The sequence below is a fragment of the Lygodium microphyllum genome, chromosome 14, assembly GCF_053477565.2.
Source record: "Lygodium microphyllum isolate KBCC chromosome 14, Lygodium_microphyllum_v1.1.10, whole genome shotgun sequence".
Taxonomy (NCBI): Eukaryota; Viridiplantae; Streptophyta; class Polypodiopsida; order Schizaeales; family Lygodiaceae; genus Lygodium; species Lygodium microphyllum.
In genome coordinates, this window is record NC_141148.1 from 18,274,317 (window position 1) to 18,418,495 (window position 144,179).

General features: G+C 39.2%; 1 protein-coding gene across 3 annotated transcripts; it reads right to left on the minus strand.

Moving 5' to 3' along the window:
- Positions 1-9,235: 9,235 nt before the first annotated feature.
- On the minus strand, positions 9,236-67,952 carry LOC148025377 (uncharacterized). Of its 3 annotated transcripts, none has more exons than XM_087692467.1 (13): positions 67,776-67,952; positions 66,972-67,267; positions 66,652-66,871; positions 65,881-66,081; positions 65,732-65,802; positions 30,410-30,572; positions 29,636-30,229; positions 10,702-11,082; positions 10,518-10,593; positions 10,277-10,340; positions 10,041-10,176; positions 9,839-9,952; positions 9,236-9,729 (listed from the first exon to the last, which is right to left on the minus strand). In XM_087692467.1, the coding sequence occupies exons 2-13, from the start codon at positions 67,247-67,249 to the stop codon at positions 9,664-9,666; spliced, it is 2,364 nt and encodes a 787-aa protein (XP_087548593.1). In that variant the 5' UTR covers positions 67,250-67,267; positions 67,776-67,952; the 3' UTR covers positions 9,236-9,663. The 3 variants fall into 3 exon arrangements, with proteins under 3 accessions (XP_087548593.1, XP_087548595.1, XP_087548592.1); XM_087692469.1 differs by having other exon boundaries at positions 66,972-67,213; positions 67,745-67,952; XM_087692466.1 differs by having other exon boundaries at positions 67,745-67,952.
- Between the last annotated feature and the right edge of the window lie 76,227 nt (positions 67,953-144,179).

Sequence of the window (144,179 nt, forward strand, 5' to 3'; positions counted from 1 at the left end):
GGATAGGATAGTAAAGTTGGTGGTCAACTACCCAATAAAGGAGTAAACATCTTCTCAAGGCACTTATGAAAGATATTATTCATCTTCAAAGACTCGACATTAGGTTGTATCAGATGTGACCTATGTGACCAAATGGCAAAAAGGTGACCTTTGTGGGTCTAGCCTTTAAGTTAGATGGAGTAGTTAAGTCGATATAGCAACTTGACACACTACATTGGGTTGTGGGGCATGGGAATTATCAGTGGCAGCCCCTAACCAGGGGGTCAGAGGGAGGTCAACAACCCCCTTGGCAAGCACTTGAGAGCAGCACCCTTGATCAAAGATAAAGAGAATACTCCTTAGAATATTTATTGGTTAACTAGTGAAGGCTAATTGATATGTTAGTTAGACTAACCCACTTACCTTTGTGGGTGATCCACTTACCATGATGATCTATCATTCATATTGTCAAAGTTCTTCTAGCTAGCCTTAAGCTCTTTACCTAAGATCTATCTAGATCACTATCTAAGCTTCACAATGGAAGTGCACAAGTGGACAAAGAGATTATTTTATCAATTTTATTTGCAACTTTAAAAATATCTATTATTTACTAATTTTTTCTATACTCTTTATTTCTTGGTCAGATTTGGCTTGCTGCTCCACGTAATTTTTTGCACATCCCTTACTATCTACTATTATGCAATGTGCTCGAATAAGCACTCATTGTATAAAGGTTTATTCAAACTTATGGAGTGTTGGGGTAAAGGCACATATGCGTAGCTGCCCATGTATTACTATACTCACAATATCTGCACAAATGTATATTGCATGTGGTGGGCACCCATCACTATCACTTCATTCTTTATTCTTTCAATGACATTTGAGAAAAGGGAAGGCCGGTCACACATTGTGACTCCTTTCAACTAGTATCAAAGCCAACCATTTGAGGAGCTTCTTCATCCTTTGCTTCAGCTCATATTCAAAGCTTCAACTCAAGATTTCATGGTAGCCATTGTTTCTTTCTCTCGAGATATGCATCGAGTCTTTCCTTCTCCCGACTAGTTCCAACTTGCTTCATGCTTATTAAGGAGCTTCGCAAGGCTTAGTTGAGCCTTGTCGAGTGCTTATTGAGTTAAGAAGCAACCACTTTATCCATTTTGAGTGGATACAGAGCATGTTGTAGAAGTTATGGATAACTATGGTAGCTTTGCAATAGTGTCGTATTTTGGCCATAGCTTTTACATACTGTGTCGGATTTAGACATTCTATAGATAGAAATGAAGAGAGCAATAAGAGCTTCAAATTTAGGTACTCACACACTTGATTCTATGCAATTTCCTATTTTATGTTTCACATAGAATATAATTGTTTTGGTTTAGATAGCAAACAATAAATTTCATAATGCATGTTTAATGCTTCATGGATGCTATTTTGGTGCTTGGATAGTATGGTTATGCTTTTGGGATGATTTGAGCACACATTTGGCTCAATTTTCTCAAAGATTTAATTGATGTTATAACAAGTCTAAATGTCAATTATCTAGGATAAGCATATATCTCTTGTCACTTGATACTTCCGAGGCTTGGTATCAATGCCCAAATGATACTTGGGGATGCTTGACACATATGTTAGAATGATTTTTGGCTTCAATTTGAGCTTGCATTCACTCAATTTTGATTGTCATATTCCTATTGTTCATAGTGGACAACAAGCAATTGTCTAATAAAGATTATGCTCATCATGGTTTGAAGCTACTTGGGTACCACATATTGGATGTATCGATACTTTGGTTGTCATGTATGTCTATGGACATGTTTATGGCATGCTTCTACGATGAGATTGAAGCTTGGATGCTTTAACATTGGTTTTCATTCCTATCCTTGGATGCTACTTGGATGCTACAGTCATAATCTTGCAGACTACTTAGATTCAATGCTTTCGAATGTATGATCTATGGATCTTGGATACTTGGATGTCATTCACATTATGTTTTGAGCTTTTCTTGCTCATCTAGCATTTGACTTTTACTTCAGTGGGAGCTACTCGACTTTATGTACTAAGCCATATTGCCACTTGGATATACTACACAGCATTTGGTTTATGTAGTTGAGCTTGAGCTTATCACAATGAGACAGTGGGACTCATTGTGACATATATATGCTCTTGGATGTAGTTATCCTATCGTGGGGCTCATTTGATCTCTTGGGTTGGACCTGGTACTTGTGTTTGTCAGGGTGTTGTCAATGGTATTTATATGCTTCTAGGTTATATATTAAGCTTTTACTCAATGGATTATGCATTGGGTAGTTCTCTTCATTTCCCCTTGAGTCCTATCTTGTCCATGATGTCTATGCCTATTGCATGTATGGTTACTAATACATTGCAGTTGTGACAGTCTTCAATGCCGGTTGTTCCCGGCTTCTTCCTTCTTAGTTGCTCACAGTTGGTTGTTGGCATATTGCTACAGTCTATTACAATAGCCTTTCATTTCAATTTTATGGATTTTATTTTAGGGTAGTCACCTGGACTTGACAATCTTTTGCTTACAGATTGTGGACAACTCATTACTTTGGCAGTATCTCCTATTTCTTGCTTGATTTAGTAGTTGTTTTGGAGCTAATTTGAAAAGTATTATAGCATTCCATCTTGCCCTTCTTTGTACTTTCTTGGTCTCATTATGGCTACTAATTCTCACGATAGTGCTATCTTCAAATATTGAGAAACTAGACGGGACCAATTATAACTATTCGAAGATCTAGATATTGCAAGTTTAGTGCAAAAATTGTAGGATAGTCCACTAAAAAAGGGGGGTGCCAAACCTGAAAATATTGCAGCTAAGGTTTGGGATGAACTAAATGAGCTAGCAAGTCCACAATCATTTTATCGCTCTCTAAACAAGTTCACTACAATGTTGTAACTAGAAGTCAAACTACATATAAGTTTTAGACATAGATTAAGAATCTTTGTGACAAGCAGAGTCTTGCATCTCAAATGTATTAGCTGAAATAGTTGATGGATCTTCACATGAAGAAAGGGACTTCTATGTCTGCACACTTGAATGAGTTTCACTCCATCATCAACCATTTAGCTTCGTAAGAGATTGACTTCAAGGATACTTTGCATCCTTTATTTCTACTTGGTACTCTACCTGAGTCGTGGGACACTTTTCATACGGCTCTCTATGCTATGGATGGGCTAAAATTGCGGGATGTTGAGAGTACCCTCTTGACAGAAGAGGTGAGCAGAAAGAATACAGATGCTTCCCATACGTCACATGCATTGATTGTGAGAGGCTAGTAGGATGGAAATGGTCACGGTAGAGACTCTGAAAGGTCTCACTTTAGGACATGTGGACAGTCTCGCAATAAGTCCCATGGCCGTAAGTCCATTCTTACTTGTCATTATTGTAGGAAAGTAGGTCATATTCGACCACAGTGTCATGAAATGCCCTAAGACAAGTGCATGGAAAAGGAAAAGGGTAAAGTGTAGGACAAGAATGATGATTGCATCATTGTGCCTAGCAAGTCTAGTGTCAAGATTGAGGAGATTAATGTGATGCAGCCTAATGTATCTGATAATATGTCCACCCCTTGGATGAAGCAGGTTATGTTCTCTCTTTTGGTAATTCCTCATGAAATATTTTTCTTGGGAATCTTGTTATTACACGTGGTGCTAAGTCTAGAACACTCTGTCCTTTTCTTGTATCTAGGCCAATTGACCATGTTTTGGTTGTAGCTACAATTCCACACATATCTATTTGGCATCGTCATCTTGGGCATGTCTTTGAAAGGAATGAAAATGCTTACCAGTTTGCAGTATCTTCTGCCCCTAAACTATAAGTGTTTTGAGTCTTGTGATCATCATTTATATAGCGAGTAGATTCATAGTCTGCATAAGAAGCCTAGCATGAAGCACATGGGTGAGCCTTTGGCTCTTGTTCTTTCGGATATATGTGGTCCCATGCCCTAGCAGCCCGCTAAGTGGCATGAAGTACTTTGTCACATTCATTTATGATTACTCACATAAGGTCTAAGCTTTCCTTATTAAGCAAAAATCGGATGTCTTGTTTGTCTTTCAGTGTTGGCTTGCTCTTATTGAGAACCAGTTTAGGTATAAGTTGAAATGCCTAAGGTCGGATAATGGGGGTGAGTATGTCTCAAAATATTTTGAGCAATTTTGTGATGAGTCGGGTATTAAGTGTTAATTGATCACCCCCTACACCCCTCCTCTAAATGGTGTTACTGAATACATGAACAAGATGATTCAGAAGAGAGTCCGCAGTATGATTAGCTAGATAGGCTTACCTTAGTACTTTTAGGCTAAGGCAATTACTACTGTCATACACTTGATTAACAAGTCTTCTTGCACTGCTATTGATTGCTAAGTTGTAGAAAATGTATGTATTAGAAAACCTCCATCATATGCTCATTTGTGTGTCTTTGGTTGTGAGTCATTTTGCCATGTTCCCAAGGACAAGCGTGATAAGCTAGATCCTTCTTGGATGTAGGTGAGATGGGATATCACCTATAGGATCCACATGCTCACAACGTTATTAGCATCCATGATTTCATTTTCCATAAGAAAAGTATGCATAAGTAGCTTGAGCATGTGGTTGAGGTACGTAGGATGATCTTTTAGGAGGAGCATCCTGCTCTCGTATAGCCACCTAGACAACCTGCAACAATTGATGCTCCAATGGACCAAGCCCCACCTATTATATAATATCATCTTACTTTGAGACACTCTACTAGAGCTAGATATCAACTTGAGCATTTTATGCCCTCCATGGGTTATGTTATGGTGATAGATGTAAGTGATTGTCTCTCTTATGATGAGGCCATACACAGAGATGATAGTCACTCATGGAACAGGGCTATGTAGTCAAAGTTTGACTCCTTACAGACTAAACATACGTGGGATTTGGTTCATTTGCCTAGTAGCAAGAAGGCATTGCCATGCAAGTAGGTATACAAGTTAAAAAGTATCCTTGGATGCCCCAAGTCCGCTTATAAGGCCAGATTGGTAGGTAAGGGTTTCAAGCAAGAATATGGTGTTGACTTCAATGAAGTATTTTCCCATGTGGTCAAAATGATGTTGGTACTAGTATTGGTTGGCTCAGCATCTAGATCTAGATCTTTACTAGATAGATGTAAAGACGGCTTTTTTACATGGAGACTTGCATGATGAGATCTATATGCAATAGCCTAAGGGCTTTGAAGAAAAAGTCAAGGAACACCTAGTATGCAAGTTCAGAAAGAGCCTTTATGGCCTTAAGCAAGCACCTAGGGAATGGTAAGGAACACCTAGTGTACAAGGACTTTAAAGAAGAAGGCAAGGAATACCTAGTGTGCAAGTTGAGAAAGAGCCTTTATGGCCTTAAGAAAGCACCTAGGAAATGGTACCACAAGTTTAATGCTTTTATGCACACAGGGATATAGTTGTAGTGCTATGGATCCGTGTTTATACACGAAGAAGACTCATGATGGCAACCTTATAATTTTGGAACTTTGTGTGGATGATATAATTATTGATAGGAGAGCTCATGATGAGCTAGATGCCTTGAAAATTCAACTCAAGAAAAGTTTTGAGATAAAGAACACGGGACAAGCCTCCCATATTCTTGAGATACGCATCATATGCAATTGATCTAGGGGGCTCCTTTATCTATCAGAGGAGTACATCCAAAAAGTCCTCAAGCAGTTTCATATGCAAGATGGTAAGCCTATTGGTTTTCCTCTACCTTCTCATGTGAAGGTTGGTCATACTAATTTTCCATAGCTAATGAGCAGAAGACCCGAGATGGCCAAGATCCCTTCCACATCCATCGTGGACAATTTTATGTATACCATGATCTCTTGACATAGCATTTGTAGTGGGAGTTATGACATGCTATATGGCTACACTTGGCAAATGGCATTGGGATGCCATCAAAGGTATCATGAGGTACTTGAAGGGGATAGTAACTATATGCATATGTTATGGTGGTTAGGATACATGAGTCATGGGATACCCTAACTCTGATTATGCATGACATGGAGACAATAGGAAGTTCACCTCTAGCTATGTCTTCACCTTTGCTAGAGGTGCTATTTCTTGGATCTTTGCCCGGCCCTCTTTACTACCAAGACACAGTATGTTGCAATCACTGAGGCTTACAAGAAGGCTCTCTAGTTAGACCAAACCTTGATATTACTAATGTGGTCCCCACAGTGTATTTGGATTCTACGAGTGCTATTCAATTAACTAAGAATTTGGTCTTGCATGCAAAGACGAAACACATTGAGTGTGTTACCACTTCATTAGAGAGGTTGTTGAGAACAAGTTTTTTGACCTTGTCAAGATCTCAACTTACCAAAATCCTACAAATCTACCTGCGAAAAGTCTCTCGGCAAAGCATTTTGTCTTTCTTAGAAAGTTGATGGGCGTTGGATGAGATGGCATCTTTCCTTATTCTATTGTACTTATATGCATTTATACTTTGTCAATTTTTTCTGGTTCTCTCCTCACTAGGGACACATTCACCTTTAAGTGGGATATAGTTAGGAATAAAGGCACTTATGCCTAAAAGAAAAGACTGATCACACATTGTGGCTATTGGAATTCCCACATCTCTCTCTCTCTCTCTCAATCCTTCCACCATAGCTCTTACTTTTACTCGCAAGCTTCCACTTTGGCTCAATCCCTTCATGTGTGCTACTCTGCTACTCCAAAGACTAGGATTTGTACTTATGACGAGCTTTGTTGGACTTATAGAACACTCAAAAGAGTAGTATGAGATTTCCCTTTTTCATTTGTTTTATTCTTATAACAAATGGAGGTCCCTACAAAGTAATCCCTACTCCATTGCTCACAAATCATGCTTTCATTGGGTTGTAATTAAAGAGGTTGTGATAAGATGCCTTGGTTTTGATGGGTTTTCACTATGATTAAGAGACTACTCATGTGTGATCCTCCTAACTCCACAACAATTTGAACATCACAATGCTAATGCCACCTCCCAAAAAAATACTAACATGTTGTAGTTATGTACAATGGGCAAACCAAGGACAAATATAGTCTATTGCTAGACAGAAACGTGTACATTTCATGGGGTTATCAAGCTTTCGCCTTCCATTATCTATTACCCCCCCCCCCCCCCCCCAACATCACCAAAATAAAATTCTGGCTAAAAGGTTTTACACTGTCAATAGCTTTAGCATCAATGTGAGCCTTGCTACTCTAAATCCTAGCCCTACAACTCCATGCATGTACGCCCATTCTTTATTGAGTGAAAATTAGCCATCCTTTGCATTTCTTAAACAGAACTTAGAATGCTCTGATGGATCCATTCTACTACCCTCATAAAGTCAATGCATAGAAACGGAGGGATCTCGTATGCCAATGGACCTAAAGAAGCTATGATTTTTGTCTACTTCACCCCATGGTGCTTTGTATCTTCTCTAAGAAATCGTTGAGATACCTAAATTTACCATGAAGAAAGATTGTCCAAGGGTTCAAGACTCTTTCTTTGTGCTAAGTTGTTGAGCTCTACACAACTACTAATTCAAATCTTCATTAAAATATATTACTATCATGGTCCCATAAAATCTCAAATCCATGGGATCACCGTATTTGTACACTCCATTTGTGGAAAAAGCCAAGTACTAGTGCCATGTATATTCCGCGTGTTGAAAAAGACAAATACTAACTCAAAGGCATGTAGGACAAAGAGGCCCATATCATTCCACCTTAAGAGTGCCATTAGAAAAAGAAAAAACCCATGCCAGAGTGCCATTATTTAAAAAAATCAATTATTAAAGTTATTAAATACCTCATGACCCAAAGGTTACCTAGCGTTTATGCTTTCTAAAATCCTATATGACAACTTTGCCACCTCGAGAAAACGGACATTTCTCCTCCTTTCTAGGTACCTTCATCTTGGCAATTTCACCTAGCCATGCTTTGAGCTACACTACTATAAGATCATAAAAAATCCATTATTAAAAGAGAAGAAATGCAATGATATATTAAGTTCTGCAAAAGACCAAAATGACCTATGCAACCATTAGTTACAATCCTCTATAATGCTACAACTACCTAAAAAAGAACAATAAATGTAAATGAACAATAGAAGAAAGCTATAAGCTATAAGCTAATAATAAAAGGAGAAGCTCTAGTTGATGCAATACATAGTGATAAAACCCAAAATACAATAGCCAAGAATAGGAGTATAATGGTGGTACATAGAGCCTAGCTCTAACCCAAGCAACGATCTCCTATAACTGCATACGCATGTGCCACCGACATCTATGTTTGTCCAAAAAGCTTAGTTTATTATGTAACCACCCTCACAAGATTAATACAATCGCATATTGGTTTATTCACATTGTTTTGCCATCATGTATGTCAAACGACTAGCACTAGTGAAGGACAACACTAACAAGATACAGCAACTTCACATTGAGATTTTTTCTCGTGTGAATGATATCCTAGCAAATAATGTATCTTCCCTACTTACCTTGTAGTTGTTAGTTTACCAAACTCGCTAAAGAGGTTTTAGGAGCAAACTGAAAATTTAAACCTGTAATAAAATATGTTGGGAAACTTTTAACACCAAGTGTCAACCTCTACATATTGACAATCACTTATATAAGGCTTGTGTAGCTCTCACTCTTTACCACAATCAGATTTCGTTTCTCTCACTTCTATATAGCTACAAGCTTTCAATCACCAAGATGAAAGCCCAAAGGCCTATTCACCACCTGTTCAAATTCAAAACCCTAGCAATAGGTGATTTTCATTGCTTCTTGATTTCCTAGATATGTCTTGAATCTTGTTGACTAACAACATTGCAGAAAAACACTAGTCTCTTTGGAAAGATGGAGAAACTGATATAAAATACAAGCACTATTAAAGAAAGTGTGATTAAATACAAGCACATGAAGCTTTACACGTTGAGGATCAGCCATGTGCAACGGACCTCCCAATAATTAGAAGGCAGCTATCGAGTGACTCCAATTTTGAAGCCATGGACTGATACCTGCCAATGACTCAAATTCCTATTTCATTTTTCTCACAAATTTTAGTGCTCAATAAATATCCCATAGATCAGAATGTTTAAAACCATTAGAAAGCCCACTGCCAGGATCTCATCTGACAGTCCAAGCTTGTTAAGCATTCACATGTCTAAGTCCTACTAAAATATCAACTTGATCAAATCTGAGAGCAAGTGCTAGCTATTATTGAAACTCAAGAATGCCAAAACTGTTAGCTGCCGTTTGTTAGAACCAGTTCAGTATTTTATCGACGAAGTCCACCCTGCATTGTGAGTGACAAGTCAACATACCCTTGTTCTAAATTATCAGATTCAATGAAAGACTATTTTCAAGAGTTCAAAAGGAGTCTGTGCTAGCAAATGTACCCAAATCCTTGTTACAAATTTGGGCATATCCCACCAGCTATCCAAAGCCAAAGATTGATAGAAGAATTTTGTAGCCCATAGCAGTTCTCATGGTGTGACTAGATTCAGGGGAGAACTCAAGCTGTTACAAAGGCTGCCACTGCCATCAAATGTGTGGCATGATTATAGTGATACAATAGGCTGAATAGGAGCTTAACTGGCATATAGCAAAATTGCTTAGATTTCCATGCTATCATTCAAAAATCTAGCAGTGCCTTGCTTAGGGAAAGTAAGAGCTAACTTTGTCAATCCACCCAATGTGCATCCACCATCTTAGCTAAGAAGGCAAATTTGTCAGTTGCCTCATCAATCTGAAAGCCACATAGTCCACTTAAGACGTAGTTTCAATGAGCATAAAAGAAGAAAGCACACACATTATTTACCATACTGTACATTAGTAACAGAAAATTATTCACAGACCAGTTTTTGGGTTGGCCTTCCTGCTCCATGACCAGCCTTTGCATCAAAACGACCTATAATCGGGTTGTTTTGAGGGCTATCCTTCAGACTAGTGCAAAGGACATGTTGTAGTGTCTGCAAAAGAGAAAACTTTTAGTGAGTTGTGCTGCCCAAACATGCAAGAATATTACATTGCAGAACCCTACAACTCGAACACACTTACAGCAAGAAGCTTAAAAGAGTGTAATGGAACAACTCTATCGTCATGATCTGCTGTAAGTAACATTGTTGCTGGATATTGAACCCTCTCATTACCACTCTGTTCCCATGGTCTCTTGACGTTATGCAGAGGAGAGTACCTGCAGGCTCAAAGCTCTATTTTAAAATACCAAGTAAAAAGGGTCTTAAAAATTTTGCATGAGTTATCTGCAAGAGTATATTTAAGCCAAGGGGCTTTACTTGATTAGCCAATTGAATTCGTCCTCTTTCTCCGAGCAACCATAATCAGTAGTCCAGGCATGCCCTGAAGGTTACCTGAATCAGTTAAGTATCTGAACTAGGCAAAATAGAGCCTCACATAGCAGGCAGTTTAACCTACTTCTGGCCATTGTGCACACCTAACAAAAAGAACATTGAAAACAGTAACCCTACATCTGGCCAGGAGATGTTACAAGTGAAAAGAAAAGAAATGTAAAGTTACCAATAGTAAACTTATGAAACCGCAACATATCCATCACTCCAACATGAGCAAGGGCACATCCGAAAAGGTCCGGTCTCTATTGACATACATTGACAATGCATGCAAAAATTTTGTTAAAACAACCTAGAAATCAAAAAAACGCAAACCTCTTGAATAAACCACTCATTAAGCTGGAAAGGCTTACCTGATTGATGCAAGCAGCTACCAGAAGGCCTCCGTTGCTGCCTCCCTCGATAGCTAGTTTCTTTGATTGAGTGTACCCTTCTTTAAGTAAGAATTCACCACATGATATAAAATCATCAAAACAGTTCTGCTTGTTGGCTAGAGAACCTGCTTTGTGCCATTCTTCACCATACTCCCCACCTCCACGAATGTTTGCAAAAGCAAGTACCCCCCCACAATGTCTAGCAAAAACTATACGTGATACACTAAATGATGGTGTTATACTGATATTGAAGCCTCCATAACCATATAATAGTGCAGGATTCTCCCCATTTAATTCAATATCCTTTTTTGAGACAATAAACATCGGTATCTTTGTCCCATCTTTACTCGGTACAAATACCTGTACAGAAAGCAGATATTATTTAACCTGGGTATGATGAGATTATAAGGTATCCATTGTGCTGGTACGTCATTTCAGAAAACAGGTTAAATATCTCAGCCTATAATATCTTTCTTAGTGAGGTCTATCCTCCCTCTCATCCATTATAATCCACAGCAGAGCATGCCTCCATCTGGAGTAGTGAAACAACTATGCTACTGTGTTCACAAATGTCTTCTGCATGACTCGGTGCATGATATCATTTCTCATTCCAGGGTGTAAGAGGACAGTGTGCCTTTTGTAAAGTGTGTTATACTTTCTTGTGTGTTAATTTGCCATGCAGGAACTGCTTTCTTGTAATGCAGAGTGTAGACTGGTAAGATGACATATGTGGGTATACTTAACACATTGATAGCCCAGCACTTGCTGCGGCAGTAAATTGGGGCAGGAACTATGACCACCCATGTATGAAAGACTGAGATATAAATCATGTGTTAGCATTACTATCTTGGATGGAAGTTAAACAGGTAATCTTGTTGATATCGAATGTATAAGGAGTGATGAATGATTTCAACATTCTTGAGTGGATATCACATTCAAATATCATTGTGATGGTTCCGACATGGTTCAGTGGAATTTTCACAGTTTCACATTCATGTGAGGGATGTGATAGCCTCCATACCTGTTTCAGCAAGAAACAGACTGAATCTGGAGGGGTTAGGAAGCTTCATTTTTGCATTTGAGAATTGCATTTGAATCTATTGATTAAACATTTTAACCTAAATGTTTGAAATTACTGAAATTATGGACTCGACATGGGTCATACAAGAGAATATCCTGGGTTAAGCTGTGAGACAATTTAGGTGTGGGAGGGAAATTTCGATTCTCAATTACATTGTGTGTTCATTTATATTAGGCTTGCCTAGGGCCAAACTCAGTAACCATAAACCTAAGAGAAAGAGAGAAGTTAGCGTAATCATGCAAAAGGTTACTAATTGAACACACAATCATAAAGAAATCATAGATGCATACAAAAGAACAATTGAAAGACAAAAAGAGAGTTCATTGGCCTCCTTGATGCTGTGAAGTTGCTCATGTAACAACAGAGGATATAACCATCAACCTCTGAGAGAGAGAGAGAGAGAGAGAGAGACAGAGAGAGAGAAGTTAGCTTAATCATGCAAAAGCTTACTAATTGAACACAAAATCATAAAGAAATCACAGAGCATACAAAGGACAATCGAAAGTCAAAAAGAGAGTTCATTGGCCTCCTTGATGCTGTGAAGTTGCTCATGTAACAACAGAGAATATAATCTATAAATGACTAGGAAAGACAATGAGATTCATTAAGGACGGGAACGTATATGTCTTCTGAAGGCTACAAAACAATGAGATTCATTAAGGACTGGAACGTTTATGTCTTCTGAAGGGAAAAACAGCAAAGAAGAAGACGAGGATTTGGCTAATAGAGCATATGACACTGGTGATGATGGGATTTCAGTTAGGCACAAAGCTATGTACGTTTCTTTTGGGTGAACAAGTAGGGACGGATTTCAAAATTAGCATAGGAATTGTGGCAAAAATAAGAGAAAGGACCTGCATCTACAGGGAAGAAAGCTTCCTGAGTTTAGGGAAAGTAAGGGTCACAAGACACACATCTAGCACACATGTTAGTGTAGCATGTGGTGGACACTTGCAAGCTCATGTCACAAGTATAGGGACACTTTTATATCTTTTAGATCTCACCCTTAAGTTATTAAATGCTAAAATAATGCTGCTGCATATTGTAGAACTTATCACAGTGCAAAGATTGATGAAAATCTTTAAGTGTCTCAAAAAATTTTGAAAATCCATTAGGCTTTATCATTTTTACACTATTTAAAATCCCTGGTGATCTCCTATACTTCTGGAATGTGCTAAAATTTAGGGATCCCCCAATATGACATCTTAAAATGAAATGTTAAGACACTCGATTTGATGCTTGAATTGAAAGTTTAGTGCAATGTAACGGACGTTAAGTATGTCGTCATATTATGATTGTATGTAGCAATTCTCTGGATCTAATCAACACTCCAATGCAGTGATCCTTTTTGTGTGCATGGTACTATTATATTCTAGTCCACAGTGTAGGCTCACCCCTGAAATGTGGCCACTCACCCAAAGCCAACCTGTAAAATGAATGGATTCCTTCCTTTCAAGTTTTGCAACTTCCTTGACTAGGAAAGCGTCTTCATATAAGTTGAGAGTTTCAAGTCTTCATGAAGTGTCTCATTTACCCACTTTGCATTTGTGGTGGATAGACCTTTGCAATTGAATCCTTGCAAAACAAAATCTGTCTAGACTCCAACACATGTTCAATTCCTTTCAATTATTATGGACCTTCAGTGAAGGGCTCTTCAGGCTCTAGTCCCATGTTAGCTTGAGCTTACAAGAAACTTCATTTGCCTTGTCAATTACTTTGAATAGTCCAAAGTTTGCATTGGACAAATTTGGAAAGAAGAAAGTTCAGCTAGAATTCTATTTCATCCTGATTTCAACTTTTGTCAAATTTCAGCAAAGATGTGTCCTCCTAAAATACCAAATGTCTTCAAGGTTTGACAGTTTGCTCCTCTTCCCACTCTTGAGCCACATTGATGGTGGCTTGGCTTTACCTTTTTTTCCCCTCAATTTAAAGAAAACTCATCAAGAGCAAAAACCTTATCTTTAGTATGGACAAGTAATCAGGAAGAGTTAGATTCATTGCTTTTGTTTGGCAGGTTGAAAAGATGTTCTGTGATTCTCAAAGCAAGCAAGTCTATTTGAGATAATCTTAGAAGAAACATTAAAGAATTTTTGAGGCAGGAAGAATCAGACAATAGAAGTAGCCCTCAGCTAAGCAAGTCCTCCATTTTCTTTGCTAAGGTCGACTAACACATTGTGATGTGATATTTGGAGGAAGGCTACTAAGAATCATGTCAGTGTTCTTCTAAACTTACAAAGATCTTCTGAAATATCATCTTAGCAATTTTGCAAGAGCTTGGCTTACTCTTGGTTGAAAAAATTTATATTGTTTGTTTTAAGATAGACGTAATTCACATCAATCAAACAAAATTGAACACAATCTCTAGCAGCTCATGATACTTGCATCTTATTACTCCTTGGACTGCATTGAGAGCAGAAGGGCTGAATCCACATTGTGATTCCATGGCATCTTAGAATCGCATTTGAACCATCTAAATTTGCAATGCAAAACCTGTCTAGGCCATTGTATCCTTGTAGGTTAAATTTCAACTTGCCAACAAAGGATACAACGATCTTTTTAATGTCACCATCATCAAGATGGACAGCTTGATGTAACTAAATTGGGCTTTGCCATGCCTTCAACATTCAAGTGAAGCTCTTTGGCTAGTTGCCATTAGATGAAGTTTTCCCTAGTTGCAATATTGCCAGGCTTACTTTAAGTAATAAGTCACAAGAGCAAAGTTCAAAGAAAATGTTGATAGGTTCCTAAGTTTATACCCCTAAAGTTAAGAAACCCCCAATACAATCAACTGTTGAGATGGTAAGCTCAACACATGAGAACATTAATGATGGCCCACCTGGCTAGATGGGTCTGCACATCTACACTTAGCACGTCAATGGTCATTATGATCCTCACATGGCCAGTTACTTATCACTTACTATATTTAGTTTGTTACACCTACCTACAACTGGCATAGTTATAGCACCAGTTGATTAGTATAGTCAGTTACGTATTGTTTGACTTAGTAGGCCAGTTTTCTTTATGTTGTATCTTATCTATACTGTGTACATTATATTGTGTGTGAAAGAAGAAGAAGAAACCAACAAGAAAACATTCTTGGCCTCCATCTCTCTATTTGTATTTTTGAGTGACCTTCCTCTTGTATGTATGGTGTGTTTTTGGCGCAACAGCTCAAGCAAGTCGCCCCATCACGCAATTCTTGACATATTTTGAGAGCGGCACCATTGAGAGAGACCGGTTTTGAAAACTAAAGTGAAAGAGAAGAAGCAAGGATTCGAGCAAGCAAGCAATAGGTAAGTGTTAGCAAATTAGTCAGCTCAAGGTGAGTCTATGCTGCAGAGGCTATGGCCTTTTTATAGTTTTTTTTTTCTACATTTTCTAATGCCCTTTTTAGGGCTAGGGAGCATTTAATGCTGGCCGACTGCATTTAATGCTCCCCCCATTTTATACCTATATATTGTTGGGGCTCCTCCTCTTCTGTACTTCAGCCATCATTTGTGGGTTCTTCTGGAAAGAGAGGAGCCGGTGCTAGGGTGCCCACACAACCAATGACTCACTGTTGTATGCTGTTGTCTCGTGTTCAATATGGATTCCGTTTCCCGCGCATACATCTGAGTTCTCATTTGTATTTGTGTTTATTCTTTCTCGTCTTGTGTTTCAGCAGTTTATTTCAGCATGTTGTTTATGCTTCCATTGCTGCACCACTTCTGACATGGTATCATTTTTTCAGGTTTTGTGTTTCTGTTGTGTTTTATTGCTATTTTCAAGACTGATTTACCCCTCTGCTCCCCTGACGACTGCTGTCAACCTGATTGCGACCAGAATTTGGCTTCCCTACTCTGCGTTTTGATCAGCATATGCATCGCCTACCTGTCCAACACCTCCTGCTGCTTGTGTTTTCCTCATCAAGCTGCTGGCGACAATTCCCCACACCTATTTAGGCAGTGTGCAGCCTGCATTTTGCTATTTACAGCACTATTTTGGGCTGGGTGACTGGCAAAACATGTCGTTTTTACTGTTTCTAGCAAATTTCAACTAATTTTTTGACTTTGTGCAGCAAATTTTGGCTTCTTTTGATCAGTTTTTGGGTTATCCTGCATGTGAACTCTTGTTTTTTGCAGTCTGTGCTTGTGATTTGGCTGTGTTCCCTCTTCGAGTCCCTTCTTTTCTCTATTTTTTTTCTAAATCCTCTCCATTTGGCTCCTCCATGCACATCCACTGATGACAAGCTCCATGGACCTAATTATTACACGTGGAGTGCGGTGATAAAGGCTTGGTTTACTCAGAAGTGGTTATGGTACGTGGTTAACGGAGCTGTGGCACGTCCTCAACAACCTTCTCTTGTTCCATCTGATTTTGATGAAGACAACCATGAGGAGGTTGTGCCTACCTGGGATTCGGATGATACCGTGCTTATTCGGCCTTACTTCGGTGTATTTTCAAAGAAGTCCTACCGGTGGTCACCTCCTGTACTACAGTTGCAGATGTATGGTTGAAGTTACAGTTGATGTACGAGGCTCCTTCCACCGTGAGGGCCGTTACTCTCTATGGCCAGCTCCAACAACTGAAGTTTGAATCCAAATATACCATTCAATCCTTCCTACTTCGTGTTACCCAACTCCAAGACCAGCTTCCTACTTCTGACATGGTATCATTTTTTCAGGTTTTGTGTTTTTGTTGTGTTTTATTGCTGTTTTCAAGACCGATTTACCCCTCTGCTCCCCTAGCGACTGCTGTCAACCTGATTGCGACCAAAATTTGGCTTCCCTACTCTGCGTTTTGATCAGCATATGCATCACCTACCTGTCCAACACCTCCTACTGCCTGTGTTTTCCTCATCAGGCTGTTGGCAACAGTTCCCTACACCTATTTAGGCAGTGTGCAGAATGCGCTTTGCTATTTACAGCACTATTTTGGGCTGGGTGACCGGCAAAACATGCCGTTTTTACTATTTCTAGCAGATTTCAACTAATTTTTTGACTTTGTGCAGCAAATTTTGGCTTTTTTTGATCAGTTTTTGGGTTATCCTGCATGTGAACTCTTGTTTTTTGCAGTCTGTGCTCGTGGTTTGGCTGTGTTCCCTCTCCGAGTCCCTTCTTTTCTCTACTTTTTTTCTAAATCCTCCCCAAATGGCTCCTCCATGCACATCCACTGATGACAAGCTCCATGGACCTAATTATTACACGTGGAGTGCGGTGATAAAGGCTTGGTTTACTCAGAAGTGGTTATGGTACGTGGTTAACGGAGCTGTGGCACGTCCTCAACAACCTTCTCTTGTTCCATCTGATTTTGATGAAGACAACCATGAGGAGGTTGTGCTTACCTGGGATTCGGATGATGCCCGTGCTTATTCGGCCTTACTTCGGTGTATTTTCAAAGAAGTCCTACCGGCGGTCACCTCCTGTACGACAGCTGCAGATGTATGGTTGAAGTTACAGTTGATGTACGAGGCTCCTTCCACCATGAGGGCCATTACTCTCTATGGCCAGCTCCAACAACTGAAGTTTGAATCCAAATATACCATTCAATCCTTCCTGCTTCGTGTTACCCAACTCCAAGACCAGCTTCCTACTTCTGACATGGTATCATTTTTTCAGGTTTTGTGTTTTTGTTGTGTTTTATTGCTGTTTTCAAGACCGATTTACCCCTCTGCTCCCCTGGCGACTGCTGTTAACCTGATTGCGACCAGAATTTGGCTTCCCTACTCTGCGTTTTGATCAGCATATGCATCACCTGCCTGTCCAACACCTCCTACTGCTTGTGTTTTCCTCATCAGGCTGTTGGCAACAGTTCCCTACACCTATTTAGGCAATGTGCAGCATGCGCTTTGCTATTTACAGCACTATTTTGGGCTGGTTGACCGGCAAAACATATGCCGTTTTTACTATTTCTAGCAGATTTCAACTAATTTTTTGACTTTGTGCAGCAAATTTTGGCTTCTTTTGATCAGTTTTTGGGTTATCCTACATGTGAACTCTTGTTTTTTGCAGTCTGTGCTCGTGGTTTGGCTGTGTTCCCTCTCCGAGTCCCTTCTTTTCTCTACTTTTTTCTAAATCCTCTCCAGATGGCTCCTCCATGCACATCTACTAATGACAAGCTCCATGGACCTGATTATTACACGTGGAGTGCGGTAATAAAGGCTTGGTTTACTCAGAAGCGGTTATGGTACGTGGTTAACGGAGCTGTGGCACGTCCTCAACAACCTTCTCTTGTTCCATCTGATTTTGATGAAGACAACCATGAGGAGGTTGTGCCTACCTGGGATTTGGATGATACCCGTGCTTATTCGGCCTTACTTCAGTGTATTTTCAAATAAGTCCTACCGGCGGTCACCTCCTGTATGATAGTTGCAAATGTATGGTTGAAGTTACAGTTGATGTACGAGGCTCCTTCCACCATGAGGGCAGTTACTCTCTATGGCCAGCTCCAACAACTAAAGTTTGAGTCCAAATATACAATTCAATCCTTCCTACTTCGTGTTACCCAACTCCAAGACCAACTTCGTACTATACAGTCTGCCCTATCAGAGGCACATCTTGTTGGTACGGTACTCTACAAGCTTCCTCAGAAATTTGATGGAGTGGCATGGAGTGGCAAATGCTTTACAGGTGCAGACATCTACGACTCCCGTCAGTTTTCTTCACATATCCTCCATGCTACTTAAGCATGAGGCTACTTTGCGACTACAGGAGAGGCTTCCGTCACATTATAGAGGTTCAAATGAGGCTTTTGCAGCTTTAGAGAGGGGTTCAAAGATAAAGAAGTCGAAGGCCTAGTGTTATCACTGTGGCAAGAAAGGTCATTTAAGAAAGGACTGCAATGAGTTAGCTGCTTCCAGGAAGAACCAGGAGTAGAAGACGAAGCAGGATGCGGACACCTCCGACGAGTCATCTATCTCAGATTCTGACCCCAATCCTCCAGCCAAGGCGAAGTCCAAGGTGCGAAAGGGATCCTCTTCTTCGGATCGAGGGAAGGGCTTAGTGGCCCCTTCCTCAACTGCTTTCTAGTGGTGGTGATGAGAATATCACTCACGACTCTCCAGTGCCAGAGAGGGAGTGTGAGAGGGTGGTGAGATGGGGCAGCCGTGCCTCATCTATATGTCTATATAGATGCACAAGATCCAAAGAGAGATATCCCTGACGCATCGACCGAAGTCTGGCAAGTACAAATCCGAGACCTAGGATTGACATCCAAGTTCATGATAGGCTGGTTACTTGACAGAGAGCAGGAGGCTTTCGTCTGGAGCTCACATGAGGGAACACTTTGGTGGTTTTGGCCGAAGACAAGAATTCCATGGTCACATGTTCAGAGACATGTTTGGCAGATTGGTCTTGTATGTCCTGAGTGACATAGGTGACATAACACAGAGAGCTACTATGATTCTTCTCTATTTTCAGATGGTGATGTTATGATTGACATCGACGTCAAATACTCTCCGAGGCATCTTGGTGGTGGACTGGCCACTCGCTGCTTGGATATCCATGGTTCTTCTGGTGGTTCTATGTTGTATAGTTTATGATACCCCATCATTGTACTATTGTCTTGTATCAAATCACCCCAGATCTGAGAGAGGATGTTAGCAGATTAGTAAGCTCAAGGTGAGTCTGTGTTGCAGAGGCTGTGGCCTTTTTATAGTATTTTTTCTCGCATTTTCTAGTGCCCTTTTAAGGGCTAGGGAGCATTTAATGCTGACCGAACAGCATTAAATGCTGGTCGACTGCATTTAATTCTCCCCCCATTTTATACCTATATATTGTTGGGACTCCTCCTCCTCTTCTATACTTCAGCCATCATTTGTGGATTCTTTTGGGGAGAGAAGAGCTGGTGCCAATGTGCCCACACAGCCAGTGACTCACTATTGTATGTTGCTGTCTCGTATTCGATATGGATTCCGTTTCCTGAGCATACATCTGAGTTCTCATTTGTATTTGTGTTTATTCTTTCTCTTGCCTTGTGTTTCAGCAGTTTATTTCAGCATGTTGTTTATGCTTCCATTGCTACACCACTTCTAACAATAAGAAGCTCTTCGATTCTTCCACTCTTTCTCTTGGATAGTGCTTGTGGAGGCATCGAAAGCAGGGCAAATTGAAAACCTCAGATTGTTGTGAGATTTCGTGTGCAAGCAAAGAACTGCGTATTCTACAAATAAGCTCTTTAGGGCATTTTCGCTACTTTTTTTAGCATCTGAGGTCGTTTCAGACCCCATTTTAGAAACACAAGGTTGCAAACAACAGTTTCAAGACATACTGCATTTTAAGCTATGACAACTAAAAGTGAGTACACAAGTTACAAATTTCAAATCCGTAAGTTTTGAGGTGTTTACCAGGAAGCAAACATACATTTTATTTCCAAACAAGTTGCAAATTACATGTACTATTAAGCAATTAGTGAAAAAGATTGCTTGGTGTATTGTTGTATGCATGTTATGAAAGGTGACAAAAGACTTTATTATTATTTTGTATCATTTTTGTCATAATGGCGAAGAACAGTGGAAACCCTCTCATTGAGAAACTAGACAAGAACAAGTACCCATCCTAGAAGTTCCGTGTGATGAACTTCCTTATTAAAAAAGGCCTTTACAAGTTCATTTCAGGTGAAGAAAAGAAGTTAGAGCTAAGTAGATAAATTAAAAGCAAAGAAAGAATGAAATACAAATGATAAAAAGGTAATGTATTGGCTATTTGCAGTCATTGATAATACTATGCTAGGACATATTAAAAATGCAAAAACTTCACATGTAGCTTAGACAATTTTTAAAAACACATTTCCAGTAAATACAAAGGTATGAAAATTTCAACTCAAAGAGTTGAATACTTTGAAGAAAGAAAAAATGGATATTAATGAGTATGTTTTGAAGATGAGGAGCATTGCAGATACTTTAGTAGTGATTGATGCAATGCTTGATGATTATGATTTGGTTTTATCTACTTTGAGTGGCCTTAATAATGAGAAGGTCTGAATATTATTTATCACTTCTGTATACGTACGGAAGTCATTATCACATTTTGATGAGTTGGTCTTTCTCATAATCATTGAAGAGATCAATGTGCAAGGTAAATCATCTGAAAAAAGTAGCGAATAGGTCCAAGATTTTTACTCAAATTTAGTAAGGGAATGTGGCAGATCCTCTTTAAGAGACCGTGGTATGGGACATACTGGTGATAACCAACAAAACAAGTTAAACCAACAATTCAATGGAATAAAGGTTTCAAGAGGCCGTGAAACATTTAGAGGTAGGAGGAGCTCTAGAGAAAGAGGTGGATAGCAGAACAGAGGTTCTGAAAATTCTGATATTGTTTATCATTATTACAACAAAACAAGTCATTTTGCAACTCATTGTTATGCTAAGAAGGATAATATTCGCAGTGGTAAACTGCAACAAAAAAACTATGCATCGTCTTTATGACAGAATGAATACAAAAATAAACGTATGTTTATTATGCAATATATTATGAATATTGTTACAAGAAAAGGGATACATGATAATGTATGATATGTCGATTCTAGTGTATCTAATCATATGACCAATCATGTTGAATGGTTGGAAAGATGCAAGCTTTACAAAATCCAAGTTATGTGCAAATGGATGATAATTTATACCACCCAATTTCACACATTAAAAAGGTTCCCTTATCCTTGCATGATGGCCAAACAAAGAGCCTGTCAAATTTATTACATATGCCATCAATCACAAAGAATGTAGCATATGTTAATCAAATAGTAAAACAAGGGTTACAAGTTTAATTTAATATAAAAGGTTGTTTTGTAGAAAACTTTAATAATAAGTGTAAGTTGGTTGCAAAAGAAAGTAGAGTTGGCCATATATTCAATTTAGATGCTAGAGTTTCAGCTATGAATGTTACTATGTATCCTATAGGAAAAGAAGTGATTACAAACATTGAAATATGACATAAACATATTGGACATACAAATGTGCAAAGGGTGAAATTAATGCACTCCAAAGGATTGGTTACAAGGTTGCCTACTTTTAGACTTACAAAATTTCATAGTGTACGAAGAATATTAGTTTGGTAAATAGAGACAACCTTTTTCACAAGACAGGAATGTAAACAAAAATATACTTGATATTGTGCATGCATGTGTTTCGAAGGGCTACAAAGAACATTTTACTTGGTAGCAACAAATATTTTGTTATGTTTATTGATAATTCTTCAAGAAAGCTATGGATATATTTCATAAAGGAAAAGAGTGATGCATTTGAGTACTTAAAAACTTTCAAGGCTACTGTTGAAACAAAAACAAGCTTAAAAGTTAAATGATTGAGATCAGATGGAGAGAGAGAATACCTCTCTAATGGGTTTAGTGACTTTTTCAGGTCTCATGGAATAAAGAGACAGTTTACTTGTAGATATACCCCACAACAAAATAAGATTGCAAAAAGAAAAAATAGACATATTGCAAAAGTTACATGGCAATTAATAGCTAAAAAGAATATACCAAAATACTTTTGATTTCAAGTTGTTCATACTACTGTCTATATTATGAACAGAACTCCCACGACTATAGTCTATGGAATGTCCTCCGAAGAATGCTCTATAGGCAAGAAGCCCGATGTATCATACTTGACAGTGTTTGACCGTACTGCATATGTTCATGTGTTAGATGACCTAAAAGAAGCTTGATCCAAAGGCTGAAAAATATATTTTTATTGGATACTCTTTCGAGTAAAAAGTGTATTGTTGTTATAACCCTATCACAGATGAGTTCAGAGTGAGATGAATAATTGGTATACATCTAGTGGTGATGCATTAAATAATAATAATGATCATGATAGTCATGTGCAAAAAAAAGTAAGAATCACGGAGCCTTAGTGGACTAGAAATACCATCTGATATAACATCTAAAATTAGTCCTTGGTCTAGGAAACTCAAGGAGTAATCCCATATCATCAGGTGCATCTACAAGTGTTACAAGTAAAGACAAAGGGAAGAAAAACGTATCTGGATGATAATAATGCATCTACTAGTCACTTGAAATTTAATGGAGATACCAATGGTTCAAAGAGTTTGGATGATGAGCTTGATATTCTTTCAATCAAGACGCTAGATGTACATAGAGTACATGGTAATGTAAAGACTCCACTCAGTAATCCAGTGATACGCAGGTCTAACAAGGTTAGACACCCTATTAAAAGATTTGGTTTTAAAGACTATACACCTCACCATTATGCTTATTCGTAAAGATAGTTGAGAATATTGAACCCACTTATTTTCAGAATGTGGTTGGTCATGCTCATTAAAAAGCGGCAATGGATGAGGAGATGGCTACGTTAGAAGCCAATAAGACTTGGAATCTAGTATCATTGCTTAAGGGCAAGAAAGCCATTGGCTATAAGTAGGTTTACAAAATCAAGCATAATGCAAATAGTTATGTTAGCAAGTATAAGACTAGATTGATTGCAAAAGGCTATGCTCAAACATATGGCATAGGTTATGAAGAGACATTCAATCCAGTTGCTAAAATGGCAACCGTTAGATGTATGATTGCTTTGGCAGTAGCCAAAGATTGGAATTTGCATCAAATGGATGTCAAGAATATCTTCTTACATAGTGAATTGCAAGAAAAGATATATATGGAGTAACCAACAGGTTATGAGGATTTAGAGCATCCCACATATGTATGTAAGTTAAAGAAAGTGCTCTATGGACTGAAGCAAGCACTTGGAGCATGGTCTAACAAGATCGGCGAGTATCTTCTCGACATTGGCTTTTATGTTTCTAATGTTGATCGCTAACTTTATGTGAGAAAGGGAGATGCAGGTTTGATCATCATAGTCATCTATGTGAATGACTTAATTATTACAGGTAACAGTGACAATGAAATTACTGAAGTTAAAGACTTTTTAAAAAAGAAGTTTGAGATGAAAAATTTAGGTAAGCTAAGATACTTTCTTCGTATTGATGTGATCAAATGTGAGGATGGTATATAGCTATTCCAAAGGCAATATGACTTGGATATATTGTCCAAGTATAGTACGATAGCATGTGAGCCTCTTTCAGTGCCATTGGAGCAAGATGTAAAGTTAAGTGCTAATGTTGGGAATGAGATAAAATACCCTACTATATTTAGAAAGATAGTAGGAAGTTTGATTTACATGACTATCAAAAGACCAAATTTAAGTTATGCTATTGACCTTATTAGTCAGTTTATGCAAATGCTTAGAAAGTCTCACTTGAATATAGTTAGATGCATATTGAGATATATGAGATCCACTTTACATTATGGACTTTTTTATGAGGCAAGTACGGATAAACAAGTGTTTGGATATACAAATGCAGATTGGGCTAATAGTATGTCTAACAAAAGATCTACCAGCGAATTCATTTTTTGCCTTGATAGTGCAATAGTTATATAGAGTACCAAAAAGTAACCTACAGCTGCTTTATCGAGTACAGAGGCTGAGTACAAAGGTGCCGCTATGGTAGCACATGAGGTGATATGGCTGCAAAAGTTATTGGATGATTTGGATATGCAAGGAGATGGTCCAATTTTCATTCACTATAACAACATGAGCAACATACAGTTAGCAAGGAACCTAGTGTTCCATACTAAGACAAAACATATTAAGGTGCATTACCCCTTTGTGAGAGAGAAGGTACTTGCAAGAGAGATTGATTTGGTATATGTCAGTACACAATCAAATAGCCATTATTTTTACAAAGGCATTGGGTGCAAAGAAGCTTCGAAAATTTTAAGACTTACTTGGAGTTGCAGAGATAAAGTTGAGCTTGAGGGGGAGTGTTGTGATGGCAAACTCAACACGTGCGGACATTAATGATGGACCGTCTGGCTAGATGGATCCGCACATCTATGCTTAGCACATCAGTAGTCATTATGATCCTTACATGGCCACTACCTTATCAGTTATTATATTTAGTTTGTTGCACCTATCTACAATTGACGTAGTTGTAGCGCCAATTAATTAGTATAGTCAATTATAAATTGTTTGACTTAGTAGACCACTTTTCTTTATGTTGTATCTTATCTATACTTTATGTACATTGTATTGTGTGTGAAAGAATTAAAAACCAGCAAGAAAACATTTGTAGCCTCCATCTCTCTTCTTGTGTTCTTGAATTAGCTTCCTCTTCTATGTATAGTGTGTGTTTGGCGTAGCAACTCAAACAAGTCCCCCCACCACACAATTCTTGACATTAGCAACTATAAGTACTAAGCTTTATCAAAGGACGTCTCCAAAGCAATACTAAAGACTCAATTTGATACTTGAAGGTTTTGCGCAATATAAAAATCAGCCACCATATATGCTTTACACTAACAAGTATGATTGTGCCATCTTGTTCAATGTAATTGTCTTGTACACTAACGATGTTACATAGTAAACAATTTTCTACTTAACATATTACACTTCTAAGCACACTTATTGAAAATTGTACCTTCAATATGCCAAAACAGTTGAGTCCTGGTACTTTAATGTCTAAAAATGATTGGGAGGCTTAGCTCTTCCTTGTTCATGCAATATAGATTACTTGCATGGAATTTAATTTTCTGATACATTCTAGATAATGTCTTATTTTGTGTGCAGAATTTGTTTCTTGTGTTTCTTAACTCCTAATAAACTGTTTTCTACATGTGAAATTTTCTGAAACTCTTAACCTCGCCCCTACTAAACTAGCCCACATTGATCCTTTCTATATGCAAGCATTGCCTTACCATGATCTAAGTAGGACCCACATTCCTAGGCATTGATCCCTTTGTATGCATATAATGATTGGTATGGTTTGAGTTATCACAGCCACAATTACCTGCTCAAATCATATATGTGAAAGTATGTACTGTTAAATTTTGGTCCACAACTTAGGCCCATCATGACATATGGCCACTCATCAATCATTGGCTTTATTGCACAAGCTATCAATGAAGGAATTTCATTTGTTTAGGTACCTACGTTTAAATTAACCAAATCACTGAAATCTACCAAAAGAAACAACACAAGATCATTATTCTACTAAGTGTGATAGGGTGACAACATACTCTAGTGTTGATCAAAAGAGGTTCAAATTGGTCATGGCAGACCAAGTATGAAAAGTCAAATGGGGGACCAAGTTTAGACAACCAAACAAGAAGATGGCCACATGAAGACAAGGTAACTTTGGCATTGAAATAGCTGCTTGGGCCATGAGCAACGCCAAGAGACAAAATAAAGCTACCACCAAGACCAAGAGCATTAAGTGCAAGGACTTGATAGTCACTCAAACAATAAGCACATGTTACATGAACCATGCAACATTCAATTTGGTAGCATACAACCAAGGCATAACATAAGTAATGTGATGTGGTTGTATTGTGTCACAACCAAGATAGTCGTATGATATGTCCGATACAGAGACTTAATATGGCACCAGGCATATGCAAAAATTTTGCAAATAAATATGCTGGTCCATATGAATATTAAATGTGTATGAGCAAGCACCTAATGATCGTAAAGTTCAAAGAAAAGACAATCAAGAGTCAACTGTGGCCACCAAAGTGGAATGTTGAAAAAAAAACCAAGTTAAAATGAAATACACACTTTACCATAACATTCTTGGACAGTAGACACCTTGTTGGCCCCAAAATTGGCACCCCTTGCGGTATTTCCTTAGCTTTCATTCAATTGAAGGGAGTACAACTCGAGATTCTTCAATCTCCTCCTACTAATCAATTGCTCTTGCTGTCATAAATGACTAGCAAACCTTTTGGGTCATTTGCCTCTTGATTCACCCAAGACTTCTTCTCCAATTTGACCCTTGGTTAGCCAAATGCTGCCCCAAATCAATTCGGGATGGACTGGCTCTTGAAATCCCTTGATAATCTTTAATTATCAGCTGCTGATTTCAGTCCCTTGAGCCTTCAATCTCTGGCACGGATCCCATGGTGGCTACTAAACCCTAATTTCTGCTGTAAATTAGGATTTACTGCAGAAATTACAAATCAGCCCACCAAAAATGGCTGAGATCTCCTCCGAATGGCTAAGAATTGCTGAGAATGACCGAGCATAGGCTGAAGGAGATGAGAAAATGCTGTAGAGAGAGAAAATTCTGAGATTTGTTGCGAAGAACTGATCAAAATCAGCTGCTGCCCTGTTGTACCAGCCCCAAATGGATGCACCAACAACAATAGGAGCATCAGAGATTGTGATCTTCAGGAGAAAGTGCATCAGCAGCAATTGCAAGCTTCCCAAGGTCAAGAATATGCAATCTCCATCACCAAAATGGTCTCCAAAAGATGCAGCAACAGTCTAACACCTCTTTCCAACAGCTCCAAAATGAAAAAACGAGATTTCCCTCTCCCTTCAGCCCTATTTAGCCTTTCCCCCACTCACATGGAAAAGTTTTGCCAAGTGGCAGCTTTCTTAATCCATTTTCAACAATTTCCAATCATTTAATTAATTTTCAAAATTAATTTAGCCCTTAATCCATGCCCAAAAAATTAACCTTGCCCATCCAAAAATTAATTGGCTAGGCCATTTGCAACCCAGAGTGGTCCCATGCATCAATTGACCCTTGGACAAGCATTAATCCATTAATTAATGCCTAGTCCCTAGTGTCACCACTGATACTTAATGGCCAATTAATGGTCCTCGGGGCAAACTAACACCGAAATTCACCTAGAATCTAACAAGTGTAACTTGTTACAACTTTTGCCTTTGACACCCATCTTTTTCACAGGGTCCTTCGGCCTTAAACTTTAAAAAAGTAGCTTGCACCTCACATGTACAACACATGTGCATCTTTTAATTGCACATTTGATTAATCCTTTAATCAAATGTCAATTAAACATAAGCAAAGCATCAAATTTTCACGTCCTCGCGAAATCCACTACAAGCCTTGACAAGATTGTGTCTCACAATGAGGGTTTTTCCAAGTTGTGCTTCTCACGCTTATTTTGTCATTGGACTAATGGTGTCTCATAAAAAGAGTTCTCAAGTTTGACAAATTGTTTGAAGTAGAGATGTGAATCAAAGCAAGGGGATAACCTTATCATAGTGAATCTTATGGTGATAGTGACCATTACAAAAAAGCATAGAGACCACTAAAGTAAAAGCAAAGTGAAATGTTCAAAAGGTGGCAAATTCATCACTTCAAACCGAAGCAATACAACTAAGCACTATTGCAATTATAGCAAGTGAGTGTATCCCATCCAGACAAGTGGTAACTAACAAGGCAACTGCATATGCACAAGCACATGATGGTGTGCTAAAGTGACATGGTTCAAGCCAAGGACTACAATATAAAAACACAAAAGCTTCAAGATGTGTGTGGATGCAAACATGCACTTGACAAATGAGCAAGACCAAGAGTGTAACCTATACAAACTAACAAGTCCCACATGACATGACATGGCACACTGTGTCATGGGACATGTACTTTTATTACTTTGTTGTGGCATAATTAAGTTGTGCACATGTGAGGTGCAAATGTGACGTGCAAGTTAATTTGGGTACAATGAGAGTCCAAAACCCAAGTTGGGCAATGGGGGATATTGAAAAAAGTTGTCAAAGTTATGTTGGATACATACTAATCGGTGCTTGGCAACAATCTTGATCTTGGACATTAAATGAGCCCTTAGAAAAGACTTGAGGGCGTCATTTGGGGTAGGATTTTAAAAAAAACATTTAATGCCTACAATACTATTAATAAGGGTAAGAACAACTTTCAAGTTCCAAGGGCTTAGCACATTAATGTGGATAGACAATGGCTAATTTATGGGCAAGGACAATAGGATTTTTCATTTCCACAATTAATTAATTGCCGAAAATTAATGTGTAGAGCATGACTCTTGCATTGGAAAGGCTACCACTTCTCAAAGGGAGTGGATACCTGCCATTCAAGCTGGTCTGGTGCAGCTGTGACTCTGAGAAGATTGTTGGCAACCAGGTGACAGCAGTTGGAGGAGCTTCCAGCATGCAAGAGGCTGTCATGATCAGGTGCCAGCCAACAGGGGAACTCCAAATAGCAGGCAACAGCATTTGAAAGCTGTCCAGGTGCAGGCAACAGCATCCCTGACCCCTAGAGCTGTAAACGACAGCATTTGTGGCTGTTTGGCAGTGGGCAACAGCAGATTAAAGGTTGTCTATGGACCAATCTGATCATTTTCTCTCTCCTCATCATATCTGCTCTCTGACAAATTCTCTGCAGTCTACAGCAGATTTGAGGTGTACAGCAAGGCATTTAATGTCAAAAACCCTAGTTTCTACAAATTTAGGGTTGCTCAGCTACATCAGGAAGCGTGCCCATAAACTGGAAGCCTGTTGATCAGAGCAGCTGCTGAAACTGTAGAAATAATAGCAGACCTAAAGGGGATTGCAGATCCACATTGGGATTTGCCCACATGAAGTGTTCTTAGTTCAATTTGTGTCAAAATCAAGGGGCAAATTGGATTCTGATACTACTGCTCATTTGTGACACAGCTCTACTGCAAGGGGCACCAGTTTTGGGGGCCATTGGGTGCCATCTGTCCAAAATCCAACTGGTAAAGTATTAATTTCAGATTTGTGTGTTTAATGCTTGCTGTAAATGCTGTTAAATCAGGTCCTTTACCTCCCATGGCTCGTTTGCAAGATGGCTGTGTGCTTTTAAGCTTGTGTTTTTGGCTCTCATGGGTTTGCGTTTAAGCTTGTGCTTTGTAGCTCTAATTAAGAAGTATGTGCTCAAGGATAATTTGAAAATAGATGGACTACTTTCATTACTTGTGAAATCCAAAACTACCTAACCAAAAAGAAGTCCACTTACAATTCTCTTATTCCACTTGCAATTACCTCTGATCTTTAACTTTCCAAAAGAAATCCTAACACTAAAGAAAGAGTAATACCTGGGAAGTTTGAAACAGAGTCCTATCAAAACCACTGACAACACTTTCACGGAACACTTCTAAAGATGGATTTTCCACTTCAAGGTCACATCTGTAAATGATGCCTGGAGTCAAAAAGCTTGTGAAATTGAAAAAAACTTCTTTGTCTTCTCTCCTTCCAGAAATGCTGTAAATTGAACCAATATCAAGAGGTAGCTGCTGCAGCAGGTTTCCAGTTCCCAAATCTCGAAGCTGAATTAGATATTTCACATCACTTAGGTAACAGACAATCAATTGGTTCTCGTTGACACAGTGCACTGACTCCAAAACATCCTTTTCCGATTCAGGAATGACATCTAACCAAATATCTGGCTTCTTGATATCCACTCGAACTAGTTTGTATCTTGGAGCATTCTTATTTGTGCGAAAAGTGAAGACTGTGCCGTCATTCGCAACCATGTCATATTGTGCTTCAAAGTTATCCACCAGTTTTGAAAAGGGAAGAAGATCATCTTTCCCTTTGAAACCAGGTAAACTTTCTGAAAGAGATGAAAGATCGCAATAGTACAGTCTGTTGACAGGGTCACATCCCTCTGTGATGCACATAACCAGATACTGGAAACCAATCCAACAGAGCCAAGCAATCAGCTACTACTGTCAATGGCATATTGCTATCTTAGGCATGCCAAAATAAAAGGTCTGCAAAAATTTTTACAACAGAACTTCATGATTCTAGTATGACTAGATTACAAGCCTACACTTTTGGTTGCGATAAGGTTCAAATCTAAGACAAACCTTGCCATCATCAGTAACTACAGACTCAAAGATCCACTTTGAGTTTTGAGAGTCTTTCCAGCAAATAATATCCTCTTCCTGTTTGGTGCCCAGAACATGATAATAAAGCTGATGGTTCAAATTGATGTTAGTTTCTGTGCCAGCATCCAAGGATTCATCTATCCTGTAGGACAACAGAAAGAAGTTAGGTTGTTTGCAATCAATCATCCACGCCTGTAAGTGCAAGAAGTTACATAAGGAGAAGGGAACACAATCTTACACAACAGGTGCACAAATATATGAGCATAAAGCACCTATAAGATGTAAAGATAATTTATGGTGGACCCATAGACAACTTCATCCACATCCCACCCTTACATACTAAAGGAAAGACTGTATAAGCCAAAGCAATTTTGTCCTCTGCAGCTGCAATTTCTAGAAGATGCTCACTTTTTCTGGCTTCTTTGTGCTTCATTTACTTCAAATGCCTCTTAGTGCAGAATAATGTTTCAGAATTACAAGTCATTTTTGTTTCAAGGCTTCAAAGTAGTGTCTTACAGGGAAATAGAACAGTTCAAAAGTGCTGTACTGACATGTCAGTCCACATTTGAGATGACAAGTTCCCAAGTGAGGCATCCTGCACAATGGCCTTGTTGCCATAACATTAGTGAGTTCTACAGATTCCTCATTTTGCACAATTGTGCAATGTCATACAAGTTTGAATGCTGTTCTGCAAAAACAAGCAAGCACAGGTACTGTTCATTGCTGTCACCAGCAGCTCAAACAGAGCCAGGTTCTTGCTCACAAATGAGCATGAACCTTGCAAATCACTTCCTAGAGTTGCCATCTATGCATGAATTCAATTCTAGTATGCGTAATACATGAATTGTATTCTTGAAATCTGTCTGTCACAAAAGAGGCTGATGACAGCAATAGATACGTACACATAGAATTCATCTGTCATGCATGAACTGCAAGTGGTACTGGACTTTTCACAGAAAAATGTAGTTGACTTCCTGCAATTATAGTTTTTGACTGCAAGACTGGCTCTAGCTGCTTGCTGTCCTCCTCCACTAGCACACACAGTGCAGCCCCTTATCTGGCTCCTTCCTCCCTCTTCCCACTAATCTCCTCCCTGCACACTGACTTTACCCGCAGGCCCTAGCCCTGCGCTGCACCCTCAACCCGTTTCTCTCCCCCTCTTAGTCTCTAGCTGACCTATCCCTCATCCCAATGCACTCTCCACTGACAACATTTTGCCAGATTCCTCCTGTGCCTCTCATTGTTTTGAGAGTCAGTGTACCTAGATCCATAGCTGGGCACCCTTTATATTGAGCAGTGCCCCTCCTCATCCAAACGTGCATTTTGCCAAGTGTCACTACTGACCATTTTAGGTCAGAACAGTTGGTCAGGTTGGCCACACTCTTTTCCTCAGCCTATTAATAGGCAGCACCTACACATACTTCATTTATTCATTCACTATTTTCTTTGATCATTGGAAGATATGCATTCCATGGGAGTCTATTGAGAGGGGATGTGCCTATGGCTGCAATAGATCATAGATGAGGTTCAGCCAGAAGTAAATGAGTTGGATGAGATCCTCATTCATGAACACAATTCGGCACCCAAGGAAAGGAAGGTTTAAGGTAAATTCTCGCGTCATTATCTCGATGAAAAGTGGATGGAAGACCAAAATTTAGCACATTCACCTCAATTGTTGCAGCTTTTCCTTAGGGCATTTCAAATGGAGCCAACATTGAAGCTCCATCAAGTTCAACAGTGTGCAGATCTAAAGCATTTCTTGATGCTCAAGAGGGGGTGGCACTTCTATCATGCAACCAAAGTCATAATGTGCGTGTATTCCATTGATGCCTATTTTGGTAAAACGCATAGGTAGCAGTTTCCAGCCATCAGCCACTTTATGGAGGCTGTATTGGCAAACCAGATTCAGGCCATCTGCAATAGGTTACACCTTCTTTATCATCCCTATATCAAATACCCATGTTTTTGTGTTTTCTTACAACTGTATATGGACACTTACAATGGCACTAAGTATTAACTTGTGGACAGGTGTATGTGTTGTATGGGTCATTTTTTGTTATATGTCAATGCACTTTTTTTGGGTATGCCTTTGGATTATACACACATACAATTATGGTCAATTGCTAGGTTTTAAGACAAGGGTATGTCACCGAAATGACAAACAAGACAAATAATTTAATAAAAAGTGAACTTTAATTTGGTACCCTTGGTTCTTGGTTTTGGGACCATTGCACGAGCAATGAAAGATTTAACACTATGGCATGCGATGGACAAGTGTATAGCCTATGTGGTTGAAGGATAAAGCAAAAGGAACAAGTTGAAATGTAAAGATTTCATTAAATTGAAAGTTTGCACCTTAGAATTGAGTCACATTGAAAGTTTCATCCAGTAAGCTACTCACTTAGGGCACCTAAGTTATAAACTAGGCCCTAAGCTTAAGTTTGGCCAATGACCAGCTTACTTATGATTAATGATCAAGTCATCAATTAGCCCTTATTCAAAAACAAGATTTGATTAAGGAGCTATTGGTTATTCATTTAGAAACTTGATCTTGGCCCTTTGATGCTCCCTCTCTCCCATTCTTCTATTTTTGAAGAGCTACAACAGCAAGAGGAGATGCATGCTTGCTAGTTTTCGTAATCAACAACAAGAGTTGAGTGTTTTGCAATCATCTCTAAGTATTGGCCAACCAAAAAACAACCTTTCTCCTTTTTCTCTCTCCGACTGTGCAAGTTCTATTTTACAACATATCAAATTTAGGGTTTGCTATTGAGAATAGATCAATGGCTAGGGTCCAATCTTAGGGAAAATGCATATCACAAATTAGGGTTTATGGATAGTAAGTTTACAGGTCTGAATTACAAGAGTGCTAGTCTGTGATAGCCCGCATTGATCATATAGATGGGTGACGGGTCTCAAGTGGTTCATGTAAAGGCTATCTTTAATATGGAAGAAATACCATAAGGAAAACTCATCTTGAGGGCTCTATTGTGCAAGGGACTCTAAACTCTTAAGTTCCTTGTGTGATTTATTTTATTTGTTGAATTGTGTAGTGGATATGCTGTAAGTTTATATTCACTACGCTCTATGGATCAAATCTACAGGTTGGTTTTACAAGTGAAACTCCCACAACTTGGTACTTAGTATCAACAAATCAATTGCTCCTTTCTTGAGCATGGATTCAAGGGATTGGATCATGATCCCAAACTTTACTATTGATTAGAGGGATAGCAATGTGTTATCATCATCATTTATGTGGATAATCTGATCCTTACAAGTAGAGTCATACACACAGGTGGAGCATACTTGGAAAATTCTACGCCAAGAGTTTGATATGATAGATCTTCGTCTTTTTCATTTCTTCCCTTTGTCTTAAAGTTTACTGGCATGAGGACATGTATTTTTGAAACCTCACTTAACATGTGGATTAATTTTAATCACATGGTTAAGTAAATGTTGCACATGTGAAGTGTAACTAGGGTTAGAGGAGTTTTACGAGCTCGAACCTAAGGAAATTACAAGATGTCAAAGGCAAAAGTTACTATAAGTTATACAGCATAGGTACTTGGTGGTATTTTGTGCCAGTTGTTGGCCTAGGTCATTCATTTGGCCATAAGTGTCAATTGGTGACACTAGAGAAGTAACGTGTAATGATACCTAACGACAATCTGATTGTCAAAGATTGCGTAGAGATACTCAAGAATGGACATTGCCTAGCCAATTTAATTATTAGCCAATCAATTATTTTTTAAGGTATCAAAATAATTATTAAATTAATTTTCAGTATTCAAAGACTGAAAATTAATATTTAATTATGGATAATGCTGAAAAAACCATTTGGAAAGACTATCACTCGTCAAAAATACCCATGCAAGACTGAAAAACGTCTTTAAAGGCTAGAGAGAGGCATTTTAGTGTATTCAGTTTGCAAGAGAGAGGGACAAGATGCTATTGGTCTGATTTGCAACCATTGGAGGACCTTCTCAAGCAAGCAGGAGCAAGAGGAAAACAATCAACAGAAAGTGATAACATCTATAAGCTGTTGAGAGAGGGCAACAGCAGTAAATGATTGATTTTCTTCAATTCTTTGCGTCTACAAGCTATTGAGACAGAGCAACAGCAGTAAATGATAGATTTTCTTCAATTCTTTGCGTCTACAAGCTGTTGAGACAGAGCAACAGCAGTAAATGATAGATTTTATTCAGTTCTTCACAAAGAAAGCCTGAATTTTCTCTCTTCTCAGCATTCTCTCACATCTCCCAACCTTGCTACAGCCTTGCTCCAAAGATTACAACGTTGAGATCACCAAAGGCTGAGAAATTTCAAATTTCTCTACTATAAACCCTAATCTGCAGAGCAGAAATTAGGGTTTAGCAACAGCCTCAAAAAGCATGCCAGAAATTAAAAGCTTCAAGATTTGGATTCGACAACGCTGAAGCTGTTTTTAGTCAAATTCAAGTGGATGGACCAGCAAGTCAATAAATTTGGGGCATTTTCCATCTCCAACAAAGCGGGTGAAGACCAACTCACTGTCAGAATCAAGGGACAAATTAAATTGAAGACTTTCTAATCATTTTGGACAACAAGGGGAGTTGGAATACTGAAAGGGATTGGGAGAATCCCATTGTATATCAACTTCTTCTTCAATTAAGTTAAATAAATACCAAAAGTGACACTAGTTCTCGAGCCAACAAGGCATCCATTGTCCAAGATTGTAAGCTAATTTGCATTTCTCAATTTTGTAATAAATGTTACTGTTGTAACTAAGTTGTAATTAGGGAATTACCACCCATCCATGGAAGGAAGGTTGGTTTCATGGTTCCATCGCTAGGATTACCACTCAATCCCTTGATTTGATGGGCTCGAGGAGCCTAATTGCAAGCCAAAGCTTTGTGCTAGTGCTGATTTTTACTCTCAGCTGAGAAATTACAGCAATATGCCTTCATAGAGTGAGATGGACTCAAGTAATGATAATGCCTCTCACTATGAATATTCACATGGGAATGAAGGGACTGCAATGCTTGACCTTGGACAAGGGTTCGAACCATGGACAGCAAGCTGAAAATGTTACTGTTGGGCAAAATGCACGGCCTGCAAGGCACGGGGAGGCTGAAGACCAGTAAAGTGAAGAGGAATTTGATAACCAGTTCAAGAGTTGAATGAGAACAGCAGCAAATCTCTTTGCTGAATTGGCAAAGAACCTCAATTTACCCAATTTTTGAATGCTCTAAAGAAGGACAACAAAGGCAAGAAAAAGAATACGTCTTTTATACCTTTGAGACAGCAAGATGCACCGAAGATAATGCTAAACCCTTCATTTGAAGCTCCCAAAGATACTAATGAAATAAAACAATTGGTACCTACAAGGCAAGAAATGCAAATACAAGGCCATCACAGAAGTGCCAATCCAATGGATTTTAGACAGTCGGGCATGCATGCTATAATGGAACAGTCATAATATTTTGGTGGAAGAACAATTTTTCATGCTATGGTTGAACAAGGACCACATACAAGAATGTATGGCAGAAATACCTATGGTATGCAACAACCAATGCATGGTGTGCAAGGCCCAATGTATTCAGGTATGGCTGGAAATATGCAAAACCCTATGTGTGGCAGCATTGGCTTGATGCTTGAACCACAAAGTAGCATGTTCAGTACTGCATCTACACCCCCGAATGCTTATGGGGCTCAAGGAATAAATACTGGTCATGCAAATGCTTTGTTTGGCGTTGGTTTTGATATAAATTCAGCAAATGCATCCTTTTTGTAGCAACCAGTGTATGACAACTTGACACCCAAAGGAGTATTAAAAGACTATGATGAGGATGGAAAAGTAGTGAAGTTTGAGTCCTTCAATGGTGTACATATTGATAGTAAGAAGAATGTTGTGGCTGATGCACTTTCCCGTAAGCCACAAATTTCAATCGCCAACATGGTTTATCACATTGAGTTGGATGCCATGAAAGAGCAGTATGTGGTTGATTCAAACTTTGCTAATGTTTATGATCAGCTTTGCAATGGCCAAAGGCATAAACACTTCGTGCTAAGAGATGGATTTCTGATGATGCATGGACGACTACGTGTCACAAACCAATTAAGGCCTAGAGTTATCGCTAAAAGTCGTGCTCCTCCATATGCAAGACACAGAGGTATTAATGCCATGGTCAAGGCAATGAAGCATTCCCTTTATTGGCTAGCTTTGATACATGATGTAGAACAGTTTGTTAAAACATGCATCGTATGCCAAAAGGTAAAGCATGATAGGCAAAAGATGTTGGGTTTGTTACAACCCTTGCCTTGACAAAGCATTGCAATGGACTTTATTTTTTAGCTTCTTAAGACACCTACATGGAATGATGGGATATGAACTATCATTTGCAGATTTAGCAAACGAGTCCATTTCATTCCAGTAAGGAAGAAAATAAAGGCCAATCATATGGCAGGATTGTTTTTGCAACACATCTTTAAGTATCATGGTATGCCAAAGTCGATCATTAGTAATCAGAATCCCTAGATAACCAGTTTATTTTGGAAGGGGTTGTTTGAGAATATGGTTACTACGCTGAAATTCTCATCATCCTTTATCCGCAAACAAATGGTCAATTTGAGGAAGAAATTTCCATTGTGCTAGATCTTTTGAGGTGCTATGTTTCAAACCACAAGACACAATGGGAGCACTATTTGCCCTTGGTTGAGTTTGCTTACAACAACACGGTATATAGTTCTACGAGCAAAGCTCCATTTGAGATGGCTAAGGGTGGCAAGAAGGTACCACCTATTTTGCAAACTAAGGATAAGATCTTTAAGGCTAATCGTTATGTGGAAAACTTGAATGTAGCCTATGCAAAGCTAAAATATGCACTTGAGAGATCACAAGAAAAGCAAAAGCAAGCAACTGACCGCCACAGACGTGCTTTGTAGTTTACAAAGGGTGATTATGTATTGCTGCGTTTTGAAAAAACAAGGTTGAAAAATATGAAAGGAAGAGAAAGATTGTATCTGAAGTTCAGTATGAGATACTAAAGGCCCTTCCAGATGTTGAAGAAGATTAGCAACATGACATATTGGCTGGAGTTACCTCCACATTAGTGGATACACAATTGCTTTTATGTCAGTTTGTTGAGGCCTTTTCATGGGGATGTGTGAGAGAATATGTCTACCTAAATTCCACCTGAGGTTGAGGAGCTAGATGAGATTTTGGTACTTGAGCAGATTTTGGCACATAAGGAAAGAAAGGTCAAAGGTAAAGTTTCCAAGAGGTACTTGGTGAAATTTCAAAATAATTCACCAATGAATGCCAAATGAATGGAAGACGATGACTTGGCAAACCATCCTTAGTTGTTGCAACTTTACGTAGATGCCTTTCAGTTAGAGCTGGCTCCATCAAGTTCTGCAAATCAAGGGTCCGGAGTATTGCTTGATGCTCAAGGGAAAGGTAGCACTTCCACTCCTCTAGTTATGGACAGCTTTCATATGTAGTGGTTCTTGAATATATTCAGTATGCATCCAGGGTATTGTGTTAACAGTATGTTTGCTATGAGGTCACTACTTAGTGTACTGGTCACTATGAAATGTATGCAAATAAGTATGAGTTTCACCCGAGCACTGGAACTATACTCTTGCATCAGCGTATGATCAATTTGGCATGAATTTTGCCTCAATTTTGAAACAAAAATTATGATCAATTTTAGCTCAATTTCTAATCAGCTTGAGAACTGTTTATGGTTACTTTTGGGATCAATATTTGCACTGATTGTTAGTTAGTTTTTGCAATGAGTTTATGATCAGTTTGGAATCACATTTGTAGCAGTTTGTGATCAGTTCTCAAATCAGCAAGTGATCAGTTTATAATCAAATTATACTCAATTTTCAATGGCTTACATTTGGTTCCATGGACAACAACATATGTTATGATGCCATTGATGTTTTAGCCATGGTCTATGCTTGGTTATGCTATGCTATGGTTTGGTTTTGCCAAATGAGTTGAGCTCATGAGAAATAGACATGTCACATGATAATCTGGCAATGTTCTTAAGATTCTTTGTGAGTCTTATGTTATGTTATGATTGGCTAGTAATTTTCAACATCCATTGGGCACATGGAATGGTTGAGCAACAATGCACAATGTTATGTTAACTATGATGCCTTGTGAAAATTCCAATCCACTATTTTGCTTTTGATAAATCTAGCAATACAATTGAGGACGATTGCAAGGATTTTAAGGGGGAGGGTTGTCATGAGGACATGTATTTTTGAAACCTCACTTAACATATGGATTAATTTTTAATCACATGCTTAAGTAAATGTTGCACATATGAGGTGTAACTAGGGTTAGAGTAAATTTACGAGCCAAGGATACGAGAAAATCACAAGATATCAAAGGCAAAAGTTGCTATAAGTTATGTTGCACAGGTACTTGGTGGTATCTAGTGCCAGTTGTTGGCTTAGGTCATTCATTTGGCCATAAGTGTCAGTTGGTGACACTAGAGAAGTGGCGTTTAATAGTACCTAATGCCAATCCGATGGTCAAAAATGGCACAGAGACACTCGAGAATGGAAGCTGCCTAGCCAATTTAATTATTGGCTAGTCATATTATTTTTCAAGACACCAAAATAATTATTAGATTAATTTTCAGTATTTAAAGACTGAAAATTAATATTTAATTACACAAAGCTGAAAATGTAGGCAGCTAATAAAGGATACATGAGATAGGTGATGATGTGCCAGTTCTGCAACAAACACAGCCTATTCTAGGGTCACCAGGAGGCTGGCAGCACCAAGGAGCTGGTCGCCTGGTGGGGCTGCACTTCATGTGGGCTGGACACCCAATAGAAGGTGGGCTGATGGCTGATACATAGTATTGCAGAGTGATAACCTGAAAGAAAAGGCATAGGCTGAATGGTGAGCAGCATGTCTATTTATAGATGTGTGGATCCTCCCAAATTAAGGTTTGATAGTTGGCTTATGGGACACAAACAATCTCGGTCCTAGGAACATGTTTCTTTTTAATGAAAGTTTGATAATATTTGAGTTTTGGGGCTGTAATAAAGAGCTAATCAGTTTATAATGCTTTTTTAAGCTCAACAGTTGGATGTTAATGCAAGGCTGAAAACATTGTAATCTGGGATGATTTACAGCAAGTCAATAAAGTCTCCTCCCAAGACAGCTCCAATCTCTCTCCTTTGGCAAAGCTACCATGTGAGAGAGAGCAACAGAAGCAAATCATGAGCACAAAGAACCAAGGGAAGAGACACACAAAGTAAACGTAGAGAAAGGAGGAACAAAACTGAATACACAAGCGATGAGAGAGAGAATGGGAGGGTCCAATAATTGATGATGGGAGAGCAAAAATGGCAGCAGCCTATAAATAGATAGCACCCTCTAAATTTCACCAACCTGCTGCTAAATATGGCCAAGCAGCTGCTGTCCAACATGGCTGCCAAAATGGTAAAAAATTTGGTCCACTTGCCACTAGAAAACATGGATTGAAGCTAGTGATGAAGAGAAGTTATGGAGGATAAAAGTAGAGATGCAAACATGATAGCTCCACTTTATTGTTTGCTTTGATTCACGAGCCAAGTACATTTTATAGCTTTTCGAGTAGGCCTCTCTTCCTCACATTGCTTATAAGATGGTACATCTGCCTTTAGCATGCGCCTCTAGCACCACTCATTACTTAGTACATGTTGGATCTCAGCTGGATGCAGCAAAAGTTCGAGCGGAGTGAGCGTGAGAGTGTGACGGTTGGTGAGAGAGTCAGAGAGTGAGCAGAGTGGAAGTACGATGCGATATGAGTGTACCAACAATGTGTTGGTACACAAAGAATAAAATGTATTTATACTTAGGGCACATAAGGGTGTATTCACATGTATAGCTAAATAAAGTGCGTGTACTATACATGGAGGTTAAACCGGGCCTTTATCCCAACAACCTCCCAATTAAAGGTCCGAAGTGAACTTGTAACCAACTCCCACTAGTCAGATGCAATGCTCATGCTAAGCTTTGCTTAGACTTTTAGTGAGAATACCTGCAGGATTGTCCTGTGTTTTGATCTTGGTCAATGTGATTTGACCATCTTCTAGAATCTGTCTGATGAAGTGATATCGCACATCTATATGCTTTGTGCGTGAATGATACATGGCATTCTTAGCCAGATACACAACACTCTGGCTATCACATCCCAAAACTGCAATACCCATAGACATACCGAGATCCTCTGCAAGTCTACTCAACTATATAGCTTCTTTAGAAGCTTCAGTAGCTGATATGTATTGAGCTTCAGTGGTACTCAATGCAACAATGTTCTGTAACTTAACTTGGAACACCAAGAAACAACCCCACCAGCAATTAATTGTAAAGACATACCCGCTGATGGACCTACGGGTGTCCAAGTCACCTGCCATATCTGCATCATAATAACCCTGCAAACTAAGTGCACCTTGCCCATAGCAAATACACTTTCTTTGTGTACCCTTGAGGTATCGAAGAATACACTTGACAGCCTCCCAATGTGTTTTGCCAAGATTTGACATAAACCTGCTAACTCCCACTACATGAGCAATGTCTGGACGAGTAGCAACCATAGCATACATAAGAGAGCCACAAGCTGATGCATAAGGGACTCCCTTCATAGCATTTGCTTCCACATCATCTTTAGGGCTGTTGGCTTGCTAAGCTTAAGATAAGGAGGTAAGGGTACCCCAAAAGGCTTAGCTTCAGCCATGTTAAAACTGTCCAATACCTTTTCAATGTACTTTTCTTGAGATAAAAACAGCAATTTCTGCATTCTATCTTTGCGAATCCTCGTGCCTAAAATGTGCTCTGCATTCCCCAAATCTTTCATGGAGAAAGCTGATTTCAACTGATTTTTGAGAGTATCCAAGCTAGTCTTTCTTTTCCCAGCTAGCAACATATCATTCACATACAAAACAAATATGATGGGGCTGCCATCTGTATCCTTTTTCATGTACAAGCAATGGTCTGCATGGCTGCATGTAAACTCATGAGATAGCATAAAAGTGTCAAACATTTTGTACCACTGCCATGGCACTTGCTTCAGCCCATACAGGCTGTCTTTTAGTTTACACACAATCTGCTCTTTTCCAGGAACTACAAAGCCCTCGGGCTGTTTCAAGTAAATTTCCTTATCAATGTCACCATGCAAGAAAGTTGTTTTTACATCCATTTGGTGCAACTGTAAGTCCAATACAGCAATGAGAGCAAAAAGCACATGTAGAGTGGTCATCTTCACAATAGGTGAAAAAACCTCTTGAAAGTCAATCCCTTCCTTCTATGCATACCCTTTGGCAACCAGTCTTGCCTTGTACTTGGGTTTCCCATCAACTGTCCTTACCATAGTTACCAAGAATGGGGAACGGAAATGGGACCCCCAAGAACGGGGGAAACACCCAAAGTTAGGAACGGAAACGGAGGTGTATATATATATATATATATATATAAAGAGAGAGAGAGAGAGAGAGAGAATCAACACTTAAGTCTTAGAATCTAGAGAGAGATATTATATCAACCATAATTCGTGAAATTAGAGACATAATAATCAAGTTTCAACAATAATAAAGATTCAAAACATTGTAATCAGCAATGGATTGTCGCATTTATGATTCAACATTGTAATCAGCAATGGATTGTCGCATTTATGATTCAACATTGTAATCAACAATGTTGTATAAGTCCAACAAGTGTGCATTGCAAAGACACAAAATATGCACTAAACTTTAAAGTCTAAAGATCCAAGTTACAAGAGCCCCAATTTCCAAGTCAATACTCTAAAGTTCCAAAAGGCTAGTTGCTAAGGCTTAAGCGCTCTAATTCATGGAAGATGGCTCCACTATGCCTGAATGCTCATCCTGCTGAACAACATCCTCGCCATCACCATCACCATCATCATCATCATCATCGTCATCTTTTTTCCAACGTATAAAAGAATCAGCCTTTGCAACTGATGTACAAGCTAGCAAGAGAAAATTGGAGCTCACATAAACTAGGTCATTCGTCTTCATTGTACCAAGACGATTTCTCTTCTTTGAGTGAATGTCATTAAATAAGCTCCATAGTTGCTCTAAACAAGAAGAGCTAATTGTTTGGCTAAGAATACGAATAGTCAAACTCTGCAACTCTGAAGCTTCTGCCCCGTAGTCCTCCCACCACAAAGCTGTGAGAGTGCGCAACGGAAGAACACGAACACGGAGGAGAGAAGAGAGAAAGCAGAGAATGAAGGAAGAAAGTCTGCACTGACTGAGATGAATGCTGAATACACTGGAATGGACAGAACAGTCCCTGCACGCAGCCCGGAGCGTCAGTGAGGGAACCAGGACAGACTGGAAGCAGTGGCAGCACCAATGCCGGAGACGGAGATGGAGGGAACAATACCAGCCAGATCTGGCCGACTGCCCAGAAAATGGGCAGTCTGGACAAAAACAGCCCAGTTTGGGCTGTAACAAACCCAGGGCTGCATGCTGACTAGGGCAGCCACAAAAATGCACTGACAGAGCTCCTCTGTCTCCTGTCAGACTCTGACAGGAGCTCACAACCAGGAGATGACAGACTGAGACTGAAGAAGAGCAGGCTAACACCCCCTCTCAACTCCTGGGAGAGTCTGAAGACCCAAGAACCGCATGTGATGAAGCAAAGAAGCCTGAGGCAACGGCTTCGTAAAGAGATCAGCTGCATTGGCCGCCATAGAACAATAGACCACCACCAGCTCCGAATCCACGATCCGCTCTCGAACATAGTGATACTGAACCTCAATGTGCTTCGTGCGAGCATGAAACACCGGGTTCTTGGCCAGAGCAAGAGCACTCCGGTTATCCACGCGCAGCTCCGTAGGTCCGGTCTGGGAAAAGCCAATCTCCGCGAGTAAGCGACGGAGCCAAACTGCCTCCATAGCGGTCAAACATAGGGCCCGATACTCAACCTCTATAGAAGAAAGTGCCACAGTAGGCTGCTTCTTGCTGCTCCAAGAGACAGCACCAGATCCAAGGGTGAAAGCATAACCTGTAGTGGATCGTCGCGAATCCACATCACCTGCCCAATCAGAATCACTCCATCCAAAAAGGGTAATCCCATCTCCATACATGATCCCGAAGGATCGAGTCCCCTGTAAATAGCGAAGAACCCGCAAGGCCGCCTACCAGTGATCCTGGGTAGGAGTCTGCATAAAAGAAGACAATAAAGCCACCACAAAAGAGATATCCGGAACTGTAGTGGATCGTCGCGAATCCACATCACCTGTCCAATCAGAATCACTCCATCCAGAAAGGGTAATCCCATCTCCATACATGATCCCGAAGGATCGAGTCCCCTGTAAATAGCGAAGAACCCGCAAGGCCGCCTGCCAGTGATCCTGGGTAGGAGTCTGCATAAAAGAAGACAATAAAGCCACCACAAAAGAGATATCCGGCCGAGTGTGAAGCAGCCAGATAGGAGAGCCGACAAGGCACCTGTAACGGGTGGGATCGGTAAGAGGAACTCCAGCTGTCAAAAGCTTGGACTCAGGGTCCATGGGGCATGAGATAGGCCGGCATTCAGCCATATCAAACTCTGAAAAAAGCTCAGAGATGTACCTGTGCTGCGAGATAAAAATGCCCTGTGCCATCTGATAGATCTCCAGACCTAAAAAGAAGTGAAGGATCCCTAGATCCGTCATGTCAAACTCCTGCTAAAGAATGGACCGTGTATGCTCCACCTGCTGAGCGTCGCTCCCTGTAATGATAAGATCATCCACATACAAGATAAGGAACACCGAAAGAGAATCCACAACCCGTAAGTAGAGGTTGGGATCATAAGCGGAGCGCGCAAAGCCACTCTGTAGAAAGAAGCGGTCAATCCGCTGGTACCAAGCACAAGGAGCCTGCTTTAGGCCATAAAGAGCCTTCCGCACCCTGTAGACATGATCCTCCTTCCCCTGCACAAGAAAACCAGGAGGCTGTGAAACATAAATCTCCTCCTCAAGAACGCCATTCAGAAAAGCAGACTTGACGTCCATCTGATAGACAGGCCAACGGTGGTGAGCAGCAAGAGCCAAAAGAACTCGGATGGTAGACATCCTGGCTGTAGGAGCAAAAGTCTCAAAGTAATCCAACCCTGCACGCTGAGCAAAACCCTTGGCAACAAGCCTAGCCTTATGCTTGTCCAAGGAGCCATCTGCAAGATATTTGGTCTTAAAGACCCATTTCACACCAATCACCTTCCGTTTCGCGGGACGCGGAACAAGCTCCCACGTATGGTTTCGCTCGATGGAATCGAGCTCGGCCTGCATAGCCTGTCTCCAAATATCCTGTGCAAGAGCCTCCTCCACAGTGGAAGGCTCGGAATCCTGAAGAATCTGTGACATAAGAGCATAGTTCACACATAGTGAACTGTCCCGCTGGGCCTGTAAACGTGCTGATCGACGTGGACCTAAAGAAGAAGCAGGAAAGTGAGTAACACCTGAATCCTGCATGAGCCGGCGATACCATAAAGGAATCCTGAGAGACTCCTGCTACTGTGAGGGAGACCGGGGGGCCTCCGGAACCTGTAAAGCACCCATATCGGAGAGGGACTCCCCCTCACCGAGTGAAGATAGATCCTCCGCATCTGAAGAAGGCTGTATATCCCATGAAGATCCCGAAGTGGCGGTAGAAGAGCTCGTAGAAGACGAAGGCACATCCACCAAAGGGGAAAGGGAAGCCGAAGGAGGAGGAATAGGGGGGGTGCTAAGGGGCATCCTGGAAGGAAGGGAAGGGAGAGAAGGTTGGGGGGGTCCGTCGAGGATGAAGAACCATCTGTAATAGAACCATCAATCGGATCCTCAGAAGCCGAAGCCTCATCAAAGATCACATCCCTGCTCACCTCAACCGTCCGCGTCGTCGGGTCATAAAGCCGATAACCCTTCGTGGTCGTACTATAACCAACGAAGATAAGCTTTCGCGACTTAGAGTCGAACTTCGTCTTCCTCTTTTTCTTGTCCACATGGACAAAAGCATCGCACCCAAAGATGTGGAAATGGGACACGGAAGGCTTCTTCCCAAAGAAAGCCTCATACGGAGTCATGTCCTGTAATGCCGAAGTCGGAGAGCGGTTGTGAATATGCACCGCCGTAGCCACCGCCTCACCCCAAAGGAAATGAGGAAGACTCCTATGCTCCAGCATAGATCGGGCCATCTCAATCATGGTCCGATTCGCACGCTCCACCACACCATTCTCTGATGGTGTGTTCGGATGGGAATACTCCACCCGAATACCATGATCCCTGCAAAACTGAGAGAAAAGGTGAGAAGTGAACTCGCCACCGTGATCAGCTCGAACACCACGAACCTTGGAAGTTGTTTGGGTCTCCACATACACCTGCCACTCACAGAAACGGGAGTACGCCTCGCTCTTGTACTCCAAGAAATAAGGCCACACATAACGACTAAAGTCGTCCACAATCAGCATCAAATATTTGGCCTTCCCAAGGGAGGCCGTGCCCATCGGTCCGCAAAGGTCGGTATGAACCAACTCAAGCGGAGAAGTAGCCCGCCTAGAAGCAACCTACGGGTGAGGCTGCCGGTGCTGCTTGCCCCTCAAGCAGCTAGGGCACAAAGTGTGAAGAGGAGGGAAATCAGGAAGTCCCTCCACCATCTTCCTCCTAGAAGCCCGGCGAAGAGAATCGAGGTTCAAATGACCATACCGAGCATGCCAAAGCAGCCCAAGCTCATGGGAAGTCTGCGTAGCCAAGGCTGTGAGCGTATAAAGCCCACCCTCCTGTGTACCTGTCCAAAGAGCATCACCTGTAGAAGCATCCTCCACTGTGACTGCATCCGGTGTAAAAATGACTCGGGTACCTAACTGAGTAAGGCCATGCACAGATAATAGGTTAAAACCCAAATCAGGGACATAGAGAACTTTGGCGGAGGAAGACCGCCTGTCAGAAAACATAGGTAAAGTCCCCACGCCTCGAACAGGAACTGTAGAATTGTCACCAATGGTGACTGTACCCCCTCTGGAACGAAGATCCTGAAGCCAATCCTGACGGAAGGTCATATGTGAAGATGCTCCACTGTCGACGAGCCAAGGCTTCTCCTGAGTGGTAGAAGCTAGGGCAGTGTCTTCCTCAACAAAGACATGCACAAACGCAAATTCTGTTGTGGCTGGGGCCGCCTTCGAGTCCTTCTACTTAGGCTTCAAATGGGGATACTTCTGCCAACACTTCTCCTTGGGATGAGTGCCCTTCCCACAATGGGGACACTTGGGCTTCTTCTCCTTCGCGTCCTTCTTGTCCTCCTCCTTCTTGTCCTTGGCCTTCTCCTTCTTTTGTTTCTTCTTCTTGCCGCCACCTGTGCCGGCCGTAAATGCCTTCGTGGAGCCACTGGCTCCCACCTCTTTGAGTCGCTCGTCATGCTCCAAGACAAGCGGGGAAAGCTCCTCCCATAGGAATGTCTCACGGGTCCTCGAAGTGATGAGGCTGGTGTAAAAGACATCATAACGGGGTGATGGCAGCTGAGTCAACAGAATCATCGCCATATCCTCAAACGATATCAGACGACCAAGAGAGGCTAGCTCGCCTCGCATATCCTCCATCTTCGTGATGTGCTCCTTCATGGAAGAAGAACCATCAAGACTGAGCATCCGCAACTTCTTCTCCAGGGAAATCTTGTGAGCAAATGTCTTATAATGATACAAAGACGCAAGCTTTGTCCACACTTCCACCGGGGTCTGTAACCTGTGAACATGTACAAGAACAGAATCATGTAGACTCATAAAAAGAAAGGAACGGGCTCGAGAGTTGAGCCTATCCCATAAGGCTGCACGGTCCATAGAAGTGCCATCGGACGAATCCACGGGGGGTCGGACGATAGGCGAAGAAACAAGCTCCCATAGGTCAAAGGTATCAAGGATGCAAGCCACCTTGCAGAACCATAGGGAGTAGTTGGAACCATCCAACTTATCTTCCTTCGGAAAGGAAGGGAGAATCGGCACCTGTATAGAGGGAATCAAGGAAGGCATCCGCACATCTGAAGCAGTCTTCACTAAAGAAACCTTCGCAGTAGATGGAACCCTCTGAGATGCATGGACTGAAGAAAACGAGTGCGAGGAGGTTCTTCCCGATGTCGAACTTCACGATAATCCCGCCTCCGCTCAGAGGAATGATGAGAGAGAAGCTCATCCTCTGAGTCTTCAAAGCCTCAAAACTGGTAAGACATCTTCCAATCTGCAAAATACCAAAGAAAGTTGTGCCGCTGTCGAAATAGGACCAGCAATGTGGTCACCAACCACCAAGACGGAGGCAGAGAGTACCTACAAACACCTGGATCTGCAAAACGCAAAGAGAACTGATGTCGAACACCAGAGAAAAGACCACCAGCACCAGGAAACAGCCCGGACAAAGGTCTCCAGCAGGAAAAGAGCCGCCTGAGGTGGAAGCGACCTACAGAACAGCAAAATGCAGCCTGTAGGGAGGTCGCCCAGCAGCAGGAGAGGCCGCCTGGTGGAAAACGCAGGGTTGCTGCGTCGCTGGATGACGTGGCAGCCTCTGCAGTCAGCGTGGGCAGCAAACGCAGGCTGTACAGCCTCCTGAAGCAGTCGCCTGGCTGTTGTGGATCTGTTGGCAGCAGCAGTAAGGTATTTCTCTCCTGAAGGTATGTCCTCCGTGCTCTCAATCAGGCTCTGATACCATGTGAGAGTGCGCAACGGAAGAAAAACACGAACACGGAGGAGAGGAGAGAGAAAGCAGAGAATGAAGGAAGAAAGTCTGCACTGACTGAGATGAATGCTGAATACACTGGAATGGACAGAACAGTCCCTGCACGCAGCCCGGAGCGTCAGTGAGGGAACCAGGACAGACTGGAAGCAGTGGCAGCACCAATGCCGGAGACGGAGACGGAGGGAGCAGTGCTGTACCTGCGGAGAACAATACTGGACTGACTGGGGGGGCTGCTATAAATAGCCCCCAGGCCAGCAAACTGGCCGACCAGCCAAACTGGCCAACCTGGCCAGATTTGGCCGACCAGCCAGATCTGGCCGACTTTGGCTAGATCTGGCCGACTGCCCAGAAAATGGGCAGTCTGAACAAAAACAGCCCAGTTTGGGCTGTAACAAACCCAGGGCTGCATGCTGACTAGGGCAGCCACAAAAATGCACTGACAGAGCTCCTCTGTCTCCTGTCAGACTCTGACAGGAGCTCACAACCAGGAGATGACAGACTGAGACTGAAGAAGAGCAGGCTAACAAAAGCGACCCCAATATTTATCTTGTCCTCTAGTGCATCCTTTGTACCAAAACATCCCTAATGTTTGCCGGTACACAGAGAGCCAATTTTTAATTTTGCATTGCATTTCACGGCCAGGATAAAGCCTAGCAAGCAATGTGTTCCAATCCTTGACCACCTCAAGGTCTCTTTCTTGCATCTTTCCTTGAAACTCAGGATCAAGCACATATGCTGCAGCATGCATAAAAGAGTCATACTCATTCCATATGCTAATACATAACTCCTTGATCTGCTCATACCTATCTGCATTTGGTTCCAAACTCTCCAACCTCTCAATCATGCGATCCATACCTTCATAGATCTTTCCAATGCATGGATCCATGCCATTTGCAAGCCTCAACATGTGCATAATAGGATCAACCATTTCGTTGGTGCCATTCACCTCATCCCAAAAATCTCTATCAAAGACATATGCATTGCATAACACAGCAGTAGCAGCGGCAGCCCCAGTCCAATTTTCATACTCATCACTAGCAAATAGATCCCTAACAGCACCTTTCCAATAGTACAATCGACCAAGCATAAGAAAGTTATATACAAATCATAGATCCGAGTATTTGAGAAGTTCTTTATCACTTCTCTTGCAAAACTTAGCATACAAATACTGATGATTACATATAAATGTGATAATCTTGTTGCATTTCGCAACAAGAGATGCAATCCATGGCAAGTCCCCAATATCCTTCAGCAAGTTATTCAAGCAATGCGCCATGCATGGACTAAAGGTGATATGTGGATACATTGCCATTACAATGTTTCCTGCTGCCTTTTTTGTAGGTTCACCATCTGCCACAAATTGCACTACATTCTCTGCCCCAACAGCCTGCACTGCCTCGCACCACTCGGATGCCAATACATCTGCACTCTTTCCAATCTCTGAAGCATCATGACTACCAAGAAAGTATACATCTCCACGAGAATATGCGACAGCGCCATGTATGGACCTATGGCGTGTGTCACTCCATCCATTTGCTATCAATGTCACTCCATTTCTTGCCTATTGATTGCGAATATTTGATGTTGCAATCTCTATGGCTGCTTTCTTCTTCTGAAGTAATGTAGTCCTAATACTTTCTGATGAAGGGGGCTGATATGTGGGTCTATACTCTGCAACATTCACCATATTTAAAAAATAAGGTGACCTGGCTGATTTGAATGCAATATGGTCATGGTAAAAAAAGTGTGCGACTGATGCATCTATTTCCCCTTTTTCCTTTGGTCCCCATGAAGTGTGCAATAAACCCTATCTAACGCCACAACCTACTGCCACTAATGGCCCACGAGAAGGTTGCATTGCCACTAATCTTGGTGGTCTTCTACATAAAGCACCATGCCCTGCTAGCCTTGGAGTCCGTGTTGTTGGATCCACTGCTATTTATGGAGTCCTCCTGGCATGTGAATTCCCCATAGAAGTGGCTATGCAGTCAAGTACCTCATCCCACCATGACCAAGTAGTGCTTCGACTTCGTCCAGTTGTTGACAAAGCACCTGCTAAGGATGATGAAGATCCCATAGATGTCAATGCTGCCATCTATATAGAAGTGACAAATAATTAGTAAAGTTCAATAAATTTGCAGAAATTTGCAGCCAAAATTTCAACATGCGTGTGTAAAATGTTTGCTAAAAATGCCAAAACTTTGGAGCTACTTCAGCCTGCATTCCTTTTACTGAAAATGCCACAAATTTGGGGCATTCTAGCCTGCATTCCCTTGCTGAAAATGCCCCAAAATTTGGCGTATTTTCAGCTCCCAAATTTGGGGCATTCAGCCCTGCATTCCCTTGCTGAAAATGCCCCAAATTTTGGTGCATTTTCAGCTCCCAAATTTGGGGCAATGATTGATTTAAAATGCCCCAAATTTGAGGCCTCTTTTAGATCCCGGGATGATGGATCCCAATGCCCCAAATTTGGGAACATTGCAGCCAAATTTAGGTCCCGTATTCCAATCCTTGAGAAAGTCCCAAATTTTCGAGCAACTACCAACAACTAAAGTCTAATCCAAAATGCCCCAAATTTGGGGGAGAATGGAGATAATGATCCTCAAGACCTCACCTGATCACGGGCGGGAGTCACGCCAGGCAAGAAAGGTGGGCCACGCAAGCGGGAGAGGTAGGCAAGTCCCAAGAGTAGGTGGGAGTAGGCGGTCGAGGCAAGCAGGGCAAGCAAGAGCAGCAGGAGAGGCGGGACAGTTGGTGGGAGTAGGCAGGAGTAGGCAGTTGGGGAAGGTGGGACAGGCAGCACGAGCAGCACGAGAGAGGGATAGTCGGCAGGAGCAACGGGCGAGACAATCGACAAGAGCATCGCGAGCGAGGGACAATCGGCGGGCAACAGGCAATGGGCGGGAAACGGGCCAAGGAGTCGCACCCGCTGAAACGAAAGTTTTTTTTTTTAAAGATCCACTGCTAGAAGGGCCGTTCCAAACTAGAAACGGCCCTAGAACGGCCCGAAATAGGAGGGAACAGGTCAGGGAACAGGCGGGAACGTTCCGCGCCAGCATTTCGTGGGCTCAAACCTCTCGAAACGAGTTAATCCATTCCTATGTGCCGAAACGGGCGTTCCTTGTCTCTATGGTCCTTACTTTGTAAACCCATTTGTTTGGAAGAGGCTTCCTTCCTTTGGGTAAATGACACGAGATTCCAAGTATCATTTGCATATAGAGATTTAATCTCTTCCTGCACAGCTAGCTTCCACTTACTGTGCTGAACTCACATGACTTGGCCTCTTTGTATGTAAGAGGCTTACCCTCGTCTGTAAGCATCACATGATGCAGGGAAGGGTCAAACCTATGTGGTTGTCTACTTACGCGTGTCGACCTGCATATCCAATGATCAACATTTTCAAGAATTGGATCTACATCTGGAAATATATTATTTTCAACATTTATTGGCTGTTGTAAGCCATTTTCAACATGATGTTCATGCTGTACAGCACCTTCATTTTCATTACCAGCACCTGCATTTTCATAATCAGCAAGTCTATCTCGCTGTCCATGACCTCCTTGTGCTCCTATTTGCTGTCCATCATCATCTGGCTCAAAAATAACCAGCTGATCATCAGTTTCAGCCTGTGGTACAACACCATGAGGCTCATTTTCTGAAGTAATAGGTGGCTGCAAACTCTGAAATTTGACCTTTTTCATATCTTCATTTGAGGCTAAAGTACCTTTCAGCAATTCTACCTCATTAAACACAACGTTATGGCTACGAATAATTTTCTTGAACTGAGGTAACCACACTCTGTAGCCAAATTCACCCTCATCACCATAGCCCATGAAAATGCCTTTGGTGGATTTTGGATCAAGTTTGTTCCTCGGCTCATCCCTAACATGCACAAAAGCATCATAGCCAAATATGTGTAAATGGTCATATGAGGCCGATTTGCCACACCAAAACTCCTCAATGATGCCATTATTTAAGGACCTCTTTGGAGAGTGGTTGCAAATGTGAACCATGGTTTTGAGTGCCTCTCCCCAAAATTCATGAGGGAGATTAGCAATGGACAGCATGCACCGCACTCTTTCACATAAAGTTCTATTATATCTTTCAACCACCCCATTTGAAGAAGGCTGTAAGGGAATGTAAGCTCCCTCTTAATTCCATGCAAATCACAAAAGGACTTGAATTCAGTCGATGTGAACTCACCCCCATTATCAATTCTCAAGCATTTTAGCGTTCTACCTATCTGAGTGATCACAAATGCATGAAAAGTTTTAAAAACAGTAAACACTTCACTTTTCTTTTTCAACATGTATACCCAAATCTTTTTGGAACAATCATCAATAAAGGAGATAAAATATGCAGCACCACCCAACCATTTCAGGAGTGCAAACAATATAAAGTGCCCTTCTTGGTTCCTTTTGCAATTAGCATGGAACCCTTTTTCACTTTCCACAAACCACCACCAAACAATGTAGTGTAACCATGCAAGTCAAGCTAACCAACAAATAGTAAACTCTTTTTAATGCCAAGCACATATCTGACATCTTTCAACATAAGCTCTTGCCCATTGTCTAAAGACAAGTGTACAATACCAATCCCATCAATGCTGCAAGCATGGTTATTTCTAAGATACACCTTTCCATAACTGCCTGCATTGAACATGGCAAAATACAAATACTCCAAGCAAGGAGTTACATGGAAAGAGGCACTAGAATCTACAATCCAAGTCTGAGTGACACCATCATCAACTGACAAAAGTGCACCAATCACATCAACCTTCGTTATCTACATATCTTGCATGTGACATACAAGGGCATCATAATCAACTACACATAATACATCAGCCTCTGTATCTGAAAGCTCCTCTATGACCACACTAGAGACCACATTGGCCTTTTCCTTGTCTTTGGTTGCCTCAAATGCATCTATCTTATCCTTCCTTTTATCTCCTAAATCTTCTTTCTCTCTTGTTTCTTCTTGTAATACCTGCAATCAAGTTTCCTGTGGCCCTTCCGACCACAGTGATAGCAAGTAATGTCACTTCTTTCTTTTCCTTTGCTCTTGCTATTTCTCTATCTTGCATTTGCATTTTTCTTTTTAGCTCTGCCTCTTACATTATAAGGTGAGTTGCTGCCTTCTCCACTAGATATACATCTAATTTCTTCATTCAAGATAAAACCCCTCATCCCATCATATGAAAGATTGGGGTTATTGTTGAGTGAAACCACCAAGGTCTCCCAAGAGTCACCCAGTATCATGATCAAAAAGATCGCCCTCAACTTATCATCAAAGTCCAAATTTGCATCTTTAAGCTGATTTAAAATCCCTGTAAATGCACTCAAGTGCTCAACTACAAGCTTTGACTCATCTAGTCGCATATTCACCAACTTACACATTAAATGCACCTGATTAACACCTGTGGTGATCTCATAGGTAGTTTTCAACTTCTCCCATATTGCATAACCTGTATCTAAACCCTTAATGTATGTCAAGAGGTCATCAATGACACCCATCTTAATGTGGGCCACAGCCTTTTTGTTTACTCTGGCCCACAGGTTCATCTTCCTACAAAGCATCCTCACAATCCTTTAGGAACAAAATGCCCTGTATGCAGTCTTTCCAAAGGTCAAAGCCATGACCATCAAACCGTTTGATTTCCATCAAACTCTTGATATCTGAACTGGAAGAAGTTGCAACCATTTTATCACGAACACAAGAGTAAGTACCCCTGAAATTCAAAAGCACAAGCTCAACCAGCAAACACCCTGCTGTTCTTCCTCAACCAGAAATAAGTCTCTACTGTTTGTACATGAACCAGCCACCACATGGGAAAAGCCCCAAATTGCAAGCTCAAAGTTGGATAGAATTGATAACTGTGCTTTCACGCGCATGAACTCCCATTAGGGGAAAATAATGAGAAAAATTAAAGAAAATTTTCTGACCAGAAAATTGAAAGGGGGGGAGGTCAACTTGTCGGCTTGTTGCGTCAGTCACGCGACGTGGTCGATCGCCTCTATCCACTCGCACCAATCACTAGTTGGAGATGTTTGATGCTTTGCCTCATCAATACATCATGCTTGCACCCATGATCAATAAGAAGACGATAAAGCCTTTAGCATTGCTTGGTGCTATTGTCAATTGGTACCATACCTAGGAAAGAAGTTGGAGGCATGGTGAATGAAGAGGGTAGAAACATATCTTGAGTCCTTATCTCTTAATCTCCAATGTCTTTCATATCCCATGTATCCTCGCCTAAATAGAGCTTCAGCAACATACCCTTCTCAACCCTCTACCTTTGTATATTTAATCAACACTTCTACAAGTCAAGCCTATAGGCCCTTAGAGAGAGAGAGAGAGAGAGAGAGAGGGAGAGGGAGAGAGAGTGTGTGCAATTAGAGACACAGAGATCAAAGAGATCAAAGAGAACAAAAGAGAAAGAGAGATCAAAGAGAGAATGTGACATCCACATCCTCTACAAAATCTACCTTTGCTTTTTGATTCATGCACACAGAGAGAGAGAGAGAGAGAGAGAAGAAGAAGAAGAAAGTTATATTAATGTCTACAAAAGGCCAAGTTGGCCTATGAGACCAGCCGTCACACTCTCACACTCACTCCGCTCGAACTTTTGCTGCATCCAGTTGAGATCCAACAATTGGTATCAAAGTAAAGAGTGCACGCTTCTCGAGATCAAACCTTGAGGCAAAAGGAAGTTAGTTGAGCAGGAGTCACAGGCTCTCAACTTTGAGTGGGTTATAGACAGATTATACGACAATCTATAGGTGCTAGTCGCCCGACCAATAGGCGACAGGTCCGTTGTGTGTAGCAGTCATGAGCAGAGTGAAAGTACAATGTGATATGAGTATATCAACAATGTACTGGTACACAAAGAATAAAATGTATTTATACTTAGGGCACATAAGGGTGCATTCATATGTACATCTAAATAATGTGCGTGTACTATACACGGAGGTTAAACCGGGCCTTTACATATCCATAGCACCACTTTTTTAACACACTCTCCTTGGTGTTAGCTCACCTTCTAGAAAGCTTCGCCTAACGATATGGGTTTTTACATTTTCCTCAATACCCTCCTTAGATGCTAATTAGGCCTCTAGCTCTTGATTATGTCATATATTCCCCTTAACTACATTACTAATGCCCATGGTAGACATTATAGTTATGGATTTGTCATAGCCTTTTACACTTTGTTGGAATTTGATTTTGTTTCGTCTAGCTTATTGATTTTTGACTCCTTGGTCTTGATTGTCTTCTTGTTTTGTTGATCTTGGTCTCCTAACTCTGGTTGTTTACATTGGCTCTGGCTTCGACTTCATTTTTCATTTTCTTGATCTTCTTTGATAAACCTCATTTAGTCTTCTTGCACTTTTTATTCTTCATGTTCTTCATCTTTACTTAGTTGAGGATTTTCTTCTGCATTTGTCCCTGAAAAGCCAAAACAAATATTCTTTCCTTTAGGCATAATGCTTTTTGGCTCGATAGCTTCATGGCATACATTTTCTTTTGAAATAATACATTGTCTTTTGATATAGCTCATTGGCTTCATAAGACATTACGTTTATCAATTTTACATCAAATTTGGCATTAGATTTTATGCATTAAAATATGGAGAGATGAAACCAACCTTTCTTTTCAGATAGGGTGGTAAATAACTTGATTAAGAACTAATTATCAAGCATAAAATTCAAGTAAACTGAAAATACACAATTTACTACTTTAATCTTTGACACTGGACACCCGATTGGCCCCAAAATTGGCACCCCTTGCCGTATTTCTTTATCTTATATTGTAAATGTAAGGAGTACAACTGAGATCCTCTAATCTCCTCTACTAATCCAAGTGCCTCTTGCTATCAAAACTAACCAAAAAGCCTCCAAAAAAATTTGCCCCTTGGTTTAGTTGAGAATTGGCCTTCACCCTCCTCCTTGAAAGACAAATTCAACCCCAAATCTGATATTCGCTAGCTAATCTCTTGAATTTCCTTGAAATTCCTTAATTTCAACTACTAGAATTCAAATCCTAAGCTCTCAATTCTAAGCACACATCGCGAGGCGAGTATCAAAACCCTGATTTTTGCTGTAAATTAGGGTTTACAACAAAGATTGACTAAAATCTTTTACTCTAATGGCTCAAACTGCTAGAAAATGCTGAGATAACTTGAGAGATGGTTGGGAGACGAGATAAAATGTTGTAGAGGGAGAAATTTTAAAGTTTGATCACAAGAAATGTTGAGAAAAACTATTGTTGCTCCCTTCTGTATGCTGTCATGTGCACCAAAAGGACCCTGGGCTACTGTCACCTACTCCTGAAGGGCTCTAAACTTCTGTCACATACTACAGGACTGATCCCTAGTGGTTGCAAATCACATCAACAACCTCTCCTTACTCTCTAACAGCCTTCTTCTCTCACACAATGGCTCGAATAAACTTCCACCAACCCCCAAAAACGTTTTTTCCCTTGCATGGGCAAGTTTTGCTAAGTATCAGTCTTCTAATCCCTTTTTTCACCATTTTCAAATATTAATTTTGAAAATTAATTTAATAATTATCCTAGCACTCCAAAAATTTATTTCCACAAGCTGATAATAAAATTGGCTTACCCAATTTATCTTCCAAGTATCCCTGAGCAATTTTTGGCCCTTAGACCCGCATTAATTAAATAATGAATGCCTAGTCTCTAATGTCCTCATTGACATTAGTGGCCAATAAATTAGACTAGGCCCAAATCTAACACCAGGTACCACCTAATACCTACCAGACATAACTAATTGCAACTTTTGCCTTTGGCACCCACTGCATTCTTAGGGTCCTTGGCTTGTTACCATGAAATAATTGCCATGTGCATCACATGTGCTAAGCAACCCTACACATTTGATTAATAACTTAATCAAATGTTATCAATAAGATTGAAGCATCTTAAAATTTTACATCCCGTGACAAACCTCCCCCTTGAAACCCCTGCAATCGTCCTCCATTGTATTGCATTGTGCCAAAGAAAAGGCATCAACATCACAACATTGGCCACTGTTGTTCAACCATGCCATATGCCCCAAACCTACTAAAAATTTCCAGCTAGCATATACATAACATAAAACTGAAAATTAGTCCACAACTGTTGCTAGAAACCCATTGGATGCATCCATAACTCATGTTTCTCATCAGTTCTGACTTCACAACAATAGTAAACCATATTCTCAACATAAACCATGGCTAAAACTATCAATGGCATTTACTAACATGCTGTTGTCTATGGAACCAGTTGTAAACCATTGAAAACTGAGCATAATCTGACCATAAACTCGTGTTTCTCAATAGTTCTGACTTCACAACAATAGTAAACCATATTCTCAATATAACCATGGCTGAAACTATCAATGGCATTTACTAACATGCTATTGTCCATGGAACCAGCAGTAAACCATTGAAAACTGAGTATAATCTGATCAAAAACTAATCATTTGCTGATCTGAGAACTAATCAGAAACTACTATAAATGTGACCCCAAACCGATCACAAATTGATTGCAAAAATTGACCAGCAATCAATCCAAAGACTGATGCAAAACTGACCCAAAAAGTGACCATAAACAGTTCTCAAACTAATCAAAAACTGAGCTGAAATTGAATAGAATTTGATCTCAAAACTAAGGTAAAAGCTTATGCCCAACTAATCATGAACCGATCCCGAACTGATGCAAAAGTATAGTTTTAGAGCCGCAGTAACAACCATACTCGTCAGCATACATCTCACAATGACTAGCTCATGCAAAACTAACCCAAAAAGTGGCCATAAACAGTTCTCAAACTGATCAAAAACTGAGCTGAAACTGAATAGAATTTGATCTCAAAACTAAGGTAAAAGCTCATGCCCAACTAATTATGAATCGATCCCGAACTGATGCACATTGTTGCAATTCCAACTCAACAAATATGCAACATTATCCTTGCGTGATCCCATCTCACTATCAGAAGAGGTTCTTGTTATAATGCTCAGTTGAATACAATTTCAACACTAGAGCAAAGCTCTTGACCTTCAAACAAGTGCCTCAGGCCCACTGATTCGAGGGAATTAATGGTATCCTAGCGATGAAACCATGAAACCAACCTTCCTCCTCAATTAGGGTGGTAAATAACCTGGTTAAGCACTAATTACAGCAAGCATTAAATTCACATAAATTGAAGATGCACACTTTACCACTTTAATCTTGGACATTGAATATCCTATTGGCCCCAAAATTTACGCTCCTTGCAATGTTTTTTTATCTTATATTGCAAATGGAAGAAGTACAACTAGGATCCTCTAATCTCTTGCATTAATTCAAGTACCTCTTGTTGTCAAAACTAAACAACAAGCCTCCAAACCAATTTGCCTTTTGGTTTGCTTTAGAATTGGCATTCACCCCGCTCTTTGAAAGACAAATTCAACCCCAAATCTTATATTGGTTGGCCGACCTTTTGAATCTCCTTGAAATTCCTCAATTTCAGCTACTGGAATTCAAGTCCTAGGCTCTCAGTTCTGAGAATGCATCCCGAGACGACATTCAAAAACCTAATTTCTGCTATAAATTACAGTTTACATCAAAAATTAACTAAAATCTCTTCTTCTGATGGCTCAAACTCCTAGAAAATGCTAAGATAACTTGAAAGATGGCTAGGGGATGAGAGACAATGTTGTAGAGAGAGAAATTTCAAAGTTTAATTATTTTACTGCTCCAAAACATTAATTCCACCAGCCAAAAATTAAATTGGCTAGGCCAATTTGTCTTCCAAGCATCCCAAGCAATTATTAGCCCTTAGACCGGCATTAATTAATTAATTAATGCCTAGTCTCTAGTGTCACCACTAGCATTAGTGACCAATAAATTGGACTAGGCCCAAATCAGACACCAAATACCACCTGGTACTTGTCAAACATAACTTATTACAACTTTTGCCTTTGGCACCCACTACATCTTTGGGATCCTTGGCCTATTACCATGAAATAAGTGACATGTGCATCACATGTGCTAAACAACCTTGCACATTTGATTAATAACCTAATCAAATGTTATCAGCAAGATTAAAGCATTTTAAAATTTCACGTCCCCATTAACAAGAGGTCTTACCAAGTTACTTCCCACAACAATGTCTAACTCCATTACAAAGATGAAAAATTTTAAAAAATTTACAAGAAATTTTTAACTTTTTTCCAATGATGAAGATGGCCACATAAAAACGGCCCATTTTGCCTTTTAAATGACCAATTCAACTTTTATGCAAGTGTGGATACAAGCTTTTTACAAATGGTTTTAAATTAAATCAACAATGTGGATCCAAATTTATAATAATCTAATTTTTTATAAAGTTGTTAAGATTAAACTGGTTTAGGAGTTGCAAAGTGAACAAAAAGAGCATAAATCCCTTTAAACTTAAGTGGTGTGAAAAGGGCTTTCCTATTAAGCCTTTTAAGCCTTGGTTAAGGCTTTATGAAGGAAATAATGAAATCTTCACAAGCATGTGTAAGCAGCATCTCTTTTCAGCTGCATCGAATCCGATAAAGCTGAGAGTGTATGTCAGTTCAATTCGACCTCGTCAAGAGTCTCTTTCGACACCAAACGATCAAATCTTAAAAAGCTTCAAAGCTGAACCACATAGGAATCTCCAATCTCTCCTCTCTTTTATTTCTAACTCGAGTCCCCCAACTTCCTAGCCAAGAAAGCCCTCAACTTCTCATACAAGCTGCCCCCTGCCCGAGCAATCCTTATGCTTCAGGCATAAGCAACCTCATAAACTGAAGCTTGGCAAGTGCTTCTTAAACAACTAAATACCTTGCTAGAAGTACAAGTAACCTAGAATACCAACTACTTGAGATTGAAACCAACCTTTCAATGGCTACAAAACCCTTTTCTAAAATGGCAACCCTTCAATTCAATCAAAACATATACAATAATAAATGATGAAGAGATGTACCTTGATGCTTCTCTAGAAGGATAGTCCCTTCAAGTGCTCCAAAAACGTCCACATCCTTTGCAAGTCTTCAATCTCACAACCTCAACAAAGGAAGCTTCGATACCATGTAACGTAAGAAAACATGGATTGCAACTAGATATGAAGAGAAGCTATGGAGGATTAAAAAATAGAGATGCACAAACATGATACCTTCACTTCATTGCTTGCTTTGATTCAAGAGCCAAGTACATCGTTTTATAGCTTTTTGGATAGGTCTCTCTTCCTCACTTTGTTTATGGGATAGTAAATCCGCCTTTAGCATATGCCTCTAGCATTACTCATTGCTAAGTATACATGTCTCTAGCACCACTATTTTAACATTGTCCCACATAGGCATGACAAATGCACACCTGAGAACATTGTTAAAGCTCCTCTATCTCCGCCAAACTCTAATGGAGCTCAAAACTAGGAGAGAACTAATACACAAAATGTTAACATTTTAAAGCTCTTCAAACCTTCCAGTAAGATACGTGCCAAGTTAAGGACACCTTTGCCACAATCTCCTTCAAATGACTTTGAAAGACCTTGCAATAAGAAATTCTTCTTACTTTTCAAAAACTCATGATATACACAAAATGCTAGAGTTTGGCAACATCTCATCTCAAGGACAATATTGAGCTACGAGCATCATATAATGGAGACCTAGCTATTATTGGGAGGCCACATGTAGCTAAAGCCACCTTATCTAGCGAACCGTACCTACACATTCCACATCAATAACAAAGCAACTTCCCTAACATCTTGACTCTTTCAGCAAGTACCAACGCTATATAGCCCAGGTTCACATTGTTCTCCTTTTGATCACATCGACTTGTCTTTATAAACAGCTCTAGGAAGAGGAGTTTTTGTATTTGTAGATAGTATTTTAAGGGCATCTTCATACCTTGCTAAGGAATACAATCATCTGGGTTAGAAAGAAAATTTGAGCAACTCCAATTATCCCCATTATATCTTTTCTTTCTTCCGTGTAGCCATCTAACACGTCTTTCGTTATTTTGACCAATCAAAAATCAGAACAAAACCATTTTACCATCTCGCTAGAGGAGATCTAAAATTTGTTTACAGCATTCAGTAGTTCTAGAGTTAGGGAAGAGTTGTGCACTACCATGAACACTATAAGAGATGCAAGTGCTATCTACACAAGGTCGTAATTACTAGTTTTTATGGCTCTTCATTGCTCAGCATTAGTCATCACTTGACTTCCTAATACCTATACATTCTATAGAGGCCTCGAATATGTACCACTTTTGCCAAAATGTGATATCAGATTTATCTTTTCCTCCTAAATCTCCTTTATGGTTTGGGTATGCTAATTTGATAGGACATGATGATGTGCATCTTCCTAACTATTGGTTCAAGAAGGTTCTTTATAAGCTCCTCTACTATAGGCTTGCATCTACTAAGGATATGTTCCTAATCCTCCCATATGACACATATCTTCTAAGCCAAATCTTCAATTATGCTAAGAAGATACATTTTATGATAATTGGGTTTTTATCTAACCAAAGATTCGACTTACCTTATTTACATGGTTATCTTTTATCTTTAGAGACTTGCCAATTGAAGGTCTCTGTTTTCCTTATTCTTGGTTTCTTTGGCTCCTACCATCCTTGCAAGGTTTGCAGTAATTTGAGGCTACTATTGTTCTCAATCCACTGTTGGGGTCTAGGTATCTCCCTTGTTTTCAATTGCAAGACTAGGAATAATCAAGGTCTATAGCAATTGTGGATTCTCGATAGCTTGTAGATAACCACTAGTTTGAGTCTTTGGCTTTATAGAGCTAGTGATTGGCTTCTTTGTTGGAGCTACCACTGATTGTTTTCATAGAAACTTCCATTGATCAAACAAAGAGAAAAGGCAAGCTAGTGCAAAAAAGTAGCACATTCAAAAATCAATCTAGATCTTATTAGCAAATATGTTAGCTCATGTGTGAGTCTGTGCATGCTTTAGGTCTAGGCATTATGTAGATTATTTTAGGCATTTTTTATGGTCTTCATTTCGGTCACGTTTAGCATTTATTACTAGCTAACCAGTATTAAATGCTGGCCGACCTGATCATATTAAGGACATATTTTTGTCCTATTTATTCAGGCTCTTCCTCCTCAGTCAATCAGTCACTCACCATCACACTTGTGGATCTTCTATTGGGGAGAGGAGCCAGTGCCATTGCCCACATCCAGTGACTCACTGTTGTATACAACTATTTTGTGTTCGATATATGGATTCAATTTCCCTAGCATACGTCTAAGTTCCCATCTCTTCAATGTTCCTTCTTTCCTTTCTCTTTGTTCTTGTGTTCAACAGTTTATTTCAGCACATATTTATGATTCCATTGTTGCATCCACTTCTAACATGGTATCAGATTTCAGATTCTGTGCTCTTGTTGTGTTTTCTTTGCAGATTTCAGAACTGTTTTGACCATTACTAATCAAGCGACTGTTGTTCCAACCAAGCACCCTGTTTACTTGCATTTTTTATGACATTAGCATCCATACAGCCTACATCCATACAGCCTACGTCAGCACCTCTACTACCTGTGTGTCTGATCCAACCTGCGTTTTGGTGTTTCTGCACCTCCTCCTGGCTGGGTGACTGCTTATCAGGCAATTCTTGCTATTTCCAGCAATTTCTGGCTGATTTTTTGACTTTTTGCAGCAGAATTCTTCTTGGTTTGGTCAGATTTTAGTGAATACTGCATGTGAACTCTCATTTTTTGCAGTCTGTGCTTGTGGCTTGACTTTGTTTCCTCTCCAAATACCTTCCTTTCTCTCCTTATCTTCTTATCCTCTACAGATGGCTCCTCTATGCACATCCATTGATGATAAGTTACATGGACCTGACTATCTCACATGGAGTGCTGTGATAAAAGCTTGGTTTGTGCAAAAGCAATTATGGCACGTCGTCTATGGAGCTATTCCTCGTCCTAAGCATCCTACTTTGACATCAAATGATTTTGATGAAGACAACCATGAGAAAGCCGTACTTATAACGGATTCGAATGATGGTTGTGTCTATTCGGCCTATTCGGCCGTGCCTATTTGGCCTTGCTTCGATGTATTTCTAAAGAAGTCCTCCCGGTGGTTCCCTCCTGCAAGACATCTTTTGAAGTATGGTCGAAGTTGCAGCTATTGTACACAACACCTTCCCCCATGAGAGCAATCACTCTTTACGAACAACTCCAGCAAATTACATTGGATGCCAAAGATACTGTCCAGTCTTTTCTACTTCATGTGACCCCAATCCAAGACCAGCTTCAGCAAATACAGTCTACCCTTCCAGAGGCTCATCTTATTGGACTTGTACTCTCCAAACTCCCTCGGGTGTTTGATGGAGTGGCGAATGCTTTGAGGGCGCAGACATCATCCACTCCTATCAGTTTTACACATATGATCTCGATACTAGTTGAGCATGAGGCGTCTTTGCAATTATAGGAGTGGCTTTCATCATCTTTTGGCGGTTCTAATGAGGCTTTTACAACTTCAAAGAGGGGCTCAAAGAAGAATCCCCATTATTCCCACTATGGGAAGAAAGGTCATTTACAAAAGGACTGCAAAGAGTTAGTGGCTTCCAGGAAGCAAAAGGAGAAGAAGCCAAAGCACAGGCCAAAGCACAGGCCAAGGTGCAGAAAGGATCAGCTTCTTCGACTCGCGAGAAGGGATTGATGACCCCTTTCTCTGCTGCTTACTAGTGATGGTGATGATGGTATCCCTCACAACTCTCCAGTGCCAGAGAGGGAGTGTGAGAGGGTGGACAAATGCAGCAGCCGCATCTGATCAATACATCTATACAGATACACATGATTCAAAGAGAGACTTCCTTGACACATCGATTAAAATCTAGTAGATTTAATTCCTCGAGCTAGGATTGACATCCAGGTTCATGATGAGCTATCTAAGATTGGTTCCTAGTCATGAGTCCACATGCAGGGACACTTTGGCAATCTAGCCAAAGGCGGGGAGTCCATGGTTAAGTATGTTCCAAAGGCATCTTCAACAAGCTATTCATGTATACTACTAAGAGACATTAGGACAAACATAGAGATATGCTACGATCTTCTCTATTTGCAGGTGCTAGTACAATTGACATCAACATCAGATTTCCTCCGAGGCACCTTGGTGGTGGCTTGCTCACCCACTACTTGGGTATCCATGGTTCTACTTGGTGGTTCTATGTTGTATGGTTTATGATTCGTTATCATTGTATCATTGTATTTGTATCAGATCACCCATGATCTAAGAAAGGGTGTTAGCAGATATGTCAACTCATGTGTGAGCTGTGCATGCTTTAGGGCTAGGCATTATTTAACTTATTATAGCCATTTTTAATTGTCTTCGCTTTGGTCACATTTAGCATTTATTGCTGGTTGACCTAATCATATTGAGGATATACTTTTGTCCTATTTATTCAAGCTCTTCCTCCTCAATCACTCGGTCACTCACCATCACACTTGTGGATCTTCAACTGGGGAGAGGAGCCAATGCCGGTGCCCACAGCCAATGACTCACTATTGTATGCAACTATCTCGTGTTGGATGTATGGATTCCATTTCCCCAGCATACATCTGAGTTCTCCTCTGTATTGTGCTCTTCAGTGTTCCCTCTTTCCTTTCTCTTTTGTCTTGTGTTCAGCAGTTTATTTTAGCACATATTTATGCTTCCATCGCTGCATCCACTTCTGATAGATCCTTAGTAGGAGTAGTTCTTTTGCCACACAAACTTCAAGAAAGTAACCCCACAAAATGGATCCATGTAAGCCAAGCATCAAGATGAGAGCTAAATGTATGCTGCTAACATGGCAAACATTGCAATGTTGTTGTTGAGAGCCTCAAATGCATGCATGATGAACACATACAGACATGAGATAAGGAAAGAGCTTACCACAATTGTTAAATATGAACGTTGGGCAATCATGCTATAGCATGTGGACCTATCTTTGTCTAAGACTAACTAAAAACTAGTGAAAATGGCACACAAGACTTGCTAAATCATTATCTAAATGTTGCAACTTGAAAGTGACCCCACATAATGGATCCATATAAGCCAAGCACCAATATGAGTGCTAAATGTATGTTGCTGACATGGCAAGCATCACAATTTTGTTGAGAGCCTCAAATACAAACACTGAGTGATCATGCAGTAGCGCATGGACCTATCTTCATCTAAGTATAAGACCTACTAAAAACTAGTCAAAATGACACACAATACTTGCAAAATCATCGTCTACATGCTGCAACTGACATAACTTGAGAAGAGAAGTTCCAAATCAAACTAACACATTCAACCACAATCACTCAGAAGCTTCTAAAGAATTTGTAAACAGCAAATGCAACATTTCAGATATTCTAAAAAGTTTGTCGATTACATAATATGTTACAAGAGAAATGGCTCATGGCTCATGCAAAAGCTGAAAAGGAACTCAACAACGATATTATATACATCAAAAGTGGCAGTAATCCACCCACACCTCACCTATGATAGCTTCACCTCACTTTTACATTAGACAACAATAAGTGTTGAATATGCCAGCACCACATATGGTTGCAGTAACAAAGAAAAATGTTTATTGAATGTTGCAACAAGAAAATTAACTGAAAATCAAAAAGCCACTTACTTAGGTGCAGGATAGCGGCTATAAAAAAAACCTTTATGGTCATGCGTCCATGCAATGGAGGAAAATTTCACCTGAAAAGTCAAATAACTCAGCCTGGTTTTATCATTTGACAAGACATTGCATTAAATGATATTCTTATTGAGACTAACCCAAGATAATGAATCCGATTCCCAAGTCTTATCTGCTACTTGCATTACTTTGATGTTGACCCAATCACTACCACTAGAGCTGAGGCCAACAGCCAAGTATGCCCCATTCTCACTAAATGATGAGGTTGATAGTGCTACAGTGCCATCATCACTAAGCTTGTTTGGATCCAAAAGCACTTGGGCCTCTCCTTTTAAGTCGTCCTGGATCAAGATAAAATTTGAAGCTATAAGTGAAGAAGGCAGAAAACATGAGAAAGAACCAAGCTTACGAAAGACACACACTTAAATGTTTACGTGCATGGGTATTTGAAGGTTCAAGTTCAAGCCATCAAATAGAAAGATATTAAGACAAAATATGACACACACAGGCGCACGTGCAGGCATGCACACACACAAAACACAGACCTTGGTGAGAGAAAAATACTAGGAACTTAGCTTTAAAAATGATTGGAAATCAATCTCTTTTATCTTTAATATTGACTTGATAAAGGGATAAGTGCCAATTACCCAGAATCCAGATCCAAATTATGAATGCGTGTGAAAAGCTTGAAATTTGCCAAAAAAACTTGCAGTATGAATTAGTTCCAGATCAAACAGTTTTAATTGCCACAATACAAACACGTGGTTCCTTGTAGCCTGAATAGAATTTTAAATGTTTGGAACTTTAATTTGGTTTATCCCTAGAGGTTCAGTTGCAAGCCTGGAGGTGTCTATACTGCTGTACTTACATTCACCTTCCTGAATAATGGGTAAATGGTCATGTAAGCGAACCTGCATGTACAGCACGCTTTGAGCTTGCAATCCTGTGTTGTAGAAGTAGAAGTATTTGTTCCCTCTTTTGAAAGGGCAATCATATTTTGGATAGTCAAATAGCTCTGTGATCCGATCCTTCAGCTTGGCCCTCAAATCACAAGTGTTTAACACAGTGTTAGTCAATGATCTCTGCTTCTCAATATAATCCTTCACATCTTCTGTCCCTGCATCTTCCAACCTGGAAACGCGGACACCAATGTCACTCCTAAACAAGATCGATCCAATAGTACAACAAATAAGATGCTACAAGATCCTCAGCTCTTTTTAGAATCACATACCAGCGGTAAGGATCAGCGATGAGTACTCCATGATAATCATCAAACACAGATTCATCTCTTTTGAAAGCAGGGTATTCGATAGTTTCTGATACCTCTGGCAAAGAGCCCATCTTATATGACCTCTTGAAACTTGGGAAAGGCCTACCAAACTGAATTGAATATGGAGCAGAGCTATTTGAAGTCAATTGCAGGTTAAGTTTGGATAAATGTGATGTCTTTGGTTTTGTATGGCAAACCAATATCTGATAGCAGCCCGGATGTGCGAGTTTAGCAAGCATAAGTTAATTGTTCTCCGCCTGTTAATGTTAAAAACATCAGGTTGTACTACTTGAAACCAAATTGATGCATCCAACGGATGAATGGTTGGCAGAGTCGACAATGGGTGTTGAAGCAAAGTAAAGACATACAGCATGTAGAGAGTGATTACATCATTCTTAAAAAAGTTTTGATAAGCATCATCATTTTGGCAAAGTAAAGCCATAAAGCATATAAACAGATAGTACATCATTCGTAATAGTCTTGATAAGCATCGTTTTAGCACAAACGTTTGAGATATGTTATGTAGCACTGGAAATGTATCCACATAAAAATGCAAGCGGAAAAGCCCTTAGACAAGCCGTCCTACAGAGCAAATTGGACCGCAGAGAAGGAACATCTCTCTCTCTCTCTCTCTCTCTCTCTCTCTCTCTCTCTCTCTCTCTCTCTCTCTCTCTCACATAAAGAAAGAACAGAAATCCAATATACATCATCAGAAAAACAATCTGTGTGTGTACCACGTATCGAGCTGAATCTTCTGATGCTCACCAAGAGAAGCTTTCCCCGTCAATACGCAACAGAAGAGAAGAGAGAGGAAGAGACTCGAGAGCCCCGAAATTGCCTCTCTCTCTCTCTCTCTCTCAACTTCCCAAGTTTCCGGAATGAAATTTGAAGGGTATGGCCTTTAATAGGAACTCTCCCTTTGTTTGAGGTCCCACGGCCCCCACCCAAATGGCAAGACACTCGAGAGTCACTAGGTCACGACAAGAGCCTCCCTCTTCTTGGAAATGAGCTAAAAGGTGGATGGCCTTAGCACATGACCCTCATCCGCACCACTATGGTACGCAAGGGCATCTAATGGCATGGGCTTGACTTGTCCTATCACTGCAGTGGTAGGATTTGATGGCCGCCCACCCATCCAAGGGCCTTGGACTTATCCTATGACTCGCAACCAAATATCCAAGTTTTCATGGGAATGACAAGCTCTAAATTTTCCAATCTTTGTGGAAGTGCAAAATTCTTTGAAAAATGTTACTAGATTGGCAATTGAGACAAATGCATGTCCAAAACCGATAGTTATTTTAAGGGTATGTTTACATAGATATTGATTTACCTTTAGGGCCTGAGCTTTAGTCTTGACTCTTTACTTTTTAGGTAGGTGACATTCAAAAGGACTTTAGTTTTAACTTTTATGTTATCCTTTTTGTGGGGATTTGAAATTTTAGAAACTTTAGGAATTAGGGCTAAAGAGTCAAGACTAGTGTCTACACGGTCACAATTGTACATTGACTCTAAACTCTGCCACCATTGCTACCCTTTCCAGTGAACACTGGATTGCCAATAGAACTCAAGATTGATGACTTAGGAGTCAGGAGAAGTTGCCAAGCACAGCACTCACCATTGCGCAAGAAAGTCTCTGTTATGTGAACATAATTGGTATGTTGTGAAGCAATGATTCATGAATGCTATGGTTTTGTTGAAGACTAAAGTCTAAAGTCCAATGTCACACTGATCTCGAGAGTCCAATAATAGAAGCTTGAAGTGTGTAGGTAATAGTAGTAATAAGCAGTATAATGATTGTAGTCATTGGCCATAGCGATGCATTGCCATTTGGCATTGGCCCGCCAAGTTGGAGCTTGAGAATTTGAACTTCAAGACTAGGGAGTCGAGACTTAAGAGTCTCATTATTCAGCTAATCATTACAACTTATGTGGCATCATGGCATGACATTGGCCAAACTTGGTATATTTAAACTTTGGAGCATCTTGGGCATTTGCCATTTGGTATTGACAATTGAACTTTGCCTAAAGTAATAGCTCTAATTGGAAAATTATATTTTGTAGGTTTTCATTAGGCGAGTCAACCTATTCATTGGGCTAAAAATCTTGGATACTCTCGAGTCTTGAGCAAGTAATTCAACCTACAACCTTAATTGTACAATATTTATTCTACTTATTTATATAAAACATGAAATTGGTTACACTATCTTAAGTTTTGACATTTTGATTTGATATATTTCGTAGTTTTTGAGAGTCAAGTATTCTTGAAGTTTGCTTGAGGAGTCAAGACATTGGTGTTGAGAAATATGCAATCACACCATATGTGCCTCTTTGTATGGAACAGCTAGGCAAGGAACATGCAGCTCAATCCAGGAAGAGTTGCCTCAATCCCATAGGCACAGTGGAGAAAAGTGGTACCATCCTGCAACTATAAAAGAATGTACTTGATAATCATTTGAATGTTATGCTATTGTACTTTGTATTTTTAGTCTTGTCCATGTCTACTCAAGATTGTGTTTATGAATCCAAGCTAATTTATCTCGGAACCTAATTCACTTGAGCAATAGTTAGTGTGTCTTGTCCATATAAACATGCTTCTTGTCTTTGACTTCCAACCTCCATAGTTAACCTTACTCAAGATCGGTGTTTCTCAACATGTTATCAAAGCCATGGTGAGCATGGTTCAACTTAGCTCACTACTCCTCCACTCCTCACAACCTCTAGTTAGCTCAACTACATAAGATGACTTCATCTCTCACGCCATTTTCACTCTACCTCTCTTTACTGTTGTAGTCAACCAACACCCTGCTCTGTTGGAGCTTCTAGATCTCTCTGTACATGTCATATCTATACGTAATCCCCTTTGGAGACTTCTTCCACTACTTCTAGCACCCGACATTAAGCTACGTCCACTCCAACAATGTGTTTTTTTTCTCCTCATTGTCCATCTCTGCATTCTTTGTGGTCGTACGATCGATGTTGCATGGACAATAAGCTGCAATTCATCCTATGAAGATAGGGCTTTTGAAGTCCACTACACGAGTCTTCCTCCCATTGAGTATTTCATGGTCTAGTTATGTCTGTGAGCTATTGTAATCAAAATATCAAACCTCTATCCCAAAGACCCTAGAATCCACCATAGCCACTTTCATTGAACCTCATATTTCACTTCATTTTCTCACTCCTCTCAGCTCACTCAAGTGTCTACTACTCTGATCTAAGCCTGAACTCAGTTTCCAACAAGATTTATGCACCAAATCAACAAGGAGGGGAAGATTCAACTTCAAACATCAAAGCATAGTGTCTTTTTACACTACTTCCACTTGTGTCTCTCAACATAGTTAGGTTCAACTTTTGTGCTGATCAAATTCCAAAGATTTGTTGCTACTCCTGCATGTTGGGGGTAAAGCCACCTCTGCCTAGCCGCCCGTGTATTACTACATTGATAGTACCCACCACTGCACACTGCAGGTGGCGGGCGCCCATCACAGTCACTTATTCTTTATTCTTTTAGTGATAGTTTGAATAAATGAAGGCCCGGCCACACATTGTGGTTGTTGGAGTTCCCACTTTTGAGTCTCTCTCTCTCTCTTGGAGCTCTCCATCCGCCATAGCTCTCACCGCCAAGCTTCTTCCTCTTGGGCTCTACTTCCCTTTCAACTAGTATCAGAGCAAAGGCATTGGAGCTTTCCCGGCATTCTCTTCAGCTCGGAACTTGAGCTTCAATGGCAGCCATGGCACCTTCATTTGCAGGTATGTTATGATCTCCCGCCTCCTCCCTGATCTTCCGGCCTTCATTTGGCACATTGCAGGGCTGCATCGGAGCCCCCTAATCATTGCCAAGTGCTCACTAGCACTGCTAAAGACCCCCCAGCCCCCAGGAGCAGCTAGCGCAAAATGCGGTGCATTTTTAGGGGGCTGGGCTGATCCCCTCCTGGCATTTCCAACTCCTTTCCCGGCTTCCCGGCATTGTTTGCAACCTTCCCGATCATCTTCGAACTCCCCAGCATTGGATCTTGGCTCCCAACAATCAATACGAGTGCTTCTACCTTTAGCCATTGCTGTATACACAATCCCACGACTGTCAAAAATAGGGCAACACTTGACATTTAATGTTTGATGCTTCTTGGCATTTGCCCATTTAATGCTCGGTGATGCCCGGATGTTATGGAATGCTATCTCTATGCCTTGGGACTGATTTGGAGCAGATTTAGGCACCAATTGAGCTTCATTTGACAATGAATATACTGATGTAATACAGTGGGCTGAAGCTCATTTACTTGGTGTATGCATTGGTTATTAGATACATGGTACTTACTGGAGATTTGAATGATCATACCGATGTATTTGGAGATTGTCAAATGCTTCTTTTTGGTTCCAGAATGCTTTTAAGCTTGGATTAGGCTTCGTCTTGGTCATCATTCACTGGCATTAAGATTGAGTTGGCATGCTTTGGACCGGTTTATGCCTATTGTCACTGCTTGACATTTAGGCTTCTTGCATTTATGCTTTGGTCAGATATGGATGCCACTTGGTTTGCCCATGCTTAACAGTCACTTGGAGCTTCATCTTTGGGTGTATTTGAGCATTTTGGACCTACTAAGCATTACATTTGGTTGTCAGTTACATGCTATTTGATTGCTTTCAGGCTTATGCTTTACGGATCTAAGATAGCTTGGGACTTATGCTTCGGATGTACCCTACTAGAATTTGGAATGTCTGATGCTATGTGCTCGATGTATTTGAGCATTGCTTGCTCTATTTGCATCTGACTTTACTTCCAATGGGAGCCTCTTGGCATATTAGGATATACACAGAGTTTTACTTACACTTGAGCTTGAGCTTGTGGGACAGTTACATACATTTGCTCTCTTGAGAGCTTTATGTCAGCAGTTAGTCTGTAGTGGGCTGATTTGATACACCTATTGGGGCAGGCACCTATCTTTGCCATAGGTTTGTCAGTTTTGTATGCGTCTTGGATAGTTATGCATTGAGCTTCTTGCTCTATCAATTGTGCTTGTGCTTGGTCTCTTCTCTTACCCCGAGACCCATTACATGCATGACTTCTAGACCTATGAGATGTCTCTTGCCTGACAAATTATTGGTTTGACATTTCTTGGTACCTTCTTGCCCCTTGACACTCACTGTTGGATATATCTTGCTACCTGGCAGTTGTAGTAACATATGTATCAATGATTGCTTTACTTTGGGATAGTTTTACATACTTCTGTCATTTATTCCAGCAAGTTGAAATTTGCTGATTTTGAGCACTTGTATGAGGATAATGCTTATTGTTTGATGTTGTCTTGGTCATATTTTGTGGACAGGTGGCTTTCTTGGTGATATCCACTCTTTTAGCCAGTTTTAGCAATGGTTTTAGTGCATTTTCTGCAAATTACAGCAACTTGCAATTTTTTCTTTGATTTGGGACAGTATAGCTGGTCATCTGAAAGACACATCTCTCTTTAACATTGCCAAGTTGGATGGTACCAACTATGGGTATTGGAAGTCCCAGATATGGCAGATTTTGGTGCAGAAGTTGCAGATTAAACCCTTGCGTTTCAAGGGTGTTAAACCCGAGGATATGGATGATGATTGGATGGAAGTCGATGAGTTATGCAAGTCTACCATTATCTTGTCACTCTCCGAAGAAGCCCATCATAATGTTATTGAAGATGAGAATCAGAGTGCATGGAACTTATGGGAGAAGATTCAGGAGCTTTATGCGCAGCAGAGTCCTATGTCACAAATGTATTGGCTGAACCAATTAATAGACCTTCTCATGAAGGAGGGGACATCCCTATCATCTCATTTCAGCCAGTTTCATGCTATCATGAAGAATCTATTGTCATAGGGTATTGAGTTCAAAGACAACTTGCACCCATTGATTCTGCTTGGCACCTTGCCTGAATCATGGGATGTCTTCCATACTGCCATATGCACGAACAACTTGATGGGCTGAAAATCAAAGATGTTGACAGTGCTTTATTGAGTGAGGAAATCAACAAGAGAAATAATTATGCTTCCCGCTCTTCACATGCATTGATCGTTAGAGGTGTCAGACATGGCATACATGATAATGATCATAAGGGCAAGGACTCTTAGAAGTCCATGTCAAAGTCCGTGGATGGAAGTCTGATCTCACATGTCATTATTGTGGAAAGGCAGGATATATTAGGCCGCAATGCCATAAGATGCGCGATGATAAGCGCAAGGAAAAGGGAAAAGAGAAAGTGCAGGAAAAGTCTTTTGAGCGCAGTATTGTACCTACAAAGTCTAGTGTAAAGATAGAAGAGGTTAATGTCATGTAGGCCATTGATTCAGATGAGGATTACATACTTGTAGCTTCTTCATGTAATGCCTTACAGGCTTCTAAGACACATTTTATGTATGCACAGTGCTGGCTTTTGAATTCGCGTGTATCATTTCATGTGACACCCTGTAGAGATTAGTTTCATACCTATCGTGCCATCTCCGGTTCTGTGCATCTCGGTGATGACAAGTCTCTTGACATTATGGACATTAGAGATGTTAGGCTGCAGTTTTCTTTTGGCGATTCTTTTGTTTTGCATGATGTACGTCATGTACTTGCGTTGACTCACAGCCTTATGTCAGCTGGACAGCTTGATAATGCAAGGTATTTTGTGTCTTTTGGAGACTCTGCATGGAAGATTACTCCTGGCAGGCTTGTGCTTGCAAGAGGTGACAAGTCTGGCAGCCTCTATCCCTTACTTGTGTCTGGAGCTACATTGAATCATGTTTTGTCTATGGTTTCTATCCCCCATGTATCCCTCTGGCATGCTCGTTTGGGACATATGCCCCTTAAAGGAATGAAAATGCTACGTGCTTTGCAATATCTTCCGCCTTTTGACTCTTCGCATTTTGATTCTTGTGATCATTGTTTGTATGGTAGGTAGACTAGAAATACACATAAAAAGTCTGGTAAGAAACGCATGGGTGAGCCCTTGGCTCTTGTGCACTCAAATGTATATGAGCCCATGCCATGTCAGTCACTCGATGGGGCAAAGTATTTTGTTACTTTCATAGATGATTACTCACGTAAGGTTTGGGCTTATTCCATAAAGGGAAAATCCGATGTCTTAGACACATTTCAGCATTGCCTTGCATTAGCAGAGAACCACTTTGGGAAAAGGCTAAAATGGCTAAGGTCAGATAATGGGGGTGAGTATGTATCACGTTCTTTTGAGCAGTTTTGTGATGAGTGGGGTATTAAGCGTCAGTTGACTGCCCCTTACACCCCTCCCCAAAATGGTATGGCTTAATGCATGAATAGGACCATTCAGGAAAGGGTCCGTAGCATGCTTAGCCAGGCTGGCTTACCACAACACTTTTGGACTGAGGCATTTACTACTATAGTGCATCTCATTAACAGGTCACCTAGCAGTGGCATTGACTTTCAAGTTGTAGAGGAGGTATGGGCAGGCAAGCCCCCCTCTGATGATCATTTGCATGTCTTTGGATGTGAGGCATTCTGCCATGTGCCCAAGGATAAACACAATAAGCTAGATCCTAAAAGTAACAAATGCATTTTCATTAGCTATGGAGATGCAGAAGAGATGGGTTACCATCTATGGGATTCGTAAGCGCGAAAAGTGATCCGCAGCCATAATGTCATATTTCATGAGGACAAAATGCATATGCAACTTGAGAAAGTGGTTGAAGTACGCAAAATTATATTTCAGGAGGAGCCACCTGCTCCCGTACAGCTCACTCCACGGCCAACTAGACAGCGTGCAGCATTATCTAATGCTCATGGCCCAAATGTTAGACATGCTGATGTTAGACAGTATGTTGGTCAGGTTGCAGAGCCTGTGTTGAGGCGTTCTACTAGAGATAGACGACCTCCTAACCGTTTTGCACCCTCTATGGATTGTGTACTGGTTACAGATGTAGGAGAGCCTCTCACTTATGATGAGGCTATGCCAAGGGGTGATTGTCACTCTTAGGAGAGGGCTATGCAGCCATAGCTTGACTCATTGCATAAGAATCAAACTTGGGATTTGGTTTCCTTGCCTTAGGGTAAGAAGGCTTTGCCATGTAAGTGGGTGTACAAGGTGAAAAGTACCCCTGGATACCCCAAATCAGCATACAAGGCTCGATTGGTTGCTAAGGGGTTCAAGCAGGAGCATGGTGTTGACTTTGATGAAGTCTTTTCTCATGTGGTCAATATGACCACCCTACACTTAGTCTTGGCTTTGGTTGCATAGCTTGACCTGGACTTGTACTAGATGGATGTCAAGACTGATTTTTTACGTAGGGACTTGCATGATGAGATTTACATGGAGCAGCCTAAGGGAGCCAAAGGGCTTTGCAGACCTTGGCAGGGAACACCTAGTGTGTAAGCTAAAGAAGAGTCTATATGGCTTGAAGCAGGCACCTAGGGAATCGTACCATAAGTTTGATGCATTCATGCAATCACACAGGGCTACAGCTGCAGTGCTATGGATCTGTGCTTATACAGGAAGAAAGCATGTGACGGTTCTTTACTGATTTTGATACTCTATGTAGATGACATGCTTTTAGTAGGGACAGCTCATGAGGAGCTAGATTCTCTTAAGACTCGGCTCAAGAAGAGCTTTGAGATGAAAGATCTGGGACATGCCTCTCATATACTTGGTATGCGCATTACACGTGATAGATCTCAGGGACTACTCTATCTGTCAGAGGGAGTATATTCATAAAGTTAGGATGTTAAGCCTATTAGTTGTCCATTACCTTCTCATGTGAAGGTTTCACATGCCGATTGTCCGCAGACAGATGAGCAGAGGGCCAAGATGGCCAAGATTCCCTATGCATCTGCTGTGGGCTGTCTTATGTATGCCATGATAGCCACTCATCCATATATTGCTTTTGCAGATGGGATTGTGGCATGTTATATGGCTACACCTGGCAAGAAACATTGGGATGTTGTGAAGGGTATCATGAGGTACCTAAAGGGCATAGCAGATATGTGTATTTGCTATGGCAGCCAGGATACAAGAGTCATGGGGTACACTGACTCTGATTATGCAGGACATGCAGATAGTAGGAAGTCCACTTCTAGCTGTATGTTCCCTTATGCTGGAGGGGCTATCTCTTGGATGTCCAAGGCGCAAAAGTGTACGGCTCTTTCTACTATAGAGGCCGAGTATATTGCAGCCGGATAGGCTTGCAAGGAGGCTATATGGTTAGGCCGTTTGATTGCAGACCTTGGTATGACACATGCTATGCCTACACTGCATTCAGATTCTATGAGTGCCATTTAGTTGGCCAAGAATTCGGTCTTCCATGCGAAGACGAAACATATTGAGGTCAGGTATCACTTCATTTGTGAGGTCATTGAGGACAGGTATGTTGACCTTGTCAAGATTTCAACTGAGCAGAATCCTACAGACTTGCTCAGAAGAGCCTCACTACAAAGCGCTTTGCCTTCCTTAGGAGATTGATGCGTGTTGGATGAGATGATATCTTTTTCCTCATCCTGTTGTACATGTGTACATGTTGTACTATCATTTCTTTTCTTTTCTCTCTCACTGGGGTAGATTTGCCTTTAAGTGGGAGGTTGTTGGGGGTAAAGGCGCCTCCGCCTAGCCGCCCATGTATTACTACACTCTACTACACTGACAATACCTGCCACTGCACACTGCAGGTAGCAGGCGCCCATCACATTCACTTATTCTTTATTCTTTTAGTGATAGTTTGAATAAAGGAAGGCCCGGCCACACATTGTGGTTGTTGGAGTTCCCACTTTCGAGTCTCTCTCTCTCTCTCTCGCTCTTGCTCTCCATCTGCCATAGCTCTCACCGCCAAGCTTCTTCCTTCTGGGCTCTACTTCCCTTTCACTGCCATCCAGTATGGGCAAAGATTCACCGTCATGTCGCTTCAAAGATTCACTGACAAGGATTAAACTAATCCTCGTGAAGAAAGGTCTATAGTCAATAACTAGTGGATAGGAGAAGAGACCCAGAGATATTGCTATTGTAGAGAGTAGTATGGCAAAAGAATGATAACAAAGCCCAAGCAATCATCAAGCTTGAGCTTGATAACAATTATATCCACCACGTAGACACATATGATACATCTTTTGCCACTTGAGAATAGTTAGACACATTGTTTAGTGCCCAATCTAAATCTTCAAAATATGGATTCTTGATTGAGTTTTTCAGATTGGATATAAAGGCTAATACATCCTTTGCAGCTCATCCCATTTATATGGAAAGTCTGCTAACTCAACTTGCAGGGATTAACTTAAAAATGGAAGAAGACATATGCATTGGAGTCTTGCTCAAGAGTCTTCCTCTAGAAATTGGTAATGTTTCCACCACACTAATTAATATGCCAAATTCAAAGCTAGTAGACATCAAAGCATCGCTCCTTGAGGAAGACAAGACACTCAAAGATAAAGAGGAAGCAAGCACTTCAAAAGAAGAACATGTGCGGTATGTTAACAACAAGTACAAAGGAAAGAAAGACATTGTCTGTGACTTCTGCAAAAGAAGTGGGCACATTGAAAATTTTTTCCATACCAAAAAAAGATCACAGAAAGCCTACCTTGCAACAGTCAAAGAAGAAGAAGACACTCGAGAGCAGAATGACAAGTCTCATCAGTCCTTCTATTCCCACTATTTAGACCAGATTTTTCAGAGCGTTGTGTGTACTTGCCTTAATGTTCTTATCATAAGCCTTATACTCCTCATGTAACCTATGCACCACAACCTCTACACAGTGAGGCCTTAAAACAACCCCTAGATGTCTTGCATGTTTGTGGTATGCCCACACTTAGAAAGGTTCTACTCCTAACAACCTTTTGTATACTTAGTGTTTTTCATGGTTGTGATTGAGGAGAGGTGTTGAAAAATATACGATCACGCCCATATGTGCCTCTTGTATGGAATAGCCAAGCAAGGAACATGCAACTCAATCTAGAAAGAGTTGCCTTTATCCCATTGGCACAATGGAGAAAAGTGGTACCATCTTGCAACTATAAAAGAGTGTACTTGACAATCATTTAAATGCTATGCTATTGTACTTTGTACTTTTAGTCTTGTCCATGTCTACTCAAGATTGTGTTTACAAGTCCAAGCTAATCTATCTTGGGACCTGATTCACTTGTGTAATAGTTAGCGTGTCTAGTCCATATCAACATGCTTATTGACTTTGACTTCCAACCTCCATAGCTAAACTTGCTCAAGTTCAGTCTTTCTCAACAATTGGGAGTTGGGGTAGGATTAGATTAAAAATGGCTATCAAGTAATTGACTAGATGTATGTCTATTATCCTTCTTTATGTATTTTCTAGTGACTTTTAAAGTCACGCTTAGAAAAAAATTTAGCTTATAAGACATCAATACAAGTTTCTATATGTTGTCAATGTGCTATGGCTTCATGGAAGCACATGAAAAAGACCAAAAAGCAAAAAACCCTTGAGGAGTCTCTTGGACTGCATGCTTCATATGCTATAAATGTGCCAATGAGTATTGATGATAGGAATGCTCGCAGAAAGAAAAAGTATCACAAGGTGTTTCTTGAGCATTGGAAAATGCATCATCCTTGAGTGTGTTATATTGTTAGTATTGATGGAAAAGAGAGGGTGAGATGCAAGTGGCATTCATTTGCTCAAAAGGCAAATTCATTTGTGAAACCCAATGGTCCAACCTCATTACAAAAGAATACATTGTAGATCAATGAGAACTCGAGAGAGCACATTGCGGCAAGGCTCATGTGGCAAGAACATGAGAAAAGAAGTATGATCCATATGGAAAAACACATTAACACTATGGTAGATAGTGAAAAAGAGAAGACTATGTTGTGTATGCAAACAAGTTGGTATGTTGTTAAAAGATACTTACCTTCAGAAGAGTTTCACAAATCTGCAACTTCCAAAGGTTTATGAGAACGCCAAATATGCCACTTGTAAGTGGATACACTTCCTATACTAGCATGGATGTAAGGAAAGCAATGAAGCATGTCTATTGGGAAAAAGTGAAGCATGATGTGAGGAGTAGTCCTTTCTACTCTATTTAGGTTTATGAGAGTATAGATATTGGTGTATAGAAGCACATGATTGTGTATGCCACTTTTATTGAGGATGCTAGAAATGGTTGTCTGACAACAAAGTTTCTTAACCTTATTCACCCTATGAATGCAATTGTGGAGGCTTTGTATAGCGCATTGGTTGAATTATTGCATTGCATGGAATTACCACTAGAAAAAGTGGTGGGAATTGCAATAGATGGGGCCACTGTTATGTCAAGTATAAACATTGGTTTGGTAGCAAGGCTATGAAGAGTGATTCCACATCTTGTGAGCTATCATTGCATAGCTCGTAGTGAGGCACTTGCAACTAGTGATACATTTAGCAAGTTCAATGAGTTTAACTACATGGATAAAGTTGCATGCAAATTGTGTGAATGGACATCTAGATCGACAAAAAGGCATGTAGTCTTGGCTGATGTTGTCAAGTCATTTGGCATTGGTAGGAGAGGGAAACTCAAAATGTAAAGAATGCATCATGTAAGATGGCTTTCAAGAGGTCATGTAATGACTACTATTGTGAGGCTTATGCGTGCATTGTTGACAACCGTGAAAAATGAGGATGCCATTTTGTACTCTTTCTTGACTAACTACAAGGTGAAATATTTGTTTCACTTTTTTGCTGATATGCTTGGGAAGTTGAATATTATAAATGCCACTTTTCAATCAAGTCACCTTGATATATCTAGTACTGGTAGCCATATTAAGTCAATTATGGGGAGACTTTTCCTCTTACATTTCTTGGCACATAGTTTGCTATTGACACCACATATACTGAGAGATTGCATTTGGGACCCATTTAGGAAGGTGATGTTGCTAATCCACATAAAACCTATGATAGCATTGTGGGACACGTGATATTTTTATCCGAATTCCATATCACAAGCTTGATACAAGCTTTATGGGGCATATTTAGAAATGATTTTGATGTATGAATGTGATTAAGAAAAATCAAATACTTCTATCAAATAGTGGTTGCAAGCATTGTGTGGAAACTTTGGTCAAAATGCAAGCTCTTTGATTGGTGAACAAGAATGTAAAGGTGGAGAAGGTCCTTTATTACAAGATTGCGTAATTATTTTAAGGGGGGTCATGCATTTAGCTTGGCAAGAGTGTTGCAATCATGATGAATGGGAACAATCATTTTCATCAATAATGACACTTTTGAGAGCATTATTAGTCTTGCATCTCTCTTCAATCACATGTGAGAGAGGATTCTCCAAGATGAATAAGATTAAAAATAAGTTTCAGAATCACCTATCACTTGATACTTTGAGTTTATTTGTGCTTGTGGGTATGAACATCCCAAAGGTATCAAATCTGGAACAAGTGCCATGGAGTGAAGGCCATGATGCTTAGAAGGGCATGAAGAATAGAAGATCTGGTGCTTTGAAAACAACATGAAAAAGATATCGATGCTTTTGTTTGTTGTTGCTTTTTTGTTTTTTTTAACTTTGCAACAAATGCATTTTGGATTATTTCTAGCCATTGAACTTTTGATGCAATATTTATTTGAAAATGGCACATTGCATCTTATTACATTTTATGTTTTTAAAAGTCATTTGTTTCAAATTACATGTCATAAAGTAGTAGAAGCTTGGATATATAAGCTTAGTGCTCTTAATTGCTATTATAATGCTTAATTTTTTGGGTTACATATCAATGCCTATGATCACAATTCACAAAAATATGAAAAGCATAAATTTTGGAGGATTTTAAATGGAGTGGCAATGCTCAAATATGACATGCCAGTAGGAATGGCAAGGTCCAAAAGAAAGTGTCCTACAAAAAGTAGGGTTGCATGTCAAATCCTAATGATGGTTGTGTAGCTCATATGATTGCTACCAAAAACATGAAGCAATCCTACCAATCAATGGTGTCCTAGTGTATCACAGGCAATTAGAGCCTGACACATTGAAAAAGGGCACTCTGCAATAGTCAAATCCTATTTTCACATCATGTCCAGTACCCATGTGCTCCAATTACCCTTCATCCACAAGTATGCTTCCTTATCTTTCTCACTTTCACCATAGTTGTCGAACAACCTCATATGTGCTAAGGCTAGGAGAAGTAAGAAGTCATAAGTAACAACATAAGCATTATTGATATACCACACACATTTTTAAAATATATATATAACGAGTGATTGAACACACACAAGTTCACATGTGCAAGTCATCATGTGTTATAATAAAGGTGGTGATTTGCAAATGAAATGACAACATGTGTGTTGAACATCTTGCTTAATGTCATAAGCCCATTTCAATGAGCAATTCCATGTTTGTTACCAAGTAGTGAACTTGAAGTGCACTTCACATTAGTGGGGCCTCACAAGATGCCTTGTGTGTCACTCATGTGCATGAGCTATGAGCGGAGATAAGAAGCAGTAGCAAACATGTTCACTAGAAACTAAGGCTAGTTACACACCAAATGGTGGATGCTCACTTTGCAAGTATTAACAATCAAATTACTTTTTGAGGGGTTGGGCATCTATATTCCTTTACACACCGGAGAGGACATGACTTGATATTTACTTGCTAAGTAGGTGAATTTCCTATCCACTTTTGGATGGGGAGTCTCCCTTTCTGGTTTGTAAAATGATGGACAAGGGTGCACTTTTTGCATTTGCAACCAATCAAAAAATGTATAAACATATTATTTTTCACTTTTTTGAAAAATGTATCCTTTTGGTGTGCAACGACTTCGTGCCCATGTCCACACCCACTTTCAAAATTTGCATGCCCAAACTTAGGCAAGGGTTGGGCGTCCATCATTTGGTGTGTAACTGGCCTAAGGTTTAATGTGAAGTGAATTGTAAAATTTTTAAATATTTAATATAGAAATCTTAAAATTTTATAATCTATGGAATTTTAGTTGTGAAAATGGCAAATATGGGGCAGTTGCTTCAAAAAATTGACACATGTTTTTTTCTTTATGAACATTAGGTACTATGTAGTGAATGAAAAAGGGGATGAGCAAGAAGACAAAATAAGACAATTAAAAATGCCATGTGACAAAAACAATTACAAACATCCTCATAATGATTAATTCTATCTAAGAGTAATGGTTACAAGGATTCTATTAGAAAATTTGTAGTAATAAAACAGTCCTCTAAAATACTTGCATTAGTAACAAATTATAAGGCCAATTCATTGCTCACACATTCTATCTTCACTTTGTATTAGGCTCTATTATGCACTCCGAGACCACAAATTTTAAGCCAAACATTCTTTCCAATCATCAATGGCAATTCACTTAGAAATCTCATTGCATGGAAAGAGATTGAGCTACATATCCTGTTGTGTCACATGCCTAGGTCTCTTACCCTAGAGAGAATGTGAAATAATACAAAAAGTTGGAAATTCCATTCTCATAGGTAGTGATGAGGCATCTTGGAAATGGATGCTACAATTTATGCTGTAATGGAAGCAATTCATTGCTGCTTGGGAGACTTAATTATTAGCCCAAATTTGAGCTCGCTTGAGCTCTAAACAATGCATCTAATGTCTTTGAGTGGCTTTAGCAATCTCACAAGAAGGCAATCAAAACACCAATAGATTCAAAGATTTTGCAAAGAACGAGTTGAAGCATTGGAAGGATATAAGAATCATGTATATTACTTAAGAGCCAAGTTGTAGGGTCAAGCCAAAGCGCACTCGAAGGATGTAAGAATTGGGTATATTGCCCAAGAGCCAAGTAGTAAGGTCAATGAATTTTCGAAACCATGCTTCAAGAGATGAGCTTGCATGTACACAACACTTTCTTTACTTTCCCTACTAAAGGTTGGATTGCATGATGCCAGGAGACATATTCCACGGTGGATTCCGTGAGGTTTTACGGTGGATTCCGTAAACTTAGATGTCCGGGGCTCATACACAAAGAGGATTCTTTGTGCGAGAAGTTGATGGGGACGCCTGTCCTTTTCGGGAGTTTCATTAATTTAGTGTGTACATGGGTGATTCCATAGCGGGTGATTCCGCAAAATGCATATTAAATTAATAAACGTTTATGAGTTTAGAGTGCGCACTCGTAATAAATTAAGGTTAGGATTTATTTCTAACCAGTTGATTTATTTATGTAGCTGAAGACTGCTAGGTATTCACTTTTGTCGGTTTAATTGTATTATTTTACTAACGATTGTGAATGCTTCAGTTGATGTGTAGAGATAGCAGCAGTGGCGGAGGAAAGCATTGGAGTCTAGCGGGTATTCGACATTTGGACTATATTTTGATAGGCGCCACGCCTATATTCTGTTATGTCTATTGAGACATCGATTATTTATTATTATTTTGTATGCGCTTATGCACCCGGATATGTTATTTCTATTTGGACATTGAGATTGGGCGTGCCAGACTCTATGGGCATCGTCCATTAGCTTTATTTTCCTATTTTTGTAGAAAGCAAACTCAAAAGCTAAAAGCTTGTCATATTTTTGTAATTGGGCTATTATTGAGCACGAAGATTGGAAATATACATAAAATACATGCTTTGTGAAGCGCTCACACAAGGCATGGGGGAGATTGAACCCAATTTGTCTCTTGTCTCTTGTCGTGCATGCTTTTACATGGGTTTTTGTGCAAAAAGGTAGAGTACTTTGTTCTTGGGGACCTTCCGGGATTCACCACGTGAGCTATCTGCGTCCGATCTGCACACCAGTGGTATCAGAGCGGAGCAGAGATCAAGAGCTTCCAATCGTTACCAATCTCGGGCGAAGGCGGAGCTCCAGGAACAAACGACCTCTACAGTCAATCTCGTCGCGAACCGTCAATACAGGCAGACTTCTGGCGATCAAGAACCCCTGTTTCCACTGTCAGATCGCGAAGGACCAAGCTCTGCAGGCGGAGGACCACGCAATCATCTTCATCAACAAGTCGTTGAAAACCAGTGAGAAAGCTCTTAATCCTCTTCACTCAAAGCTTAATTATAAAGCTTAAAAAGCTTAAGAGAAGCTTAAGCTTCTCCAAAATCTTTTCGGTGTGTCAGAGAGAGGCCCGAAAAATCCGCGCGGGGAAAAAAAACGCCCCCCCCCCTCACGAAAAAAAACGACGGCCTGCTAGTCCACCATTAAGCTACTAAGCTTAATTATCAAGTCAAATTAAGCTAAGTCACACAACTTTCTGCAAGTTACACAGATCTGACAAGTTCTCAAACTCTGGGTCTCGCACTTCTGAAGTCAAGTTCCGTAAGTCAACTCTAATCAAGTTCTGCAAGTCAGCTTAAGTCCAGCAAGTCAACAACTCTGCAAGTCTGCTAAGTCTGCAACTCTGCAAGTCAGACTAAATCAGAACTGACTAGTGCTTAAAACTCATAGAAGACTTGTTCATATGCAAAAACTCTGAACTGGAAAGTTGTTCGCAGCAAGCTGTTCTACCTATCTACAAGTTCCTTGAAGTACTTTCAGCAAACGGAGACAGAAATATTGCAGAATTTCTGAAAATTGAAGAAGAAAATACCCAAAAATACATAGCCTTGTAACCCCAAATTTGAGCTACGCTCATCCCGCTAACTGATTTTGAGTGAGAAAGGTTTGTTGAGTTTTACAAGATGACTACCCCACATATGGATGATCCTATGGCTGAAGACGATCTACCCGAGCCTACCATGGAACAAAAGCTGGATCTTATCATGCTGCAATTGGAAGAAGAGCGAAGAGCTAGGCAAGCCTTGCAAGCGCAATTGACAAAGCTACAAAGAGCGTCCACTGATAAAGAAGAACCTCAAGCTGAAGATTTGATTCGTCGTACCATTGACGCCACTCTTGAAGCACAAACCATTCGCAAGGAATCCAAGATAAGTAAACGAAGTTTCAAGTTTCGCACTTTCAATGGCATAACAGAAGGAAAGACTGTTTTATCATTCATTAGTTAGTTTGATAACTATTTCCATGAGGAAACTTATCCCGAAAAAGATAAAATCAAGTGTGTTACTAATCATCTGATAGACAGAGCATCACTTTCTTGGACTGTAGTCCGCAAGAGCATAGAATGTCCTGCTACATGGGAAGATTTTAAGAAGAAGTTCATGCAAAATTTCCTTCCACCGCAATTTCATGAGAAGGCTATCAAGCAATGGGATTTACTTCAACAGCGAGATCGTGAGCCTATTCCACAGTATACAGAGCGTTTTTGGAATGCACTCCTACAGCTACGCATGCTTGAAGACGTACCAGAGACGACACATAAGCGGAAGTACATGTCTGGACTTCTTGGACATTACTACGCTGAAGTGAACATGTTCAAACTTGCTACCCTTGAAGACGCCATCTCCTTAGCTCACGACACTGAAGATAAGTTACGCGGAAGAGATCGACGACCACAGCCATTCCAAGCAAACGGTAATTATGGATCTAAACAATTCAATTCCAATTCCAGAAGGTTTAATCCAGGTCGTTTTTCATCACCATCTTTCCGCAAGAATTGGCCTAAACCACCTGCATTACCATCCACTGTCAATTCAAATTCTAAGCCTATTCCACAAGCAAATCCAAATATACCCAGACTCCCAGCCATTGCAAATAATGTGACCAAAGCTAAGCCAATAGTATGCTACAAGTGTCACCAGCCAGGGCATCTCGCAGCAAATTGTCATTCAAAGAAGCCATCAGCACATATCAACTACCTTGGAGCCATGGACGAAGAAGAGCATGAGGATATGCCAGATTTCACTGAAGATGAGGATGATATTACTACTACTTCCGACACTTTACCAGGTATGCCTACTTCACATTCATTGTTGACTATGAAATGTATGGTGCATGGAAAAGAAAGAACTATATTGCATGATGACGGTAGTACCCATGACTTTATTTCAGCAAAATTGGTAAAGGAATTAAAATTGCATACTGTACCTACGCACTATCGCATAAAAGCTGCATTTTTAGGCACTAGGTACAATGGCACACAAGAAGTTCAAGATTTAGAAATTCAAATTGGTCCATATATTGAAAGAAGAAATTTCTTAGTTGTCCTATTACAGTCAAGCGACATTATTCTAGGAATGCCATGGAGACACCAACATAATCCCAATATAGATTATTCCACACACACAATGAATATTAATTTTCAAGGAAAATCTATTACATTATTTGGTATGCATGCATCTCATATTTTTCCACTGCTTTCGCATACTCAAGCAAAACGTGCACTACGCAAGAATACTAAATCATATCTCATTTGGGTGAATGAATTGCATGCAAAGGAAAATCATATGCACCCTAGGCATAAGGAATTTCTCGCATATTTTAAGGACTGTTTTGCAGAAGACCTACCACTAGGTTTACCTCCATCACATCCAGAAGACCATAAGATTGACCTAATACCTGGCACACAACCACCTTGCAAAGCCCCATATAGGCACAATCAAATAGAGCAAAAAGAAATCCAGAGTCAAGTTGAAGAATTACTAAATAGAGGCTTAATTCGACCTAGCAGTTCTCCATTCGGTGCACCTGTGCTCTTAGTTAAGAAAAAGAATAATACTTATCGTATGTGTATTGACTACCGAGCATTAAATAAGATCACTGTTAAGAATAGGTATCCTATACCTAGAGTTGATGACCTTATGGACAAACTGCAAGGATCTTCTATATTTAGTAAAATTGACCTTAAGTCTGGATATCATTAGGTGAGGCTAGATAGATCCGACATATTTAAGACTGCATTCAGAACACAATTTGGCCATTACGAATTCTTAGTCATGCCATTCGGATTAACTAATGCACCTGCTACTTTCAGTAGAATGATGAACCGTATTTTTCTAAAATATCAGTATTGTGTGATTGTTTTCTTTGATGATATTTTAGTGTTCAGTCAAAGTGAAAAAGAGCATTATGAGCATTTATCATTAGTTTTTCAATTACTGAAAGAAAATCAATTGTTTGCAAATCCTGACAAGAGTGAATTCTTTAAGACAGAAATAGAATATTTAGGTCATATTGTATCAAAAGAAGGAATTAAAGTTGATCCTAAGAAAATTGACGCAATATTGCATTGGCCTGTTCCTAAAAATGTACATGAATTACGCTCATTCCTTGGTCTTGCTAGTTTCTATAGGAAGTTTGTACGTAACTTCTCATTACTTGCTTTATCATTAACAAAACTTCTTAAGAAATGAATTGTTTATCAATGGACTGAAACTCAGCAAAAATCCTTTGATTTACTGAAACGTGCATTAACTAATGCCCCTGTTCTACAATTGCCTGACTTTAATAGACCATTCTTTTTAGTTGTGACCGATGCTAGTGGATCAGGAATAGGAGCCGTGCTAATGCAAGACAACCATCCAATAGCATATTCTAGTTCTAAGCTGAAACCCTCTGAGCTTAAATATTCCACTTATGACAAGGAACTCTTAGCAATTGTACAAGCATTAAAACAATGGAAGCATTATTTAATGGGTTCAGAATTCATGATAAAGACCGACCAGCAAAGCATTAGACATCTACTTAGCCAACCCCAAATTTCTGACCGTCATATCAAATGGGCTTCATTCATTCAAAGTTTCCATCCTATCATCCAATACCAACCTGGAAAAGAAAATGTAGTTGCCGATGCATTGAGTAGAAGACCTGCAATTCATAACATTTCTATCATATCTTTTGATTCTTTGATTGCTATGAAAGACACATATCACCAGGATATTACTTTTCATTCTGATTGGCAAAAATTAGTTCAAAATAATTTCATTCCTGTTGATTCATTGTCATATAATAATGGATTCATGTTCTTTGAAAAGAGACTGTGTGTTACTATTCCATTCCGATCTTTTGTTTTGAATGAAATTCATTGTCCCCCATATCAAGGTCATAGAGGTATCATTTCTACATTACGCATGTTAACTGAAGATTTTTATTGGCCGCATATGGATGAAGATGTATCTAATTTCGTTTTTGAATGTCTGATTTGTCAAAGAATAAAGAGACATCATGGGAAACAGTATGGGTTATTAATGCCTTTATCTATTCCATCTAAACCTTGGGAACATATATCTATGGATTTCATTACTGGCTTACCAAATACTAAATCTAACCATGACATGATTTGGACAATTGTAGATAGATTTAGTAAGCAAGCATATTTCATTGCATGTAAGAAAACTTTAACAGCATCACAAGCAGCACAGTTATTTTTGAAAACTATTTTTACTAACCATGGATTGCCGAAAGTGATTATTTCAGATAGAGATTCTAGATTTTGTAATAATTTTTGGATTACACTGTTTGCAAATCTAGGCACAAAGATTGATTTCTCATCTGCATTTCATCCAGAAACAAATGGACAAACAGAAGCCACAAATAGCACTATTTTAGATCTTTTACGTGCATACACTATCTCTAAACCTCAGACTTGGGATACTCATTTACATTTATTACAGTTTGCTTACAATAATACACCGCACACATCTACAAAGAAAGCACCTTTTGAAGTTATTTATGGATATAGATTATCTACACCTGTTGCATCTTTGTCTAATAGAATACAAAGTGCCGATGATATTGCTGTTATGCATAATAGTATTTTTGATGAGGTCAAGGATATGATTACTAAAGCCCAACAATCATATACCAAACAAGCCAACAAGAAAAGACAAGCCATGAATTTCAAAGTTCATGATTATGTTTGGCTTAGAATAGAAAAGCGTAGACTGCAAAGTGTAGATAGACATCCAGTTGTCAAATTAGCTCCTAGATTCTACGGACCATTTAGAATCATTCATAAGATTAATGACAATGCTTTCAAGTTAGAATTGCCATCTCATTGGAAAATTCATAATACATTTCATATTAGTTTATTGAGACCATTTAGAGGCCAATTACCTATCCACCCTGTCTATGAAAACCCACCTTTACTAGAATAAGAGACTGAAATACTTGAACCCGAAGCCATCATAGACACTGACTACATGACCACTAGAACTGGCCGAAGGTATTCTAGATATCTAGTGAAATTTAAGAACCATCCTGTAGAGGAAGCACAATGGATGCACGCTAGAGACTTAAATGCTTTCCCCACTCTGTTAGCTCCACATTGAGCTAATAGCAATTGAGGTCAATTGCTATCCCACCCCGGGGGTATGATGCCAGGAGGCATATTCCACGGTGGATTCCGTGAGGTTTTACGGTGGATTCCATAAACTTAGATGTCCGGGGCTCATACACAAAGAGGATTCTTTGTGCGAGAAGTTGATGGGGACGCCTGTCCTTTTCGGGCGTTTCATTAATTTAGTGTGTACATGGGTGATTCCATAGCGGGTGATTCCGCAAAATGCATATTAAATTAATAAACGTTTATGAGTTTAGAGTGCGCACTCGTAATAAATTAAGGTTAGGATTTATTTCTAACCAGTTGATTTATTTATGTAGCTGAAGACTGCTAGGTATTCACTTTTGTCGGTTTAATTGTATTATTTTACTAACGATTGTGAATGCTTCAGTTGATGTGTAGAGATAGCAGCAGTGGCGGAGGAAAGCATTGGAGTCTAGCGGGTATTCGACATTTGGACTATATTTTGATAGGCGCCACGCCTATATTCTGTTATGTCTATTGAGACATCGATTATTTATTATTATTTTGTATGCGCTTATGCGCCCGGATATGTTATTTCTATTTGGACATTGAGATTGGGCGTGCCAGACTCTATGGGCACCGTCCATTAGCTTTATTTTCCTATTTTTGTAGAAAGCAAACTCAAAAGCTAAAAGCTTGTCATATTTTTGTAATTGGGCTATTATTGAGCATGAAGATTGGAAATATACATAAAATACATGCTTTGTGAAGCGCTCACACAAGGCATGGGGGAGATTGAACCCAATTTGTCTCTTGTCTCTTGTCGTGCATGCTTTTACATGGGTTTTTGTGCAATAAGGTAGAGTACTTTGTTCTTGGGGACCTTCCGGGATTCACCACGTGAGCTATCTGCGTCCGATCTGCGCACCATTGCATGAGTTGTGAATGAAGGTATTTGAAATGCTTATATCACTCAAAGAAAGAGGGCTTAAGTTTGTACCTCAAGTACCTACCTTGTGTGGACTCCATACACTAGTCTTTGAGGTTGTCTCATTCTCACAATTGAGAGAGATATAGAGAGCAAGAATTGGTTAAACCCACAATTAAGAAAGATATAAATAGCAAAATTTGGTTAAGATATTAGGCTCTAGTAAGACTAACTTCCACAAAGAGTGTTTGAGCAATGGCACTTTTTATGGAAATGCCACCCTTGTAGCCATGCTCTTAAGGAACCTGCAAGTTAGTTGGTTTAAATGGATATTTAAAAGAGCTTTAGAATGATGCCTTTTCTCAATGTTTCCTCTAGGACCTGCTAGGCTAGTACAAGAAAATTTATTAATGCTCAATGGAGCATCTACATGCATATAACAATAATGGGTGAATCTTCAATAGTGGCATAATGTTAATGAATTAAATGAGCATAAGGGTGAAAGAAAAGACCTAAGATAAGTAAAATACCAACACTACATTTCTAGACAAGAGATAGAGGGGCCAAGGTGCCTTTGGCTAGTACATTAGAATTTAATAGAACATGTATAGAGCTAGAACTTTGCAAAGTCATATGAGAAGAGGAAGATCATATATAGTTGCATGCCATGAAGGGAATAAATGACAAGGATTAGAAGGATGTGCTCGTACCAAAATAAAGAGCCATAAGGCATTGTCGAGGCCACAAGTACGCTTGCCTTCAAAAGAAACAACACGACACATGTTTATGACATTTCTAATGTCCATGCTCTTTGAAAAATTTTGAGTCTTATTCATCAACATATGTATGTCCTTTCATATGTGCATACACACATATGTTTCTATAAACATGTGCATACATGGAGGTTGTTTGTGTTGTCTCAAATTCATGTTAGAGAAACATGTTTGCTAAAATATTGAAATATCATTACTTGTAGAGCTTTATACTTCAAACTATTCTTTTATGTACCAATTAATGTTGTAAATGTATGCATATCTCTATATAGAATGGTAAAGCCTATGTTGTGGCTAAATTATAATGTAGATATGATACTCCTCGTGTGGGCTAACACTACATTGAAGCCCACCAAGCTTGGTTTTCATTTCCATTTCATTGGAATTTTAGTATATATGGGGTGACCTTATTTATGCATGCGAGCTTTGAGTATGCATAGCCCATCAATCGATCAAGCATGATATCAATCTGCATGCATTTGAGGAGGCATGTTATTTACAAAGATAGTTCAATATCTACAAGCTTAGCTAACATGTGATAGCAAGCAAGTGTACAAATAAATTCACATAAAATAATGGTTTGGAAGCTATCAAAGTGACACCTCTTAAATTGGAAAGAAAAGAAGCTAGGCAAAGGTTTAATTGTCAAACTAGTAAAAGTGATGCAAATTAGAAGCCTAAGGTGAAATTTTTTTGGCAATTTATGGGGAATAAGTATGAAAGAAGAACAATTGGTTGAGGCCCTAAAAATAATTGTTTTTTCCAAAGTTTGTACACAAAGAGAATACCTTTTCATGAGAGGTGGGTGTTTTTAAATTGAAGATAAACTTAAGAGAATAAGTATTGCAGATGGACAAGGTAGTTGTGGATGGGAGGAATCATTAGGGCGCCTTCTTTGGGACGAATGCTTAGCAATAGGAGTGAAGTGCTCATAGACCTTGGCTTCACCTATGATGTGCAAGAAAACATGAAATTTTGTATTTTATCACAACCTTTACTTTGTAAACAATGGAGGAAGCTACGAGTGAAGCTAGTTTTTGAGGAAGTTAGGATGACAAATGGGAGGAAATAGTGTGCAATGTTAAATGGTTTTGGGATGTTGAATGTACATTGGGAAAAATAAATTGAATAAACATATGAGGGTTGAGGAGTTCCTATGTTTGCATATATTTATTAATCTTCATTTACTTTTTTGCATCTAAGGGTGGATCCGTAAAACATGTTAAAGGAATCTATAAAGTTCCACTATTATTAATGTGCAAACCCAAAAAGTGATCCAAAGTTCATCCATGTAACTCGCTTTATAGACAACCTAACATGCACTTGATATTGGTAGAATAAGGACACTCTAATGGCCTTACTAAAGCAATAAAATGTGTATTTGGTACCTTTCAAGGATCTACCTAGATATTGAGGGATTTGATCGTGCCATTTACCAAGTGGTAATCTTTTTTCATAATATATTTTCCTTTTCAACGTTGGCATGGTGTTGATGGTGAAAAGCAATTTTGGAGACAACTTTGTGTTGAATAGCATGGACACTCATTGGACTGGGGATTAACTAAGTATTTATGGGGGCCTAGAAATGCTAGACTCCCAATATGTATTTTACCATATGCATTGATGAGAAGGATGCATGATGGTTGTTTGTTGTGCACTCATAACTTATGTGTGCAAAGGGAATCATGTACTTCTAACTACCAATGTCAGTAGCAAAAATTTCAAATCTCATCTTTTGGACCTAAATTGTTTTATAAATCTTGTAAATATGAACTAACAAAAAGAAGCTATCTTCTTGAGATTCAAGCTTGTCATAATGGGAAGCCTTTGTGTATTTTGATAGTGAGTAAGTTTTTGAATCATACCACTCTGGACATTATAAACACTCCTGACTATCAAACACATCAACTGAAAAAAGTGATTCATTAATTTGCAAAGAAATACTCAAAAACAAATTCAAATGATGATTTTCTTCGAAGTGTGTATATGTAGCTCCAAGCATTACCACACAACATGCGATTCACATGTTATGCATAGCACATTCCATTTCTATATTGTGGAGAGGAATGCTAATCTCAAAATTCCTCTAACTACTATCTTTCTTCTTGCAATTCAATATTGTAACAATGGGAAGGATCTATGTGGTTGATATGTTAATGTGGCTTATGAACACTCTCTACATTAAAGATAGTAGTTGAAAAATGTATTTTATAACTTGTTAAAAAAAGCTCAATAAATAAACTTGACTAATATTTTTCTTCAAAAGAGTGAGTGTGTGTGTGTGGTTGCAAGAGTGATCACACAACTTGTCATTCATGTGCTATGGCACCTCCCTTGTTGTAATAGTGATAATGAATATAAAAAGTGATGAAGGTCATTTGATGAGATTAAAAAAAGTCCTCTAACTACCCAAATGCATGGCATCAATATATTGTAATTATTTTTATCTAGAAAAAAATGCCCTATTAGCTTGAGTAGTTAAATCATAAATTATGTAAGCAAAGGGATAAGGTAGACATGTACTAAATATCTTTGTCTTTACAATACAAATTTCTTAGAAGTCAACAACAACAATTGATCAAAACTGTGCAACTAGTGTCAACACTATGGGTCAAAACTACTCACTTTTCCAAGTTGGTGTCAATACTATGCCAACCTTACTAGGCATATGAATGTTGACATCATGAGCCATAATGGAGGCACTTTTACTCACTCTTACTAGACATATGAATGTTAACATTATGAGTTGTAATGGAGCCACTTTTACTTGTGACTCACATGAAATATGAGAATGGTAGTGACCTTTACTTGTACTCACTCATATCAAAAGTGCATCATCTAACAGTTAGCTCCACATTATTGGAGTTCTCCTCCATACACAAGGACGAAGAGAGTGCACTTTCATATTAGAAGTCATTTATGTCATACCCATAAGAGTGCTTTATTAAGTTTGCCTTCAATAAACATTGGCTTGCATGCACATGCTATTAACAATGATCTACATAAAATAAGGTATTAAAAGTGTGTCTATGAAGTAAAAGAAGATCAATAGTTAATACATGTATAATGCCCTTCTAAAATAAATACAAAAACATATGGGCTAGTAAAATCCATCATAATATAACTTTCTAGGCTTGCAAATCTCATGAGACTACGCCTTGCTCGCTTCACATTAAAAAAAAAAACGATGATATGCTTTGCATATAAGAAACTATACATTGTGCACATATAAAACCCCAACAAAATCATAGCATCTGGAGACTCTCTTTATCTTACTACTATATTATTTTGATTGTAGGTTCGCAAAGCCCCGAACCTCTAAAGGGTTTCCAGAACTTACCCCTTTTTCTAAACCTCTCTTTTTTTAAATTAAACCCCTTCCCCTCTCTCTTATGTGTAATCTCTCATTTTCTCTTTCCCCTCCCTTTTTAAACCTTTTTAAATTAATCCCTCCCATATGTAGGGCCTAGGCTCTCTCTCTCTCTCTCTCTCTCTCTCTCTCTCTCTCTCTCTCTCTCTCTCCTTTTTTAAATTAAAACATCCTCCCCTCTCTCTCACAAGTAATCTCTCCCTTTCTCTTCCCCCTCCCTTTTTTAATTAAATTCCCCCCTCCTCCCCCCTCTCTCTCATGTGTAGGGCTTACTCTCTCTCTCTCTCTCTCTCTCTCTCTCTCACTCTCTCTCACTCACTCTCTCTCCTCTTTAATTAAATCAAACTTATTTTTAAATCAAACGTTTCTCTCTCTCTCTCTCTCTCTCTTTCTCAATTAGTTTAAAATTTTTAATTTTAATTTTAATTAAATATTTAAAAAGTTATTTTTATTTAAAGTTTTTTGGACATAGTTTTTCACACACTTTGAGAAGAAGAAGAAGAAGAAGAAGAAGAAAAAGAAAAGAGAAATGATGAATTTTAAAAGAGAGAAAAAAAGGAGAAAAGAGGAGAGAGAGAGAGAGAGAATAAGAAGAAGAAGGAAAAGAGGGAGAGAGGGGGGAAAAGAAAAAAGAGAATAGTGTTTTTTAATTAAATCTTTTTTTATAGTTTTTGACTTGGAGAGAGAGACATAGAGGAAATAGGGGGAGAGAAAGGGGAAGTGAGGAAAGAGAAAAATAGAGAGAAAAGAAAAGATACATAGAGAGAGATAAAAAACTTAAAAAATAAATAGAGGAGAGAGAGAGAGAGAGAGAGAGAGAGAGAGAGAGAGAGAGAGAGAGAGAGAGAGAGAGAGAGAGAGAGAAAGAGGAAAGAGAATAGTCTTTTTAAAATTAAACCTTTTTTGATATAGTTTTTAACTTAGAGAGAGAGAGAGAGAAAGAGAGAGAGAGGGAGAGAGAGGGAGGAAATATATAATTTAAGAGAGAGGGAGGAAATATATAATTTGAGAGAGAGAGAGAGAGAGAGAGAGAGAGAGAGAGAGAGAGAGAGAGAGAGAGAAGCAGCTTACAATGGCTCAAAAACCATCGGTTAATCCTAAGGGTACAAGCCTCTAAGCTTCTAGCCAAAAATAAGGAAGATCTAGATTATCACATAGCCTAGTTTGAAACAAGGTGGATTGACAGTGCTTTCAACAATACGTATGGGATCAAGTTTAACTTCAATAATTTGCTATTAATTTCAAGGGGAAAGCTATGGGTTGGTATAGTATGCATAGTTTTCTTCATTTTCCTACCTATGATATACTCAAAAATTGCATTCTTAAGCATGTTTTGAAATGCCAAAACAACAAAAATGTTGCAAATAAATTTTTAAAAATTAAAGAGAAGCGTATACTCATGCAATATTATGCATAGAGCTTTAAGAAATTGCTGAATAGATTGGATGTTGTGGATAGACTGTCAGTGGAACTACATAGTTCCTATCTTGTGAAGGGTCTAGATAAGATAATAGCAAGTGTTATAACTAACATTGAGTTGCATGTTTGTAGCATAATAGATATGCTTGTTGATGCTACCTAGAGGGTGGAAAAAAGACTTGGAAAAAGCAACTCTAAAAAGAAAGCTAGTAATGAGTCTTTAGACTCAGAATTTGAACATTATGATATAGGTGACACCAGTCATGATGAGGATTGTTCCTCAACATCAGAATCTAATAGTAAGTCAAGTGATTTGAATACTAAAAGAGAGAGAAAAAAAGATAAAGAAGATATAAAAATAAGTCAAGGAAAGACAGAGAATCCTTTAGGAATCGGAGAAAAGGAAAAGACAAAGAGAGAAAGACAGCCTTGGAAAGGAGGCTGGAGAAAAAAAGTAAAATGCAATTGATAGATATGGGATAGTGAATACTCAACGAAATTTGAAATCTTGCATTATTTATTAGAATATTAGATATGAGACAAAAGAATGTTGGTATAATCCAAATTTTTGGAATATCAGGATGCAACCAATACCATAAGTAGTAGCTATAAATAAAATTATACCTTAGATGATACCATTGAGAGAATTTAAAGGGTTTGCTAGATAGGATTGACCACAAAAACAATGAAAAAATGACCAACCAAGAACATGGGATAATGCATAGTAGAGGGCAAGAGGACCTTATCACCACTCTTATAGGAAGGGATATATGTCAAGATCGAACTGTGAGTTATGGGTACACCATAGGATTGAGAAAGAGATGTGGACATGAAATTAGCCAAGAAATGCAACTGACAAGAGCACTTCATGGTCTCAACAATAACCACCAGTGTTAGAAGCAAAATTTCTATTCAAAATCCATCATGAAGAAATCACAAAGGGGTAATCCATTTGCCAACAACTCAAGTAGAGAACTAAGGAAGTTTGAGATATTAGAGGTGTCGTACAAAGAGGAGAAGTCTATAGGTCAGAAACAGGAGCTGGAATAGCATGTAGGATATGATTGCTCAAACTGCATTATAGTGGAAGATTGTAGAGAAGACACTCAAGTCTTGGCCATTATAAGTGCCAAAGAAAAGAAAAAGATAGATTGGGATGTGTAAGAGAAAGCTATCAAAGCAACACCAAAAGCTAGCAAAGTCCTAATGATCTCTACTATAGGAGATGCAACAAAGAAGAGAGTTGGGTCAAGAACTATCGCAGACTAAAGGCTGCCTGTGCCTAGCTACCTACATTTACTTGTACTTGTTGCTTGCATACCTATACATTATTGTAGGTAGCGACTAAATATCATTTTTTCTTTATTCATTATTCTTTATATAGAATAAGGGAAGGTACGTCACACATTGTGATTATTGGAGTTCCTATACACGGTTTTGTGCCCTCTTGCTTGAACCTCAATAGCTCTTTCTTCTCTCTTACTTTTACTTGTGGTTCCACTCCTTCTCCACCTTTCAAGTGGTATTAGACTAAGAATTTGAAGAGCTTATTCAACATTGCGTTTAGCCTAGGAAGAAGAGCTTGCTTAAAGCTTTCATGGTAGCCACACACAGAGGTATACATCAATCCCACTGAGATTTCACTTCTAGAGTTGTTTGAGGCCTTTTAGGGGAGTGTTTGAGCATTGGCAAGTGCTTCATTATGGCTCACACTATTAGTAGTAGTCCCTAACCCTATAGGAATTGACCATGCTATTCGCACTTGCATTTCTAGCTCTTATTCTACTTGTTCTAGATCACCTACGACTCATTACTCTTTGCTCCATGCTTGGGAAAGTCATTGGCTACCATTTGGGCATTTTTTTGGCATTAGAGGCATGGACTTGAGCACCATTTATGTTATAAGATCCGAGATACACACTTGACTTTCTTTTAAACTTAAAATATATATGGAGAATATCATTCTGGCACAGAGAGAGAACATATGAGAGAAAAGAAAGAATATATATATATATATATATATAGAGAGAGAGAGAGTCCCCGCCTTGTGGAGTTATAATATTGACAAGGAGCAAGATCCTCCATTATACATAAACCAGTTCTTACTTATAGATCTTGGAAACAAGATCACAGTTCCTTGCACAGTATACAACCGGCTAACAATTGCACAACTTGGAAGTTGGCACCTTTTGATCCTTCTTGAGTCTCCTTCTCTTCTACACAATATGTGTAGGGCTCTCCTCTTGGTGCTTGATTTCAGCAGAGCTTTTGCAGCACTTGCACCTTCTCTTCTCCTCTTGGAACTTGATTTCAGTAGAGCTTCTACAGCACTTGCGCCTTCTCTTCTCCTCTTGGAGCTTGAATCAGCGGAGCTTCCACAGCACTTGATTTCAGTAGAGCTTTCGCAACACTTGCACCTTCTCTTCTGCTCTTGGATGCATGCAAAGTGATGCTTCCTTCACCTCTCTCACACCCAAGGAGAGCCTCCTCTTTTATAGGCTTTCAAGAGCTTCTCTTCTTGGAGAGAGACTTGAGTTGATCTTCATGCAAGATGTGGTTGTTCCAGGACCTACTCTGCAACACCAATTTTGAGATATCTTTCTCTATGTTTCTTGGATGAAAAAACGTCCAACACAAAAGTTGCAGATCTTGTTGTTTTTGATAACCCTTGCGGGTTGTTTTTAGAGATCGTCTTTTTGTCGTGAGATATTTTAAAAATGGATTCACCATGTCTTTAAAAAAAAAAGCTTCTCAAACTGTACTCTTAGCTTGTGGTCCATGCAACCACCTTAAGGAGAGTTCATTAAATTGCATTGGGCCTCAACCTTAAGATTGACTTTCACACAAAAGCTTGTGTCATTTTAGACCTTAGAAAGAGAAAATCACTTCTCTCCTCACTTCCAGAGGATCATGTCTCTCGTCTTTCTCAGTGAGAGAATTATCTCTCTCGTCTTTCTTAATGAAAGAAAAGACCTTAAATCTTGACTTGTAAGGGAGAGAATGACCCCAAATGAATGCAATTCTCATTACACACAAGTAAACATTCCCAGGCGTCCCTGGATGCACACATAAATACATATACACAATGCTAATGCACTTCCTCTTCTTAGAACTTAGTCCATCTTCATTTATGTGTAACTCCTTGGTTCTTGTGTACACTCTTACACTTGGCAGACACTTCTTTTCCCCTTCATAACTTGTACTGCTTGTAGCAAATATTCTCGTCACAGTGCTCTGATCAGCCCATTAGGTGATGCACTAGGAATACTGGTCTCTAAATGGTCTCATGGCCATGCTAGATCATTGTCAACACTTAAAGAAAAGCGAGTCATTAATTTATTGACATAAAATTTTTAAATAGAGAATGCGTAATAAGCAATCAATTTAGTGACATCCCTTTTGCTTCTAAATAGTTGACCTCAACTGTAGAGGGGATACATAGTCCTTAAGAAGATTTGAAAAGTCTTGTAGTTCTCTCTCCGTCATAAAGTGAGTTTATCTTATCCGTGATCTTGAAAGGGCCATAATAGTGATTGGAAAGCTTAACCACTTTACCCTTTTGACCTTTCTACTTCTTCAAGTGAGCCTTCTCAAACTTAAGAAGAACATACTGTCCCAACTTGAGATCTAACTTACGACGATGCTGATCAGCTTCACGTTTATGCTTCTCTTGTATCCTTTGGATATCAGATTTTACTTGAGTGAAAGCTATATCAATGTCTCTAAGAAACTCATCTACTGCAAAGATCTTATCCTTAGTAAGAAGAATGGGTGGTAAATGAGGCTTACCATAGATGATCTCAAAGGGTGCCTTACCAGTACTAGAGCGCGCCGTATTATTGTATGCAAACTCTACTAAAGGTAAATGCTTTCCAAAAGGTCCAGAACAGTAGAATTAGCATTTTTGCTCTGCCCATCCGTTTGAGGATGATAAGAGGATGAAAACTTTAACCGAGTCCCGAGGTTCTCGAAGAGAGCTTGCCAAAAGAGGCTGGTCATGCGGGGGTCTCGATCACTTATAATGGACTTAGGCATGCCACGATGCTTAGAAATATGAGCAATGAATAGCTTAGCCATATGATCAGCTTTGATTGTCTTTCGCGCATGTATAAAGTGAGCTTTCTTATTGAACCTATCAATGATAGTCCAGATTGCATCGTTTCCTGCTTGTGTGTGAGGAAGCTCCATGATAAGGTCCATGGCTATACTTTCCCAAGGCTCATTGGGAATAGGCAATGGCTTCAGTAGACTAGGTGGCTTATGCATGTCATACTTTACTTTTTGGCATATCTTGCACTCGTGGACATATCTTTCAATGTCAGCTCTAAGAGTGGGCCAAAAGAAATATCTTTCCAATGCTTGAGTAGTGGGCAGAATACCCCTATGTCCAGCTTATGGGGATGCATGTGCTTCATCCATTACCTTGTGTCGCAATGGTAATGCTACACAAATTGCTTGATGATGATAGAAATAGCCATCTCGAATTGAGTAAGGTGTAATCGACTGACGTGAGTTAAGTTGATCCCATATGGTTGAGAAGTCGGAATCATTTGTATACATTTTGGGTAAATCCATGAACTTGTTATGGTAAATAGTTGTGATTGCATTCACTGGAGGTCGCCATGATAGGGCATTTGCTACCACACTCTTAGTTCTAGATGTATGAAGGATTTGGAAATGAAACATAGATAATAAATTTGCTTAGCGCATTTGTTTCTTTGAGAGCTTCTTCTGAGTGAGGAAGTATCTTAGACTTTGGCGATTTATTTTAATAACAAAATCTGCACCAAGTAAATAGTGTTTCCATACTTGAAGAGCATGTACCACTGCCATAAGCTCTTTCTCATATATTGGAGCATGATCCTTGAGGGGTTGGCTCTCAAATGCTACTGCATGATGCTCTTGGTTAAGCACAGCTCCAATGCAATCCCCAGAAGCATTGCAGTGGACTTCAAAAGGTTTTTGAAGATCCAGAACTATGAGAACTGGTTCTTGAGTCATAAGAAACTTAATTATTTCAAAGACTTGTAGTTGCCTTGATCCCCAACGAAAAGGCATTCGCTTCTTAGTAAGGTCGTGTAGAGGAGATGCAACATACACAAAACTTGGTATGAACCTCTTGTAGTATGAACATAGGCCCAATAAAATTTTAACTTCATGTATAGAAGTAGGTGTAGGCCAATTAACAATGGCTCGAATCTTCTCAAGATCCATTCTCACCAAATTGTGAGAAACAATATGGCCCAAGCAATGAATTTTGGAAAGAAAGAATTCACTCTTCTTAGCATTGACATGTAGTCTATGCTTGTGAAGCTCTTGAAAAACAATAGATAGATGTTTTCTATGCTCTAACTCAAATGGTGAAAATATTAGAATGTTATCAAAGAAGACACATGTGAACTTTGAGTGAGGTCTGAAAATTCTCTCCATCATTTGATTGAATGTGGCAGGTGCATTAATCAAACCAAATGGCATGGCTAAAAACTCGTATAGTCCATATGTTGTACGAAAAGTTGTCTTATGAACATCTTCAGGTGCTATCCGTATCTGGTGATAGCCGCTCTTGAGATCAATGCAACTAAAGATACTAGCCTCTTGCAACTTATCCAAGATATCATCTATCCTTGGGATAGGAAAATGATTCTTGATTGTGATCTTGTTCAAATATCTGTAGTCTATGCACATACGGAAAGAACCATCTTTCTTTTAAACAAGTAAGAATAGAGAGCAGTATGGAGAAGAGCTAGGTTGAACTAACCCTTTTTCCAACACATCGTTTACTTGTTTTAGGATCTTCTCTTGTTGACTTGCACTTACTCGGTAAGGCGGTTGGTTAGGTGGTGAACTGCTTGGGATAAGATCAATTGTGTGATCTTTCGGGCGCTTAGGAGGTAACTCTCCTAGGAGTGAATTACTAAAAAAATCTTCATATTATTTAACAAAATCATGTCTAGCTTGATCAATTAAAAAGAGGGGTTCTTTTGAAGTCTGAGACTTAGAAGCATTAGTTAGTATTGTGTGTTCATTAGAGGCATCAAGTGCCCTTGAATCATTAACTTCTTTTGACTCTCTCACAAAAATCATGTACGTAGAAATAACTTTCTTCATTTATTTAGAAATGCTAACATGACTAACCATTGGCACATGCCAATCTCCAGCATTAGCAATGCATATTATGTTTCGACCTTTGAATTGAAATGCAAGGATCTTCTTAACAAAATCTGGAAGAGGTCTAATCTTGTAATGCCAAGGCATACTTAAGATAACATCACAGTTACCAATGGGTGCAAGCAGAAAAGATTCTTGGTTACGATAATCCCCAATTCTAAGATTCAACTTCCCCGGGATAGGAGTAGAATTGGTTGTAAGTCCTTCAAATGTCGACCTGATCCAACTAGCATTCCCAATCGATCTGGTGGAATTTGTAGCCTTTCAACAGTATCTCCTGACACAAAATTATTTGTGGACCCTGGATCAATGAGTATCAAAACTCATTGATTGTTGAGTGTCCCCCAACCCTTTAAGAGTTGTCTTTTCTTCTCATTTGAATGAGTGTTAGCTTGCACATCCGGAATAGAATTTGAGGATGGTGGAGGAGGATCTTTAACCACATTTTCTTCCTTTCTTTTGTGAGGAAAATCAAGCTTCATATGCCCTAACTCACCGCAAAGAAAGCACCTTCCTTCCTCTTTGTACTTTTCTATCTCAGAGGAGGGCGAGAGATACTTGCGCTTCTTCTTGTTACCCTCTGGTTTTGAATATTGGTCATGGGTAAAGGTAGGTCTTCTTCGATTAGTCTTGTCTCTTGGTTGATCATAGAGCTGCTCTTGTATAGCTCTATAAGAACTCATCTCCAACTTTCGAGATGTACCAGGTGTATGCAAACTTTCAGCTATGATGGCAGACTCCATCATGTGAGATAAGGTTTCATGTGGATACACCTTCATGGTTTTGTGTAGATGAGGGAGTAGGCGAGCTTCAAACTTCCTTTTTTCTCTTCATCACTGATCTCCATGAAAGGAGTAACCTTGAGAAGAGTAGACCAAAACTTGTCCACATAACTAGTGACCTTTTCATGATCTTTCTGGCCTAGGCAATCCCACTCCTTCTTGACATCATTCTCAAAATTAGGAGGCAAGAACTGAGCATAAAAATTCTTCTTGAACTTTTCCCAAGTTGTAGGTTTCCTTCCCTCCAAAATGAGAGTCAACGAGCAATTGCTAGCAGTGTCTTTCAAGTGCATGCCTACATGCATGAGCTTGGACTTTTCTAAGAAATTACCATTAAAAAAAGCAACTTCAAATTGCTTGACAAAGGCTAATGCCTTAGCAGGATCTCTCTTACCAAAGTAAGAGTCAAATTTTATGTCCTTATCCCCAGACTTGAAAGTCTTAGTTTTCTTAAGCTTGCTCCTCTTATGGTCCCTCTTTATCCGTTTGCGGATTGCACGAGACTTAGAACCAAGAGAGTAGAAACTAGAAGATGATGAGGAGGAGGAGGAATTTGAGTAATTAGGGGAGTAGTTGGTTGTTGAGGGAGATGACTCCCTCCTTATCCACCTCACTTGAGGTGAGATTTTTTTACTCTTCTTGACCCGAGAGTTCTTCTTCCTTCTAAGAAGCTTCTTAGCAATTGGATGCTTCGCACCTTCACCATCAATTGGTGCAATGGTGTTTCCTCCAGTATCACCATCTTTTGGAGGATTCGGTCCTTCATAAGTAGCATCTTCCCTTGCCCTTAAGTTGTCAATTAATTGACGTACTTTGGGAATCTCCAACAAGCTATGATACTCTGTCAATTGAGCCTGTAATTGCTCACTTGTAGGTGCTTCATCAATTGCCATTTTTACCTTCTTCTTGCAAGGATCGCCTTTACTTTGAGAAAAGCAAAGAGACCTACTCTGATAACATTGTTATAATATTCGAGATACACACTCGACTTTCTTATATACTTAAAATATATATGGTGAATATTATGCTGGCGCAAAGAGAGAACATATGAGAGAAAAGAAAGATGGAGAGAGAGAGAGATAGATAGAGAAATTGACAACACACTAGGGACTGGAAGATGGGCCAGTCTCCCCCCCCTTGTGGAGTTATAGTATTGACAAGGAGCAAGCTCCTCCGTTACACATAAACCAGTTCTTACTTGTAGATCTTGGAAACAAGATCATGGTTCCTTGCACGATATACAATTGGCTAACACTTGCACAACTTGGAAGTTGGCACCTTTTGATCCTTCTTGAGTCTCCTTCTCTCCTACACACTATGTGTAGGGCTCTCCTCTAGGTGCTCCTTGGAACTTGATTTCAGCAGAGCTTTCGGAACACTTGCACCTTCTCTTCTCCTCTTGGATACATGCAAAGTGATGCTTCCTTCACCTCTCTCATACCCAAGGAGAGCCTCCTCTTTTATAGGCTTTCAAGAGTTTCTCTTCTTGGAGAGAGACTTGAGTTGAACTTCATGCAAGTTGTGGTTGTTCCGAGACCTACTCTGTAGCACCAATTTCAAGATATATCTCTTTGTATTGCTCTGATGAAAAAACATCCAACACAAAAGTTGTAGATCTTGTTCTTTTCAATAACCTTCGTGGGCTATTTTTAGAGATCGTCTTTCTATCACGATATATTTAAAAAATGGATTCACCATGTCTTTTAAAAAAAAGTTTCTCAAATTGTATTCTTAACTTGTGGTGCATGCAACCACCTTAAGGAGAGTTTATTAAATTGCATTGGGCCTCAACCTTAAAATTGACTTCCACACAAAATCTTGTGTCATTTTAGACCTTAGAAAGAGAAAATCACTTCTCTCCTCACTTCCAGAGGATCATGTCTCTTGTCTCTCTTAGTGAGAGAATTACCTCTCTCATCTTTCTTAATGAAAGAAAAGACCTTAAACCTTGACTTGTAAGGGAGAGGATGACCCCAAATGAATGCAATGCTCATTACACACAAGTAAACGTTCCCAGGCGTCCCTAGATGCACACGCAAATACATATACACAATGCTAATGCACTTCCTCTTCTTAGAACTTAATCCATCTTTATTTATGTGTAACTCCTTGGTTCTTGTGTACACTCTTACACTTGGCAGACACTTCTTTTTCCCTTTATAACTTGTACTGCCTGTAGCAGATATCCCCATCACAGTGCTCTGATCAACCCATTAAGTGATGCATATACTATCATTGTAGAGATTTATGATTATGGGCTGATTTGCATTTGACTTGGATACCTTGTACCAAATATTGTGAGTGGGTTGTCAGTGGTGGATACATGCTTGGCATGCATTGTGATATACATCTATGTTCATGACACCTTGGATGTTGTGATAGTCTTTGATGCTCAATGGTTTCTACTACACTTTTAGTTGCATTGCTCGTCCTCATTGCTATCCTGATCTTCCCAGAAGTGGGAGCTTATTCTTTTACATATTTGCCTATAGTTATATCCTAATTTACTATAGTTTTATGGATAGACATGCTAAAAATTAGATTTGAGTTGCTCTTTTGAGAGCAGACACTTGTATTCCATAGGCTATTGCTTCCTGCTTGTGGATAGTAGTGTATTGGCTCAATCTTCCGCCTACGACACTCTGTTTGGCTTAGTTTTGGGGCTAATTTTCTACTACTACATCAACTCTCACTCTCTTTGTTTGGCAGATATAATGGTAGGAGCTTCACATGCTTCTAGTGAGATAGTGCTATCTTCAATATAGAGAAGTTAGATGGCAAAAACTTCAAATATTGGAAGACTTAGATTTATTAGGTATTGGTGCAGAAGAAGCAAGTTAAGCCATTGAAATAAGAGGGCACAAAGCCCAAACTTTATGATGTAGAGAAACAGGAAGAGCTATGTATGTCTATGATCATTTTTTCATTGTCAGAGTAGGTATACTTCAATGTTGTTGATACTAAGGATGGTAGTTATGCATTATAGAAAAATATTTGTGATCTTTATGATGAGCTAAGTCTTGTAACTCAGCTATATTGGCTTAAGAAACTCATGGACCTTTTGCATAAAGGAAGGGACACCTATGTCTTCTCATTTAAATGATTTTCATTCCATTTTTAGTTAACTTACTTCGTAGGGCCTTAAGTTTGAGGAGAATGTCTAGTCTCTTTTCTTGCTTATTACATTGCTTGAGTCTTGGGATACATTTCACCTTGCTACAACTAAAAACCTCTTGAAGGCGGCTTTCAATTCAAGGATGTAGAGGATGCTTTAGGAAGCAAATAAGAAGAATGTTGATGTAGCACGTACTTCTCATGCACTTATAGTGAGAGGCGAATAAGGTAGTAATGGGAATAATAATAGTGGTAAAGACTCACATCCCAATAGGAGCAAGTCTTAGTCTCACGTGGGTAATTATATAGTAAGTCCCCTAGTCCTAAGTCCTCTCTTACTTGTCACTATTTTGGGGACAACATGGTCACATAAAGTGGCAATGCCACAAGATGCATAATGATAAGTGCAAAAAAGATAAAGGAAAAGCAGAGGATAGTAGTAAAACTTTTGATGATTGTAACATTGTTCTTGAGTCCAATGTGAAGATAGAAGAGGCAAATGCTTTGAAATACAACTCAAACGATTACATACTTACTGCTTCATCAAATTTGATGCTATTCAATTGATTGATGCTTCGTCTTCTTACCCTTAGTGTTGGCTTCTTAATTTGGGGGCTTTATTTTATGTTATCTTGTATCGTCATTGGTTTTATACCTATCATAATGTTATAGATCAGGCGATGACACTACATTGGATATTATTGGGGTAGGTGATGTGAGATTGTAATTTGGTAGTGGTGCTCCATTTGTGCTTCATAATATGCATCACATCTTGGCTTTAACTAAAAGCCTTACCTTTGTTAAATAGTTGGATGATGATAGGTACCATGTTCCTTTTGGTGATTTTGCATGGAAGATTACTCATGGCAGTCTTATTTTTGCTAGAGGTGCCAAGTTTGATAATCTATATGATTTGCTTATATTTGAATCTATTGAATATATCTCAGCTATGATTGATCTTCCTCATGTATCTTTTTTGCATTGTCATCTTGGGCATATATCCCTTGCAGGAATGAAAATACTCACTCATCTACATTATTTATTGTCTCTTGATTACTCATGCTTTGACTATTGTGATCATTACTTATTTGACATTAGACTTATAACTCACATCAAAAGTCTAGCTCCATGCACATGGGTGAGCCATTGGCTCTTGTGCATTCATATGTTTGTGGCTCCATGCCCTATCAGTCATTAAATGGTGCTAAGTATTTTATCATGTTCATTAACGATTCTTTGCATAAGGTTTAGCCCTATCCCATAAAGTAAAAATTGAATGTCTTAGCTACATTTTAGTGCTTTCTTGCTATGGTTGAGAACCAGTTTGGGCATACGCTAAAATACTATGATTTGACAATTGGGGTGAATATGTCTCTAAGGCATTTGAATGGTTTTGTGATGAGAGGGGTATTAAGGGTCAGTTGATTGTCCCTTATACCCCACCCCAGAATGGTGTTGTAGAGTGAATAAATAGGATTATTCAAGAAAGAGTCCCTAGTATGCTTAATTAGGTAGGCTCACCATAATACTTTTGGATTAAGGTAGTTATTATTGTAGTTCATTTGATAGATAGATCCCCATGCAATGGTCTTCATGGTAGAGTTGCAAAGGAGGTATGGTACAGTAAATCTCCCTTATATACACACTTATGTGTCTTTGGATGCAAGGCTTTTTGCCATATTCCCAAAGACAAATGCAATGGATCCAAGGATATGGTGATGTAGGTAAGATGGGCTATTTTCCTTTGGGATCCACAACCTCAGAAGATTATCCATATCCATGATATTATATTCCATGAGGAAACGATGCATATGAGACTAGAATAGGTAGTTGAGATACGCAAGAGGGTGATCTTTTAGGAGGAGCCTCCTATTATAGTATATCTAGTCCCAGTTAGACATCATGCTGCATTAGTTGTTGATGATGTAATGGTCCATTGTCGTGCAAGATTATGATGTTGGACAGAGAGAACATGCCACACAAGCCCCATATAGCTAGTCTTGAGATACTCCACTAATGCCTCACATCCTCTTGATCATTTTGAGTACTCTATACATTATGTCATGGTGATAAATTTTGGTGAGCCATTTACTTATAACGAGACTATGCATAGAGATGATAGTCACGTAAGTATACAAGTTGAAGAGTACCTATAGTCACCCTAAGCTAGCATATAAGGCTAGATTGGTTGCTAAGGATTTTAAGAAAGAGAAGGGAGTTAAGTTTGAATAAATATTCACTTGTGTGGTTAAGACGACTAATCCTATGCTTAGTATTGGTCTTGGTTGCACAGATGGATCTATACTTCTTCTAGATGGATATTAGGATGTACTTCTTCTAGATGAATATTAGGATGGTTTTCTTACATGGGGATCTGCATGAGGACATTTATATGCATTGGCCTAAGGGATTTTAGGAAGAGGGTAGGGAACACCTAGTGTGCAAGTTGAGGAACAATCTTCATGGACTTAAGTGGACACCTAGGGAATGTTATCATAAGTTTGATATCTTTATGCATTCATAGGGTTACTCTCATAGTGATATGGATCCGTATCTTTACAAAAGAAGGGCCGCAATGATAATCTTATTATTTGGTGCTATATGTTGATGACATGCTGGTTGTTGGGAGTGCTCGTGATGAGCTAGATGATTTGAGGACTTAGCTCGAGAAGGCCATTGAGATGGACATGGGGCATGCCTCTCACATATTTGGTTTGTGCATTATGTGTGAAGGACTCCTCTACTTGTCACATAGAAGGAGTATATTCATAAAGTCCTTGAGTAGTTTCATATATAGGGTGGTAAGTCTATTGGCTACCTTTTACCATCTCATGTGAAGGTTAGCTAGGAAGAATGTTATGAGCTAGATGATGAGAAGGCCTAGATGGCCAAGATCCCATATATGTCCGTAGTAGTGGGTAGTTTAATGTATACCATGAAAGCCATTAGAAGCACAGTCAAAAACCTTTTAGGCAATATTTCATCTTAGGAGAAACATTTGGAATCTTTTTAAAAGTTTTGTGAAAAACTACTATTTTTTATATAGTTATTCAAAATGACTTTTTAAAGTCAATATTTTGAAAAAATGATATGAAAATGCTCACTCCTTAGGATGTAACATCTCTTGGATCTCCTCTGACATGTGTGCAACTTGCAAGAGGATTTGCAATACTCAAAAATTTAGGCCATGAAAAATTTTGTGTTAGTTGCCAATCATCATTTTGTATTTTTGTAAGTATTTTCTCTTGGTCTTGGGAAAATACTTCCATCAAGTCACATCATGTGTGCTTGCATACTTTCTTGCCTTTTCAATTAGTTGCCTTTGTTCTTGTATACATTTGGTATGGTCAATCTCTCATCTCTTCTTGGATGCTTGTTTACCTTCTTTGATGGAATCAAGGGATTCTTGTTTTGCCACAAACATTATTGCATTTGGGATATATCTCAAGAACTTAAAGTCCCTTCGAAAGTAACAACTCCTTATTGAAAGAGAATTGTTTCCATATAGATGTACTATACCACCTTTCTTTTTCCTCTTTATTAGAAATACATGTCAAAAGCTTAGTTAATTTAACTTGTGCAAAGATTTTACCTATTCTTTCTTTGGTCCATATGTTAAAAGCTTGAAATAATATATTTCTCTTAGGTGCATGAAAACTTGTTTTGGTGTATAAGCATTTTGTACGATATACATCATTTTAGGCAAATCAATTTGGCCTAGTCTTTGTATTAGTTTGGAGTCTTAATTGGTATAATACATCAAGTTTCACAAAAACTTTGTTAAATATTTTCTAAGGTTTTATAGTACATCAAGTTTCTTAGAAAGTTTGTTAAATTTTTGGCAAAGTTAATATAGTATATCAAGTTTCCTAGAGTCGCAGCTAATAATTTGGATGAGTTGATGTAATGTATTAAGTTCACTTGATATTTATACTATTTTTTATCTTACTTGATGCATTACATCAAGTTTCCTAGAAAGTTTGCCAATTTTATAGCCAAATTGACACAGAGCATTAACTTTCTAAAAAAGTTTGTTAAATTTTCACCCAAGTTGATGTAATGCATTAACTTTCTTATAAACTTTGCTAATTCTTTGGCCAAGTTGATGCAAAGCATCAAGTTTCTTCTAAACTTTACCACTTTTTGACCGACTTGATATAATGTATCAAATTTCTATAAACTTTGCTAAAATTTTTATTGAGTTCATGTAGTGCATTGAGTCTTCTAGAATCTTAGCTAATATTTTGGTTGACTTGATGTAGTGCATTAAGTTCACTTGAGTTTCAATATAACTATTTTCTCTTACTTGATGTTATACAACAAGTTTCCTTGAAATCTTATTAGTTTTTTGGCTAAATTTTATCATAGAAGGAGTCCATCTAGAAGATCCTTAGCGGTTCCATATGCAAGATGTTAAGCCGGTTATCCTTTGTAATCAAGTTTTGTAAAATTTTAGCATATATTTTAGACAAGTTGATACAGTGCATCAAGTTTAGTTTAGCTTTGGAGCATTTTAATATGCCATATATCATGCAATGTATAAAGAATGAAGCACATCAAGTTTCCTAAAAAGATATAACTTGATTGTAGTGCACAAAGTTACCATAAATTAGTTTAATTACTTTCTCTCAAACTTGTTATAGTGTATTGAATGTCTAGTAGTAGTGGAGCCCAAAATTAGTTCACCAAGTTTTTTTTTTCTTCTTTTTTAAATAAATTATTCCAAGGAGGTCTAAAGGATGGGAGAGGGACGCAATGATAATTTTTGGAGGTCCCCCCATTGTGGGGTTTTGGGGGCAGTGGTCATGAAGCCAAATTTTATTGGAATTTTATAATGATATTTTAATATAATTTTCTAAAAATAACAAAATTTTATTTTTTCTTTACTCTTCCATTTTTCTTTCTTTCATTTTCATTGTGCTTTCTTTCTTTTCCATCTCTAACTTTGAAAAGTGTCAAATCTTAAATTTTTTCTAGCCAACTTGATGCAGTGCATCAAGTTTGTATTATTGAGGCAATGTTTTTGGAAACATCTCCAAAATCACAAGTTTTTTCAAATGAGTCAATGCAATCCTTTCACTTTTGGTTATTCGTTACTTGAGTGGTAAGGTTTCATGCTTCTTTTCTGTCATTATGGAGATTATCATGTTGAGATTCATCCTTATGATCATGTCCAGTCATAGTCATGATCAACACCACTTCCTAGCTATTAACACAAACTTTTCAATGACCATGGTAACTCTGGAACACATTATAATCACTGTTAGTAACTGTGGCAATCCTCAGATACATCACATCGATTCATACATATCCTTTCATACTAAGTTAGAAGAGCTATCATCTTGCTTATGGGCTAACCATGGAGTTTCTCACTTTGTTTGGAATGGATGCTACCCTAGATATGTTGTTATCACTTTCAAGATATTGGACATTACGGAGATGAATATACTTGCAGCATTGTAGGTAGACTTTATTGCCTACCTTGGTATTATTGTGTATCACTTCTATGATGTATTTGCTACTTATGATCCACTTGTAGCCCAAGTTCTTCTAGATTTATTAAGCATCTAGTTTGGAATCATTATAGTCATTTCTACCTTCATCGATACTATTATAGTCATCGTCATCTCTCAACCTTCTTCTATTTGATGGTTTGGATTTTAATGACTATTTCATTATGGAATTGGTGATAAGCTTGATGTTGATTATGCTATTACAACCGTTCTGATCATGGACTATAATGGTTGTGATAATCTTGATTATATTAGTGATTATTATTGTGATTGGCATACAAACGATTGTGATCATAGGCATGATGATCTCCAGCTTGGTATACTATTTATCTTACATTAGTATGCTTTTTGAAGTTTTTGATCTGTTGCTTATTGTAGACTTAATCATTCAAGATCATCTCTCTTTTATATATCATTGGATTGGTTTAAGGGAGTGCTCCAAACAAGCTATTTGCTTCTTGCGAGTATTTTACTATAATGTGACCTATTGTTATACCGAGAAAATAACATAGAAAATGTAGGGCAAAGCACCAAACATAGGAGCTTGGAATGAGATGCACATATCCTTTTGGATTTAAATAATTGTAGATTTCATGTAAATTTACAAGTTGGATGTTAAAAATTCAACAAAATTTGAAAATGATCGTTATACTTACATATATGTTTAAAGATTGGATATTTTATTTTTTATTTTGTAGTAGAAAAATAATTCAATGCATTAGTGATTGCATGTTCAAGAATTGTAAAAATAATAAATATTTTTTGTATAATTCATTATATTTTATAAAGTGTTAAAATTTGTAAATTATATTTTTCATTTTGGTTTCTATTTTTTGTACATCTTTCATTCGAATTCATAAACTACATTTGATACATAAGTAATCTGTATATCTAGTACATGCATATTGTTAAAAATGTAAATCTTATCACCAATTTAATGCATTGCATCAAGTTTCCTTGACAATTGATCTTATTGCAATGGTACTTCATGTTGTGCATCAATTGATGTTATGATTCAATGTGATTTTCATTCTCCACTTAGTGTAATACATCAATAGGGGTTGGAAATTACAATAAAAATTTCACCTACTTGATGTAATGCATCAAGTGGGCTAAAATTTGTGACAAATCATTCTCTTCTTGATGTACTACATCAAGTTGCTATGAATTTGTGGTAAATTTTATACTAACTTGATGCATTGAGTTGGTATGATTTTTGGTTTTAATTTTATACGAACTTGATGGATTGCATCAAGTCGGTATGATTTTCTATTTTAAATTAATATTACCTTAATACTATGTATCAAGTGGGGCTGAAAATTATGATACTTTATTCTCTTCTTAATACACTACATCAAGTTGGTATGAATTTGTGGTAAATTTTATACTAGAGTTACTATTATTTTTCTTTTTAATTTTATAATAACGTGGTACGTTGTATTGAGTTGCTATGATTTTTTATTTTAAATCTCTACTAACTTAATGCAATGCATCAAGGTTTTTTAATAAAAAATTGTAACTAAAAAGGCTAATTAAGGAAGTTGATTTTATTTGTACAATAAAAATGTGTTAGGTAAGTAGATGACTAAAGCTATCCAACCGAGAGAAGCAAGAGGACGAGATTCCTGACGATTCTACTCTAAGGTAGGGTGGTCTTGGTAAGCCGAGAGCTTCTCCATAATTCAAAGTGTTAAAGATGTCTCAGAGTGAGTATGCCATATGTGGTACTAGAGCAAAAATTTAATTAATGCATAGAAAGATTTGTTTGCAACCTTGTATAAGGAGAACTTTAATGCAAATATGATTCACCCTCCAACAATCGTTGGAATCTCTTTCAGAATAATGAAGATTGGCAAAAATTCTCGGTGTTTCAAAGCAATGTTTACTTCCATGATGCATTCCCTTGATTTTGATTGGTGAGATCGTTTCATGAGAATCTTGGAGCATATGTATAACCCCTCGCCGCTGTATCACGAGCGTTAATGGATGCGAAGTGGAGTCTTTTGTTTCATCAATGCTGATTGACTTGCCTATCTTCAAAATAACCTCAAAAGAATTAAGTGGATGGAAGACCTTAAGCTGGTTAAGTAATTCAGCTTTGAAGAGTTGCGCCTAGATTTCATCCACAACATAGGTGGAGAATAGATTTGCCAAAATCATTATCTTTATGATCAAGTACTCTTATTCTTCCACCCGAGCATGTCGCCATTTTAGGGTGCTCACGTCCCAATACTTACTGTAAAGATGGTTTTCCAAATCTCCTCCAAAAATACAAAATCCTATATATATTTGATGAGCCTCCAATCTACAAAATTATGGATGTATTTGAATTTCACAATTAGAACTGTTGTAATAAAAATCTTCCTAGCTTAATCTCAAAAATCTCTACTTGATGTAATAAAGAAATCTGGGTAGCACTATTGCAATTGTGAATAATGAAAGGGTCTCGAATTCTTTGCAAGATCATGTACTTTGTACTAGCCTTATGTTGTAAATTTAAAATCATGGATTCAATTATTGAAAAACCTTAGAGAGAGATGAAAGTGGTAGCCTATAAAATGTACATCTAATCTTGAAAATATTAACAATCCTAGGGTATTATTATGCCTTCCATGCCTATGCTTACCTCAATTGAAGCACAAGAAAAGAAATTCCTTCTCAAGCAAATCAAACCACCTGAGTTTGATGGCAAAGGAAAGGATGTTGAATCTAATGCAAAAATTTGGTTTGAGTCTATGGAGGATTACTTCATTATTGCAGGAACTACTACTCCTAATTAGGCAATGCTAGCTAAGCTAAAGTTGAGATGCGAAGCCCGAGTCTAGTGGAAGTAATGGTGCAAAGACTAAGGGGTTTTGGAAGTAATCATCACTAGGGAAAAGCTAAAGGAAACTATACGCAAGCAATATTTCCCATTAGTATACCACACCTTAAAGATGAATGAAATCTTTAGTTTGAAGGAGCATTTTGGATTGAGCTTGAAAGCTTAATATTCTAGATTTATATCTATTTTGAAGTATTCCCTGCCCATGGACATCACCCAAAAGGTGTCAAAGTTTTGCCATAGAAAACCCTCCTTTGGATACTAGTCTCTCGAAGCAATGTGCCCATTCGGCTTACCAAACACAATAATTTGAGCAAGGCCCATTAGTAGGAGCTTTAGACAACATCCAAGAGTGGAAAATTTTGGGAACAGGGTTCTCCGTACAAAGGACCACATGGATACATCAAGAGAATCCAAGGACAATACCAGACTGGTCAAAGGAAAAAGGCCAAGACAAGTGTAGTTGGAAACTTTATACCTGCATTTGGCAGAAAGGAGACACCAAGGTGTTTCCATTGCAACAAGCCTAGCCACTTCAAAAGACAATGCCCAAAGTTAGACCAAACAATCCACCAAGGGCAACTTTGTGGCCAAAATTGAGTATTTTTAACAACAAAAGGAAAAGTAACTAGAATAACCTTCAAGGGAAAGGACAAAAGAAATAAATGAAGATGAAGATCCCACTTTAGAGGTGGATATGGAAAGAGCAACAATACACATTATTCTTAGCAAGAAGGGCCGAATCACTAGTTCTTAGTAATTTGAACCCTTGCAATCTATCAAGGTAAAGCCTTTAAGATTTGATTGACTATGGAAGTACCCACTCATTTATCTTACCAAAGTGTATAAAAAGACTAGGAATAGACATTGGACCTGCATCAAAGTTATTAGTAGAAGGGGATTTTTGCTGAACACGCTAGAAGAGTGGAATTTCACTTAGGAGGCAATCTTTCCAACATGGGGTTTAGAGTCATGAATTTAGGAGCTTAAAAGTGTTTACTAGGGATAGATTGGTTAATGCCCAATGATGCTCATATTCATTGTAGGAAGAAGCCAAGATAAAAAAGGAGAGTTAGTAACCACTCAGGAAGAAGCCAAAAACCCTAGAATCCAACTGGAAAAAGCTTCTCGAATTATAAAGGGACTAAGAAAAGGACTGCCTATCTACCTAATAAAAAATAATAAGATTGAGCAAGGAAAGGAAGCTGAAGAAGGACCATGCTAGTTGAGGAAATATATGGATGTGTTTCCAGAAAAGTTGATAGAACTTCCCCCACCAAGAGAATTTGATCATGAGATTAAGGTAACACTAGGAGTTGCTCTAATAGCAAAGCAACCCTATCGTATGTTTATTCTAGAAGCCATTGAGTTGAAAGAACAACTTAAGCAACTCTTGGACCAAGGATACCTCAGGCCAAGTAATTCACCATGGGAGCCTCGGTGCTATTTCAAAAGAAGAAGGATGGGACCCTTTGTCTCTACATCATCTATCATGTGGACTAAACCAGGTGACAATCAAGAATAAGTACCCAATTCCAAGGATATTTGAACTACTTGACCATCTTCAAGGTGCAAGTTGATTTAAGATCAGGTTATTACCAGACAAAAGTCAAAGAAGAAGATATTCTAGAAAATGCATTTAACACAAGATACGGCCATTATGAATTCAACTTGATGTCTTTTAGATTAGGCAATGTATATGCAACCTTTAATAGGCTAATAATATATATATTTTGGCCCTATCTTGACAACTTTGTCATTGTCTTCTTTGATGACATCCTAACCTACTCAAAGAAACATGAGGATCATGAGCTGCAACTCCAAGTTGTCCTTGAAACAATGAGGGCGCACAAGCTTTATGCCAAGAAAAAGAAATATGCATTCTTCAAAAGGTAGATTGAGTATTTTGGATTTATAGTATTTGACAAAGGAATTGCGATAGATCTTGCCAAGGTTAAAGATGTGTAGGAATGGACACCCCCAACAATGGTTAAGGAAGTCTGAAGTTTTTTGGGCTCGACATGATGGTATAAGATTTTTATCAAGGACTATGCCTTGATTGTCACACCCCCAATTGAGTTAAGTAGCAAGTTGCTATTGTGTGGGCTCCCACTGAATAGTCTAGCTTTGAGAAGCTTAAACAAAGCTTGATCTCACAGCTCCTATTTTGCAACTACTTGACTTGAGCCAAGAATTTGAAGTTATCACTGAAGAAAGCTCTCTTGCATTGGGTTGTCTACTCATACAAGAAGGCCATCCGATAGCCTATTCCTCTAGGAAGTTGAAGACTCATGAGAAGAATTATGCTACCCCCATGATTTCATGCTCTTAAATTATGGAGACACTATTTTCTTGGAAACAAGTTCACTTTAGTCACTAAACATAATAGTCTCAAATGGGTCTTCACTTAGCTAGACCTAAAGATGAGAAAATGACGATGGATAAAAGCCTTGCAAGAGTATGGCTTTGAGATCAAGTATAGACTGGGAGAATGCCATTGTGGATGCCCTAATCTAGAGAGCATTTCTCAATGCCCTCATCTCACAAGAACCCTCTAAGGCAAGATCTTAGGGGCAATGATGCCAATGCCTAGTAATTCAATCATAAAAATGCCAATGAAGAAGCATGCAAGTATCCAAAGTATCAATAGATGATAAGAGGGGTCCTATCCAAGGAGATATCGTAAGATCAAGCTCAAGTATCTAAACTTCTCTACTACTAAATGAGGACTTGTCTACTTTAAGACAAGACTATGCATCCCAAGGAGTCAAGATCTCAAGAAGAAGATACTCTGGGAAGCCCATGATTCCCCTTTCTCAGGACATCCAAGCTATGCAAAGACTCTCAACACTATAAGAAGAAGCTTTCATCAAAAAAAGCTCAAAGGAGATGTGTTTAAATATGTCATGAAGGCGTGAGCTTCCAATGGGTATAGGTTGAGTATGTCAAGATGCCAGGAAAGCTCCAACCACTTAGCATCCCACAAATGAAGTGACAATTTATCAACATGGATTTTGTAGTTGGATTACCCTATGTCTAAGGAGGATATAATTCAATTTGAGTAATTGTGGGCATGCTAATTAAGGTTGCTCACCTTATGCTATTTAAAACCAACTACAAGGCTTCAGATATCGCAAGGCTATTTGTGAAGGAGATTTTTAGGTTGCATGTATTGCCTAAAAGGATCATCAGCAATCGTGACTCTCTTTTCATGTTTGGCTTCTAGAAGAGCTTTGTTTCAATACCACCTACCATCCCTAGACTGAAGGGAAAATTGAAGGGCTAACTAAGTCATTGAAGACATACTTAGAGCTTACAACTGTTGTAGGAAACCTAAATGGTGGATACAATACCTACCTTTGGTTGAGTTTGTCTACAATGCATCCTATCATTAAAGCATTCAGATGATCCCATTCCAAGCTTTGTATGGGTAAGAATGTCTAACCCCATTGAACTTTTCTGACCCTATCCTAAAGACAGAAGCTTCCAAAAAAATGTTGAAAGAAATGAATGAACAAATTAAGGCTATTAGACAAGATATCTAGGTTGCCAAGGATTGACAGAAATCATATGATGACCTATAAAGATAAAAACGGATCTTAAGGAAGGAGACATGGCTTTTGTTTGTATCCATCCTAAGAAGAGGTCTATATCCTTGGGGCAATTCAAGAAACTAAGCCCAGTATATTGTGGGCCATACAAGATTCTCAAGAGTTTGGGACTCAATGCTTACAAGTTACAACTTCTTGGACACTTGAAAGTTCACAATGTATTTCATGTTAGTCTACTAAAAGGTCATCTAGCCAATCTTGATCATGTTCTTGATGATCAACAAGTTATAATACCAACCCAAGGAGTCCTTGAGGTTTAACCTCATAGAATACTTAATGAAACATAACACACCCTTAGAAGTAGAATCCTTAAGGAATATCTCATCTAGTGGAAAGACTATACTGAAGAGAATGCCACTTGGATTGATGAAGATATCCTATGTAAACAAAAGTTTGAAACAAAAGCTAATAAATGATAAAGTTTGAAACAAAAGCCATCAGAACAAGGGCAACTCCCACGGTTATGAAAAAAGAGCCCAAGGGCAGTATTAGTTAGACATGGCAAAGAGAGCCAAGTCAAATGCAGTGCAAAACTTTGTACCCATAGGAAAATACAATGAGGCTCCAAGGTACTTCTATTGTAAGGAATCATGACACTTCAAGACAATTCCCAAAGCTTGGCCCAAATAACCACCAAGGGTAGTTTTGAGGACACAACCAAGTTGCCAAGGGCAAAGTTGCTGAAGTAAATGTGAAGGAGACCAGTGATGATAAAGATCCTATGATAGAAACTGATATGGAAAGATCAAGAGTACATGCCACTCTCAACAAAAAGGGTCCATATCACCAATTCTCGATGATCCAGACATAATAAAATTATCAAGGTAAACCCTTTTGAATTTTAATTGATTGTGGGAGTACCCATTCTTTCGTATCACCAAGGTGTGCAAAAAAGCTAGGCATAAACAATATTCCTGTCTCTAGATTACCTGTGGAGCTAGCACAAATGGTAAAGAAGCAATTTCACCACAATAGACTATCAAGGTAGAATTTAGTCTAGCTGGCAAATCTTTCAAAATGGGTTTTTGGATTATGAACATCGGAGCTTATGAACACCAGTTGGGTATGGATTGGTGAATTCCAAACAATGACCATATCCATTGTGGAAAGGGTCAAATTACATATCAAAATTTAGAAGGAGAACAAGTAACCACTTAGGGAGAAGTGAAAAAACCTAAAATTTAGCCACGAATAGTGAAATGGCCGAAAAAAGGATTACCCATCTATCTAATTAAGCTCAACAAGGCCAAGGAGGATACTGAAGCCAAGGACCAACCATCTTTGCTAAAAGGTTATGTAGATGTTTTTTCGAAAGACTTGACAGAGCTTCTACCCACAAGAGAGGTAGACCATGAGATCCAACTCATTCCAGGTACTGCTCATGTAGCCAAGGGACCCTACCAATTGTCAATTCCCAAAGATATTGAACTAAAAGAACAACTCAAATAGTTATTAGACCAAGGATACATACGGCCAAGTAATTCACCATGGGGAGCCTTGGCACTATTTCACAAAAAGAAAGACATAACGCTCCGCCTTTGTATTGATTACCATGGGTTTGAACTAGGTGATAGTGAAAAATAAATATTCAATCCCAAGGATAGATAAGTTTCTTGATCGAATCCAAGGAGCAAAGATATTTTCAAAGATGGATCACATACTAGGCGACTATCAAATAAGAATCAAGGAAGAAGACATCCCCAAAATTGCCTTTAACACAAGGTATGATCATTATGAATTCATTGTGATGTTATTTGGATTAACAAATGCTCTTGCCACCTTCAACAGATTGATGTAAGACATTTTGAAACCTTATCTTGATAATTTCATCCTTGTCTTCTTCAATGATATCCTAACATATTCCAAGAATAAAGAAGACCATGAACCACAGTTATGAATAGTTCTTGAAACAATGAGAACTCACAAGTTGTATACTAAAAAGAAGAAATGTGCTTTCTTCAAGAAAGCATATTGAATATCTAGGGTTTATAGTGTGGCATTTTAGAGGATCTAACCAAGGTCAAAGACATACAAGATTGGCCACCTCCAATAATGGTCAAAGAAGTGTGAAGCTTTCTAGGGATAATAGGTTGGAATATAGTCTTCATCAAAGACTATGCCCTGATTGTTGCACTCTCACTAACTTACTCAAGAAGTAGGTCACCATTATATGGATGTCTATCGAACAATTAAACTTTAAAAAGCTTAAGCAAAGTTTGGTAGAGCCACACCTATTTTAAGGCTACCTGACCTAAGCAAGGAGTTCAAAGTCATAATCGATGCAAGCTCTCTTGCATTGGGATGTATGCTTATGCAAGAAGGACATCCAATAGCCTATGCTTTAAGAAAATTAAATATCCACGAAAGGAACTATACCACACATGATTTAGAATTTCTTGCTATAATTTATGCCTTCAAATTGTAGAGACATTATCTACTTTGTAACAAGTTTTCCTTAGTCATTTGATCACAAAAGCCTAAAGTGGATTTTCACTTAGCCAAACCTCAATATGAGGCAATAGCGGTGATGGATCAAAATTTTATAGGAATTTGATTTTGAAATCAAATATAGACCAAGCAAAGAGAATATAGTTGCAGATGCCTTAAGTCGCAAATCATTTCTCAATACTCTAATCCTAGAGCAACCCTCTAAAGGTAGGAACTCTTGCCATAATGATTTCAATGCCTAATAATAATCCTATCATAGAAATGGCCAAAGAAGAAGCAGTGAAGGATCCAGACTATCAAAGAGTGCTAAGACAAATCAACCTTAAGGATACAAATCCAAAACTCAAGTTTATCAAGATTTTTCCATAAATGGGAGGGGCTTGTCTATTTCAAGATGAGGCTATGTATTCTTACGAGTAAGGAGCTCAAGAAGAAAATACTTTGGGAAGCTCATGGTTCTCCATTTTTGGGTCATCCTCGATATGCTAAGACTCTTAATACAGTAAAAAAAAGCTTCCACTAGGAGAGACTCAAGGGTGATGTACTTAAGTATGTTATCGAATGCCTAAACTGCCAATGCATTAAAGTTAAATGTGTGAAGTTGCCAGGCAAGCTTGAGCCACTTGACATCCCTCAAATGAAATGAGAATGTATTAGCATGGGCTTCATAGTTGGATTACCCTTGCTACAAGGAGGATATAACTCAATTATGGTAGTCATTGATATGTTGACAAAAGTTACACACCTTATTATTGTGAAAACCAATTACAAGGCTTTCGATATCGCTAGACTTTTTCATTAAGGAAATTTTTAGATAACATGGATTACTCTAGAGAATCATCAATGACGACATGATCATGATTCTCTTTTCACATCAAATTTTTGGAAGAGTTTGTTTGAAGTTCTAGGAACCCAGCTCTACTTCAATACTACTTACCATCCCCAAATTGACGGTCAGATGGAGTCGGTTAATCAAGTTATTGAGGATATACTTAGAGCTTATTGCAACAGGGAACCTAAGCAGTGGATCCAATATCTACCCTTAGTTGAATTTGCCTACAATGCATCATATCATCAAAGTATTCAAATGACACTTTGCAAGCATTGTATAGGCAATGTTGTCTTATGCCACTAAGCTTTTTTGATCCTTCCCTACGGGTAGAAGTATTTAAGAAAATGTTGGAAGAAATAGATCAATAAAAAGTAAAGTCTATAAGGTAAGATATTCAAGTTGCTAAGGATCGACAGAAAGCCAATGCTGATCAATAAAGACAAGAACACATTTTTAAATAAGGTGACATGGTTTTTATTTGAGTTTGCTCGAAAGTTCCTTATCTCTGGGGGGAATTCAAGAAGTTAAGTCCTAAATATTGTGGACCATATAAGGTGCTAAAGTGTCTAGGATCTAATGCTTATAAGTTGTAACTCCTTGACAACTTGAAAGTGCACAATGCATTCCAAATTAGTCTATTGAAAGAGTATGTTCCTAACCCTGATCATGTACTTAACGACCAACAACTTGTGATGCCAAGTCAAGGAGTCCTCAAACTTCAACCAGATAGGTTACTTGACATGCGAGAGAAGTAAAACCCTTAGGGAGTATCTAATCTAGTGGAAAGACCATCTCGAAGAGGATGTCACTTGGGTTGATGAAAAATCACTATGTAACCAATATCCCTAGTTTCATTCAAGATGAGACATCTCGATTTCTCTAAGGGAAAGAGGATGTGATGTTTCGACTTTCTTGACTTCTCATACATTAAATATGAAAAGCTTAGACTATCAAAAGTAGTGTCTCAAGTAAAATAATGTATATTCCATACCTTGATACCTTTCAAGATCGATACGGCTGCAAAAAACTCTAAAATGTTAAAAAGCTTAAGGTATAGGAAAAAACAAGCTTTAAGCTTGTAAAAAGCCTAAGAGAAGAAGGAGATGACAATTAGGATGCACTGCCCCCCCTTTTCGTCACGAATTCATTGCCATCTTCCTTTGCTCCCTAAATTTGGGAATTTGAAGGAAAATAAAAAGCACGAGATCTTCCTTTCATGTCTTAGCAAAAGACTCAAGCTATCTCCCCCTTTTCTTAGTTTGGCAAGAGGCCTAGATTGAAGGAAGATCATCTGAAAGCCAAGTGAATTAGTCATGGCATCTTTGGCAACCTCTTTGGACCTCAAAGAACTAATCACTGATATTAGATTGCATATTGAAACCTCCCAATTAGCTAGATTGGCAAGATACCCTCCATAAAGAACTCTTCTTAGCCAACGACCAGTGAGATTCCCCTTCCTTCAATTAAACTATAAATATGAGGCATGGGAAACCATAGAGGACATTTAGCTTGGAATTTAAGAGAAGAGACTCTACTTGAATCAAGAGATAAAGCAAGATAAATAATTCTTATCTTGAAGACAAGGGGGGATACTCTACCACCTTTCTAAGTTAAATCACATCTCTTCTACCTTCATTCCCTTGTAGAATCGAGACTCTACTCGATACCTTCTCAAATTCCTATCGTCGCAGTATCTATAGATTAAATCAAGAAGACCCATTATTAGTTCTATTATCAAAGTCTTCTCTACAATTCCTTGATCAAAGACCATGGCCCCAAATAGAAAAATTGCAAAGGCCATATAAGCGTGAGCTGCTAATAACATTGCATGTACGACCACTACAAATGGAATGGCAAGTACCATAATTACAATCGAAGCTGCGAATACCAACAACAACCAAGTGCTCATCATAAATCCCCAGGTGCCATACTTGACTAATATGTTAAATATTAAATATGATGAATAGATCATCATATCATGAACTGGCAAAGGAAAATTGCATCCATGATAGCAGTGAGAGTAGAAGTTTGCATATAATCTCATGCATAGAAAAATTACTGAAGATAATTCTTTTACCTTTATAATTACAAATTAAAAAGGATTAACTTGGATTACATGAGATTTATTAGGAATACATCACATGGAAACTATGCAAGTACTTGAAAAGAATTTATGATTTTATTGCATCAAGTAGGAATTACCAACAATTAGATTCAGGGACTATGATTTTTGCAATAAGAAATATTTAAGTAGTTAAAATGTACAATCCAATTTGTACTAAATTGATGGAATCTTTGATTAATAAATAAAAATGCTAATTCTTGAAAAATTATTAATATAGAATGATTAGAATACTTTTTGTAATAAAATATCCAAGGGTTTTGGATCTAGTGAGTTATCACTACATAAGGACGAGCGAAATCCTGTTAAAAAGAAAAGAAAAAGATCATTATGGAAGTTTTTGGTTATAGAGGCCCTTTAGTAATCTTGGAAGGATTGATGGGTTTCTTGAACCCTCGAAGAGCGAAGTTTTGAAAAATAAACTTTCTGTTAAAATTTATCTTGGGCTAGATCCCAAGGGGAAGAGTAATCCGAGAGGATTATTGAAAGTTATTGCCACTTATGCTAAGTTTAGCCTTGATATTGTCATTCTAGGAAAAGGGTTGTGTTGGAAGAAAATTCATTAAGATTGTTTTGTGTGATACATTTGTGGAGCCCCAAGAGGAACACCAAGGAAAAGGGAATTCTCTTGCAAGAAAATCTATCTTGTAACATCAACAAGCTTTTTTATTGGATTTTATATGATCACAATGAAGAAAAGAACACCAGGCACAACAAATCTTCATGCAGCATCATGTAGATCTCCCAGAGATTTGATAGAATCAACCATATTCTTCAATATCTTCACAAAATCCATCAATATAACAAAGAAAGCAAAGGAATACACCATCTTTGAATGGAAATACATCACATAGTATTCATATTCAATATCTTCATAGTCTTCTCTCTCAATCTCTCATATACAATCACACTGTTTTAGTAGAATTGGCTATCTCTGACTCTCTCTCTCTCTCTCTCCATCAATAATACATCATATCCTCACTACAATCTCCCATAATCACTCACAATAATCCTTCTTAGGTCGTGGATACCCCTCCCAAGAGGTATGTCTGATATGAAGAGTCACCAGAGCCACTATAGTGTCCTTTCATAGCTCACCACTGTCACTTCACTCCAGTCTTTACTTGAGTCTTCAGCAGCTACTTCTTTCACTTCTTTTAGCTCTTTTACACTTGTATTCACCTCTTTCCAAGGATAGAAAACTTTCCCAAGCTACACTCTCATCCAACATAATACATACAGAAGCATACAAAACAGTCACAGTACAGTACCAGAACAATTACAGTACAGTTATAGTACAGAGACAGAAGCTCTACAGAAGATCTATAGAAGGTTACAGAAGGTCATCAAAACCTCATAACTCATATACTCAAACCATTCCAAACTCTCAAAAAACTATTCAATAAGCTTTCACAAGATCTCAATCTTCATCAATCATCAATCCATGCTTCATACATAAGACAATCAGAACAAAACATAAGCTATACAGAACCAATCAGAACCTATCAAAACATATCAGAACATCACATCTCTACTAATAAACATCATGAACTTCCAAAACATAATCAATATCATCCAAAACACTCTCAAACCACTTCCAAACCAATTAATCATCTCATAAAATCAACCATTCAGCTCTCAAAAACAACAAAAATCAGGCAAAAAATAGGTCATTTCAACACTCAACATATCCCCACACTTAATAAGGAAGCGTCCTTGCGACCCAGGAAAAAGGGAATATAAGTTCATTCAAAAGCTCAACTTTGATCTTCAATAAATCTTCAAAAACAATCCATCCAACCACGACCCCAACTTATCACCTGTATCTGATATAAAAATACAACAAAAGGAAAACCCTTTATACATTAACACTTCTTATCAAACTGAATATCACAACAAACTTGTAAGGGATATAAGAGGTTTCTTCTTCTTCTGCATCAGCATCTTCAACTATCCAACCACCAATACCATCACCACAATTCTCCAAAAATGTAGCTCACACGAAAGCCAATCGAATAGACAATCACCACGATCTTATTACATAAATTAATCCACAACACAAATACTACACATAACACAACCATCTGAATGACTCCTTCAAAAAGAGAGATTTTATCATTAAAAATCATCCACCATACATGGCAAAGGTATCAATGAAGATGATCCCTCTTGAAAGATTGGTGATTTTGAAAACGATCCATAGATAAGGATTCATCTACAAATGTCTTGGGAGGATTCTGAAAAAATTGAAGGCAGCACATCCTTTCCAACAATACAAGGTATCTGCTAGGCAAACAAAGGGCATGAAAGTACAATATATCCAGTTGCTGGGAATCAGTGCTCACATTGACATTCATGCACAACTTTGGAATAGGCTTTGAATCATTATGAGAATGCCTATGCATGTACGCCAGATACCAAGCAAAATGAGCTGTCAATCTCACCGAAGGATCCATAGACTTTGAATATTGGTGAGCAAAATGAATATAGTTCTAGTATGCTTGACTAGAAGTTATCCATTCTCCTGGAATTAATGGCCAATTGATTTGAGGTCCAGTAAGAGAATCATTCGACCTCCATCCCCTTCTTCTGGAAATCTGATCAAACCTGTCATAGTTACTAACCAACTGAGGTGGTTGAGATATAGAAGTGGCAGGAGATGGAAGTGGAATAAGGAAAAGTGGATGAAGAGATGGGTAGGCAAAATCATAAAAGGAGGAATAATTTAAAGAAGGAGTGGCTAAAAATTTTAGGGAATCACTTAAGAAGGGAGTTAATTGATAAATAGGAAAGGTAGAAGGTACATGAATGGATGGAGAAGGACATGGTGGAGAAGGGGAAAATACTCTATCCTCGATAAAAGAACAGTATGTAAATATGGGAATTTGAGGAAAAGATTGAGGTTGGAAAAGAAGGGGTAAGATGGTTGTGGAATTGGTTTGATAAAGGGAAAGGTATATATCATAACGGTGAGCCATTTGTGGATAATACAGTAGGATAGGAACAGAAGGACCTAAGATAGATCTTCTCTGATAGGCATAAAAAAAGGTAGAATCAAATGGATTATGTTTGGAAAGATAAGCTACGAGATCCACCCTCAGTTGGTTAGTGCTCTGGACATAGGTAGGGGCTGTGTTCTGTCTTTGATTTAGGACCACAGAATCAATCATGGAATGCCAGGAATTATCAAGGCAAGTAGCCACTTTGGAGGAGTAACTCTGAAACATGTCATCTATTCGCAACTCCAAATGGTTGACATACAAAACAGCTTGTAAAACCATGTCTACCACATACCAAGCCATATCCACTTCATCTGGAATCAACAAGTCTCCTCGTAGATACATATATGACGTCAACATGGTATCGATCGTGACAGAATCTTCAAACATCATACGGACCACCTTTGTCAGCAACTCAGGAGACCAAGCCCCACTCCAACCATCCTCTGGAAGAGGAAGATCCATCGTGGAAAGCTTCATGTAGAAGGCCAACTTCTGTAATTGGTAATGGACAAAGTTCGGAGGAACATATTCTTGGAATTGCTCAAATGAAGACCATAGCAAATCCATTCGAGATTGCAATCTTTCCACTTTATCTTGGAATAGAGGACACAAGGTAGCCTGTCTCTGAAGAGCTGCCAAGTCCTGCTGTGAGAGAGAAGGGATCAAGGGAACATTAGGGCTTGGAGGAACAGACTGTGACTTTGCCAGTTGATCTTGCAACTACTTGATTTGGGAAGCTTGTGATTCCACTGTGTCATTAGCAGTCTGTAAGGCTGAAAGTTTGACATCGAAAAGAGTTTGGAACTCTTGCGCTTCTTTGGACATCCTCTCCTTTTTCTCTGGGAGGCTAGTAACCTCTGATTGAGTCTCTATTAACTGAGTCTTCAAAGAAGATATCTCATCTCTTTGGGTTGCAATCAATTGGGTTTGTTGCTCGATCTGCTTAAACAAATCTGCTAGGGTATCCTTAGTAGAGGCTAACTCAGATGTTGCCTTATGCAACTGGTCCTTAGACTGCATTAGTTCTTCATAAAAGGAAGCGTGCAGCTGTTGAATACAGGCTGTCTGACAGTTCAATGGAACTCTGAATGTCTTTATATAGGAAAGGAATGGCGTCTCCCGAGACTAGACTGTTCAGTGAGGGGAGTGATATGTCCAACGAACCTTCTCGATATGCTCTGAACACGTTATTACATGTGAGATAACCAAGGAGATCACTGCCAGAGGTAGTAGGAATGGGCACTGAAGGAAGAACTGAAGGAGCTTTATCTGCTACTCGCTTTAAGCGTTTGCACTGTATGACCAGGGGAGGCGGAGAATCCAAATCCTCTATATCAATTGGTTCTGACTCATTTGAAGGTGGAGGAGGAGGAGGTACTGGATCAAATGGAGGAGATGGATGCACACTCTTCTGTAAACTTGAGTAGGTCAAGAAGGCAGACAAGTACGATCCATAGGTGACATTGGTAACATTGCCCTTGGTGACTTTGACGAAATGTTGATCCATCTTAGTGAGTAGGTAAGTGCTCCAATCAATAGCTACTCCTTTTAACACCATCCTTGAAGCTGTAAAGAGCTCTTTGGACAAGTAATGGGATGGCGCTTTTGCAGGCATAAACCTGTCTTGGAGAAACTGACAGACCAACTTCCATACAGGATCAGTGGTCATGGAAAAGGAAACTCCTGAAGAGTTGATCACCTTCTTAACATCCAGAATTTCCTTGGTCTATTTTTGTAATAGCTTCAAAATCTCTTCGTTAGAGAAAAGCTGGCGAGTTGTAACAAAGGGTTCACCTTTGGAGGGAAGAGACAGAGCCTTCCCGAGGCCTCGAGGTGTCAAAGTCATGGAAGTACCCTGGACCAGTCCCGACTTCTTACTGTAGGAGGCCAGAAACTTGTCACACATCGATGGATCCTCTGGAAGCAATGGAAAGGAGGTAGCTACGAAAGCAGCGAGTCCTGCCTTCGTGAGAGGCTCAAAAGTGAGTAGGGAAGAGTAATCCCTACTGACTAGTGGGACATACTGGATAGGGGGAGGAGCGTGAGGCGCCATTCAAATGGTTACACACACACCACAAACACAGACAAACAAAGAGAATGCCTGCAAAGCAACATACAAAAAACCAAGGATAAGATATCAACCAAAACGGTAAAACATGACTCGACCAACTATCCCCAAGCAAACCACAACCTAGAAAAAATTCGACATGACCTCTACACATATGCGATCGAAAGCTTCATGCTATGCAACATGCAAACACCCAAGTCCCCGTATCAGGCAATAAAGAAAAAACTACACACCATACCCTTAACCGTAACAAAGAAACTGAACCAAAACATAACAACAATCCACACATATCAAGACCACAACTTTGATAATCAGTTTTGACCATGGAGACAACTCCGAAGACTTCGCGTACCCATCCCATGAAACGAGTTCATTAAAAAAGGAAAATAAGTGCAGTGAGGGAGAATTAATTTAATGAAAGGTTCATTTTAATAAATTATTAAGAAATGGGTGGATTTTTATTAAGTGATAAACCTTATCAAGAAAATGGCGGTTCCCTCTTAAAATTGCAATTACCAATTATTAGGTTGAAGCGATGCTTTAATTCGAATCCCGGACTTCCATACCCAGACAGGGTCTCTAAATGCAAGTTCATTTATTAAAAAAATTAAAGTGATGTGGAGCGCTTTTTTGCTAGCGCGTGCTCTTGTGACAGTTGGTTCATTTTAATTAAAAATATTAAAGTACCTCTTAAGTGCACTTAGCGCGTGCTAAGTGAACGACGGGTTAATTTTTATTTAAAAAAATGGTGTGTTTAGCGCGAATGCGCGTGCCATGGTGGTGTTTAGGGTTCATTTTAATAATTAACCGTGAATTTTGGGGTAGCGAAAAAAAAAAATAAAAGGAAAAAAAACCTGGTAGTGGGTGTATGTGAATACAATGAATGCGCTCTTCTCAATCCCAAAAAGGTATCTGGATTTGTTTCGAGATTTTTCAGTGTGTGGTTTGAATGAAATAGGTGTTTTTTTAAAATAATGAATTTAGGATTGAATGAAGTATTTGTACAGCTTAGAAAATATACCAAAAATAAGTAAAAATGTGAATGGAATTTTTAGGAATTTTTTGCAATTAATTTGGAAATTTTAAACTATTTTTAATGATTTTTTTATTTTTTGGATATTTTTAAAAGAATTTTGAATTTTAAAATGGTATGAATTGTTTTCTTTTTGAAATTTTAGTTTGGAAAAATATAGCAATTTGTTGCAAAAATATTGAGAAATTTTCAAGATTTTTTTTTTGAATTTTAAGTGTGTTTTAATGAAAATTTTAAATTTTCAATGTATTTTAAAGGTTTTTAGGTATTTGAAATTAACAATCCAGGAAAATACCCAGAAATAGGCTGCGTGGCAGCTGCGTGTGAACAACCGGCTGCACGGACCAACTAACGCGCGTCCCCGTGCGTGAACATCCGCGAACAGGCTCGCGCACACAATCACAAACAAGCACAATAAACCACTCGCGCGTACTCACCCTTTGCGGGGGATCGTGGACTGAAAATGGGGCTGCAGGTTGTAGCGTGTGTCGACGGGTGACAAGGGCTTATGAAGGGTTTCCGGCAGTTGTCTGCGAGGTGTGAACCGGGGCTTGGGAAGGGTTCTACGGGTCTGCGGGGGGAAACAAGTGCTTAAGAAGGGTGATTTCGGCGGTTCAACGGTTCTGCGGGTGTGACAGGGGCGTAGGGAGGGGTTTCGGTGGTTGGGTTGCTGCGGGGGGGGGGGGGGAACAGGGGCTTGGAGGGGACAGGGGCGTAGGAGGGGGGTGGGTGGGTGTTGGGGTGTTGTGGGGGAAGGGGGGCTTAGGTGGGGGTTTAGTGTGTGCTTTGGTGGTGTGTGCCTTGGGGGGGGGGGGGGGGCGGGGGGGAAAGGGGGCTTAGAGGGTGGGAATGGTGTTTGAGTACAGGGCACGTGGCACAGGGCGGCAACAGGGAGGTGTCATGTCAGCAGCACCACAAGGTGACAGGGGCGGCCAGGTAGGGCGCAGGACGGGGACGTTAGGCGTACAGGGCGGAGTCCAGGGCCGTCACGGCGGCGGGGAGGCGTACCACGGCGGGGAGGAGCCATAGGGGCGGGCGTTCGGCAAAGACGACATGGCCATGGCACAGGCGCTCGACGGCGGGGGCGCAGGACGCCACAGAGCCTTCACGACGGTGGGGAGGCGTACCACGGCGGGGAGGAGCCACAGGGGCGGGCGTTCGGCGAAGGATAGGGAGGATGCAGTGCGGCGACACCAGGCGGGTGCAGCTGCGCAGAGGGCGACTGCAGAGGCACAGGGCGCTGTTGGGTGGAGAAGAGGGAGGGGAAGGAGGGGAAGGAGAGGAGGAGGGTGAAGGAAATGGAGGGGAGGGGAGGAGCAGAGGAGGAGGAGGGGAGGAAGGAGAGGAGGAGAAGGGGAGGAGGTGGAAATGGAAGGAGGGGAGCAGACACGTAGAGGGAAGGGAGAGGGAGAGAGGGAGGGAGGCGATTGGGGGGGGAAGGGGTCGGGGAGAGAGAAGGGTGGGGGGGATAGGGAAGGGTGTGGGGGGGGGGGGGGGGGGTGGAAAGGGTGCCCATGGGGGGAGTGCCCAAGGGAGGGGATGGGCAGGGGTACCTATAGGGGGGTGCCCATGGTGGCCAAAAAAGAAAGGCGTACCCCAGTCCCGCGCCTGTGCGTGGGGTGGGGTAAAAAAAATTTGCCGTGACGGGATCGAAATAGCGCCGAGAGGGTGGTAGGGGTCACGCGGATGCGAACGGAGCGCGTGGAGACGCGGGAAATTGAAAACGGGCGCGGGAAATTGAACACCAAGGAAAAGGGAATTCTCTTGCAACAAAATCTATCTTGTAACATCAACGAGCTTTTTTATTGGATTTTATATGATCACAATGAAGAAAAGAACACCAGGCACAACAAATCTTCATGCAGCATCATGTAGATCTCCCACGGATTTGATAGAATCAACCATATTCTTCAATATCTTCACAAAATCCATCAATATAACAAAGAAAGCAAAGGAATACACCATCTTTGAATGGAAATACATCACATAGTATTCATCTTCCATATCTTCATGGTCTTCTCTCTCAATCTCTCATATACAATCACACTGTTTTAGTAGAATTGGCTATCTCTGACTCTCTCTCTCTCTCTCTTTCTCCATCAATAATACATCATATCCTCACTACAATCTCCCATAATCACTCACAATAATCCTTCTTAGGTCGTGGATACCCCTCCCAAGAGGTATGTCTGATATGAAGAGTCACCAGAGCCACTACAATGTCCTTTCATAGCTCATCACTGTTACTTCACTCCAGTCTTTACTTGAGTCTTCAGCAGCTACTTCTTTCACTTCTTTTAGCTCTTTTGCACTTGTATTTACCTCTTTCCAAGGCTAGAAAACTTTCCCAAGCTACACTCTCATCCAACAGAATACATACAGAAGCATACAGAACAGTCACAATACAATACCAGAACAGCTACAGTACAGGTACAGTATAGAGACAGAAGCTCTATAGAAGGTTATCAAAACCTCATAACTCATACTCAAACCATTCTAAACTCTCAAAAACTATTCAATAAGCTTTCACAAGATCTCAATCTTCATCAATCATCAATCCATGCTTCATACAAAAGACAATCAGAACAAAACAGAAGCTGTACAGAAGGTATACAGAACCAATCAGAACCTATCAGAACATATTAGAACATCACATCTCTACTAATAAACATCATGAACTTCCAGAATATAATCAATATCATCCAAAATACTCTCAAACCACTTCCAAACCAATCAATCATCTCATAAAATCAACCATTCAGCTCTCAAAAACAACAAAAATCAGCCAAAAAATAGGTCATTTCAACACTCAACAATTTGAAGTAAGTTGTTTGTGGCTATAAATTAGATTCTGATTTTTCTTAAAATTGTTAGGATAAAGAATGGACAATAGGACATAGATCATTGAGACGATTGAGGTAGTATTCCCTAATGGCACTAGACCTCTCTAAGGTCAGAGTAAATGAAACCTACTCCAAGGGGTTTTGTTTTCAAGTCGGTGTGTATGGACCGAACGTGATGTGAAAGGTCTTGTCATAGGGAACTAGTTGGGCAGGAGGAGTTGAGGATAATAGGGGGCTCTGGTCACAAATTCCTTAGACTCTTACGAACTGTCAATTATCCTTGAGTACAAATAGTATTTTGGAAGTCTAGATACTAGTCTAGGGACTAAACTTGGTGGGAATAATACTTGCGGGTTGATATTATGTCCAATCATGATAGAAAGCATTGTAAAAAGATATTTTCTGAAATGAATTGTTTGAGAAAGAATTGCATTACATTGTTTTTGTGTCATGAAATAAGGATGTGTAACAAATATGTGCTAAAAGATGATCAAAGAAGTTGCTTTTATATGTCAAACCTAAAACGATAGATAATTAGGTCATTAAAAATACTCTATTGAGGGAAGCGGGTGGATGAGTCCTCGATGGGTCCTAGACCTATGGTTGGGTAGTCTCGATTAGCCGAGAGCTTTTCTTAAAATCGAGAGCTTTTCTCAAAAATGAAAAATTAAGTTAGTAAATAGGAAAATAAATGGCCACAAGATATTAGGAAAAACATGACTTGCATCATTTTAGGGGGCCAGAATGGATTTTGCCTTACGGGTAGAAGGGTTGATGTGATGCACTCCCCTTCGTTTCCCATTCTCTTTGAACCAAGTGCAATGCAAGTCCACCTCAATTTGAGTAATCTTATGAGAAAAAAGTGGGAACTGAAAAGACTAATGCTAGTTGACCAATAGGTGACTTGACCAACGGTAGGAACCCAAAACTTAGGTCAATCCTCGTGCGAATGACTGGAAACTTCCACGGCAAGGTAGGCTCAAGCTAGCCTAGACAACAAATGTTATGGCTAGGATATCTCTTGATGGACTACTAAGAATATGCCAATGAGAAAGCTAAACATTGACGATTATGAGGGCGCTAAATAGCTAAATTCATTTCCTCAAGATCATCGTCATACTAAACTTTGTTCTCTCTTCTTGAATCTTCAAGAAGTTGTTGACCTTGTCTATTCCTTAGGTATTTGTGAGTTTTGTGGATAAAACTATTTATAGAAAGAGTCACACCCATGAATGCCTTCTTCTTTTTTAGCATGCTGAGCTTTTTTAGGCTCTGTTTATGATCCTTTGAAGAGTCAAAATTTGGTATTCCCCTGTTCTAAGAGTTAGAAGGAGGTTGAAATGTTTACTTAACTCTTGATGGACCAACTTGTTCATAGGTCTAGTGCATAAACTAATGGGCTACCCTTGATTTCACATTGTCATATGGAATTGATGCTACATTATCATTGAAAGTGGAGTGCTTTGCTCCTTATCACCCAAGTTGCTAAGAATGGAGATTATTTGATCAAACTTAGTGTCCAACAATTGATTACGCTGCCCAAACTTCTCAAAGTGATTGATCATTTGTCCAAACTTATTAATATTTTTTTGGTTCAATTGTATGATATCCTCATTCATGTATTTAACCTTATGAGAAAGTTGTTGGAATTTGTTTGAATCATGTGATCCATTCACTTTAGACATATGTACCACATCAATAGGGTCTCTTGGCCATTGTGATTCTTCATGTATGTTGCCATCATTACCATCCTTTTGCCCCTGATTTGTGGCTCTAATGAATGAGTTTATCTTTGCTTAATGCTCAGCTAAGTCTTCCTTTATGCTCTCCAACATTTGCTCTTTCTTCTTATTCCTGGCCATTGGAATGGTTGCAGTAAAAGAAGGCTGTCTATCAATAAATGGGCTTTAACAAGAGTTGTATCCCTTCAATCCTTGTGTTTATGGGCTCAAAATGAAGCTTACTATGTGCAGATAAGAAATATTTGCTGAAATTTCAAGTTGCAATTGGGAAAGGGATAGTCCTAGACCAAAATAGTGTACCTTGCCTAGTTGTCCAAGAGCTGTTTTTAGTGACCACCTACTATAAAAAATATAGGCATAACTTTTTCTTCACATCTCCAATTGCCAAACTTCTTAATTAGAATTGAAGATTGCTTTGTCCTCTATGTGTGGAGTACAAAAGTTCTATGTCAAAATTAAAATATATTTGTCAAATTTGATTATGGGTATGCATTATATACCTATGCCACTGAAGTACAACATGTATACCCTTCAAATACCATATAACCACTTGTAAAAGATAAGTAAAACCGTAATGACATGCAATTTCTTTGTGTTCACTGCCTTGTTTCACTCTATTTTAGTCCCCTATTTCCCAATGATCTTCAATCTTCTTTCACTCTATCCTGAGTGGTATTCCATAGTCTTCCACCTATTGTGAGGGATAAAATAGCAGATAAATGGGCTCTGGAACTTTGGAAGGTGTGCAAAGTATTTTTCGGGCAGCCAAGTTGTGCACCCTTGTGACAAAGTCCTAAATACCAAGGGACGGTTACCTCTCTTTTATCTTGCTATCTCATTCGACTTCGGTCTTTTTCCTCAATCGGTATGTATATATGGCAAAGCGATTATTCTAAAAAACAAGGATGCTTTGCCTTGTTGAAATATAGCTTTGGGCATTCAATGAGATGTAGGAATTTGAAGTTGAATGAAATGAAGAGGGTTGAGAAAGGTTTGCCTTTAGTAATCAATGACTCATTGATCCACTAGACTCACATTTTATAGTTTTCTTGGGTATCTCAATGTATAGGATCACAAGAAATCAAAATTCAAAGATTAGGCACTCACATGAGCAATAACTCACTAAAATTTTCAGATTGGAATGTACCATTATGCTTATTTCAATCATGAAAGATATCAATGATGAAAACAAAGCTAAAGGACCAAATTATCCATTATTTCATGATAGAGATTCAATCAATAGTGAATAGGCATTAAGTTTCAACATAAGTAGACTGTATTTATCAATCAAGCAAAGAGGACATACCAATTCAACTGCTTCATCAATTGGCTAAGCCCAAACAATTGGACTTGGAGAGATTAAAAATGAGTAGATGATACTTTGTTTGATGCTTGTGGTTGATGTAGCTTTCTAAAATAGATCAAATGCCTTCAAAATGGTTGATGGGAGCTTTGTATAAGCCTTCCATTGATTGAGAGTCCACTTAAAGCTTTCAAAAGCTTCAAGGATGCCAATCTTGAACCATGGTTTCTTGTGTACTAAAGAATGATACATACATCCATAAATTTGAACGAATGCCTTTAGGTAAATTTGAAGACCAATCCAAAAATTCAAGAAATGCTTCGATATTTTATTAGAAACAAGAATCCAAGTGATTATAATCCATAATTGCCCAAACATTCAAGAAGTAGGAAGTGATATGGAGCAAGGTCTATTGCTCCAATGTTGGATGAATTGATGGAATGGCCATGTACTTGATGTTCAAAACTAAAAAACTTCATAAATCTCATGATTAAACTACAAGTTGATCATTTGTTGGAGAATTTTGTGGTTGTCCTATTTCCTCCCAAATTAGAGACAAATAATCCTCCAAATCTTGTTCAAATGCTTCAATCTTACTTTGTCATTATGTTGAAGGTAAACGATAGTATTCATGAGGTATTTGAGTAAAAGCTCCATGAAATTTACAAGAACTAAGCAAGATTTAACTTGCTATCAATAAAGTCCATGGCTAGGGTTTTGGAAGAAGCGTCAAGAGGAGGAAATGGTTCATTGTCTGAAGAAAAGGGCATGTGAATGCTTCCAGGAGCTTACAGAAGTGAAAGCCCCATGAAATCTTGAAGAAATGTGTAAATATTCATTGTTGTTCTGAATAGTCAATAAGTAGGAGAGAGAAAATCACCATAGCCAACCTTCAAACTGAGGAAGAGTGGTGTGAGCTTGTTGGAGAGACTTCCTTTGATGCCATGAGCCAAAATTGATGCAAGAGAAGGATGGCAGAAGCCAATGATTATAACCAAACATCGCCCAAAATTTGCACTGAAAAATGTGCCGAATTCGTTGCTCTAATTACATGGTTGATTTGCTCTATAAACTAGTCAATCCGCTACTCCAAATTCTCTAGATGAAGTGAAAATGATATTGTAAACTCAAATGAAGAAGATCTTGGCATGGGAGAAAGATCTCAACAAGATTTTATCTATGGAAGCTTAGGATAGACTGAGAAAGAAGAGAGAAACTATTGATTAGCAAAAAGTAATCCAGTTTAAGCTTTTTGTAAAGTCTATTAATCCTTGTTAGTCATGGAACCTTCAAAATGGGCCTCTTCTTTTCCATGAGATACCACAATATCTGAGATCTCTCCATTTCTTCTTTAGATCTTCTCCAAGATCTCCAAAAATAGTGAAGACTAATTGTAGAAAACCTTGACTAGTCATAGTTTAAACTGTGCCAAGTCCTATAACCAAATCTTGAACTCCAGTTATCTTGGATGGTGTTGGTAACCAGATCTAGGTTTGAAAAGGACCTTGTCAAGAATCAAAATTAAGGCTTTAACACCATTAAATGAACTTGGCCAAGACTAAATTAAAATAACAAGAAAATTGAGAAACAACTCTTGAATCAACTACTGGCCACCATAGCCATGACATAGATGAAAATGTATTAAATCTATAGCACAATAAAGCCATAGCTAGAAGAAATAAAAAGTACAATGAGAATCATGGATAAGAGGCTGTTGCAAGAAATCCACCTCTTGCGATGTTGCAAGAATCCTCAAGCTCCAAGAAATGGAGAAGTTTACAAATATGCTAAAAGATATCTTCCTTTGCATATCATGCTATGAGAGAGAGAGAGAGAGAGAGAGAGAGAGAGAGAGAGAGAGAGAGAGAGAGAGATCTGCTTCAACCTTCCCCTTACACAATCATCTTACCACTCTTCTTGCCTTCTTATTCACCTACTTAGAAGCAAACCCATCTACCTGTACTACTTTCTCTTTGTTTCTTGTCATCATCACCTTGCGCTTATCACTTTCCCTTATTCTTTATCCATGAAATTTGCCCAAAACCCCTTCTAAGATCCATCGTTACTAAACCTACCCTCCTAAGCCCAATTTCTTGCTACTTAAGCCCCACTTACACTTCATACTTATTCTTCTAGTTTGAAGAACCTTGATTTGAGGCTCAAGTTTGACAAAGTCTAAAGAAAAAGGAAGCAAGGAATTAGTTGACAAAGATGGCCTCTAAGTAGAGAAGTATTGGATCTAGATGGAAGGTAGCATGTGTAAGATATGCCCCCATTTTGCAACCCCAAGTCCATGTTATTCCTTTGTGTTTTGTAGTGTTCTCATTAAACAAACATAGTGGGTGTATTTGCATTATCAAACCAACTAGTAAAAAGTATATGTGTGAGTGTGTTTTTTTTTCTATTTTCCTCATGCAAGGTCAAATAGTAAAAAACATGTGTCTCTAGGTGTATTTGCTCCCTCAAACTAAGTAATAAAAAGAACATGTGTGTGTTTCTATTTTCCTTATACAAGGTCAAATAGTAAAGAGCATGTGTGTGTGCATGTATGTGTCATACATATGCATAAAAATGGCTTTAACGACTATCATAATGGGGGGGTTGTGGTTGTGTGATTAATGTTATTTGATTGTGTAATTAGCTACTAGATTATCATTTTAAATGGATTTCAAATAATTATTCATAATAGCTATGCACAACTTAGTTGGCCCATGTAACCATATTAAGTGTTGTAATATTTTCACGCAATTAAAATTTACTTGGTTAGTTTAAAAGTTAATCATTAAATAAGTTAGTAAGATCACCAACTAAAGACTAACTAAAGTAAAAACTAACTAACATTAATAACTAACAATTTTTATTTAATTAAAAATATATTAAAAAATGAGAGTCATAATTCGACATTTTTTTCAGATTGACAAGGACCATAGCCACCGTTCACGGAAGCTATAATGTGAACGAGAGTTATGTGCCATATTAATCACTAGTCTTAATGTGTATAGTATGGATGGTCCAAAAATATTAGATTTTTGGTAAAAAACTAGTGTATTTTAGATATTATTGTAAATATCCTACAAAGATATGCAAATTTCTAGAACTAGATGTCATGTAAAAAAAAGCAAGTGATTTTTTAGCTAGTTTTGGAGATTTAATACAAAAAAAGAAGAATTGGCAAAATCGTGCATGCCGTGATCGTAGTTCATAAGTAGTAAACAACACTTTGAACATAAATAAGAAAAATGAGTAATGTGAAAGATTTCTAATCAAGTGCCTTGGTGTTTTACCCCCTTTTCGGAGCCAATGGAACGATCAGATTTATGATTTGAGCATTAGATCATTGATTTTTCCAAGGTCCCCTCCACAAAGAGCTCTTCTTCTTAGCCGCAACCCTTTTTGTCTTGTTTAGCTATAAATATGAGGCATGGGGAGCAGTTAGGGAGGCACAAGGAAGCACAAGGAGACCCAGAGAGAGAGAGAGAGAGAGAGAGAGAGAGAGAGAGAGAGAGAGGAGTTACGCTAAGAGGTTGCAAGGGAGAGAGTTAGCTCAATTCCCTCTATCTCGGTCTTCAACTAAGCCATCTTCTCTTACGCTCTCCCATCTCAAATTCATTCTTCCTTCTTTATCTCTCAAATCTACTTGTGGATGATGGCCCCCAAGCGAAGAATGTCGTGTGTGGATGGCAATCCCAAAACTAGCAAACAAAGCTTCAAGCGAGGGTATCACTGTCAATACAACTACGGTATTGGATATAAGTAATACAATTTCAAATTGTTAGTTGCTTGCTTTGATTCTAACATGAGATACATTAGGTCCCGTACTATGCTACATGAGAATAGGTCATTGAAAGGGATAAATTCTAGCTTTATAAATGTAGGATGCATATTTAAGTGCAAGAGTTAAAACTATGAAAAAGAAAATTGCACTCATCCATGTATGGTAAACACATCTACACCTAAGTGGCGGATGAAGATGCTATTATGTCTATTCTTGTATTGTTTGGAAAAATGCAATTGGTTTTGTTGGTTGATCTAGTAACATACATTCATTTGATTGTTGGGTTGTCGTTTGGATGATTATTCCAAGTACTTGTAATTGATGGTAAATTCATGGTGGGGTATGTGATGACAAATTGCAATTGGAATAAAGGTATGTTTTCTTGGAAAATGATATTAGGGCTAATTGCCTTGACTATGCTTGATTCTTAAACGATTTAATTAAGAAAAGGTTTTGTGCGCGGGTGGATTACCTCCAAGATCGCACCGTGGATTAACTCGAAAAGGATACTGCTTGATTCATGGGATGAAGGTTGAGTGGTGAAAAGGCCAACCATGAGAATAGTGTTTCACTCCTAGGTAGCTTGTGGGTCAGGTTGAGCTCTGGACACCCCTTGCCAAGTCCGGAATGGAGTTGAGGACCTTTGTGGCCCCAACGTTTGTGGCATTGGAAGATCCTATTCTAGATAAAGGATGGAAATGGTGGTGTCATGTGATTTGGACCAGCTACTTCTGTAGGGGTAGAAGGGAGATGTAATTTCTCTTGTATGGGCAGGAGGCAAAGATTAACTTGAAGATAAGTTAAGGAACTTGTTTGCCAAAAGATACTTGCTCTGTTTTCGTGTCGGTGCTATAAATTACGCGAATGGACCCTATTCCCTAAAAAGTTTAATTAAGGAATCTGATTTTAAATGTCACACATAAATGTGACAGGACCTAATTAGATAACTAAAGAATGCCTATTGAGGGAAGTGGGTGGGCGGAACCCCCGACGGGTGCGTCTTACGGCAGGGTGGCCTTGGAGAACTGGGAGGCTTCTCACAAGGTTTTATCGTTGTTCTTCAACTCTTAGGAATTGTTAGGTTAGAACCCCGATTCATGCCATTTTAGGGGACCAGAATGGGACTATGCCCAACGGGTAGAGAGGTTGAGTGACACATCCCTCTCGTTTCCCATTCTCCTTGAACCAAGTGCGGCATGGATTTGCCTCGGCTTGGGTATCTTTGCGTAAAGTAGGATGTCCAAGACTCTCAAAATGATGTCAGGAGACCTTGACCATTAGGAACCCATATTTTAGGTCAATCCTAGTGGGCTCGCCCGTGAATGTTGCGTTGCAAGGTGGACTCAAGAAACCCTAGGTGACAAACCGTGAACATTCTATGGGAGTATTGGGCAACGTCACTTAGATTTATCTCTTGATGGACCACTAAAACCATGCATGGATAGCCGATAGAGGCGCACATGTTACAAGTGTACACAACTTACTTTACCTCATCTAAGATGATTCTACTCCTAAATGAGTCAAGGATGACATTGTATGAAGATGTTTACCATTCCTATCATCAAATGTGTTAACCATTGTATATGCAATCCCTCATCATAGTCATGGATCCAAGTTTTCAAATGCATGTAAAGGTGATTATATTTTGGAAGAAGATCCTCTAACACATGCACTTTGAGCCCCTCTCTACCTCAAAATCTTTAAGGGTCATGGGAAAAGACTCCACTTTGAACCACTCTCATATAGAGTTAGACAGTGTGATGTGCCTTATATGTATGTCTCATATATAGGCAAAACACCACTCATGTAGAGAGAGACATAAAATGTGTCCACCATTGTAAGTGCAACCCCTCATCATAGCCATGGATGATTGATTATCCAAATATTGGCTTTCAAATGCATAAAGGTCATTTTATTTTGGGAGAAGCCATCCTCACACATTCTTAAGACCTTAACTAACTAGGATGTAACCCTCTTCTTCCCAAGATCAACTGAAAAAGCCTAAGATATGCAAAAAGATACATGATTCTAAAGTACGCAACCCAATATTAGAGCCTTTTTTGGGTTTTGAAGAGCCTAACTTCTAGGACCATGTCACTTCGAACATAGGCTATTTTTGTGCCAAAGGGTAAAACAAGCCCTAGCTTTTACCTTGAAATATTATTATGGTAACACAAATCTAGTGCATTATTATGATTCTTGGAATGTTATTGGGTTTGAATGTAAGTATGACTTATGTGTAAGTCTAGCATATGTGTAAGTTTATGATTATATTAGTATGAAGTTATAACATGTGTGTAAGTACAATTAGGCCTATAGACCCCTGGTAAAATTGGCATATAGAATTGGTAATAGGTCTTCTTATTTCGATGATGAAACACTCTAAGAGTTTTCAAGTGCTTCAAAGGAACAAAATAAGAGAGACTCAACATTGTCAACATGATTGAGAGCTTGCATTTAGTACTTTGAAAACATATTCTTCCATTTACAAAAGGAGAATTATGCACCAAAAACAAGTTTATCATTATCTTGGAATTGGATTTAATACATTGAAAACATACATATAGGAGTATTGTGCACCCACACTAGAAAACAAAAGGAGATCATTTCATAATACTTCCTGGAATTCATCACATAAAGCAATGTGTTACTCCACTTTTTCATCACTTATTAAAATGCCCTCATTATAACTTGATGACGTCTCTCCACTTGCAATTGTTGCTACTACAATTATTAGCTTGCCTTGTATGTTCACTCTTTTCTTTTTTTCCATAGAGGGGAAAGATTTGGGATTGCCATTAACTAATATGCACCTTCTCCTTAAAGCATGATCAATTTCAACAAAAAGTCTTGGTCTTCTCAACATATCATTGAACAGTCCTTGATGGACTTCAATTTGGTACAAGAATGTGCATGTACATTTGGAAGGATGTGCTCTTCCTCAATGGTGGTAGGAACTATGTTTTCTCGATAGCCCTTTAGCTCTTTGCTCTTATGATATGTCATAGGAACTATGTGATGGCTTGTTTTAGAAAAGGTACATTGACATTGTGATCTATTCCCCTTTGCTTTCTTGGCCTATGCCTTACATCGATACCTATAGCTTTAAGCTCCCTCCATTTCTATAATGAGGCAACTTCTTGTTTCCTCTAGCTTTTTCCCATGTCTCTCCTCTTTTTAATTTTCTTTGTGTTTTTGCTAAGATTTTCTGTAAATTGGATCTATTTTGGTAACCTTGACTACATGCAACATTGAAACTTATCGAATGCTTTGTAGCATTCTCTCTCTCTCTCCCCCCTTGGTGCATAAGAATGCCCCTCCTTTTTAATTTTTTAAAATTAACTAAAATTTTGTGTTTTTGCTAAGATTTTCTGTAAATTGGATCTATTTTGGTAACCTTGACTACATGCAACATTGAAACTTATCGAATGCTTTGTAGCATTCTCTCTCTCTCTCCCCCCTTGGTGCATAAGAATGCCCCTCCTTTTTAATTTTTTAAAATTAACTAAAATTTTTTTAACCTCTCCCTCTCTCTCCCTGCCGACAGCATGTCGGGGGGAGAGAGAGAGAGAGAGGGAGTTAAGAGAAGGAGAGGGGGGCATGCACCCCCCCAGGTGGAGGGTTGGCGGCCGTTAAACGGCCGTCTCCCCCCCTCATATACCACCCCCTCCCCACTATAAAGGGGAGAGAGAGAGGGAGTTAAGAGAAGGAGAAGGGGGCATGCACCCCCCCAGGTGGAGGGTTGGCGGCCGTTAAACGGCCGTCTCTCCCCCCCTCATATACCACCCCCTCCCCACTATAAAGGGGAGCTCCCCCCTCATGGGCTCAGAAGCAGGGGTTGCCCCCCTTGCCCTTTGATTTTAGTGCCCCCCACCCTCCCATGATCTGCAGCAGTGCCGCCAGCCCCTCCTCCGCTTGAAATCGCCGCGGGGCTGCCAAAGCTGTCGCCACCACCATCATCATCATCTCTTCTTCATCAGCACGATGTCGGCGCCCCGCGCCCCCCGGTTAGAAACCAAAAAGAGAAAAAAAAGCTTCCAAGAAGCTTTAAAAAAAAAGAGCTTCCTAGGGGGTGTTTCACTCGCAGACTGCGGAAGGGCACAACCTGTTTGCAAAGGGAATTCCCTTGCGGGAAGGAAGGTCTGCCAGTTCGCAGAGAACTTTAGCACAGTCTCCACCTGCCCAAGCCCCGGCTGCGATGGCCCCAAAGCGCCACACGAGAGGAGCACCCATGGGAGTAAGAGGGGTACATGTAGGAGTCCCACCCAAAGTGCGAAAGTCGATAATACCCCTCCTATGGAAGTTCAAGTTCCATCAAATTCACCCTTTTCGTTTCCCGCATGATATGGGTGCAATAAGTATAAATTCTCATAGGGTAGTCTTAATCGCATTGAAAATTTACTGTAATTGGACGCTTTGTTTTAAAAAGATCATAGGAATGTTTGAAAAAGTTTTAGATCGCATCACAATGTATTTATATTTCCCTCACCATCATGATGAAAGGCTATTGCATTCTTGAATATATGGTTCATGTGTTAAAAGATGCACTCATGCAATAATGTCCTAGTCACATCATGCACATAGGTTAAATATATGTTGTGATGCTCACGTGCATTGGAAGGTTTGCATTGGGTAACTTACATTGGCAAGAATTGAGTTATGTTGTACACAATACATTTGTGCAATAAAAAAATCCCTTGTGACGACTGTAAATAGGTTAATTCCTAGGAGGATGTTTAATTAAAGAATAGGTAGTTGCTATGGAGAGCAATAAAAAGGTTATATTTTCGCATAAGCAACTGCATTTTGTTTCGTGTGACTTGCATGGGAAATGAAAACATTATGTTGTTATTTCAATATCATTGTAACTGTACATAGCATAATCTGCATGCATAAGCAACTTGCATGCATAAGTAAATGTATGAAAAGGAAAAGGGTTATATTTCAGTTGGTGAAAAGCATATAGGATACTACTACATCTTAGTCCAAGGGAGATGAGATCTAATTACGAGCTATATTAGTTAAGAAGTCGAGTAGTCGCCCTACTACAACTCTCTCTCTTGGGGACCTATTTGTCAAACTTAGGGAAATTGTGAATTTCCAAGAAGCAAATGGACCAACCGAGGACGACGGGGTTGTCCAAGATCTATTTTACAAGGAGACCTAAGGTAAGGATAATTGAGGTCGGTAGGGTACAAACCCTAACCCAAAGAAAAAGGGAAAACAAGCAACCTAGCTTGCCAAGCCCTTGGAATCTCGCCAAGTCGCAAATGATCCAAGATCGAATGCTGGGAGTATTTGGGAAAAAGGGAATCACACCTTAGCAGTTGGTCGTACGAACGACCACTAAAATGATGGTGATTGTACACTTATGTATATTGTTTGAACCTTCTTTGCTTAAGGAACTAATTCAACGCAAAATACTTAATGCTTCAGGTTAAAAGCGTGGAGGGAGAGGCAGGTTTAG

Coding starts and splice junctions, on each gene's coding strand:
- LOC148025377 (XM_087692467.1), bottom strand. CDS start 67,249: ATGCTTGCTAAACTCGCACATCCGGGCTGCTATCAGATATTGGTTTGC. Junction 10,594..10,701: donor TAGCTGCTTGCATCAATCAG/GTAAGCCTTTCC, acceptor GTATGTCAATAG/AGACCGGACCTTTTCGGATG. Junction 9,730..9,838: donor GAAGGCCAACCCAAAAACTG/GTCTGTGAATAA, acceptor TGTGGCTTTCAG/ATTGATGAGGCAACTGACAA.